Genomic DNA, 124,302 nt, shown 5'->3' with positions numbered 1-124,302 from the left:
CGGGGGAACCGGGGGAACCAGCGCGTTGTTGGACTCGTTCATAACTTTCAGGGTTTTTCTTTGGTTCTCTTACGTCATGCAGTACAGTGTCCTCGTCTGTGATGTCCATGCATTTCCACAGCTGTGATGTGTGACCTGCAGAAGGAAAAGGGGTTTCTGATTTAAGGGGTTTATTGTGATGACTAAATGATTCTTTTCTTTCTAGCCTTTACCTGTGGGGGGGGAGATATTATCATCTTATAGAGAAATGTCGTCACCTCTGAAGGTGTCTTTTATTTTTGTAAACCAAAATGGTTTTTATTGTTTTCATTGAGATGTATGTCGTTGCACCTTTTTAGCCCAATGTGTTACTTAATAGCTGTTCAATGTGCCAAATAACTGTTGCTGATTGAGTGGAACCAATGGGAAGCCGACTTCACTCTACATCCATGCTAAAACACACACACACGCACACACACGTGCGCACACACACACACACTTTGCGGTGGAAGTTTTTGAAGGGTACAAAACTGTGACCAAACATTTTCTGGTGTGTGTGTGTGGTGTTTTTTTTCTGTGTGATTCTGACTTTCACACATGCACTCCATCTCCACTCCCAACTTAAGACTTTTCTTCTTCTTCTTCTTTCACGCTGTGTGTATGTCCTGTGAGTGTGTGTGTGTGTGTGTGCGTGTGTGTGCGCGTGTGTGTGAGCACACCTCATCCTGTTCTTGTTTTGCTCATACACAGATTCTCAGCTTATAAAGGTCGGCATATAGGAGGAAAAAAAAATCAAATCAAAGTATATATAAATATATGTGTATATGAAATGAGAAAATGCTTTAGGTTTATTTAAAAGATTTAATGTAGAAAACAAAATGAAATTGTTCGGGGAGGTCGGGGCTTCTTTCTTTTTTTGTTTTTTTGTTTTTCTGTTATTTTCGATGTGAGTATAATTCTTTGTGGTGAAGACTTCAGCTCGAAACTTGCACATAAAGACTTTAGATATTGTACCTGCGAGATCCAGATGACTATTTTTGTTTAAATAACGGACTCTTTGCTCTTTCATATTTATTGCGCATGTGGGGAGTGCTGTCTCTCTTTCTCTCTGTCTCTCTCTCGCTCCGTCTCTCCTCCTCCTCCTCCTCCTCTTCCTCTCGTGTGGGAGCTAAACTCCTCTGAGTGACACCGTCAGAAACTCTTCTCTCTTCTGTTTTTTTTTCATATGCCGCAGACAAACACAAATACTACTGGCTTTGGGTTATTATCACCATCGAGGTTATGATAATGCTGATATATAATTGATGATATTATTCGACGATGATTAGTAAATTTATTTTATTTCAAAGATTTTTTTTGTGTGCAACAGGTAGGACAGTGTTGCGTGTTGGACTGCTTGTAAAAACAGTTCATGAATAAAAATCCTTTTTCCGTGTTGCCTCCTGTCGCTCACGTTTGTTGTGTTTCTGACAAACTGTTCTTTCATTAAAATGTCGTCACGACGATCACATGAAACCTTTTACTGATTAAAGTTTACATGTTTCCACCTGAGAAATGATGAGTCACACGACAGTTCAGTAAAAAGACAAATATCTTAAGCGTGTGTAAACCACTCACTCTCCCACACCAAAGTCCATAGAGAAAACGAGTGATTTTTACTGGAGCTGCTGGTCCACCGCTGCCTCGTGTGGTCACTTTGTGTCACTGAGGTCAATCTGAACACTGACGTGACACAAAAACACGTTTAAACTTACTGATGGAGACAAATACGCTGCGTCTGTGAGTCTAAACTTGTGACTCTGTGACTTCTGTGTCCTTCACTCAGATTTAGCTCAGTGACACAAACTGACCACACGAGGCAGCGGTGGACCAGCAGAGGGCGTTCCAGTTCAGTTTCCTGTGATTAAAGTCTGAATCTAACTACAAGAGAAAGCAGCAAACATCACTCTGAACAGATCATAGACTGTAGCTGATGTTATTGAGGGTTTTTTGTTAATGATGATGTTGCTTTTCCCAAAGATCAGGAGAAGAAAATATCATCCATTAGATTGTGAAAGAGTGAATTAACCAAATACTAGACAACTCAATTAATAACATACAGACCATTTGCTCTTTAACTGTGTGTGTGTGTGTGTGTGTGTGTGAGCATTTTCTGCACAAGATTGAACATTCTGTCTTTTAGTGCAGCACTGCCCCCTCCTGGTCGGTACAGAAATCATCATATTCACAGTTTAAAGAGTTACGTCTCAAGAATCTCCTGCATGTTTGTCCTGCAGGACGTGTGATGTGGATCTGTGTTCAGTCATGTGACCAATCACACAACAGCTGTAAGAGAATGGGATTATATGTGAAATAAGCTGCGACGTTACCTGCGTTAAAAGCTGCCCAATGAAAGATAAAGTTTCATGTATTTTGAAATGCAGAGAAATCCCAGATACACGATCACTGACTTTATCACATTCACTTCTGATATAAATCATGTCTTTATTTAAATGTTCCACTTGTCCATGTGGATATAAGAGAATGCTGTTTGCAAAATAATAATGATCATACAAAAAAGACTAATCAGAATTCAAATGAATCACTATAATATTTGAATGCAGGTTAATAAAACTAATCTATAAAGATCATGAATAACATGTAAAACACCTTTATTTCTGATCAGATTAACTGGGCGTTACCAGAGGGTCTGGGTTGCCCTTGAGCAAGGCACCCGATCCCCGATGTGACAGAATCACGCACAGAGTGACTGAGGCTGTGTGAGTCAAAGGCACTGATTTATTATTTTAGACAAAGAAAACTTAACGTTTATGGATCAGCCAGACATTTAAGAGCCTCTCCTGCTCTGACTGCAGCTGTGCGACGCGAGGCCTGGGCCACCTGTGACTGCTTATGACGGGGGGACAGGACGGGGGGGGGGGGGGGGGGGGTCCTGCTTTCATGTCAGAGAGAAAAAGCTCTAATAACCCTGGAAAGAGTCGTGTTTTTTTAGAAATAGTCACCAGAGGAATCTGAATCTTTGCTTAATATAGCGACAAAGTCACTACGTTGGCAAAACTGGAGGCCGGGGGCTTTCCCGAGTCAGGAACGCCCGTCTGAACTTGGAAATTCCGAGTTACAAACACAAATGGAACGCAGCACTACGTTGGTCATCATGGAGTGTGCATTCAAACTGCAGAGATGTTTTCCATCTGTAAACACGTTTATTCTTCCTCCTCCTCCTCCTCCTCACACAGAAACCAAGAGGCTCCTCCTCCTCCTCCCCCTCCTCCCCTCAGCCTCAGCTGGAGCTGTCGATCAAACTGGACAGCTGATGTGCACCGGTGGCCTCTGGCAGGAGCAGCCGGTGTCTGTTATCACCCTCCCACACACACACACACACACACAGTCACACACAGTCACACACCTTTAAACAGCAGTGATATAGTTCAGCTCCACCTGAGTAATGAAGTCTGTCCTCCGTCTCTTCTGTGTGTCTCACTCGTCCTCGTCTTCAGTCCCCGAGTGTCCAAACTGGGCCGTCGTCCCCTTCCCCCTGTGACTGTTCCTGCAGATATTTATAGAGGAACCGTCTGTCAACCCTGTCCTGCTGCTTATCACTGTGTGTGTGTGTGTGTGTGAGACTCTATTTCTGACTCTATAGCTGCCCCTCAGTCTCAGTCTCAGTCTCAGTGTGAGCGTGAGTGTGTGTGTGTGACAGTGGGTCTCTTTGTTGACCTCACAGGATTTACCTGATCTGGATCGTTCAGCCGTTTCTTTACCATTTCAAAGGTAAGTCTGTGTGTCGTCTGCTCTAGAGATGAGTAACAACCACAGTCTGCAGGTTTTATTTAAAGACGGACCTCGCTGGGCCTCGCTGGTCTTCGCTGGGCCTCACTGGGCCTCGCTGGTCCTCCCTGGGCCTCGCTGTCCTCGCTGGACCTCACTGGGCCTGAGGACGCTGCTTCAGACTGAATAACAGCAGTTTATCGTCGAGTCCATTTTCATTGTGAAGAGTCGAAGGGAATTTTCTCACGAGTCATAAATATTTTTTCCAACTGCAGTGGAAAGATTCAGGGTTTAGGCTTTCACTTGGATTTAAACCTAGGAAAGAAGAAATCCTGGATTCATTTAGATTTAGAGATTAGAGCAATTTTGTTGTTGAGTCGTTTACAGCTGAGGTTGTTTGTTTGTTTCAGGCCAAGAACAAAAAAAAATGTGTTTTTCATATGAAATAAATTGACACCAAATTCTTAGATTACAAAAGTAATCTAGAAATTATTTCAGATTATTAAATAAATGTATCCTTTTAAATTTGTTACACACACTAACACACACTCACACACAGAGTGTGTTGTGACCACTGAGGGAATTTGAGAAGTGCTGGTTTACAGGGCTGGAGGTTTGACCTAATGTGGTGCTTACAGTAAAGTGTGATCTACTATTGGATGAATAATAATAATAATAACAGATGCATAATAAATAGTTGACAAGAACATATATGGGAGCAAATAATGACTAAAAACAATCAATTGATGAACCTTTTTAGGCCTCAAAACAAGAAACTAATTATATGTATAGCCCTAAGCCTATTTTTTAGGTCTCTACTCAAAAATTTCATGAAATGGGTACATATATGTATATATATATACATATATGTATATATATATACGTATATATGTATATATGTAAGTGTTACTGTTGAGTAAATGAAGACACCAAAAAATTAAAATAATTCAGCTTCGCCTGGAAAAAAATTAAATAAGGATGAATAATCTCTGGAATGATGGAGAATCAGCTCGAAACACTCAAATCAAAGTACAACCTGTGAACATAATCTCTGCAAAGTTTGACTTTGATCAAGTGAAGCAGAACAAAATTAGAGAGATTTTAGTGCAAAAATTACAGACGAAGACTCATTTGGAACATTTTGTAAACATCTGTGCCATTTGTATTCAAACCATGTATTAAACTACTTTATTCACTTATATATATAACTATTAATGTGCAATAAAACAATTTATGGCTTGGTTTCAAACTTCCTGCAGACTTTATTATGTTTTCCATTCCAAAAACAAACACCAGATGGGGCCATTGAGACTTGTCTCTCTCTGCTGGCCTGTATCTCAGTGAGGGAATGGTCTACATGAATGGCGATATCTCATTGGCTTCCTTACAGCCAATAGAAGGTCTCCGAATTGATTGATAGCTTTGTTAGCCAATGAGAAGCAACAGATCACGCGGCGGCTGCCTTAGGGTAGAGTAATTCTTCTCAAAACGTGATGACGTCACCTAGAGACACCCGGAGGCTTTTGAATGTAACACAGGACGTTAGTCTAACCGGAGAGAGCTTTGTTGGCGGTGAAAGATTCATTTTTCACGGTAAAGCAATTTAACAGCGAACAATGACTTTTTGTTGTCTGTATTCTTTGGCTTTTATCTCCGTAAAGCTTTGTCGTCTCAACTTTCATTTGAGCTGTAGCCTGTGTGTTTTGGACAAAATGGTGGAGTGTTAGCTCCGGAAATGCAGCAAATGCTCAACAGTTTGATACGTAGTTATTCATTTAGGTGTTATTTGAGCTGTGTCACATTTAAAATAGCCCTGTAGCCCAGATTTCGCTGTTTATTTGATGCCCAGCTTCAAAATATTCTCTCAAAATTCAAATTCACTTTCTTCGCTGCGCAGACTCTGTCAGTCCCCAACTGGGGGACCTTCGGGTTTAAATGACTCTTGGTGAGGAATCTGTGATGGACCTTATGGTCTACTTCACAGACAGAGACATGAACGCACACTTAGCAGGATAAATTACACCTGACGTCTCATCCTCATCCTGACTTTGGTGCAACAGACTGTCAGTTGATAAGCCCCAGGTGTTTTAAAGTGTGCTTGTATGAGGCACTGACATGTAGCCAATGCCAGAACCAGGTTCTAGTTCTCCCTGAAAACACAGCTGCCAGGATGTCACTTACACTCCCATTCCAAAGCCCATCGAGAAAATGAGCGGTTTTACATGAGGTCATAGAGGAGTTGTCGATCAGCCAGTTCAAATGTGTTATTTTGAAATGCTTTGTTCAGATTAACCCAGATTAACACAGATTTTCTCTATGGATTTTGGTTCAGGAGAATATGAAGCGACCGCCGCTCTAACGCGGTACCTTGCGTCGACCACCTAAATATTGTAAATGACTTTTTTCTGATTTCTTGGCCGAGTAAATGTATTGTTCTGTCTGAGTGCTGCTCCTGACACCGGGCTTATTAATCTCTTTGGCTCCGTCAGCTTTTAGCAGATGAGGCAAATGTCTAAAATGAGGTCCGTTCTGTCTGGTGGGGACTTGTTTCAAAGGCTTGTTCATGGTTTTATCGCGATCGTCTGGACTAATGTAAAGTCCTGTATGTTGTGGTTAGCCAGGCCTCACTTTCACGCCTTCAGCTCGTCCAGAATGGGCACACAGACGTGAGTACACCTCCCCCATTCTGGCCTCCCTCCATTGGCTCCCAGTGCGTTACAGGATAGATTTTAAAATACTTTCATTTGTGTATAAATGTCTTAATGGTCTTGCTCCGCCCTCCCTCTCTGAGTCTGGTGTTCTGCATTTTATGGGTGACATGTCATATCTTCTCTGCGCACTGTGTTTTATGTCTTTTATGGTTTTATTTATTATTGTTATTCTGTGTACAGCATAACCGTACCGTACAGCACATTTTTAAACCTTTGACCTTTTTGTTTTTTTTCTTTGTTTTCCATTCAATGAAGTATCTTTTTTTTTTATACAAAACATGACATTTCTTATTTCTTTAGAAGAATAAGTACAATTTTCACCATATTATGCCTAAGTTTACATTTACACATGTGCAGATCATAGTGGATCTATACAGACATGCACTTTAGTCGCAGGTATCTGGAAAATCTGAAAAATATAGTATTTTACATAATGATTAGATTCTAATCATAGCGTGTGAAATTTTAACAAATGCATCCTGCGGGCCGGATCGGACCCTCCTGTGGGCCGTTTCTGGTCCACACACCGTACGTCAAATAAGAGACAGACTTCTGTGACTGTTACTCACTGTTTCTCTCCTTTGTCGGCAGGTTGTGTGTCTGTCTCCGTGTGCACACACACACACACACACACACGCCGCTGCTGTCACTCTGAGATCACATCATCTGGCTGACACCTGTGTGACCCTCATCCACCCCCTGCACACACACACACACACACCTCCTGCTGTCCAGCCATGGCATTGTCTTCACGATTAAAACTGTGGGAGCAGAAGGGAGGTGCACTCCTGCTGCATGCTGTTAATCCTGACTGCACGCGCGTGTCGTGAGTTTGTGTTTGGACTCTAACCCTGACTCATCGTGACACGTCACTGTCTGCTGTGTGTGTTTAGTGTTTAGTGTTTAGTGGTGTGTTAGAACAGTGTTTCCCAAACGTTACATGGAGAATCACTTCTTCTTAAATGTGGCAAAATCCAAATCTAAATATCAATTGTGCCAAGAACAAAAGTGAATGAATCATTTTACAAAAAACAACAACACCTGAACAGTTTTACTTTTTTTGGCCTGTTTTTGCTCATTGAGACAAAAACTCAAATGTTACTTTAAATATGTTTATATTTCTCCTTCATCTTAAATAGTGAATACAGCAGGTTGAGCTCAGTGTCTTCTCATGTCTGCGTCACAGCACTTTATATTATATATATATATATATATATAATATTATGTGACGTCCCATGATTGGATCTTACAGCTCGTCAAAGAATGTCAAACAGCTGTCCCGCTGACCTTAATGATGCTCCCTATTGTGTTCAAAGTGAAATGTCAGGCGTCTGCGCACATCTCCAGCTAAACACACCTCTACTGAGTCACCACACACACACACACACACATCATCATCATCATCATCATCATTCAGACAATAGAGGAGTGTTCAGAAACGACATTGCCTAAACAAAGTCTCACTAGGATCAGGTTCTGGGCTCCATGAGGGTTACTGGTCCTGACAGTGTCAGTGTTTATGACAGAAAAGACTTAAACACATCACTGAGGTGATTTGACTTTCCTTTGCTCTTGAAGACTTGAACAGTCAAATTCATACCTCAGGTGACCTATAATAGACTATATAACCTATAACTGCAGACACTCAGTGGGTGGTTGTATGAGATAATGACACATAATTAGCACTGACTGCACTGTGTGTGTGCCACCAGCACGCTGGCAGAACTGGGAACAAGCCAGAGACATGGACACTTGCTCTCACTGAACACACGGCTGCAAGTCGCGACACAAGGAAAAACAGATTTTAGCCTCATCACTAGTCTCACCTTGTAAAATTAAATCTACAAAATCTTATGGTTGCATCTTTATGTCATTGTTCGACAACCTTTTCTACCGGTGTTAAATCACAGCCTGGAAATATATTTTCTTCTTGCAAGAACATTATTGTGGCACAGTAAAGCTGTCATGATATAATATAATATAATATAATATAATCATTTATCATCCAGATAATGTTTGAAAATGCATGTCTTAATTATTTCAACACTTTTCCTGCTAGTGTGATTTAATTTGTTATGATGTGAATACATAACGTGTTAAATTCAGTTTAAATGAAGTTAATTCATTTTTTTTATACAAACTAAAGAGCTATAGCAGTGCTGCATACAGCTTGAGTCTGAATATTTAACTGTTTTAAGAGTTTAACATAAAAGCAACAGTCCCTCAGAGCTACACTATATGGACAAAAGTATTTGGACGCTCCTGCTTTTGCAGCTATAACAGCTTCCACACTTCTTGGAAGACTTTCCTAAACATTTTCAAGTGTTTCTAAAGGAATTTGTGTCCTTTCATTCTGCAGAGCATTAATGACGTTAGGCTCTGACTCACAATCTCTGTTCCCGTGTCGTTATAGTCCTTACTTGTCATTAGAGCTGCAACTAACGATTATTTTCATAATCGATTAATCGTTTGGTGTTCAGAATATCAGAAAACCTTCAAAAATGTTGATCTGTGTTCGTCAAACCTGGGAATGATGATGTTCTCAAACCAAAATGATTCACTTTAAATGATTTCGTTGTTATCCAGAGCAAAGAAATGAAGAAAATATTCACATTGAAGAAGCTTAAACAATCGGAAATCTTGTTTTAATCATGAAAAAATCTTCAAACCGATTATTCGATTATCAAAATAGTTGTCGATTCATTTAGTAATTGATTAATCATGGCTTAATCGTTTCAGCTCTACTTGTCATGTTGGAATAGAAAAGCGACTTTCTCAGACTGTTGCCACAAAGTTGGAAGCATAGCTTTGTCCAAAATGTCTTGGTATGTTGAAGCGCCAGATTGAAACACCTGAATTCAAGTGTTAACAGGTGTGGCCAAATACTTTTGTCCTATAGTGTGGGTGGAAACACGTTTTATTTTAGTGTCTGTCTGGGTTAGAATGTCTGATATTCACTGTGTTTGCTGTACTCACAAATGTACTGTACTGTGATCAATGACTTGTTCTTTCTGTCTAATTCTGCCTCCTTTCACCACGCCATTAAAAAAACAACAACAGATCAAAGAGGAGAAGAAGCCGGTGGCCGAAGCAGTGGCTCCTCCTCCTCCTCCACTGTCAGCAGTGCCGGGCGGCTTCCTCAAACAGCTGGTCAGAGAGTCGGAGAAGGAGACCAAGCACAAAGAACCAGAGGTCAAAGAGGACAGAGCTGTGAGTGCTTTGTTTCTTCTCCAGGTCTCACCTCAGATTCTTACAGATGGTCCAATCAGGAGCAACTAATGAAGTCAAAATGATTTATTACAGATTGAAGAGAATGGTAGGCTATAAAGAGTCTGGTGTTTGGACGTGATAGGAAAGATTTGAAACAATACATTTAAAAAGCCAGTATCAAGGCGACTGCTAATGAGCAGGACCTTTTTTTATCTAGGTGCACCCATATTTTTCTTCAGCACAAATTTTAGGATCGCCCTTTTTTTTTAATTTCCCATAGTATGTATGTATTAGAGCTGAAACAATTAATCGATTACTAAATTAATCGACAACTATTTTGATCATCGATAATCGGTTTGAATTTTTTTTTCTAGTTAAAAGAAGATTTCTGATTGTTTAAGCTTCTTAAATGTGAATATTTTCTTCATTTCTTTGCTCTGAATAACAAAGAAATCATTAAAAATGAATCATTTTGGTTTGTGGACAAAACAAGACATTTGAGAACATCATCATTTACAGGTTTGACGAACACCGATCAATATTTTTTAAGGTTTTCTGATATTTTATAAACCAAGCGATTCATCGATTAATCGAGAAAATAATCAACAGATTCATCGATTATGAAAATAATCGTTAGTTGCAGCTCTAGTATGTATATTGTTATTTAGAGAATAAAGGTGTAGGTAAATGCTTGTCTTATAGAGTGTAAGTATACTGCTAACATCTTGTCTTCCTTGACTCATTGTCCTCTAAAGTGGCTGTAGCTTCAGGGTCAGGGTCATTTTAATTAATTTGGTTTACAATGGTACAATGTTTGGTCAGTTTGTTGTTGGGAACCACACCAGGTCCTTTATACCTTAGTCAATTCAAATGCTCCTGTTAATAAATAATAGAATAGAATAAACCTAGTTGCTAGTTGCTTGTAGAATTTGTTGTTTCCCTCTTTCAAGATTCAAGATTCTTTATTGTCATTCTAACACACATTAGAACACGAAATTCCAGTCTCTACAGAACCCGGTCAGCCCAAACAATTAAAAAGTATTATTGTATAATTATAAATAAATTTTTATTATAAGAATTAAAAGAATAGAATAATAAAATTAAGATTTCAATGTAAACAACTGCAAAGCTAAGCTAAGCATCTGCTGGTTGTAACATCCTATTGTTAGTGCACAGTGGACCCATCACCATTCCTCTCATACTGATTCTTATCTTTTGCAGCCGAGCAAACTGAGCGACAACCTCGTGCAGCAGTTCCTCAACCCAGATCAGACTCCTCCAATCTTGGAGGCTGAGATGGCCCTCAGAGCTGAACTGTTCACCAGCAACAGCAGGCAAGAAAATAACTCTGCACCATCAGATGGCAGGTCCTCTTCCCACAGGTTGATCTTCACTGACGGCACACAGCAAGCCGGAGAGGAAGTGATGCTGGCGCTTCCAAAGCAGCAGGACAGGAGGTCAGAGGAGAAGAAGAACAGGAAGATGCCACAGGCTGAGCACAAGGAGAGGACAGAGGAGGTGAAGAAGGTGAAGAAAGAGGTGGAGGAGGTAGAGGAGAGGCAGGAGCCAGAGGGACAGCAAGCAGACACAGCTGGAACAGAACATAAGAGAGAGGTAAGTTCTGTGTGTTCTGTTATCATAATAATCATGAAACCTCTGTGGAATAATTACAGACGTTTTCACCGTATAGGTATAACTGATGAAGTATAAGTCAGTATTTGCAGTATTTTCTTCTTCATCTTTGCCCCTCTGCTGTGTCTTGGTCTCAGGTGAGGGACGTGTGGTATGAAGCTGGAACTGTGTGGTGTGTCCAAAAAGATGGATTCACCCTGGGTGAGATTTGAAAACAACACCATCGTTATGAGGCTTCTGAGCTGACCACTTGAATCAGGGATGTTGGAGCAGATAAACATCTAAAACATGCAGGGCATTGGGTCCCCAAGCCTAGAATTGAGAGACCTTGGCCTAAAAAAATACCTTATCCCTAACCTTAACCTAACCACAAATCTTACACTTAACCAGTTCCTCATAAAGGAGGTTCTGCCTCATTATGACCAGGTTTTGGTGTTGCCACTGAGTGGAATGCTTCAGTACGGTATGGTACATTTCTTTATTTGCGTTTCCATTAGGAAGGGTACCAAATCATTTTTTGGTACCCTTCCTTTGGGGGAACCAGAGTAATGGTAGGTATGGGTGACCCATAACAATCAGCTGATTGGGCAACAGAAAAGCGTCACTCCCTAGCGTTTCTTCAACAGCAGAAGTCTATTCTCATACAAAGCTTGATATCTTGTTAAAAAAGCCACAAACTGAGCAGAAAACTCCATATTAAAGTACTGTATGTATTTCAGTATTTCAGTTTCCTCCTAGTGTCAAAACAACAGATGCTCATTAACCATAGGTGTGAATTCCTTTGAGATCATTTATGTTATGATTTGAGCTTTGATGATCAAAAGCTGAATATAATATTGGTTTTAATGGCAAAGTGATACAGCTGTGGTATGAACGCTTGTGTAAAAGTGTAGTCTCTATGATTAAGTGGACTGATTAGTAGAGGATTAACTAATCCTCACACAATCTCTAGTCATCTGTTAGTTGGTTATATTACCTTTTATATCATGTTAGAGGTTGATTACCACAGTAACTGCAGACTACTGTATGTGCCATTAAATATGCAGGGATCAGCATATAGATCAGCATAAGTGGCATGTAAACACAGCTGTGAACTACACTCACGCTCAGGGCAGTGAGTCTGATCATTGTTCTTTCATTTCAGCCACTCAGTTGAAGCCAGATGAAGGCACACCTGAACTCCCAGAAGGCCGAGTGAGGGTCCGTCTGCAGACAGACGCGTCATTGCATGATGTGTCACAGTATGAAATAGAGAAGGTAAATAACTCCAGTCTCTTCCTTCTACTTCTATGCTTATATTGTAACTAAACCACTTTTTTCCAGGTGTAAACCAGGCGGGTGTAGAGTAAATGTATTTATTGATCCAGGAGCAAATCTGCACTGTTTACTTTAAAGTATTGAAATGATCCATGTTGCGTTTACTGCCTCTCTGGTCAAACACCAGCTAGTGCTTTCAAATTAATTTTGCCATTGGCTTTCTTATTCTATTCTATTCTATTCTATTCTATTCTATTCTATTCTATTCTACTCACATCAGTAATCTTTATAATGTAGTATCTGTTTCCTAATATGTGCCCAGCCATGGAAAAAAGAGGAAGAAGTAGGCTGAGGGGCATTTTGAATTGTTTACAGATTGTGAAAGTGTGATTTCTAAACTTTCCATTAATGTCTAACACATGGAAGTTTGATGAAATATGATATTTGAAGAAGGCGTGGCCATTTAAATGTAGGCTCTCCTCAAACTGAGAATTTTAGCCTCAAAGATTTACACCTTCTGGGAGCCAAGAGACAGTATCATCACATTTACAAATGTGATATCTGTTAGTCCACAGGACAGAAGCTATTGTAGTAGTTTGAACAATGGTTATCAAGAGGGTTCCCTGAGAAAAATAAAATGAAATATGAATATAAATCTCATTTTTTTTCACTTTTTACCAAATGATTCCATGTGGTGGCCCTCTAATAACAGCTCTAATGACTTCCCATGTCTCCGTCTCCTTGGCTTCACAGTGTAACCCTTCAGAGCTGGACCTGTGTGAGGACCTGAGTGACCTGCACAGTGTGAACGAGTGTGGCGTCCTCCACACACTGATCAGTCGAGCTAAAGGCAACATGCCACTCACACATGCTGGACCCAACCTGGTCAACTTCTGGCCTCCGTTACAAGCTCATAGCAAGGTGAGATCACACCGTCATCTGGATCAATCTGCCGATGACGTTTTAGATTAATCAGTTCATTGATTAATCTACAAAGTGTCATGTTGAGAATTGAGAAACAATTACAGTAACACAACTTAGAGAGAGTGACGAGAACTGAGCGATTTAAACAATTGTGTTTTTTTATGGATAGAGGATACTTGCACTGTAAGCTAACATGCTAATAGTGGAGCTAACGGAGCTAACGGAGCTGTAAGGAGCAAACTCGTGTAGATACTGCCTGAATATGGCAGTTACATTTGTGAAGCTACTAGGGAAGATTATTGAAGAACACTTAAGTTTATTGAGTTACAGAAGCTTCTTGTGTTTGTTTGGAATTACTGCTTTGACATTGCCAGATGGCAGATGAGCCTGGTGCAGCAGGTGATACACTGCATGTACTTGGCCACAAGAGGGAGCCCAAGTACGCACAAAAGGCACTTGAAGAGAAGCTCTTTTTGGGCTTATTGGCCAAAGAAGATTGAAAATGGCTCAGATCTACAGCCAAGATTTGGCCGTTGTTCCAGTAAAGCTGAAGTCTTCATTGACCCTGGCATTTCGGCAACGTTTGGTACCGAGAACGTAGTGAGAACACTGAACCTAAGAGGCAGGAAGATTTTGCCCTTTCAGTGCCCTGAATTCACAAATACTTTGTTTGGCGTTATGATGAGGTTTAGAGAGGAGCTGGTTACATTGGCCGATATAGAGGCCATGTTTCACCTGGAACTTTACCCTCCAGAGACTCTGACTTCCAAAATGTCCTCTGGTGGCCAGACGGAGACATAAACGGAGAACTTGAAGAGTAGAGAATGACTGTACACGTCTTTGGCGCTATCTCCTCTGTAAGCTGTGTTCAGCGGTGTACAGAATCGCTCCATGTATCCTCCCAGCCAAACTGATTTTGAGAGAACTTTACCAAAAGAGATTGAGCTGAGTTGAGGGTATTGGTGAAAAGCATACACAAAGAGGACGTCAGCAGCTTTCAAAACCCAATGAATCAAGCTTGATTACTTTTTCCCCGCACTGAAAGCTCACATACACCATTTCTCGACTGAAATGAGATTGGTTACAGCACAGCGTCGTACATTCTGTGCACCAACTAAGAGGGACAGTAGTGCCACATATTGATTATGGCTAAATCTACAGTAGCACCTCTGTTTTTGGACAGACCGTCTGACTATGCTTAGGTACATAGAGAATGATGCCTCACAAGACCTTTGTGGCCAATCGGGTTGCAGTCATCTGGGAAGCTACTTCACCATCTCAGTGGAGATACATGAATAGGTCACTTAATCCTGCAGATTCACGTGGTATGAAGAATAACAGGAAGATGCCACAGGCTGAGGAGAAGGAGAGGACAGAGGAGGTGAAGAAGGTGAAGAAAGAGGTAGAGGAGAGGCAGGAGCGTGGTATGAAGTTCGCCACTCTCATCAAGAAGTTGTGCTGATACGCTATAGTCAAGGAGAGATGTAATCTGAGGATTTGGCTTGACTCCATGGTAAGGATTCCCAGGTTAGGAAGTCAAGTCAGCTCTACAGATTAGATCCTGTTCTGCAAGACGGTATCATCAAAGTGGGTGGTCGGTTTGAACGAAGCAGCCATGGCAGTAAAGGCCATATGTCTGGTTGCGCTGCATAAAGAACACCACGTCACAGAGCTGATGTTACAGCGTGTCCATCATCACAACGCTCACTGTGGAAGAAATCAGTTCATTTCAAAGGTCAGGCAAAGATACTGGACTCCAGGAGTGAACAGAGCGGCCCGCGCAGTAATATCCGGATGCACCACATGCAGGAAATTGCATTCAATGTCTGCAGAGCAAAAAATGACAGACTTACGAGAGTGTGTACTTCCAGACAAGCCTCCCTTTATGCATGTGGTCAAAATGAAACCCATGGATCTGGATCTGCTGCCATAACAAACGCCATTTTCTCACCTTTCTTTCTGTTTTTCTCCGAGCACTAATTTAAACACTCAAAGATAATCTGTTAACAGTGATGAAGTATGTTCCATCTAAGTTGTGACATCTCTAAAAACATCCTGTCCTTTTCTCTGTCAGACCCCAAAGTCTCGGCGAGGAGAGTCAGTGTGGGATGCTCCTCCTGCTCTGGCTGCGTTGGTCAAACGAGTGTACGTGTCCATGGTGGGCACCCGCAGAGACCACAGTGTGTGCGCGCTGGGACGCAGTGGGACTGGCAAGACTACGGCATGCCAAGCCTTCACACATGCTCTCCTCAAACAGGCCGGGACAACTGGAGAGAACATCAGTGGTGAGCAGAGCAGAGAAGAAAGAGGATGATTCATGTCTGGACTCTGCAGGTGGTTCATTCACTCTCATGGTTTTTTCTTTTCTTTTCTTCTCTCTCAGTGGAGCGTGTGCAGGCCATGTTCACCGTCATGAGGTCATTTGGCTGCGTGAGCTCGCAGCACAGTGATGCTTCATCCCGATTTGCCATGGTCTTCTCACTGGACTTTAATCATGCTGGACAGGTCGCTGCTGGACACCTGCAGGCAAGCAACACACACACTAACCATAACCCAGGGCTATTCGTTATGGCAAATACAGTGTATTGCTACAAGGAATAAAAGCCTCACTTTAATCTGGCATTATAATCCAGTCCATATAACACATAGGACAGAGGTGGACATTAAAGACAGGTCAAAAGTTAGATCCCACTTCAAAAGACAAGAACACAGTGATATAGTAAAACAGTATCCATAACAAACAGTAACAGAAAAATATTGACAATAAAACTATAAAAAAGGTCAAATAGAATACATTATAGACTTACATTTACAGAATATACAGTGTGAGCTTGATGTTTACAGTATAAATAGGATTACACGTGTGTATTGCAAATGCATTATGCATGTATTGTACTACACATGTATATTATACCAGAAAAGTCCTAAAGATGTAACAAATACAAGTATACACACACACACACACACACACACCTCACTCTCCCGTGTGTCTCCATCAGACCATGATGCTGGACAAATGGCGAGTGTGTCAGAAAACTGCAGGAGAGAGCAACTTCCTGGTCTTCTCTCAGATGCTGGCAGGACTCAGCACAGAGATGAGGTAATTCTCTGTGGTAAAAGTACATTTACTTGTACTAAAGTAATATTTTCCACTGTGGGGAAACTAGATATCAGGATTAACTACTGAGCTTAATTAACTTTCAATTTCCTCAAAGTTTCTACTTTAAAATAGCTCAAACCTTAAGTATTTGGGAAAGGTCAATTTTTTTTTTATCACCTATTAAGGATTTTTTAATGAGTATTTTACAGTAGGAATATATGAATATCATTATTGAAGGTTGAGCTGACTTTTCACAAAAGTTCTACAGTTAAATCTAGTGGGGGAGGACAGTAAATAAGAATGTTGGTTAATGCCCCTTTAACTCCACCACATTTATCCGTAATTTGTTTCCGAAACATTTTTTTAATGTTATTTGTTGAGATCTTCACTTCCATAGTTGTACGTCATGTATAGTAATTGGATTACTGTCTTTTTCACCGTATACAGGCACTAAAGAATCAGGTGCTTTGAAAAAACTCAAAAAGTTGCTGCAAGTATGAATGGATTTATTGAATTAAGTTTGTCCAACTCTGCTCCGGTGGGTGGTGATGTGACCCCTTTACGCTTTTTAGTATTGGGCTTTTCTGGTCAACCTATAACCTATAATCAGTAGAGTGGTAGAAATCATGTAAATAGAAGTCAGATATGGGAAGACGGTTTAGTGATAAGACTGGTTGGCCTGTACTGCTATTGCACAGGAGTGTCTCTATAACCCCAATACTGAGTAGAAAACAGCTGTGGACTGAGTAAAAGCAAACTGACCCAAGACTATAAGACCCAAGATTTGCCCCACTCTTGAAAGACCCTGAGTCCCTAAAAGGAAGATCATCTGGACCCCTTCTGTGTAGCTTAAATATTCTGCCTTTGGGTCAAATTGTGCAGAAATCTAACACTGACTGTCGCAGTTATGCAGATGACACGCAGATATATCTGGCGCTGTCCCCAGATGACTGAAGTCCAATAGAGTCATTTTTTCCTTCTTTAGAGGAAGTCAATATTTAGATGAACCAGATTTTCTTCAATGAATTCATTGTTTTTGGCAACAGAGGATGACACCTGTCAGTCATGCTTTCATCTCCAGTAGGCTTGACTATTGTAACAGACTTCGCCAAAAAGAGCATTCTTTACACTGACTCAGGTCAGATAGTCGAGCCCAGAGTTTAAACAAACTACCAGTGGAACTGAAATCATATTTTTCAATCATTATTTTTTGAGTGCAAAGCTTGCTTGCTGAGATTATTTTTCTTTTTATGCTAAAAAATAAGAACAATTTCCCAGAATAACTTTTTAAAAATCTATTTTGCAGTGTAGAGAGCGAGAGAGAGAAGAGTATTTGATAAAGTCAGATAAAAAGAGATCGATCACATAATACCGTTTACTGCTAAATGTACAGATTTTTGTCCACTGACAGTTATTCAGTATTTTGTAGCAGAAGAACTTTAGTGTGCTTCACCTGAGTTAACTGTGCTGTTACATTCCTTCATTAGGACAGAACTGCAGCTGCACCAGCTCCCAGAAGTCAACTCCTTCTGCATTGTAAATCCCACCAAGGTACAGTAAGTGCGAGGTGTGTGTGTGTGTGTGTGTGTGCGCGTGTGTGTATGAAGAAGAAAAAGAAAGTTTGCAAATCCTAAACTTGCAAGAATGATTGTATTACTGCTTCGTTTGGGTACTAGAAAATTCTTCAACATAGTTTGGGGAGAGAAATCTCTCTGTGGGTCTCGACCCAGTCTTTGGGAATCCAGGACCTGGGGCACACTGACAGCTTTTTCAAACTGGAAAATGAAGTTTGTGTCATTTTAAAAACTCCTCACTCTCCTGCACCAAATTCCATTTAAAAAAAATCAATTCTGTATAACAAGATAAATGTAGTAAAATTGTTTTATTTGAATATTTGAACATCCTAATTCCAAAAAAATGATGTTTAATTAAAAAAACAAACAAACTAGCATGAGCCACAATGTACATTTGTCACATTTAAATAAGTTTAAATAATAACAGATCAAGCAAACAAATAAAACACAAATAAAGTTGTGTTTACAAACCCTGAAGAGAGGGAAACAGAACTCTGGAGGAGGTGATGTGACACACGATTAGTCTCCACAGTCTCACAGAGACGTGACACAGCTCTTACTCCATTGCTTTCACAGATCGACTAACTCCCGCTTCCTCTTCCTGTCTCTACTCAGGTGGAGGAGAAACAGCGGGCGTCCGTTGCCTTCACTAAGCTGCTAACTGCCATGGAAACACTGGGCTTCACAGCCAGCGAGCAGAAAGCCATATGGCACGTTCTGGCTGCTATTTATCACCTGGGAGCTGCCGGGTCCTGCAGAGGTATCATTCATTCATTCATAGTTGTCATCATCATAATCATCGACATCATCGTCATTCACAGTCTTAGTGATCCTGCCAGAAACACAGAAAGTCTAACCCTGCCCCCAAAAAACATCTACATTTATCTTTCGGTTTTCATGAAGTGTGACTGAATGAGGTATTGATAAGATAGTCCTTCATGCCTTCATGCATGCCGTTTAACCTGCGTTTCCATCGAGTGGAACGGTTTCCATTAGGAATAGAACCAAAGTAACCAAACAGCCACACACTGAGCAGGAAAGAAAGAGCTGCTGGCCGGTGAGTTTACATTAAACAAGGGCTTGAAATAAAAATGCATCAGCAGTTTTTTTAGTCCATAGAATAAAATTAACCAAAAGGGTCATGACATATTTTTATAAAGGGACACATTTGATCCCTTAAGTCCTGTTAGTGAACCGACCTTCACACTAGCAGTTCAGGTCTCACTGTGTGTCCTCTGTGTGTGTCCTCTGTGTGTGTCCTCTGTGTGTGTCCTCGTCACAGTGGGCAGGAGACAGTTTGTGAATTTCGACAGCGCTCAGACCGCCAGCAGCGTTCTGGGATGTGAAGGAGAAGACCTGCACACAGCTGTGTTCAAACATCACCTTCGCCAGCTGCTGCAGAGAGCAACCACTGGGGGCAGCAGAGAGAAGAGCCCTGCTGAGGATGAAGGTGAGACACGCGTTCACGAGAGGTGAGAGGTGATCTGTGGGAGACAGAAGCGACAGGTCAAGTGAGTCCTTCAGAGAGCTGACGCTAAAACCACTGAACCACTGAACCACTGGAGACAATGGCTGCATTAACACTGCATGGTGCAAGAAAACAGTGAACGCCATACAACAAATCCAATTGCACACAGAACTTAATTTAACACATCTGGCCTTCGTAGATCTAAAATCGTTAATGATGATGTTGTGTGAAATCTGCTCACCTCAACTGTCCATCATCATGTTTAATGCCAATGAAATACTATTAAAACCATGTTTTTGGTCTCTGCAGGTCCCAGGTTGACGGCTCTTCAGTGTGTTGAAGGAATGGCTGCAGGGCTCTATGAGGAACTCTTCACTGCTATAGTCTCACTCATCAACAGGTAAACATTAGAGGACTTTTAAAGGCCAGTAGAGTGAAGAAAGCTTCACACATTTAAACACTAATTTAAGAAAACAAAGTGTCTTTCAAACATGTGACAATGATGCAGCAGTTAGGCTTCTTTGTCTATTTATTTAAATGGTCAACATACTATACAACATGTTAACATGCAGGGTTTACAGTACATATGACATGATCCGTGTTGTTGTTGTTGTTGTTGTTGTTGTTGTTGTTGTTGCCCACAGGGCTCTGAGTGGTCAGCAGCTGACATTAGCCTCCGTGATGGTGGTGGACACACCAGGCACGAGGAACCCGCGACACTCGGCAGAGGAGCGAGCGGCCAGCTGGTCTGAGTTCTGCCACAACTACCTGCAGGAGAGGCTGCTGCAGCAATACCACACACACACCTTTAGACACACTCTGGAGAGATACACACAGGTGACGTGAAGTGTGCACTCATAAAATAACGTTAGAGACACAGCTGGGGACCCCCAACCAGACAATATTTCATATCATTTTACGCATATGCTGCTGTAGCATGAAACATGATATTTTAAGCAGTAGAAGAAGAAATCTTGTGTTGATATTGTGACGTGGGCTAAAAATAAACCCACTGTGGAAGTGGATGTGAGCTGAGCTGGTGTCAGAGGTGATACAGAGGGCATACATGTGGACGCACATGTCCTCAAACCATCTCCAAATGTGCTTTCTGTGATCTGATTCAGGATGGATTGAAAGTGTTCAGACCTGAACTTAGTTTCTTTTCTCACTTTCTTTTACTTTTGTTTTGTAGATTTTGCAGTTATTTATAATTGTGTTTGTCTGTAACCCAGTTATAAATATATATTATTATGTGCTGCTGCCTGTGAGGAAGAAGGTTAAGGTTTAAGTCTCAACTTAATTCAGTATCATGTCAACAGATCATCAGCTGACAGTTATTTATCTACTGTTCTTAACTGTATTTCCTGTTGCCTGTTACAGGAGCAGATCCCTGTGGATTTTGAGTGTCCGGAGACTAGTCCTGCTGAGGTGGTGTCCTCCATCGATCAGGCTCCTCCACAGGTACACGACACAACACATATATATATATATATACTATTATATCTATGTACAGTGTACTATGTCAAACTTTTAACATTTTTGGACGTGTGTGTATGCTTGCATTTAAGGTTCGGGCAGCAGATGGAGACCCCAGAGGTCTGTTATGGGTTCTGGATGAGGAGATGGTGACCCCTGCCTCCAGTGAGAACAGAGCCTTGGAGAGAGTCAGCCAGTATTACAGCAATTCTGGTAAATAAATAAATAAATAAATGCACAAGTGCAGTATCTATCCCAGTGTGTGTGTGTGTGTGTGTGTGTGTGAATGATGTAATTATCATTGACTATCATGAATATGTATGTCCCCACAGTGCGCCAGTGTGAGCAGCCACTGCAGTGTGAGGTGAACCACATGATGGGCTGTGACCCGGTTCGCTACGACCTCACTGGATGGTTTGGTCTGATCCAGAACAATCCATCTGCTCTCAATGCCATCTGTTTGCTGCAGAACTCCACCATGTCAGTTTGTGCAGAGACTCAGACTCGGGCTTTTTTGTCCTGGGAAGTTCTCACGACACTCCACATTTACACTGTTCATTTTTTTTCCCCCCCACAGTGGTGCGGTGAAAGCCATGTTTACACCCCGAATCTCCGTGCCCCCTCTGTGTCGGGGTTTGGGGGGGTTGGAGGGCGGCAGTCAGCGTTCTCTGCAGAGGAATGGCATGATTCGAAAGACATTCAGCGGGGGAATGGCAGCCGTACGCAGGCACTCCCAGTGCATAGCAGTGAAACTACAGGCAGTAAGTGCACCAGCACATACTTTATTAAAACTGTAACATACTGGGAACTGTTTTATTTCCCTCACCTTATTGTCCAAACCCTGTAGGATGCTCTACTTAACCTGATTCGTCGAGCTCGGCCAGTGTTCCTGCAGTGCGTCAGCGCAAAGGCAGACAGTGGGAATTTTGATGTGCCGTCTCTGAGAGTCCAGCTGCACTCCACACACATCCTGCAGGCCCTGCAGCTCTATCGCACAGGTCAGCACATGCACACTCGGTTTGCACGCCTATTGAAATCGACAAATGGTTTGAAATTAAATATTATATTGACAAATTAAACAAATTATATATTGTTAATATGGGGGGAGGGGGAGGTACACGTTTTGAAGTATATTCTGGAAATTTTTAACTTTGTAAATTTATTCTTAGCTTTATTCGTACTTATTCTTATAGTTTTTAACTTTGTAATTTTCAAAAAAAATTGCTGCTATAAGATTTGTTTGCTGCTACAAAATTCGTTACCTTTGTACACTGGAGCGCTGTGACGAAAGAATTTCCCGCAAGGGATGAATAAAGTATATTCTATTCTATTCTAAATAGTGTCTCAGCATAAAATGTTTGTGTGTTTGTGAATTTATCACTAATCTCAGGGTGTTGTGTCACTTAAAAGTCAAACTTTTGTTTTTGGTTCACCTCATAAAATCTACACCTGCTTAAGTCTCAAATATCGGGAGAATGTGATCATGCTTTATGTTACCGTGAAAGAGACTTTTTCAACTAGAAAGATGGAAGTTTCTGTTACTTTGCACCAAATTCTATAAAGAAAATGTATATTTTTAGCTCGCAGGGAAACATTAGTAAAGTCAAATGTGTTATTGTGTCTTCTGATATTCTTGACTTGTGTGTTTGAAATATTTTGTTCTGTTTTACATAATTGGCTCTTTTTTTGCAGCTTTTGTTTCCCTGTGAGCTAAAAACACTGCTGTTCTCTATGGACTTGTGGTGCAGTAGATAAGGCCGTTTAAAAAAAGGCAGAAAGTAGTAAACATTGTAGGTTTTATTAGGTAAGCCTTTGGTTAGGTGGCTAAATAACCCTTTTCTTGTGTCCCTGCTGGTAGCCATCTTTGCTTGGTCAAAAACTAAAGTTTTAGGACATTTTTCACATGAATAGAAAATAGAATTTGGCTCTAAAGCCTGCTTCTGCTTCTTGTTCCCAGGTTTTCCAGACCACATGACTCTGAGTGACTTCCGCTGTCATTTCCAGGCCTTGTCTCCTCCAATTATGAAACGTTATGCGTCGATGTTTGTCAGTCATGACGAGAGAAAGGTCAGATGCACCTCATGACAGCTGGAGACCTCACACAAACACTAGGTCTGTGATCTTCTCCTCAAAAATAAATAAATGATAAATTGCTCTCTGACTTTGTCTCAGGCTGTGGAGGAGTTGCTGGTTGAGTTGGATCTGGATAAAAAGGGCATCGTTGTCGGGGCCAGCAGGGTGAGGACATGCTTCAACACTTCTGATGAAGACTGCCGCTCATGAACTCACGGATCTTCTCCCTGCTGTGTCTCAGGTGTTCATGAAGCGAGGTGTGCTGCGTTTTCTGGAGGAGCAGAGGGACCAGCAGGTCACCAGCTGGTTGTTGTATCTGCAGGCCTCCTGCAACGGACACTTGGCCCGTCAGAGGTACCGCAGACTCAAGGTTAGTGTGGCTCTGCATGCTCCGCAGAGGACTGCAACTTTACTGCTACCTTTTTCAGGTGTAAACCAGTGTACATGTGTATCTAGTTAATGTTATTTGCGGATCCAGGTGCAATTCTGCACACTAAGTTTTGAAAAATCATAAAAAAATAAAATAATACAAATCAGCGGATCTACTGCCTCACTTGTCAAACACCAGATACTGCATTTGATACTGCACAGCTTTTGATTTCTCTCTCTCTCTCTCTCTCACACACACACACACACACACACACACACACACTCTGTCTGTCTCTCTCTCTCTCACACACACACACTCTGTCTGTCTGTCTCTCTCTCTCTCTCTCTCTCCAGGTGCAGCAGATGGCCATCAGCTGTCTGCAGAGGAACCTGCGGGCTCTAAGGGGTGTGGCCAAGTGGAGCTGGTGGAAACTTTTCTGTCGAGTTCGTCCTATGCTCGATGTCAACATGGACAACGAGAGGCTCAGGATCAAAGAGGTACACACACACACACACACACACACACACACACACACACATGCCCATGTGTCCTTGGGCAAGACTCTTCACTTCACCCCCCGCTGCTCCTGATGCCCGTGCCGGCAGTGTGTGAATGCTGTATAAATACAGACCATTCATTATTTAACCCAAACCTTTACATAACTACAGTTCAAACCATAGTCTTGAACTTTACTCGGTAACTTTACTCAGTGCCTCATTAGGTACAGGTTTTGGTCTCCATGAGTAGTACTGGTCGTGCTCCTGACAAGGTCAGTGTTTATGCCAGAAAAGTACATACTGTGAACAGCACACGATTCGATGGTGAATACTGTTAACAAACAATTCGTGGAGCAAATAATTGAGAAATATCATTTTGGAATATGCCTCCATTGCTGTGACACGATCTTTTCACACATTTGTCAGGACGAGGTTTCAGGTCTGAGACGACGGCTGGAGAAATCAGAGAAAGAGAGGAACGAGCTGAGGCAGACTGCAGACGTCCTGGAGACCAAGGTCTGTGACACACACACACACACAACGCTAACAGGACTGTCATTCTTCACTGACTAACAGGGGACTTGGGTTTCTGGTCATATTAAATAAAAAAAATCGCATAGAATTCTTTTTATTATTATGATTTTACCATATTATTACTGAGACGTGATTTTATCTTGATTTAAAGCATGTCTAACAGGTGACTTGAAAAATGTCCCCGGTTCAATGTGGAGTCCCCTGTTTGTGAGTGTGAAACGACACCAAAGTCCCCTCTTCTACTGGTTCACAAGTACACACACTGGTTTCCATCACCTGAGAGGACATTACATTGACTTACAATCAGTTCCCAGAGACTTACTTTAACCTTAACCATAATTGTCTAACCCTAACCTCTGTTTGTCAAAGTGTATTTACATTTACATTTTACATTTTCCTCTCTACCTTTTTTTCTATGTAATGCATTTCACGTCCTTCCAGCTCAAATCCCTGTGTCTCCTCATCCTTTAACCATGACTCTTAACCTAACCACGTTTATGCTGCGTGATCCACGTGTGTAGGTTACAGCCGTGACATCTGAGCTAAGTGATGAGCGTTTCCGTGGTGATGCAGTGGGACAGGCTCTGGACGTGGAGAGAGCAGAGAGACTTCGACTCAGCCGGGAGAACAAAGACCTGCAGGTAGACAGAACTCTCTCCCTGGGTGTGCCACACTTCTCTTTGACCTTGTGGGAGCTGGTGACTCATCGCACAGCTTGTTTGTTTTGACTGTGATGAAACCATCGCATCCTCTTCACTGTCAAACAAACATCTCTTTCTCTTCAAACATCAGGCTCGTTTAGACCAGTGTAAAGTCACCATGGAAACACTGGAGAAGCAGCTGGAGGAGGAGAAACAGAGAGCGAAGACGGCCGAGAGTCACCGAGCAGCAGGGACAGGTAAAGGTACAAAAGGACTGAAAAGAAGAGACTCCCAAAACACCTCAACTCCTTCTTTGTAACAAAAACACCAATATAAAGATACATATACAACAGAGCTAGTTTTGCTGTGACCTCAGCCATCACCTCTGACAAAGTCCCGTCACTCCCCACACAGACAGTGAGCTGGCCATGCAGCTGGAGTGCTGCCAGACCGAGGTCGAGTTTGTCCGCAGACGTCTCAAGCAGATGGAGGAAAAACTGGAGACGGAGAGACAGACGCGACAACAGCTCGACACCAAGGTGAGACAGGACACTGTGACGTGTACGGCAACGTGGGGCAGGAGATTAAATGTCTGAAGATAATGACCTCGTCGGTGTGTGTGTGTGTGTGTGTGTGTGGAGGTGGCGACGCTGCAGGCCCAGCTGGAACAGTCCAGGAGGAGCACGACAGAGCTGAAGCGTCATTGTCGCCGGGTGACCTCTGACCTTCAGGACGCACGAGTCCTCGCCGACAGCCTGCAGAGCCGCATGCATGAGCTGGAGCGCAAACAGAGGAGGTGTGTGTGTGTGTGTGTGTGTGTCCACCTGACGTCCTCCTGTCCTTCAGCTCACACGTCCTCACAGTGAGGACAAAATCGTGTGTTTTGACTACAGAGCAAGTGAAGGACCTTTGAAATAAGGAGCTTAGCGGCACAAATATTACAGCTCGCCACAAATCATATGAAACTCAACGCAGCAGAAGTGATTGGTGTGGAATATGTTGTCTAAACGCTGACACTTTACAGTTCGTTATCTGATCTATTTTACTTTCACCACTCTCTGAAAACACGATGGCTGTGCCGTAACACATTATTCAGGAAAATATTACCATTATATTTACATGACAAAAATACCATATTACAATATAAACAATGTAGCTGTGTGAGGACACAGTGTTTCCATAGATTGTATTTAATAATAGGAAAAGGGAAGAAAGCAGAAGGATGGAAATCGTACTTAGCCACAAGGGGCTAAATACTACTACTAATAATAATATATGATGTGTATATATATACAGTATATTCCTAAAGAGGGCGTGATGTCACTTTTGTAAATTTTATTCCGATTTACTGGAAAATAGATTATAAAATAATAGCACATATGGGTGGACATCAGTGTCATTGACAGCTTCAGTATAGGTCTTTTTAGGGCGAGGTGTTTCTGGACCCAAGAACAGGCGGGCGAAAGACTGTAGGCTGTTTATTCATGAATAGATTAACAGATGAGATGAACAATGCAGGAACCTGGAGGTGAAGGAGGAGATGTGATCCAGGCGTCACTGGCAGCATGCACGAGGAGAGGAGGTTCTGACTTAACAGGAGTTAACACAAGCAGAGTACAAGCGAATAACGAAGCACTAGAGAACCAAGATATCTTCAAGAGAGTCGTGACATTTACCACACAGAGGTCTGAGATGGAGAACCAGGAAATAAAGGGAGGTGTCTGATGAAGGGATTGGGAGCAGGTGAACTGATTGAATGCTGAGATGAATGCAGGAGAGAAATGTGTGTTGTGGGGTGGAGTGGCTCAGTGGTTAAGACCCTACCTTGTGTACCAAAGACATCATGGTCGCAAGTTCGATTCCACCCCTGGCTAATTGTACTTGATTCCATTGTAAGTCGCTTTGGATAAAAGCGTCTGCTAAATGACATGTAATGTAATGTAATGTTTCCCCTGCATTCATTTTGGGTGGCGCTTGTTTTATCTTCTACCAATACATTTTGTCCTCCACTCTCCCGCTCTCATGGCATTATCCTGTTTATGATGACAGGGATGCACACGACCTCTTTGGAGCTAAGCTTTGCTCTCGGAAATTTTATTTGCCCGGCCCAAGAGATTGTTTATTAGTCATATTATAGTCATGTAATAAACTGAAACTGAAATGTATATTACATTACATTATTAATACATTTAAACAAAGCAGAGACACAATGTGTGTGACTTTAAATATCAACTGTAAATCCTTGCTAAATAATAATAAGAAATAATAAACAAAACAACAGCTGAAATCATATCCGCTGGTAACTGGTGACTTCACCTGTGTAGCGCAACAGGATCATCGTGAGGTTGAGAGTTGAAACCCCAGCTGACACTTCAGCATCACAGTGCGAGTGCCTGGTCAAGATCCACCAGTTCTGTTGTGCTTTTCCTCTTCCATGTGCTGCCATATTTATTCCTGCTGCTTCTGCTGCTTCTCTCTTTGCTGTGTTTGTTCAGGTTTGACAGCGAGTTGACTCGGGCTCTGGAGGAAGCTGATAATGAGCGAGAGCAAAAGGACAAAGCCTTCCAGGAAAACGCTTCTCTGGGGTCTGAGATATACACTCTGCGCCGCAACCTGCAGGTTTGTTTGTATCGATCTGTATCCCCATGCGACACTAGGTATCGGTATCAGTCTGATACTGGTTGAAAACTGCTGGATTGGATAGTAGACGGATAAAAATTAGGGATAGCCGATAGTGGCTTTTTTACCGATATGCCGATATTTTCCAACACTTAAATTCAGATTCCAATATCAACCGATACCGACATATACAGGCTTTTTTCACACAAAACTAATTTTAGGTGACATCATGTATCTCCTGTTATCCTCAAAGCACTTACTCGCACGTTTTCCTGATACCGATGCAAACCGATATTACCATAATAGGCCGATATTATCGGACATCCCTAATAAAAATGTAAGATCCGATACAATCTAAAAATCCCATGCTTCACAATGGAGCTTCATGACTCTGGCTGTGGGTTGTGGGTTTGGTTCCTGGCTCCATAAGTCTACATGACAATGTGTCCTTGGGCAAGACACTTAAGCCCACGTTGCTCCTGACGGCTGTGGCAGCAGCGTGTGAACAGGTGTCAAAGATGTGTGATAGAAAATACGCTGCATATAGAATCAGCAAAGAATTTTAGCGGAGGCTTCTTATTTATTCTTCATGAGGGAGGAATATTTGTTACACTGTTGGATAATCAGGTCATTGGTGTTAAAAAACTGTAGTTTAAAAGTTGTAAAATGACTGTATTGGACTGACATCAGTATAGGTTGTGATATCGGTATTGGACATGAAAAAAGTGATATTGGGTGATCCTCTGTATTGATTCACTGATACCGCAATCCCATTGGAAACACATTTAACCTTGGGCTGAAATGGATTTTTCTCCTTGGTCAAAAGACTGCAAGGGGAGCAGGTTTTTAATCAGCTGCAGCAAGACCCCCCCGACTCACTCATTTCCTCATTTTTGGCAGCGATCTATAATTTGCAGTGCCATGCTACACCACAGTTATTTCATTTGACTGTTTTAGTGACTTCATGATCATTCATTCACTGTTGTTTTTGAATGAGGAACTCAAGTAAAGGACACTGAGCTCCATTGTGTTGTTAAAAATCACTTGAAATGAGAATGATTTAGCTGATTTAGTTTCACCTGGGCTTAAAAATGGCTAATCCCTGCTAATTTTAGTGTTAAAGAAGCTTGAAATATTGTTGTTCATCAATATTACTGATGACAGAATTTTTTTTTCTGTGTTTTATCCACACGGAAACACTTTGTCATTCGCTGTTGCTTATCTTCATTGTCGTCATCTTATTCTTCTTCTTGTGTATGGAGATTTTCTGTCTTTTCGGTTTGTTATTTATGAAAGAAAAGAGGATTTATTAGTTTGAGGCTGGTAAAATGTTTAGATACCACTAACACACTGTGTTGTGTGTGTGTGGGTGGGTGTGAGCAGGAGAGCCAGTCGGAGGTGTCTCGCCTGCAGAAGCAGAAGGAGGAGCTGTGCGCCCAGATCCGGGACCTCAGCCTGCCCGTGGATCTGGCCTCGGAGTCGCTCCCTGACCTCAAGAAACAGCTCAGACTCCTGGAGAGCCAGGCCAGTGAGAGGGCGGAGGAGATCACCCAGCTCTCCGCCAAGATACAGCAGCAGCACCAGGTGCCAAACACTGTCCACACACTCATCCAGACACATCACATTACATCACCCAGCACCGCCTTTCTCACCTCATTTCCCTCATCTCTGCTAGATCCACATGAGGTTTGAGGTGGAGATGGAGAGGATGAAGCAGATGCATCAGAAGGAGCTGGAAGACAAAGACGAGGAGTTAGAGGATGTGCACAAGTCGTCTCAGAGGCGGGTGGGTTCAGCATATCCAACCGTTCATAACTGATCTCAGCACAGGGCACTGGTGATAACCCAAAGTTAAGGTTCCTGTAACATTAACAACACATTTACAGTAGTTACTGTTAACAGTTCATTCTTATCAATGGTACTACACGATCTACCCCTTTAAATCTGTAACACCTAATATCTTTTTTTTTTGTGATCAAATTTTTATTTTATTTTCAGACAGAGAAAAGGCATTTGACCTAATATCATATTGATCTGAAAATCAGTTCCAAGAGTTAATTTCAAGCATGTAATTTAAACATTTAAAAATATACAGACCTAAATCCAGTGGCGGCTGGTGATAAAAAAGGTTCTGACATATGTGATATGTCATCGTTCTTCATAAAGTAGGAACCGAGGCGAGTATCGTCTTGTTTCAAACTAGTTTGACGTGCACAAATGTGCTGTAAAAAGCAGTTTGTGTACATGCTCTATAAAGACATGATGGACTCAGGGAGGATCTGCACGGAGAGAGCAGCTCCACGTCACCTGACGACCAAAAGCACATCGTTACCACAGGCGTCCGTGGCTTAGAGACTTATATATTATACACAGAATGTCATTAACCAACAGTGAACACAACCAGGTACACACACCATACACTGTGCGAGTAATCCTTTCAATTTCATCATTATTTTCAATTATATATGGTAAACACACGTTGCCAGGTTGGAAGATTTCTGCAGATTTGTTGGGGGACACAAAAACAACCCAACAACAATCTCCCACAACCCAAAACACACTGAAGCTGACAAAGCATTTGACACTGGAGTGTCTTTAGTCTCCTGGACAGAGTACAAAGTTTAAAATCACCAAACTGTGGTTGATTAGTTATGTTTGCAGGTCTGTTACTTTTACACTCTTCCACAGGTGCTGTGTTAATGCCTGTCATTATGCACAGAGCTGCAGGGAAGGTTTCCTGTCAGTGACAATGAAAACACATTCTACTGCTCGTTCATCTTTTGTTTTATTGTTGTTGATGTTGTTGTACGTGTGTGTGTGTGTGTGTGTGTGTGTGTGTGTGTGTGTGCAGCTGAGGCAGCTGGAGATGCAGTTAGAGCAGGAGTATGAAGAGAAGCAGATGGTGATTCATGAGAAGCACGACTTGGAGGGACTCATTGCGACTCTGTGCGACCAGGTACACACACACACACACACACACACACACACACACACACACACACACACACACACACACACACAGTTTGTTTGCAGAGCCTAAATAAAGCATTATCCCAAATCTTAGCTGTAACCATTTAACCACAATTCAAATTTATGCCCCTAACTTAACTTAACCAGTTCCTCAGAAAAGAGGTTGTGTCTCATTTAGGCCAGGTTTTGGTCTCCATGAGGACTACTGGTCCTTGCACAGTGTTCATACCAGAAAAGGTCCTGAAAGGCAACAAATTCAAGACAACAGACGCACACAAACCTCACTGCTGAAGCCGAGAATGACCACAGTCGTGTTAATTCCGTTATCTCGAGATCACAGAAAATACTTAATGCGTAACAAGGTAACGAGGCTCATTTTCTCGTCCGTCGACTTTACGTCATTAGCGACATTCTGTAAAAACAACCAAGAATCGACAGAAGAAAGTTCATTTGTAGTTCTAAACATATTTAGGGTGTTTTTGTCGATTCCACAAAGTTATTCCTCTCTCCTACAGCGTCCATTACAATTATATACACATGGTCAATTATGTAAATTAGGCGATGACATCATTTTGCGACTTTCCTGAGGAGTTGGCAACACTGCTCTGCCCTTCTGTCAGTTGTGTGTTCCTGTGAGATTTTCTGCTTGAATTCCTGTTTTTTTATTTTTGTTGAACGATTTGATTCCTCTGTCTGTTGAGTTTTCTGGTTTTGGCCTTTGGACTGAATAAACAGTTTTGAGAACTCTCTTCCCAAGACTCTGCATTTCTGAGTCCATTCTGTCAGAACGTGATCGATTGAAGATTTGGGTGGACCTCTGAGGATTTCCACATTTCAGAGTTAGCCCCCGGCACTCTTCAGTTTGGTCATGGCTGCTGTAGATCATTTCATTTGACTCTGAATCTTTTCTTTTCATTTCCTGTCTCATATTTGATTCACAATCTCTTTGATATATGGTAAACTGAAGTGGAAAGCTTCAAAGTGACTGTTTATATGTAGAGTGTGGAACCTCTATCGCCCCCTGAGTCGTAACCACAACACTCCGGTTCTGATTTGACCTGGTTTTTCTCCCCAAAAGACACAAACCTTAATCCTAATCCTAACTCCACACAACGAGAGAGAAAGAGAGTAACAGAAACAGTTGAGAGTTCTTATCATCTCATTACTTGTCCAGACTGCATCCAGGAGACTTAGAGCTGTGACGTGCAGAGGTGCTGACACAGGCAGATCGGTTGTTAAGGGAAGAACTGCTGGCATTTTAAAATACATCTGTGTGCAGCACGGTTCAAACGACACCTGAATACTGAGAAACACAGTCTTGTGGAGCTGATAGCGTTGTGTGAACTCTTTTGGCAATGTTGGAATGTAACAGACATTTGTTTAGATTTAAATTTTACACAATACAGCATGTTCTCCCCGTGTGTGCGTGGGTTTTCTCCGGGTTTCCACGGTATCCTCCCACACTCCCAAAACATGCAATATGGGGATTAGGTAAATTGGTCACTCTAAATTGACCATAGGTGTGAATGTGAGAGTGAATGGTTGTGTGTCTCTATGTGTGTGGCCCTGCGATGGACACACACATTATTAATCGATTACTAAATTTATCAACAAATTTATCGGTTTTTTAGCTTTTTTTCATGATTAAAACAAGATTTCTGATTGTTTAAGCTTCTTAAATGTGACTATTTTCTTCATTTCTTTGCTCTGGAGAACAAAGAAATCATTCAAAGTGAATCATTTTGGTTTGTGGACAAAACAAGACATTTGAGAACATCATCATTACCAGGTTTGACGAACACCAATCGACATTTTTTAAGGTTTTCTGATATTTTGTAGACCAAACGATTATTTGAGAAAATAATCGACAGATTAATAGATGATGGAAATAATTGTTAGTTGCAGCTCTAACCGGTTATGTTATGTGATATATCTTAATAAGCCCCCTGTCATTCAATCAATATACGATGGTTTATGTTAAACATATCTGAAAGGGACCCCCTCAGCCAAATAACACTAGTTATTATGTGATGAGTTTATAGGGCCCCTTAGGCCATATGTCTGACAGGCACCTCAATCAAATACTGAAGGTTTAAATGTTATTTTCCTTTTAACATCTGTGCCCAAAGTATCCCTTTAACCGGAGAATCTAAAATGACCCATAAGTGTGAGTTAGTAATGGTTGTTTGTCACGTGAGAGGCAGGTCAACTGTGCAGAGTTAGGGTCAGGTGATGGCTGATAAGAGCAAATAACAGATCATCACACTGCATCATGATAGAAAGCGATATCAAAAACCTAACACGGGATTTCCATAGATGTATAGATGGACGTGTGTTTCGTGCAGGAATTAGCGTGAGCTCTCTCATCCTGCAGGTGGGACACAGAGACTTTGACGTGGAGAAGAAACTGAGGCGAGACCTGAAGAGGACTCATGCTCTGCTCGCCGACGCCCAGCTGCTCCTTGCCACCGTTGACAGCTCGGGACGGAATGTGCCCAACGGCAGTAAGGAGCAGATAGAGCGCCTACACTGTCAGGTACACCCAAATAGTTTATACCACAGGTTCGCCGGCTCACTTTCTTTCCTGTAATAAACACCGGTGCACTCGCTCTGTCTCCAATTAGCTGGAGGAGAGTGAAGCGAGGCGTCTGGAGGCTGAGAGCATTCAGGAGGCCCTCTCCCAGGGGCTGGAGAACACTCAGATTGAACTGGAAAACATCTGCAAACAGAGGAGTGTGGTGAGTGAGGACGTGACCCATTTATCTCTGCCTCTCTTTCCCCCAAATTAAATAAAACATGAACATATTCAGTGTTACATTTTTATAGTGTACATGTATTCATAGCCTTGTAGGTTTATATTTTACAACAGAAATTTAGCTTTAGTCATAAATTAGCACGTAGAACAAAATGCCTCTGTATGCAGTTGGACAGACCTGTGACCAATGATCCAGATGACGTATGCAAAGGGACTGAAAACTCCTCGACAAATGTGCTTGTTGTAGTTTTGTAGGAGTGATGGCTATTTAGTAATGGCATCTAACGACTTCTGCTCCGACTAGATTCATACAAAAGCTGCTCAGAGGTTGCCTCTCTGTGGTTATTAAATTATATTATATTATATTATATTATATTATATTATATTATATCATATCACATCACATCACATCACATCATATTATATTATATTATATTATATTATATTATATTATATTATATTATATTATATTATATTATATTATATTATATTATATTATATTATATTATATCACATCACATCACATCACATCACATCACATCACATCATATTATATTAAGCCCACCCTGCACCTGGGGAAAAAAACACATTTGTTATTGGTTCCTTTTTTGGAGATTCTGAAATTGGCCAAAAAAGCAAATTTTCCAAATGAGGAAATGAGCTTTTAGCCAAATCTGTTAGATTTATATATTTATTTATTTATTTAAATTGGTCACTCTAAATTGACCGTGTGTGTGTGTGTGGGGGGGGGGGGGGGGGGGGGGGCCTGTGGCCCTGTGGCCCTGTGGCCCTATGATGGACTGGCAAACTGTCCGGGGTGTAACCCCGTCTATCACCCGATGTCAGCTGAGATTGGCACAGCACCCCCCCGGAGGATAAAGTGCTGGATAATGGATGGATTTATGGATGTCAAAGCCCATTAGACAGATGGTTGTACAGTGTGTGTCATCTTGAGGATTGATCTTCAGATTTTGAGGTAGCGTCAGGCTGCGTACATACATAACTTCATGGTACCTCTGTTCTCCCAAGTATTCAACCATCCATCCATTTTCTACCACTTTCTACCACTTTATCCTCCACATGAGGGTTACACGGAGCATGAGCCAATCCCAGCTGACATAGGAAAGGTGGTGTACTCAGTGGACAGGTCACCAGGCCATCGCCGGGCCAACACACAGAGACAAACAACCATTCACACCTATGATCAATCTAGACGCTCCGTACAGGAAACACAAACCAGAGTCGTTTCGCTGCAAGGCAACAATACTAGCCACTACTTGACCATGTGTCCCTGGGCTAAGAATATTCAAATACATTTACTTCCACTTAACTCATCACAGACTCCAAGGCCTACTGCAAGGAGTTGAACAGCGTTTATATAAATTCTACTGATTATATTGGAATTTTTTTTTTATAACATTTGAGATGAAACTAATAAATCTTGGGTAATGATGTTTGACTTTAATGCTTTTTGAAATCTCAGCTCCCCGAGGTGTATACTTTACTGGAATAGAGGAGACTGGGGTAAGTGGAGCCATCCCGTGTTGCTAGGAAACCATAGAAAAAGAGCAAATATTTAGGAGGAAGACATCATTTCACGTAGTCTGTGAAGGTAAGAGCCCCATGGGTAAAGTGGAAAGACATTAATGTCCAAAAAAAAGGTTTCACTCATGAAAGTGAGTTAAGTCAATCATAATCTTCACAAGAATTATGTTTAGACCAAAAATAGACTATTTTATTTGTTTTATTCATCAGTTGGGGGATCTATAAGACATGGAAGCACGGGGGCCGCACAAGTCAATATAGTAGCTCTGGAGTAAGTTGAGCCTGTAGCTTCTGAGTAGTTTAAATCAAGATTGTGAATTTTTCATGTTTAGGTGGACATCCTCATGCCCAGTGTATACAGTATATATATATATATGCTGCACAACAGGCAGCGGTTTAGTCAACACTGATGTTCCTGACAGATCTGCCAAGGATGTGAAAGATGGGAAGTCTGTTTCTGTTCAAGCAACAGCGACGGATACAGAAATACACAGAATGATAGAGTGACTTTATATTGACAGCAAAGACTAAGCACCTAGCATAGGCAAGGTTTTCTTATTTATTTATTTTATATAAATCATTTTTATTGGAGATCATAACACACACAGCAATTATAAAAGTAGGGCTACTTGTTAAATTGTGTTTAATAAGTAAAGACACGGCTGTTATTTCATACAGTGTGTGTGTGTGTGTGTGTGTATATATATATATTTTATTTTATATTTTACTATAGAATAGTGTTACTCAGGGAGGGTGGGAGGGAGAGAGGAGGAAGGGGAGGAGCCCACAGTGTATGCAGATATATTAGTGAGTAACGCAACTACAATTGATGATCCTGAATATGAAAAACCTACTTCGGTCTCCCCAAATGGATGTAGACAACCATCTCAACAACTTTTTATGTTTGGTCAAACTGAAGTTGTGAAAGTGATGGATTTATATCTTCATCATGTGTGTGTGTGTGTGTGTGTGTGTGCTCAGGTGGATGAGCAGTTAGCCCTACTGCAGCATGAGAAGGTGGACCTGCTGAAGAGGCTGGAGGAGGACCAGGAGGACCTCAATGAACTCATGAAGAAGCACAAAGCGCTCATTGCACAGGTTGCGCATCAGGACAACATTCACAGTGTGTGTCTCTGCTTGTGTCAATCACTGATTGATCTCTCTCTCTCTCTCACACTCTTATTTCTCATTAGTCCTCCAATGACATCTCTCAGATCAGAGAGCTACAAGCCGAACTGGAGGAGATGAAGAAACATAGACACTCTCTGCAGGAAGAGGTTTGTCGGACAGTTACAAAGAAAATGCAATGGTTTAGTGATTAAATCTCCTGTTGGACCAGGATAATATCAGATCGTCATGGATGTCTCTTAGTCATGTAAAGGGATTGTATAAGCAATGTTGTCCCTTGAAGATCAGAATCACTGTGACTGGCTATTTCACTCCAGCCAGTTGGACGACGAGAAGCAATGACTTTATACTTGTACCACAAGCAAAACACCAATAGTTGAGAACAGCAGGGTCATTTTCACCTTGAAGCCACTAGACTATCATGAGTCGATCAGTCTGAGTGATGACTGAGTGACAAAATACACAAATGATACAGTTTCCACTGAATCAGACTCTCGGGTTAGTTCCCCAGATTGCTGCCACCTGCTGGTAAGTAAAGTCATGTAGCGTGTCAGCAGCGTAGGCCAATGCAACCTTTTTCTTCACCATGAGGGGGCGTGTCTTAGGCTCATAATCAGAAAACTTTATTGTCCATCCTCACAAAACATTTTCTTTGAACGTGTGCCACACACATAAAACTGTCAAATGGCATAAAAACCAGCATAAAAGTGGCCTATAGTGCAACAGGGTTCGTTTGTGGGGCATGAGGGCTTAAGCCAAGCTTCAGGTGGAGAACTGACATTCTGTTTGTGGCTCACTTCTCTCTCTCTCTCTCTCTCTCTCTTCACCTTGTCATACAACAGCTCCAGCAGTCGGTGTCAAGGGTGCAGTTCCTGGAGTCCTCCACTGTGGGGCGTAGCATTGTCAGTAAACAAGAGGCACGTGTCTGTGACCTGGAAAATAAACTGGAGTTTCAGAGAGGCCAGGTCAAGAGGTTTGAGGTGAGGGAATTTGATAATTATGGCTTTTGCAGAGAATAACAAATTGTATCGCGCTCTGTTCTCCTGCGCGGCCTCGTCTCAAGCTTTCCCCACTTCTGCGATGTGTGTCGCGCAGGTGCTGGTGTTGCGTTTAAGGGACAGCGTGGTTCGTCTGGGAGAGGAGCTGGAGCAGAGCGCCCAGGCTGAGGCTCGGGAGAGAGAGAACGCTCGCTACTACCTGCAGCGCCTGCAGGACATGAGGCTGGAGATGGATGAGCTGACCCAGAGAGAGCAAGACAGCAGCCGCAGACGCATGGAGATGGTAAATCACACACACAAACCACTGCTCTGCTCACAACAGTGTCCTTCACTCTGTCCTTCACACGTACCATATGGACAACAGGTATTTGGCCACACATATTGGAAGTCTAAGTCATGAACCTGGACAATCTTAGAACATCATACCAAGACATTTTGGACAATGCTGTGCTTCCAACAGTTTGAGGAATGCCCTTCTCTATTCCAACATGACTGTGCCCCAGTGCACAAAGCAAGCACTATAATAAAGACATGGTTTGATGAGTTTGGTGTGGAAGAACTCGAGCCAGGCCTTCTCTTCCAACACCAGTGCCTGACCTCATAAATGCTCCACACAAATTCTGATAGAAACGCTTCAGAATCTTGAGAAAAGTAGCTGGAAGCTGTTATAGCTGCCAAAGTGGGACCAACTCCATATTAAATGACTGTATACTTCATTACAGTCCATGTTGGTGTAATGGTCAGGTGTGCAAATACTTTTGTCCATATATACTTTTGTGTATATATATATATATATATATATATATATATATATATCCCATTTCTAGAAAATATTGGATGCTTTCTCTAAATGCATTTTAAATCAAGCGGCTGTGTGGAGGAGATCAGACCATTTGTGAGGGAGTCCATCGAGGAGGGAATTGCAATAATCTAGACGGGGGTTTGGGACGAGACTATGAATAAGAATAGAAGTGATGTGGGGGGTGAGGGGGTGACAGAGACGATTAATGTTACATAGATGGAAATAAGCAGACGGGGTAATATTGTTGATGTGAGAGTGGAATGATAATGAGCTATCAAGGATGACACTAAGACTGTTAACCTGGGGGGGGGGGGGAAACTGGGGAGCTGTCAACTGAATAATGCAGTTTTGGTTCCAATGAGGAGGATTTCAGTTTTGTCATTGATGAGTTTAAGGAAGTTCGGAATTGTTTAGACAGAATTATTTCAGACAGGTGATGGTGAAGGTGCAGTGGAAATGGAATGTTGAATTTACTGAAAATATTGCCAAGGGGAAAAAGGTAGGTGATGAGAGGAAGAGGGCCCAGGACTGAGCCCTGGGGCACCCCCGATGTGACGGGATTAGAGGTGGGATCTGAAAGACTGATGAACTGAGATATATGAGTGGAACCAGTCAAGGGCGATGTGAGAGATGCCAAAGTCTGTGGAGATAATTGCAGGAACAGAACAGTTAATCTTCGGCAAAACACAATCACTAACGCTGCTAAATATAAACCTCAAATGGCATTATTTATTTGTGTGCTGTGAGAAAAATACGACTCTTCCTCCAGGCTATGATTAAAACTACGCGGTACTTCCACAACAGTCACTTTTACTGCAGTTCTCATTAGCACAAACAACATATGGTGTCAATGCAAAAACATCACTTTCACTACTGATCACATTTCCTTTTATCATGGTAGCATTAGCAGCAGGAGGAGGTTGGATCGTAAACACACAAGTAGACTTCTTTTCTTTAATATGGTTATAGTTCTGATACGTGTTAAAGGGATAGTTCGTTTTTTTTAAAGCTGTGGTTCCATGAGGCATTGTGTCGATAAGCTTCTGCAGTGCTTCTGCAGTGCTTCTGCAGTGCAGTGTTATTTACGTCCAGTGTTGCATTAATTTTTCACCAAGATCTCGTATTGATGACGGGAGAGTCGGACCACTGCGCACAGCTTTCTCAATCCATGTGTGAAAATGATGTCTCATGCTCCCTGATCCACTCTTGAGCCTGATGAATCCTGGCATTGTCATCTTGGAATATGTCCGTACCATCGGGGAAGAAAAAAAACCATTGATGGAATAATCTGGTCATCCAGTATATTCAGGTAGTCAGCTGACCTCACACCTGACCCACTGCAGCAAACCCAGATCCTAGCACTGCTCCCACAGGCTTGTACAGTAGACTGGTGCATCACTTCATCTGCCTCTCTTCTCTGAAGACTTTTGTTTTGGCCAGGCAGCGTCGTACGACTGGTTATTGTGTAAGTCCACTGTCACACTCTCTACTTGTGAAGCATTATATGGCATTAGCTGCAGCCACAAAAGAGACTGTATGTCTATAATTCAACGATTATCAGTAAACAGCACCAAAGGTTTATGAGGATAACCAAAGTGCAATAGCGCTAGTAAATAATCTGTAAAGCATGTTGACATAAAGTATCATCCCGTAAATTCAACTGTGAACGATGGAAAAATAAGTTTGGATTATTGCCCAACAAACCAAATGGTAGCAGATTTACCATCGGGGGATGGTAGCTCAGTGGTAGAGTGAGTCGTCTTTCAACTCAAAGGTTGTGGTTTGATTCCCAGCTCCGCTAGTCTACACGCCGATGTGTCCTTAACACCACGTTGCTCCTGACGGCTGTGCCTGCAGTGTGAAAGATGAGTGATTTGTTTTGACATAATGAGAGAAGCACTCTCAAACTGTGATAAAGAAAAGATGAAACCTTTGTTTTTGTTGTTGCACAGGGAGATTTGCAGTCAGGTTATGTGTAGGAGCATTTGTCCACATTTAGAGACTGCCTCCTCAACTGACCTCATCAGCACTCATACATTCATTTATTAATGTATTTGCAGCTACCTCCACAATATCAACATTTCTAATAGTTAAAACTCTTTTTCAAAGGGAGGAGAACTTCTCAGAACACTCTCTTGTGTCTTTCCCTCTCTCTCTCTCTGTGTCAAACACATGGTGCAAAACTGACCTCCATTTCTGGTACATCGGGATGCTGGAAGAATCTCTCACTGCTGATTGGCTTATCGTGAACACAAGTTCAAATACTTTTCTACATCTCCTCCTGGGTGTGACCGATGTGACGTTTGTGTCTGCTCTTGTTCACGTTGCCTTTGTGTGTAATGAAGAAGGAAGATGCCGTGTTCTCGCTCAGTGCACACTTCTGTTGTGACCTCTGAGCTGAGGACAAAAGACGGAGCTTCAATAATTATTCACTTATTAGCACAAAGTAACACACACACACACACACACATGTGGATGCCCTTTAACAACCTACCAACCGACAACGTGCGCACACACACACTGCACAGTCCACCTCGACCCACCTCCCCCACGTTCTTAACATCATCTCTCTCTCATCCTGCTTTCTCTCACTCTGACTGTGATTAATCCTCATTGTCTCCTCAAGGTTATGGGCACAGACACACACACACACACACACATGCTTACAGTGTGTGTCACTATGACAACCACCGCTCCCTCACCCGTCTCCTCAAAGCCTTAACCAACAACTTTGAAAGCCTAGAAGCTGAAGTGTGTGTTTGTAATAGACTGCGAGGACACGTTTTGCATCAAAACCGTTCTGTGAGGACATTTTGACCTTGTGAGGACATTTTGGATGGTCCTTGCAAATTTAAAGAGCTTTTTGAGAGTTTGTTTTTGTAGCTTATGGTTAAAAGAACTAGAACATAATGCATTATTTGACCTCAGTTTGTGTATGCTCCAGGTGTTACCTGTGTTGTGGGGACCTAAATCTGTCTACACAGTCACATTATGGGGACTTGATTTGAGTCCCCATAAGGAAGACAATGTGACTGTGGAGACAGATTAAATTAAAGGTGAAGACATGTATTTCTGGGATGAGGTTAGGGTTAGACCAGAGTCAGTCTCCAGGAAATGAATGTAATATAGCTGAAACGATTAATCGATGGATCGATTATTAATCGATTACTAAATTATTCGACAACTATTTGATCATCGAATAATCGTTTTTTTCATGATTAAAACAATATTTCCGATTGTTTAAGCTTCTTAAATGTGAGTATTTTCTTCATTTCTTTGCTCTGGATAACAAAGAAATCATTAAAAGTCAATGATTTTGGTTTGTGGACAAAACAAGACATTTGAGAACATCATCATTTCAAAGTTTGACGAACACCGATCAACATTTTTTAAGGTTTTCTGATATTCTGAACACCAAACGATTAATCGAGGAAATAATCGACAGATTAATCGATTATGAAAATATTCGTTAGTTGCAGCTCTAGAATGTAAGTCACTGTAATGTGCTGGAAACCAGACTCTGTGTGTGTGTGTGTGTGTACATGAGAAGATGCTCAAGAGACAAGATGAATGAATAAACCACTGCATTCTCCCAGTGTCACTGTGCGTCTGTCACAATTCCCCTCTAAATGACTGGGGCAGAGTTGGCACAAACATCAGCACCACAGGCTGTTTCACAAGACACCGGACGGTCAGTGTTTGACTGATGAGGTAATATTTGTGAGCGAGCGTGCGTGGGGGTAATTGCTGTGGAGGATTGGGCCTCGGGGTCCTTACGCGTGTTGTCGGGGGGAATGAAAATGCCCACGTGAAGGTGACTGGGTTTGACGTCGTACGACGTTTGTTTACAGGAAATGCAGGTGGAGGAGCTGACTGCTGTCAGGCAGACACTACAGGCCGACCTCGAGACGTCCATCCGCCGCATCGTGGATCTGCAGGCTGCCCTGGAGGAGGTGGAGTCGAGCGACGAGAGTGACAGTGAAAGGTATTTGACAGTCAACCTTTACTGAAACACTGCACTCAAGCACAGATTGGAGGGTGTTGAACTTGACTGAGTCGTTTCTTTTCACGACAGTTTATTTCTAGTCCACCATATGATCTGTTATACTTCATGACTCATCTATCTTAAAGATTTACACAACACAATGAAGACCTTAGGAGTAAGAACTTTGTGGAAGTGTGATGGTTCAGGTTTTCTCAATTGTGGTTCTTTGAGCTACTGACATAGAGTCGGCTCTGCCTGAGCTGTGACACAAAGAAACGCTGATTTTAGTCACTATGAATGTCCTCTATGGACGAAATGAGACATTTTACATCACAGCACACAGGAGCGGATGATCCACTGCTGCTGCCATGAATAATAATAATAATAATATGAAATCCTTATTTAGCATTTATCTAATAACATACTGAACAAACATGGCAGCAGCAGACCAGCAGCTCCGGTGTCAGTGAAGTGAAAATTGGGATTTTTCTCTAAGGACTTGGTGCAGAGGAGGGAAAAAACTTCAGCTTCCTGTCAAAAATACTGATCTAGATGTATTATTTATTAGTTGAGCCTTTGTTAACTGGTAGAATTCTTCCAGACTTGCATTTCATTGTCAACTTTAGCACCTCATACATTCACAGTTAATAAAACCTGAATTGTCACTTTACTCAAGCATGAAGTATTTTAACAGTGTCATTTAAGCACTTTTACTGAAGTCAAGGCTCTGACCACCACTGAAACTCCATCTTTAACCACTGTGCCCTTCACTCCAGCGTTCACACGGCTGTGGATTCCCTCACTCGAAAGAAAGACCTGTAAGAACCACATGGATGTGTGTGTGTGTGTGTGTGATCCTGATAGTATTACACTGTATTGGTGTGGAAGCATCATCATAGAACTCAAATGGCATCATTACACATCACAGCAGAGTAACGCTTACTAAAAAATGAAGGAAAACCATTTTTTTGGTGGATTTTTTTATAGTTTTTGTTGCTCTTTTTGGGGGTTGCTCATTATTTCCATCACTAATCATAATGTTGTACTTTTCCTGAGATGTGGCAACAAAGTATTTCAGGATCATCAGATGATCAGACTTGCTTTATTCTGATGAATCACTTTCCCCTCACTCTAATGCTGATATTACTCCTTATATAGGAAGAGTGTGTGGCCTATATTTGATGTAATGAATATTACAGTCAACATTCAGGCCCATGATTTCATCCTGGAAGCAGATTATTCTGGATGATTCAAGGTTTTTTAACTCGTCCTTAATAAAATGGATGTTGCTGAGAAAAATCACCACATAAACAAAAGGATATTATTTATAAATCATTGTACGTGTGTATGTGTCAAATCAAACTGGAGGTTTTGGCCATGATTTGCAGCAAATTTAAAAAGTTCAATTTAATATTTATTTTCAATGACACTTATTATTCACTTTATTAAGCAAATAAATAAACACTAGATTGTAAAGGAAACATAGTTTAAAATGAAAGTTTTTTTTATGGTTCATATGTCAGAGGACAAAGAAAAACAAACAGGAAGGAGACGGCTTCAGCATTAACTGCATTAATGCGTCTCCAAACTTTTACACAGTAGTGGTGAGCAGTTTTGAGGAATCCATAATCTGTGTAAAGTTGATTATCTATGAATCCGTAAACACATATAATTATTTATGTTGCTCATGTTTGAGTCACTGTGCATTTGGTTTTGAAATCAATGAAATTAAACATTTATTATTTAAGATGGGATTAGATAGTCACAAGTGGTGCCTGACACTGGGATTAGTTATCATAAATACACACATCATGTTGGTGGATTAAAATGAGTTAAAATACTTAAAAAAAATACAAAAAATGGTTTTAAATTTGATAAAATTATTTTTTTTGAGTTAAAACAAGTAATAATGTCAAGAGATTAAAAAGAAAACTGGTTGATAGGATTAAATCAATGATTAATGCTTAACTCTATCGGCCATTGACTGGAATAAAAATAAAGGAGGATCATAAAGTGGAATCCAGTTCTACTTTGGGTTAGAATGAATCATTTTCAAGTGGGGATTCTTGCACAGTCACTTAGAACATGCACAAAAAGAAATTGTGATGTCGTATATCATAGAACTGGCTGCTTCATGTACAGAAAATGTGTTAAGCTTTAATTAGAATTAGAATGAATTAGGTCCCAATCTTTGGTCCTTTTTAAAAAAAAACGTTGGTGCCATATAACACTGGTCTCTCAGTATGAGGTTTAATGCACACAGCTCTAACTGCTAGAGCACAGAGTTCAAGTAAGAACTGTTTAGTAAAAAGAATGATTATAGATTAATATAGATTAGATTATTATTATTATTATAGATCCCAGTTTCTCATTCAAAGAAGGTGAACAGTCTCTCTGATCATCTGACTGCACATTTCTGACCTGATCTCCAGATGTCAGCCATAAACTTAGTGGCTGAAATGTTGTGAAAGTGGCTGTTATTGAACGTGATGTCTGCATGGCTGCTTATAGTCCACTGCCACTCGTATAACTTGGTGTCATCATTTGCATCTTTCCTGCTTTTCCATCAGCAGTTGAACACGTGATTGAAGACTTAATCCAAACAATTTAACGTATATAAACATGTCTCTAAATCCTACTGTATACAGATGGAAGATATATGTCGACTGTTCCATGCAAAAATATGACACAATGCTGCCATATTGTGCTGCTATCAGTGGAGGAAAAAATCGTACAGAGGTCATTCTTGAAGATTCACCTCGTTTTTTAAGCAGCAAATATCAAATATAAACCAAACGGATCTGAAACATGAACACTTGAAGACACTTTGGACACAACTTGGCGAGTTTTATCACTTGCAGCCATACTTTGCATGACGAGCAGCTAATTTGACAATCATAGCTCGTATAGAGACCACACCAGGATTTCCCGCACTGATGCCAACTACAGGCATTTGGTCCCACCTGTGGAGCGTCTGCTCGTCATTTCAAAGCATCGCTGGAAGCAGTTCTCATTCGCACGGAGCTCCCGAAGTAAACGGTGAAACTTGCCAAGTTGTGTCCTCATCATGTGATGGAGGTTTCTTCTCTGCAGATGTTTCCATGACAGAGAGTGCAGCAATGAAACAAACATCATTGTCTGAGATAAAAGCATATATTTCTTAAATATCATAGACTTATTTGGCGAGTCTGTTTTTCCTTGTGTCCTCCAATTGGCTGCCATGTCTTCAGGAAGGGTGAGCCTCTCAGACAGGGTTCCTGTGACAGCAGCCTCATACAAACACACTTCCACGTGTCCCTTTACAAATAATAATCAAAAACGACTTCTGTGGAAAGCAGGAAAGTCTAATGAATCATTGCAGCTGTTGGAGAATGTTGCTCGCTATAAAGTTCTGTTCTAACTTTGTCTGATGAGCTACTTTGTTTCTGCAGTGACTCTGCGTCCAGTGTTGGAACCGAGGATGTTGGAGAGGGCATTCGTCACTGGTTGGGAGGTCCAAGGGGAGGTGCCCGGGGCGGTGGCTCTCCCTACAGCAGCCGCCACTCTCTTGCCGACACCATGAGCACCTACAGCTTCCGGTGAGACCAATATCCGGAGTAATGTAAATTTATAAAAGTAACTACGATATCAGCACGGCAAGTACCTGATACGCACCATCTTGTCCACACTGACCATCAAAAGAAAGTTGAAAGTGAAAATGACAATACATAAGGCACCAAAACAGATAAAAAGCCAGTAAATCCAAGGTTGGCCATTGGTGGTTGCACTTTAATGTTGACTGAGCAGCTTCCTGAATCTCTAAGGTTTGTGGGTAGAGATTAGCTCCTGACTATCTGTCTATCTAACACTAACACCTCTTGATCTCAACCGAGGAAACTATCGTTTTCCAGGATGATACACCGCTGATAATCCACAATATAAACGTTTAAAGGAGCTACAACAAATGGCCAATTCATCTTTCAGTTGATCAGAAGAGAATTTGTAAACAGTGAAGAAAAACTCTAGTTCTAGAATTTGCTGTCATGTAAATATTTAAGGACTGTTGGTAAAATAAAGAATCTAAATGACAGAATGAATCTAAATTAATGCACACAGCTCTAACAAATAATAAAAATGATTTCAGTCAGTAATAGTTTAGTTTCCCCCAAACAATTCATCAGAGCTACTAAGATGGACTTACATTGAAAGTGTCTCTTTTATCCTCCAAAAGTTCTTGTGTGGATCCTGTAGAAGAAGGTTCTGAGGCTGGAGGAGTTGGTTCCAGAGGTCTCGGCCGAGCCCCGTCCTCCTCCGCCCTTTCTGAACTGCTGGATGGACTTCGAAAGCGCAGAACTGGTCCTGAGAAAGGAGACGGAGCAGGCAGCACCATCTCCTTACCGATATATCAAACAACCGGAGCCGCCGCTCTAAGACGGAGAACTTCAGCCCTCTCACTCAGTCCAGATGATGTCCAGGAGCCCAGACCTGGACCCAGCATCCTCAAACCCCCGTCCCCTCTCCTGCCACGTGCTGCCAGCACTCGCTCCATCACCGACTCTCATACAGCTGTCGGTAACTCCACAGCTGCAGCCAAACTCTCTCGCTTCAACTCCAGTGATTCGCTCTGTTCCCTTCCCTCGTTGCCTCGCCTCTCCTCACTGGGTCCCTCTCTCTCCGCTCGCCATCCCCCTCCCTCCCTATCCATCCCAGAGGAGGACCCCGAGGAGCCCCGCCGCTCTGTGACGACCCCCATCAAGCGCTCCCCACAGCCACTGAGGCGGTGCATGCTGGAGAGTCTCGCAACAGAAGACGGCGGTGAAGCCTCTCTGGGTTCAGAACCCATGGTCTTCCAAAATCGACGTCTGACCGGGGATGACGACGACGCGCCGTCCGACATCTTGCCCGCCATCCGGAGAGCTCAGTCCACCAGCAGCCTGGCTGGGTCCGTCAGAGGTGGCAGGAGAACGCTGAGCGTCCACTTTGGAGAGCTGCCTCCCTCGACGCGCAGCAGGAAAGGCTCTGAAACCGAGTCCTCCAGCTCAGGTGGATCAGGAGGAAGCTCCCAGACCGGCTGGACTAGGCAACGGCTTCAGAGGCCAGAGGGAGAGAGACTGGAGGCAGAAGGGAGTGAGGGGGGAGATGTGGCATCAGTCATGAAGAGGTACCTGAAGAAGGAGATTGACTGAAGTCGATGAGCTCAGGTCTCAGGTGTGTATACACAGTGGTCTGTGTTAAGACCACGTCAGTATTCAATGGTTTCAAATTGTACACATTTGTTTTCATCATTATTGTTGTTGTTATTGTTGTTATTATTTCGCCTTTGTTTGTTTTTTGTGAACAGAAACGATGTGACATTATTTGTATATGTGCTCAGCCGTGGAAACAGGGACATTTTGCGTTAATTACAGATTATGGAAGTGTGATTTCTATATGATTTCTTCTAGATCACCTAGCACTCCTCAAACTGGTTTCGGGACAAATTCAGTCTGAAAGATTTTGACCTACTTGGGGAGCCAAGACAGTAGTTTGCATTTGCATCACATTTACATAGTCCAACCCCCTCCTGGTCTAAGCTGTCAGTGACATCTGATATCTGTTAGCCCACAGGACAGAAACTATTGAAGTAGTGTGAGCGATGGTTATCAGTAGCAGGTCTAGGGACCCCGAGGGTTCTATGAAGAGAAAGGAATGAATGTAGTTAATGTTAATGCACAAAAATAATAATAATAATTATTATTATTATTACCCTGTGTGACTTCGAATGAACACTAACGTCACGTAGATTAACAACGTTAATGAAAACTCACCCCATAAGGAGATAGAAGGTTAATAAGAGTTCAGAGTGCTTTCTTTTCATCACTGGCGTCATGTCGTCACCTCAGAAGTAACTACTGTGTGTGTTCGCCCTCAAGGTGTCCAATTATCCTCACGTCCTGCCACAGCTGTGAGTTGTGTTGAATGTAACGGACATTTGTTGATGTTTAACACACATAAAAAAGCTCAGTTTTCCAGTTAAGAACACAGCATCCAAATAATGTTACCCAAACACAAGCACGATAATAACATCAACAACAAAAGCCACCTAAATTAGAATGAGCATTGTTGTTCTTTGAGAGTCGATTCAGAAAGATTCATAATCATCTGTGCTGTTTTTAGTTCCAAGTCAACTTTCAGTGCAGTGATTTTGAAGTGCTTGATAAACTCAGGCCCATACCTGTATTATGTGGCGGCACATTCACACACAGCAATACCATCCCCGTCTCTCACGTCCTTCTTTTCTATTCTCACCATTCTCGCTTTGTTTGTTTTTTCCTCTCTCCTGTCAGAGTCTTTGTGTCCACATTTGACAGTGAGCTTCACAGGAAGACAGAGGGACAGAAGGACAATGTCAGGAGCTGCTGCAATCAAGACTGAAGGGAATACTTCAAGGATGTTTCCTTTGACTCCATGTCAACTTTAAATCCAGCTGAAAATACACATGTTCACTCCACATGCACTCAATCACCTGTATTGTCAGACAATCACTGTTAATGAAGAAAAATAATAATAAAAAAAGAACGTTTTGTGAATGTCTTTGACTTCTTTAATTCTTTGACACATTTTCTTCCCTAAAACAAACCAAATCTTCAGAAGTGGCACTGATGATTCATTTTACCACCACATTCTTTTTGTATTGCACTACAGTTTTAAATACATGTTAGTTAAGTAAGAAAATATACAGAATAATGAACAAGTAACATGTTTAAATATGTGTTTACAAAAATATTTTCAGCTGTGCTACTTTCACTTGCACTTTAGAAGCAGCGCTGCTGTAGACTAGTGTTGTCTTTCATATTAGTGTGTATCAGTACATCAGAGTATCTGGAACTGTTTCCCAGCCGGATTTCATCCTGCTCTGTATGATCTAGATTAATCAGAATTTGTTAACTTGTCGGACCTGTTCAAGCGAAACAGCTCAAAGCATCAAATCCTAGTATGTGCATCGCGTCTGCAGAGAGCTGGGAGTCTTAGAACTGCTTTATTGAGGTTAGTAACACACACACACACACACACATATTTTGATGATTATTCCATCTTTGTGGTCAATGTGAAGAGTCTTCATTATGCATGAGGTTTTCATCTATGTCATCTATGTAGGTAAAAACAGCCTTTTCTGCACTGAATCTCTGAATCTCACATGAGATTGAGATGCCAGGCTACTGAGAGCACTTTAAATGTCCTATGTCCTATTTCACAAAGTGAAAGAAAGACCCTGTGTCATCTATCCTCTCAACTGCTACACAAGTTAATGGGTTCTTCTGTGGGTTGTTCCCCCACTCCTAATTTTATGGAAATGAGTGTTGACTGTTTTTCTTTGTCTCGTCGGAAGAGCACGGACAAACATAACCTCTGTAGGCAGACGTAACAGGAAAGGACGGGATCTCACTGAGTGGAGTGAGCAGGTGGTTAATGACTGATGGTGGAGGTGGTGAGGGTTGTGCAACAGTGGCTCAGAGTGACACAAGTGCAAAGATATTTAAACAACAGCAACCACAGACTGATGGGCTTGAGCTATTTTGATAATCGAATAATCGGTTTGAAGCTTTTTTCATGATTAAAACAAGATTTCTGATTCTTTAAGCTTCTTAAATGTGAATATTTTCTTCATTTCTTTGCTCTGGAGAACAAAGAAATCATCACAAGTGAATCATTTTGGTTTGTGGACAAAACAAAACATTTCCAGGTTTGACGAACACCGATCAACATTTTTTAAGGTTTTCTGGGACACTGAACACCAAACAATTAATCGAGAAAATAAGATCCAAGAGCTTGGACCTTCCGCTTGCTCTGGTTCAGATGAACATGGGCCCTAATTGTGAAAAAAACTCTTTGACATGTGGGAACATAGGCACACTCCCCTACGTCCAAGACCACCACATAACTTTAGGCAGCATAGTTCTAACCTGTGCATCTTAGTGTGTTGTAATCGTCCATGGAGAGGGGAGGCACCTGTGTATTTAGCTAATCTGAAATCAAATTAAGTATAATAATATATTTCATTACTTTTGACATTGAACAAGGACAAAAATAAATAAAACAGGCCTATACAACAAATATGGATCCTTTGTACTCAACTAAACACTATTATTTACTATTATTGAATGACAGCATGCTTTTGTTTTGAAATGGGAACAGGGAGCAGAACGTGTTTGTAGTACATGCGACAGATATAGATGCTGAAACTGTGGGGGAAAGATTCTTTTCTCTGTCTATTTTTGCTGTGGCTTGTGCTAAAAACTGACAAGAGCTTTAATCTCAAAGGGAAGAAAAAAAAGCTCTATTGAGACACACCTGTGGCTGTACTGAAAGGAAACGCAGCACGCTCTGCGATACAGACACTTTCTCATGCATCCAATCTGGCCCCAATTCACAAATGTGATTGACTGAGTGTTGTTTCTGGAAGTCTAATGGTTAGATAAGCTGTGCCAGTTCAAATCAAAAATGCTCCAGCACTGTAGCTGACATCACGCAGCCACGGTAACGCTCTCTGGCAACAACGATGCCGTTCACGTCTGCAGACAAACAAAACATCATAGATTTCATTTCTCTTTTGCACAACAGGATGAAACGATTCAGTGTTCATTCACTCATTTACACTCAGAACTGCTGCCGTCAAGTGTGGCCACCTGCTGAGCATCTCTGCTCGACAAAGTGTTTGATGCAGGATTATCAGGCAACTCCCCTCACTGAGCTTTGGCTCCTTTTATACCAGAACATGTCTTGGTGATAGAGCAGCAGTGGGACACTGGGTCATCTTCATACCTCCCCCTGAACCTTGTTTTATCCATGCAGCATCGGTTATTGTAATAACATGTAATAACATCCATTATTACAAGCCTGTACGTCTACTTGCCTTAAGTCAGCACATACAGCCACACACGCATCAACTCTGAATCAAATCAATCAAAAAACAATATTTTGCCAATATTTCAAAGACCCCGCCCCCAAAATCTCACAAATCATGTTTCCAGGGGAGCTCATGTCTCTGGCTCCCCCGTAGTTTGCACCATGGTCATCCCCACAACAAGCATACACACACTGGCATAAACAGTAGGGCTTAGAAATAAGCATCTATAGGGTCGTCACGTCCTTTTCTGCTCTTTCCTTTATTTAGAGCCCATAACTCTGAGGAACCTGTGTGTGGATGCTCCAGCTGAGCGTCTACAGCTTCAAATCTCTATCAAAACAACGACTCCCGACTTTGTAGAGCGCAATTTGGGAAATTTTTTTTCTACTTTAACTCGTGCATCAATCTCCGCTCGTCGACCCACTTCAACACCTCCAAATGAAGTGATGAATTCATCATGTTTACTCTCGTCTTGACCTAATTATCTTGAGTGGCTCCTCTGGAGTGCAGACCCCCCGAGAATGTGAGATTCACATTGATTCAAAGCAAACACAAGAGTTTGATTTAATCTCAGAGTTGTGATTGCTCTGTTGTAGGCCAGATGTCACATTAACGATCACGTTCACACGTTCATATACTCCAGGAGGCTCCACTGCGATTTCCAGACACTTGAAGGACTCATTGTACACTCATTTTACCCTTTTCCCTGCAGGTACATTTATTTTTGGCCAGTTTCTCACTTTCTCGCCTTTCAGCTCAAGTGAAATGGAAGAAATAATTATGCTCCGTGGCTTCTTGTCACCTTTTTAAAATGATTTTTATTATATTTTTTAAATTATAGCACAACTGGCAACATTTCTCCTCCTTATTTTATTACACTAGATCATAAAAACCAAACCCAAACATGCTATGGGACATCTCATTTGAGTAGCCCACAAATTTAGGAGTGCACTTAGATTAATATGAGGCACAAACACCAACAGGTTCTTTGCAAAAACATTATATAAATGAACAATATATTGTATTGACAGCTCAAATGCTTCACCTTGTTTTAAATAAAACTAAACAAAAGTGTAGTGTAATGACACACTGGCCACATTTCCAATAAACCCAACTCAGTGAAGAAAATTGAAGTTTGAAAATAAAGCGTTAGAAGGCAAAGTACTATGATTTTTCATCTTAGTGATTTTCTGGGATATTTTGTGTTTTATTGATGAGGCAAAAAATAAGTCATATGCATCAGTCTGTTAGTGTTTGCTGTAACGTGGTGTGATTGTATTATGTGAACAGGATCTGTGTAAATGTGTCGATTGATGATCAAATAATGTTGAAACGTACACATGAGTATAAGTAAGTGGACTCTGCAGACGTCACATCACTACGGGAGAAGACACTTAATGTGCTGCACATAGATGTGCTATGTCATCATTTATGGGTTTTCTTTGGGTTCCTCAGTTTCCTCCCACAGACCAAAAACATGCAGATGTGGGGATTAGGTCAATTGGTAAATCTAAATGTATGGATTCATAATAGTAAAAGAAATATGCAGGAAAAACAAACCCTCAATGATACATAAGGTTATTTTGATGAGTGCAGTTGTGGAGGTCACTGACATATGGGTCATACCATGTGAAAACCACTTCCAACGAACGCATTTCCGTGTAATCTGAAGGTGTCGATGTAGAATTTGCCGTTATATCTTTATTTTAAAGCTGACTCGTGTGAGCATGCATGTAATCTTTAGATATTAAAGCCACGAACACTGAGCACTGAGCATTAGGACTTGGAGAACATCTGCATGTAACAGGGTTGTTATGATAAAGCCTTTGAATTACACCAACATCCCTTTTTGTGTTTGTATTAATATGTTCTGTAACGTCATCTCCATTCTGTATTGTAGCGCAGTCTTTGCGCGCGTGTGTGTGGCCGTGATAGGACCGTGACGTCATCGCGTACGTACGTGCGTCGTTTCAACATGGCTGAAGGTAAGTGTTTTTCCCGCTGCTCAGTGCGCTAAGTTTTGTAAAGTGTCTCATTTTGTTGTAAACACCTTTAAACTGTCATAATTATTATAAAACTAAACTATAAGTTTGCTGAGTCGCGGGGTGAGCATTGTGTGCGTGTGAGAGTTTGGGTCGGCAAGGAACGTGAATGTGAGAGCTATTAGCTTCAAACTAGCCGCTAACGCTAGCCGCGCGCGCGCGCGCTCGTACGTATGTGTGCACGCGGATGAGAGATTTTTTTTTTTTTTTTTTAAATGATGACGAATGACTGCATGTTTTTTTGTGTAATAATACAGGCATGGAGATGCACTTTCATTATAATGAATGTGTTTAATGGATTGTTTTATTAAAATGTGAGTGAGTTAAGAGCTAAAAAAAACCTCATATTAATGTGTGTAATATCATTTTAATTGATTAATTAGCCAGAATCGTGTCAACATGGCTGGAGGTGGAATCTGATCACAGATGGCAGCAGATGAATGACTGCATGTTTTTTTGTGTAATAATACAGACTGAGAAACCCAAGAATTGCACCGTGGTCTTCATTTCAATGAACACAAGGCAGAGAAAATGTAAGAGCGGTTCCATGCACGTGAGTGATTCCACATCAGTCAGAGATCTTTCCCTGTGATTACATCTCTGCTGCCACCACACTTCTTCTTCTTTTTATCTGCTGCTCACTGTTGCATCATTGTTTGATTTATATGAGCACTGATCCACTCATCTGCTGCTTCACTCAGATATTGACTCCTGCGATTGAGGATACTGTCAGCAGTCCAACCAGTTTGAGATAAATCCTCTTCTGTTGAATGAAGGAGGGCAAATAAAATTCAAATTGAGCAGTTAATAATTGATGCATCCTCCACAGTATATGATCACAGATCAGCGAGCTGTTGCTTGTATAAAGTACACTCGTGTTGGCCATGGAATTTAGAATCAGATTTATTTGCACACAGCAATTAGTGATCGTAAATCCGACCTTTGCATTTAATCCATCCTTTTTACACAGCAGTAGTGAACAGACACTCTGTAGTGTGTTATCTAACTGCCACAGGCGGCTTGTTAGGAACTGTAGAGGATCTCCAAACACCGCAGGGCAGCTTATATAGGCACAGGCACACTGAAAAGCATCTGAATTGTAATACTGTATTCTACTAAAGTGTGGTTGAATTAAATATAACACATGTTCTGTGCTGCCTGTGCTGCCTGTGCTGTGTGCAGCCCCTGCTTTATGTCCACTCTTTGACCAACAACGGTCCTCTACTCCACGACATCCTGGAGGACCGTACGTGGGACTTTCTAAACCTAACTGAGACGTGGCAATCTGCAGTTAAATGAAAGTATGCCACCTGGGTTTGTTTACACCTGCAGATGTCACGCCAAAGGCAGCGGTGGGGGTGTTACGATACTCCACATGCCAATGTGTCCTTGTGTGTGAATGGGTGTGAACGATGTGCTGCACAGTGTGAATAGGTGAATGGCAAAACTGTAGTGTAAAGCAGCATCGGATGGTCATCAAGACTAGAAAAGAATGCAAACAGGAAGAAGAACGAAGAAAAGAGTTTTATTCACCACACAAAAGTTGATCTCTAATGTTTTAAAAAATAAAATGTCTAAAATGTTATCCACTGATTAGTGGATTCCTATTTGCTCTTTTCTGAAGTTTAATTATAGGATCTAGGTTTGTTTTATACCTGTTTCCCCAAATTTGGACACAGTATGACATATAGGGCATTACAAGTGAACAATATAATATCCTATGGCAGTTTTTATTCAGTAAATGCTTTGTTTTATAAAGAATAGCAATAGATGGGGACAGTTTACGTTTAATGTGTTCTGTGTCTGGTTTCCAACAAAGTCTGTGGTCTATAATGACTCCCAAAAACTTTGTTTCATAAACTCCTTCAATTTCAACATCCCTTAAATTCAACTTTATGTCAAAATTGGTCCTAGTGCCACCAACAATCATCCATTATGTTTTGCATTCATTTAATGATCACATGGTGTAGTCAAACCAAATTTCCAATTATATAACTAATCTTCTACTGATGAAATTAACTGCTTTATGTTACGGCCAGAACAAAATAAATCAGTATCATCCACAAACTTCACAAACTCTGATCCTGTGCACATGTCATTTAAATAAAGAATAAATAACTTAGGTCCTGATGCTGAACCCTGTGGCTCTCCACAGGTTACTCTTCTCAAACATGATTTAATATCATTCTTTTGGACATATTGAAATCTGTTATTTAAATAACTTTTTAACCAATGTTCACATTTCTTTAGACGTAATGAGTGAACAATTGTATCAAATATTTTATGTAAATTAAACACACCTACTGTAAACTTTGCTATCGCTATAATGTATTTTAAGTGTTAATTTATTAATAAAATTGAAAATAAAAGAATCAAATTGCATTGTGAATTTAAAAACAATCAATGGTTCAGCCCCACTGTTCTGCATTGCTGTGAGTGTCTGAACACAAACTGACGATTTAAGCTCTTATGAGCACAAACATTCATCAGCATCATTTTCTCATTTACACTGATAAACGATGGAACGATTCTTCTTTTTCAACTGAGGTTGGTTTATCTTTCCTCCTTCATCCACCTCTGTATTCGCTGCTCTCCTTTGTTTTTCCCCCTTTAAACAGCACTTTTCTAACATGGCTCACGGTTGAGTGTGACCTCTGCACCTCAGCTGTGCCGTGTGAAGTAGAGATGCAGCAACGTGCAGCGGGTTGTCACTGAGCCCGGCGCGCTGCGGACGCTTATCTCCCCTCGCATTTATCTGGGAAGAAACCACCACTGACGGCAGGAAAGAAAAGAGATAAAAGAGATGAGATTGTGGGTAAAGATGGAATGGGGGGATTAGACAGAGGGACACTGAGGCAGGATGAGGACTGATGACAGCGAGCGTGGTAGGGGGTGGATGGTGTTGCTGATCTCTCACAGAAATAATGATGACTCTTCTTCCTCATTTTATTCTTCGGTTGATGATGGAAGAGACGGCGAGCAGCCATGTTGGCCGACAACCACTCAGCTAGCACGCCATGCTGCCTGTCTCAGCAGAGGAAAGCAGTTCATTCATGTGGATGATGCTCCCGTGCTGAGTCTCGGGATAATACAAGGAAGATGTCATGTCATCACTTATTACAGAGATAATATTAATAATAATAATAATAATAATGATGTGTTTAGTGGCTTTACTTGCTGTAAAACCACTCTCACCCTCCGTCAGTAGTCTTATGTAAGTCACTTTGGATAAAAGCGTCTTTTAAACGCTTAAAAGTAAATGCAAATTCAACTCTGCTAAACATATTCAGTCTTTGTCTATGAACAGCTTTGTGTTTGTCTGAATTTGTGGGGAAATGAACTTGTTTCTTTCAGCTCTTTCCTCCTCGTTCCTGCCACACAGATGCCCGGGTGATGCCGGGGTAAATGGGCGTTCATGTCAGCTGCGTTACCGTGAGCAGACTTGACTCGTTGTTAAACAATACTTGTTTTATTGATGAGATTCGCTCTGTCGCTGCCACAGTTGAAGCTAATGGAGCCGCAGCAGCAGAACAGCAGATTTAACAGATGACAGTCCCTGGAACGCCTGATTCTCTCCTCCACTCGTCGTTCTCCGCTGACACCAACACTAGATTGTTTGGCTTCAGTTTGGTTTCAGTTAGTTGGGCAGCGAGTGAAAGAGAAGTCACGTATAAACACAGTTGCACAATCCAGGAATAACAGAAATACAAACATTTTCACATTCAAATTTCTGCAACCAGTGGTGCTGCCCCCTGGTGTTTTATTTTTTAGCCCTCTGGACACAGGAGACCAACAAAGCTAGAGCTGCAACTAACGATTATTTTCATAATCGATTCATCTGTGGATTATTTCCTGCCTACGCCGCTGGCTGGAGCTCAGTGTCAGATACCGGTACCGGAGCCTGCCCTCCTTTTATCCCAAATCAGGAAATGGGGTGAAGTTTGCCTCAGAAGAGGAAGAGGAGATTTATTTACCTCTTAAAGGGAAAACAAATCTTGCAGTTGAGTAGTAAGACGCAGCCGCTGAGGTCGGAGTTTACTGACATGTGTCTCTGTTACTTCTTTCCTTCTGGTTTCTTGTCCATGTCTCTGTCTCACTGCAGAGCTTGTTTTTAGAACCATATCACTGAATCATTAATGACCGTGTGTCATGAATTATACACAAGCTTAGATAGATAGATAGATAGAGTTAAACCAACAGTGGTTTAATGCAGCGTACACTGTATTGTAAATGATGTTAAAGTACATTATACGTAGATAAAGACCTGCAGTGGTCAGCATTTATCAGTGAGTCTGAGGCATGTTCAGTTTCAGTAAAGCCACAGTTTGCAGTAGATTGCTACAGTGAAATACAACTACTTAGAGAGATTACCAACTCGGGATGAGATGGATCGTAAGTCAACCCCCCCCCCCCCCCCCCCCCCCCCACATCCCACCCTCCTCCAGCATTCAGGATAAGGATAACGCATCATCCATCCAGTAAATCTGCACCACATGAGACAATATTATTCTCTCTCTCTCTTATATAAGTGTACCCTGATCTCACAACAGTCACCCTGAGACTCCCTCTCTCCGTCTCTCTGTGTCTCTGTGTCTCTGTCTCTGCAAAGTTATTATACCTAGTGGCCTTTCAAAGAACTTTGGTAGCCTGAGGCGAAAGGGACCTGAGGTGACCCTGCACAGAACTAACTCTGTCTCATTCTCTGTCTCATTCTCTGTCTTCTTTTCTGCCTCCTGCCATTGTTTGACTCCTTGAATTAAAAGAATATGTCAAGGTTCATACTTATAGGGGAATATACTGTAAAACAACAAGTAAATAAAAGCCTTTCATCAATTTTAAACAACATTGTCCATTCAGTAGTTTATATATATACGTATATACATGTATATGTATATATATATATATATTATATATACCTCAACAGCCTGGCTCGACTAGACAGGAAGAGAGCGAGAGATTATTATAATTTATTAAGTGGTAAATTGAAAACTTAATTAAAAAACTACATTAAAAATAAAAAATACTTGGAAACACTATAATGTGGGACTATCCCACTAATGCTTGGAGCTGTTCCATCTTATTTCATCGGGTATTCAGTATCTTAAAGTTGCACGGAAATCATACATTAATTATTATACAGCGATTATACAACACAGGGGTCCTTTTTATGGACAGTACATTTGATGTTTGCTAATGTAGCCCCAGAAATACTACAAATTGTACCTATAACATTAACATTAACAAAATAATTGTATAAAGTTAACTAGTAGAATTAAACACATCATAAAAAGGTGTGTTTTATTTTACAAGATACTGATTATATATTATTTTTATTGTTAAGCATGATGGTGTTTATTTTAGAAGTTTTTAAAAAGCCAACGTTTAAGTTCCTCTGAGTTTTGTTTTGAGCTGCACAATATGACTGTTGCACTGAACCAAGGACAACATAAAAACATGTCTTTTATTTCACAACAATAACTAATAAAACAAGAGATTACATAAAAACATGTCTTTTATTTCACAAGAATAACTAATAAAACAAGAGATTACATAAAACATGGATTTTACTTTCTATGGTAACGTACGTAAACGTGTATTTAGTTTTCTAAGAAGAACTTGCTTTGAGTTGAAGAGTTGGGAATCCGAGTTCAGGGGCGTGACCTTGGAATTCTGAGTTCTGAGTACATGTGAAGCCAGGTTTGTGTGTGTGTGTGTGTGTGTGTGTGTGTGGGGGGGGGTCTCATTGTAGGAATCATGCAATTGCCTTTCCATTGCAACGCCCCTGTAAATGTTATCATTATCATAAAGGTCAGGTTGTATGTGGAGGGAGTGGGTGGGAGCGAGTAAGTGTGTGTGTGTGAGAGAGTGAGAGAGAGAGAGAGAGAGAGCAAATGAGTCCGCGGAGGAGAGAAGGAGGACAGCGCGGAGTCAGAGGCAGGAGCTGCGCGTTACACTCAGTCAGGAGGAGGATGTCGCTCTCACGTGCGCACCGAGATCTCTAAACCGCAACCACGACGTTTACCGCGCTCCACGAGACTCACTGACTGACTGACCACAGATCAGCCTCACTCTCTCACTCTCACTCACCCACACACACACACAAACACAAACACACTCTCGCGCGCGCCAGGAGCTGCGGTTCTCTCTCCCCGGTGGACCCGCTACTCTCGTCATGCCACCGGCCGCCTGCTCGGTCATCGTGCCCGCGGTGCTGTGGATGTGGCTGCTGTGGAGCAGCAGAGTGTCAGCAGCAGCAGCAGCATCATCAGCAGCAGGTACAGTGACTGACTGTGCCATGGTCAAACAAGTGTGATAATGTCGTCATGTATGTAACCTTCAGCTGTTTACACTCTCGTCTCTGCTGTTGTTTGTGTGTGTGTGTCAACACAATAACAGCAACGTGACTTCAGGTGTGTGTTGTTAAAATGTGCTGCAAAACAACACACACACACACAGAGAGTCTTTGAAGTCAGGTTATTTACTGTTCTAGCTCCTCTTCTCAGGACTCTACACTTGACTTCCATTCATCTATTAAAATATAAAACCATAACCATAACCAGTTAATAACACCTAACCCTGACTTTAACCTGACCACCATTAACCATAACCAGCTCCTCCAGAGAGGAGGTTCTGCTTAAATTAGGACAAGGTGTTTGGTCTCCAAAAAACGTCCTCAATTGGTAACAAATTCAAGTGTATAGACACATGCAGGAGCACACGCCATACACTGTGCATGTGGAACGGAGCCCACCCGTGATGCGTGGGAGAATCTCCATCAGCAGAGAGAGAGAGAGAGAGATCACTGTCAGCAGTCTCTGCAGTTAGACTGTTTCACATGCGTGGGAGACGGGGGGGCGGGGCGGGGGGGTTCTTCTATCGTTGGAGCATCATAAAGTTGACATTGGAAACATGCATCCATGGAGCCATAGAGTGTTTATAGAGTGGGATTAGAATAGGTGTTTCTGATACTGTGACAGAGTCAGCTGCACACTGACGGTGTGAGTGGTCGTTTAGACTGGTTACATACACTATACTGAAAATAAAGGTGCTTTTCCTGCATTAATGTGTCGTTAAACGGTAAAGGACATTTTCATGAAAACAGTTTTTCATTCACGTGAGAATCTTCAACATGTGGGTTAGGGGCTATCCCACTTTAAAATCCTGCAGTCAATTCAAAAAATACAATGTCACGATTAAAGATTTTCTTAGTGCGATTATTGTCAGAGAATGAATCGCGATATTCCGATTATCGCGATTATTATGCGTTCATTGATTTCACAACACTATGAATGTGTAAAATCACATGAACACTGCTTATAGGTCTAAAGGTTTTATTTATTTATATCTTTTAAAGCCAACATAACAAAATAATGTAGAAAATACACTTAACTATTATATAGCAACAATTATTCATCCCCCAGAGGAAATGTTTGAATGATTTAAGTCATCAATTGTCATCTATACTAAATGTTTAAGTTTATTTTAATCGTTTTAATAATGTATCTATTTGTATGTGGCCAGATATAAAACATATCTATTATTACAATGACACAAATACATTTGTAATAAATGAAACAGACTCACATTACGTATAACGTAACGTTAAGTGAACGCCGTTTAACACGTCATGTTCCACTGAGTCGAACATGTGTTGTACACAATTAATTACAAATGATATAATCTTTTCTGACGGTATTGAGGAAATGTTACGATGAATATACCGTAGCGTTTAATACCGCGATTAAATGTGAAATATAGTAATCGTGACATCCTGACCTAGAAGCCCATCAGACCACTGAAGTAATTACCATGTGGTCCAGCAGGGGGTCTGAGTGCTGCTGACCTATTTTACATCTTTTTTAAAAACCTTCTTGATGATTTCAGACAAATTGAATGAAATGAAAGCAACGTTTATGAAGGCACTCAGCTGTTATCAGGGGCCCCCTCCTCTCAGCGTTGGGCCCTAGACAGTGGTGTAACGCCCCTGTAGTCACTGCTGCTGACAGTGATGATGATGCTGCTGCTGTTGATGTTGATGAAGAGTCCTTTCTTGCCACTTTCTCGTGGAACTCCCACACAGACAATGTTGTAGATGAACGTGGACATGACAAATGATTTGTTTTTTGAACAGAATGTCTGTGCTGCTGCTGCTGCTGCTGCTGCTGCTGCTGTTGTTGTTGTTGTTGTTGTTGTTGTTGTGGGTTGATCACTGTCATATATCGATGTGGCTAGTTTTTGTTTTCCAAGCACAAGCAACTGGTCCAACAATATTCTGGTCTACATCAAGACACACGATACAAAACTCAATCCAACTTTATTTACATATGGGAGAACCTTTCATAAAATGATTCATAAAATCTAAACCCAAACACATAAGATGAACAATTATCAAACATGAAACATGAAACATGAAATGAGAAAGTGAGGAAACGCTAATATGGATCATTCATTAATTTATTCAGTCAGCCATGAGGAAAAACACTGGAGACTGGAATAAAAGAAAAAATAAATCAAATAAAAATAAAGCAAATAAAAGTGAAATTGATATTCAATGAATAAATAGACAAATATTAACAATATTGCAAACAATTTAAAATAAGTTAAAAATAAGCCTGAAAAACCAAGTTCCCCTTCATCTCTGTTTCAGTGCTTTTGTGTGGCACTGAGGACAGCGGCTCAGTCTTGTGTCGCTGTCCACAGCTCAGTGCTGAAGCAGACAAAGACAGACGCCTTGGCAGTAAGCCTAACTTCATTTATCTCTTTTGAACGTTCAATACACAAAAAGACAGAAATGGAATTATATCTTTGGACTTGCCTTGCTGGAGTGAGGGGGTGGTTACTACGGGAGGAGTTGATGGGGAGAGGGCGCCCGAGCTGGATGGTAACTCGTCAGTCGTGATGTTACTCAAAACGGCAGGAGTTTCCTCCTCCTGCTCTTTGCAGCGGTTCTTTGTGAATTTAAATGAAAACAAGCTGCTTTGCTATGTTTATGTTGACGTTTCATGTTAGCTAATAGCTACGGGTGGTTGTCTATTGTGTAAAATGTTAATAAAGTAAAATATTATCAACTTTGAGATGTAATAAAAGCATACTTTTCTACGCCCAGAGCAAACTACTGTCGACTTGATCATAAAAACTGCATTGTTACAGGAGGAAAACCTCTTAATAAAGGTCTTTTAATAAAGTGAGAATTACGGCTGGTTGTAGAGCTGCACGAAAACGAGTGCTCCCACAGACCCACTTCCGTTATTGAATATGCTGGTGTTTTCGCTTCTGCTTGTGTTTTAGTTTGTGTTTTTCAATCTGCAGCGTTTGTGAACATGCAGCTCATTTCTCCTTCTGCGTGTGTTTTGGGGTTTGTATGTGTTTTTACTTCTGCGTGTGTTTTGGGATTTTTGTGTGTGTTTTTGCTTCTGCGTGTGTTTTGGGGTTTGTGTGTGTTTCTGCTTCTGCGTGTGTTTTGGGGTTTGTGTGTGTTTTCTCTTCTGCTTGTGTTTTTGAATCTGCAGCGTTTGTGAAAATGCAGCTCATTTCTCCTCCTGCATGTGTTTTGGGTCGTTTCAGTGTGTTTGAGCAATGATGTCTTGTGTGAAGATATGTGGTGATGCTCAAAGATGGTGGGCACTTTAAACAAACAAATTGAGCACAGAATATCCATGTAATTGGTGCAGTTGCTTCTCAGGGCAAAGGGTTGAGATGTTGGGTCAGTGTAGGTGACAGCTTGTGACGCAGTAGACGGTAACTTCACTGGCCACTGCCAAAATAGCGGTGGCTGAATTGTCCACAAATTCCTGCAAATTGCACATTAATATTGGTATGCGTCCAGCTCCTGTTGTGTCAGTATCCGTCGACTGGCTGATGGAGACCAACAGCTGGTGGAGCTGATTCTGCAGCAGCTGTAGAGGAGGAGGAGGAGGAGGACGAGGAGGAGGAGGACACAGTGAGATGAGGTGATTAAAAGAGCTGCAGATGATGAAAACATGATTCAGATGTGACAGTTCTCTTACTTTCATGTGTTCACGTGAAGCGTCTTCCAGGTTCATCACTGCTCCGTGCACACTTGATGTTTCTATGTGACATTTTAATTAGGCCACCACTATCTTTGCTGTATTAGCAGTGCTGTAATCACTATACAGTATAATTATCTGTCATTGACTTTATTAGAACACATCTAAAGTACCTGAAAGTGATACTTGAGTAAAAGTACAAGTATCTTACCAGAAAATGACTTTGGTAGAAGTTGAAGTTTCTTTTTATAATATTATAGGATTGAGCCATGGTAGCTCAGTGGTAGCGCGGGTTGCCTTTCAACTGGAAGGTTGTGGATTCAATTCCTGACTCTGGTAGTCTGTATGTGTCCTTGAACGATGACTTAACCCCATGTTGCAGTGTGTGAATGGATATGAAAGATGTGTGGGTGAAAACTGTAGTGTAAAGCAGCTCATTAAGACTATAGAAAGGTCTATAGAAATACAGACCATAATACCAACTCTTCTTCTTCTTCTGATTTTATGTGGTAGTAACTAGGGTAAGCAAAAACATTACATTACATTAAATTACATGTCATTTAGCAGACGCTTTTATCCTGGATGTGACAATTGATTTAATTCCTAATTCAGAGACAGATAATAAAAGGAAAAGAATAACAGTAATAAGTCCTCATTATAATAATAAGCCTAGTCTACTACTTACTTATGTTCTTTCTCCATATTATATCATTTCCTCTAAACTGTACTCCCTATGACACTTTCACCTGGACTGTACAAGTCAAAGGTTTAGTTCTCCCTGCTCTGGAGCTCAGATTAGATTATATTAGATTATATATTCAAACGTCGCTGTGAAGCAATGTCTTAAGCTTTTTTAAGACACTGAAGGTTCTTTCAGCTTCAGATGACGAGAAGTTGCTTGACCAAGACGTCCACATAGACCACATACCTCTACTGCTGCAGTAACTGTGTTACAGGGAGAGTTTAAACATGTGTGTACATGTGCTGTACTTCTAATGAACTCTGATTTAATTCTGGGTAATGACTGACAATGTCGTCCCCCTTTCCAGAGAGACTCCATCCATACTTATGAAGTCCTGCAATGTGGGTAACTTGAAATTGTACTAACAATGGTATTGGCCATAATATTCAAAATCTCATTTTAAATGTCTGGACTTGTGTGATGGTTGCAGGGCAGACTGAGCCTGTGCTTCTGCACATCATCCTCCTGAGTTTATCCTGAAGTAGCTGAACAAGTTTGCTTTCATCACTTTCAGACCCTGGATAACAAGAAAACATCAATTTAATTATTCTGGGCAAGCATGAGCTTGCCTCTCTTTGCTGCTGCTTTGCGTGGCTGAATCTCAACATTTATATGTTGGTATGTTTGTATTGTCATAGTTACTCTGTGTGCTGAGTTGTACATTTTTCTGTCTTTTTAAGACCCATTTTCAAGCCCGATGTATCTCGTTAGTGCATTTTGAGACCACCGAATGTAATGTAAATTGCATTCATTCATTCATTCATTAATTCATTCATTCATTTAGAGCTTATAATGTGCGACTTAGTGCGACTTAGTAAAAAGAAATCCGTCTCCGTCACCTCCAGGGCTCCGTATTTTACATCTTGAAACTGACTCTGATTCATTTGTCAAATGCTTTGACAGCCAACATGACACTGTGAGCATACTGAAGATCTTTATATTACAGAAAACTAGAGACAGCACAGAGCCGGGCAATATGGGAACAGTTCATATCACGATATACTTTATGGTGTATGATGTTAAAGATTTGAAATATCAAGATTATCACCAAAATGAAATCCTCTTCCTTTGGCAGTAACGGGTTAAGATGCTCAGACCAACATTATTAAGGTTATCACATGTTATTAACACATGTTTAATGTTTAATGTAACGTTATGATCATCTCATATTCCTTGTGAGGAATTAGATCTCGTACTGAACATCTTGTTCCCGCAGATTTTTATCACTTTCACACTTTTTTGATTTTATTAGGAAGAAAAAAAAAAACAAAAACCAAAAACATTCCAAAGTGACAGTTGGTCTTACAGAGATGCTGAATGTCCCGTGACTGTTAATGAGGACTTCCCTGCTGAGCTAGGCTTCATTCATTCACCCGTCTCACACACACACACACACACACACACACACACACACATGTTAGATTGAATTCATCAGCCTGTTCCCAGAGGGCTTCAGTCTTCTCCGTAATCAATCCTCGTGTCACTCCTGTCTTTTCCCGTAGAATGTGCACAAGTGTTAAATGTTTGAACAAACACGCACACACACACACACACGCGCACACACACACACACACACGCACACACACACACACTGTACCATGTGCTGCATCACTGGTTTCATCACACAGTCAGTGTCTGTGGTTAATGAGATCACCCAGCAGCGATGTAGTGTCACAGCGCAGGTCTGTCGTTTGCGTGTGTGTGTGTGTGTGTGTGTGTGTGTGTGATGCCGCAGATTGTGCGTGTGTGTGTGTGTGTGTGAAGATAGGCCGGATCACTGCATGGTCTAATTTCTCAGGGTGAGAGCGATAATCTGCTGGAAAGACAGCTTGACATCTGCGCGGAGATTGGAGAGCACCAGCTGGGAAACAGAGCCAACTGCAGTGTCTGCATCCAGAGCCGCTTTATAGACCCACAGTGATACTGTGTTGTTGTACAAATATCATCGAGGCGTGTCCACTTCATTTAGAAAACATAGCTTTTCTCCCTTCTCCTCTTTTATTCTGTCTCTTGTCATTTCCCGTTTCTCCTTTCATCATTGTCACGTCTCCTGTTTCCTCTCCAGCTTCCTTCCTCTGATCTGCTCTCAGTCTTCCTCTTCTCTAATACTTTTGAAAGCAGGAGGAGAGGAAATGTGAGAGGGTGAGACGGATGAGATTGTTTCCCATGGTTAAAACAACAAAAAACCAACAAAAAACCAACCCTCTCCTTTATTATACAAAGAGATCCTTGGGCTTCAGAGATTTTAGGATATTGTGTCACGTAAGCATCAGGAAATGACAGAATGGCACCATGTTAGGCAGAAGCAGGACAGAGAAAACAGCAGAGAATACCAATACTGTCTATTATATCTTTATGGTGACATGAGATAAGATATAGTCTTAGATTTTGGCGATAACGTATCTGTGATGACTTTTCCTGCTTTTAAAGGCAGTATATTTATTTATACTGAATCCATTTATGACATACAAGAATACATGGACTCAACAACATTATGTTAAACCAAAGTTACTAAATAATAACCCTTCATTTAAAGTCTAAGTATTTAGTAGTAGTAGTTATAGCAGAATTTACATTGTTTCTAACACATGTAAATGTCCTTCATTTAACTTTAAAGAGACAAAAAAAGAGACCAGGTGTTGTGAGAAATCCATTTTAAGTCATACAGATGATAAATAAGATATTTTTTAGAGTGTATTTACAGTGTAGTGTCTTCTTTGAGAAGCACAAACGTCTCAAAAGAAAACTTGTGTGCAGCTTGATATCCACACACACAGTATCATATATATCTGGATGTTATTCCTAAGACTCTCAGACACTAACAACATTTAAAGGTTTTTACATTTACCTGGTGCATAACATTTAACATTTAACATTTTAATTTTAGAGTGTGAAGGACAGGAGGAGCCTACAGCATCAAGGTCAAACCCCCATCCCCTCACTCACGCACTCACACATTCAGCAGCTTATTATATATATATATATATATATATATATATATATATACGCACCAGTTTATTGATCTTTTATTTATCCGTGTTTTTAGCTCACAGAGACACATGAGCCACTGAGGTAAATGAAAATGAAGGATTTCAAACACCAAAGTCCCATAATGACTCCCTTGAGCAGTGGATCACCAACACTTATGGAACAAAGTCAAGTTTCCAGTTGGAGAAAGTTGTCAGTGAGAAAAGTGGACGCGTGTATTTGAGGCCTTGAGTTAAGTTAATATATGTTTTCCCTTAAATCCCTTTTGGCAGACATGTTGTCAGTGATAACAGCAGCAGTGCCAGTGTCAGTCAGTTCATACCACTCTAACATGGAGTTAATGGTGGTGACTGCAGTCAGGGTTTAACACACAGAGGACTTTTGGAAGCATAACAGAATTGAAATTGGTTTCCTCCCTCGCAGGTGAAACCCAATCCTGCGGAGAGATGGAGAATCCATTAGAGTGTGAACGTGGAGTTCGCTTGTCATGAATCTTCTTTGCAGTTGTGTGGCATTTTCAACATATCAAGATTGCTTCGAGGGACATTTGTAGGGGATCAGCCACTTGTGCCTTAATTACACTCAGTTTTTACACAAACACAGACACACAATTCAAAGATGTTCTAATTCAAAAAAAACCTCCATCATCTCCAACTGGTTCAGAACTCATCCCTCCATCCACCATGGGTTTATCACTCTTTTAGAGGGTTCACCAGACTTCAAATGAACTGGACTGGTGCTGGATTCAGTCAGAGTTCACTGCACACTTAAAATCCACAGAGATCGACCAATAGATCATAGAACTGGACAGACTGAACATATCGTATCCTTGTAATTCCTCCAGCAGAGGACATTATTCTGGAGCTGCAGTATCCTGACATGACTTCCTGATTAACGTCCCTTCATCTTAGTCCACAGAGTCACTGAAAGTTTACATGAGCCTGGGGGGAAATAAATGGATGTGATCTGGCTTTGTGACAAACATTCACCTCTGGAGTCTACCGGCTAAAGTTAGAGTTGTTGTCAGACATAAATAAACAAATAATTCATTAGTACCAGTACAATTATTTACTTTAAACTACCAAGTAAATAATTGCTGTGTTAAAGTTGGAACAAGGGAGTGTGTGATATTTACAAACATGAATCGCCGAGCAAATAACACACAACGGACTGCTGGTCGCACACTCCACATGGGACGGAGACAGAAAAGGCTCTGGCTTTACTGTCAATCATCATGCATCCATTCCTGCCCACTGCGCCATTGGCTCCCAGAGAAGCTGAGCTTCCCTGGAAGTAGCACATTCATCCAATCACCTTCTCGCTCACCACAGTGAAAATAAACTATTCTATGCTGCTTCATAAATCGACATGAATCGACTCTGAGCTTCGCGTCAGACGATCTGTGACAAACAGCTGATTCTAAACCAACAAGCCATGCAAACTTTTGGTAATGAAATGTAAGTACAGCTAGATTCGACCATTTATTTGATGACATTTTAGAGGACGCAATTGGTTACATTTTTTAAACCCGCACACGCTCATACCCGTGAAGCAGAACTGACCCATTAACCGTCATCGTGTCTAATTTAATACCACGCCTGCCTGTATACCTTCATAAAAGCCCGGCGATGATTACAAATACAGAGCCTCTCATACTGACGTCCTTGTTTTTACTCGTTACATAATATATTATGTACGTTATTTATTTAAACATAAATAAATAAAAATACACTCAATACACAAAATATAATAAAGCCTCTGTTCCTTAAACTTTTTCAGACCAAGGACCACTTAACCCAAAACAATATTGCAACTTCAACAGTTCACAAATTACAACCTCCTAAACAACACATATATGTCGCAGGCAGTTTGAGAAACACTGAAATTAAAACACTGACATTTTAAATTTTAAAACATCATATGTTACTTGCTTGTCACCTTGCGGACCCACTAGGGGTCACTCGTGGACCACCAGTGTTCCGGGGACCACACTTTGAGAAAGGCTGCTCTAAGGGATTTAAAAGATATATAATGGAAATGAAAAAGTAAAAAGTAAAAAGACAAAAGGCTCACACACAGATACTGCACCGCTCCAGTATTAAGTCATGCAGTGAGTGCACATGTCTTTGTTGATGCTGGTGGCATCTGACTTTCAAAATAAAACTCATTTGGGCTAGATAAGAATGATTTATTTCACATGTACCCCAAGCTGTGAATTTGTGAAGTATATTTTTGACTTGTATTGTATTGTATAAGTATATTATGACATATTGCTTGATTTATGTGATGTCTAGTGCAGCATCGAGGACACACTACCTTGGGTGCGTGACATCGACAGCGACTGCAGCTCTTTACCCACTCATTTTGCCGTCAAAGAGGCTTTCACAACAAAGTGAAAACAAAAGAGCGGAGCAATCTGAATGCAAACGTACTGTGTTTTTCAACATTATTATGACCAGTTGAAGATCAACACGTCGTCTCTTTCAGCTTTTTAAGTGTAAGTGTAGTCATGTACGGGTCTTATTTTCAACACATCCCATTAAAAGCCCCCCGAACCAACAATGACTGTGTCTTAATAACAAGAAGTGTCTGTGAATGCAAAGCTGAGTGAATCTTATTCCTCTGAGCCACAGAGCGCCTTTGTTTCCCAAAACCCATTAAAAACACATCAGTGAGTCACACTGCTGGACCGGCTGACATGTCTCTGCATCACCATAAACACACACACACACACAACCACAGCGTGCACTTTGAAATACTTTCAACGATTCTTTTGCAGCAACAAACGAGCCTGACTGACAGCTACAACTGCACACGCTGTAAATACAAGTGACTGAAGGTAGAACCACAAAATCTGTAGTTAAAGGGCTAGTTTAGAAATCTGATATGAAAGAGTGAGTGAGTGACTGAGTGAGTGAGTGAGTGGTTCACAAAGCAACACAAACCTCAGTTTGGCAACAATATAAAGCAACAAACAAACCATTTTAAGATATTATAAACAACTGTAGCAGACATAGATTTCATTTGGTGAGCTTTTTGTTAAGTGGCTTAAAATCTGTGCCCTGATGCAAACCTGCCCCTGTGCATGGTTTTGACATTTAAAGGTTGCCTGAAGCATGAGCAGCCTCACTGTCAGTGATGTCTCCAACTTTAGCAGGTCTGTGTAGACGTGTGTGTGTGTGTGTGTGTTGTGATTTGCCCCAGTATCCAGGATTATCCTCTCCAGGATGGCTGCAGGATTGCATGGATGCTGCTGACACTTCTCTACAATAGCTGCAATTAACCAAGGCTTAACTTTGTGTATAGCTGTTCTGAGACGTGTGTGTGTGTGTGTAGTTGAAACAGTCATTTCATCCTCCTACAGCCTTGTATATGCCCTAAAGCATTAAAATGAAATAAATAACCCCAAATAAAAAAGCTGCACATGGCTGGTCCAGAGGAGAATTATTTACACACTTCACCCACAGTACCTTTGCATTAAAGGAATAGTACGTAACGTTTGCTGACTTTTGTTATTATTTATGCTTCTCCGTTTGAAGCAATGCAACATTATTCCTATGCTCAGTATCTGACTTGACTGAGGGAGCTCTTGTGTGTATACAGCAGCCACAATCAGTTGTTTTCCATTCATACTGTAAGTGGTTTACAGCTCTCTCACTTTTCTAGCTCACTGTTGCTGTCGCCTCCATCTCTCTTGACATTAAAATAAGTCACTTCCTGTTTGAGGCAGGGTAATGTCGCCGGGCGACACGAGGTCTTACCACTGCTATACTGCGACATAGAGAGGCTTAGTCATTATTGTGTGAACTCATTTGACTCATTTGTGTCTAACATCGTAACAAAGTGGAGGGTGCAGAGGAGACCCACACACACACACACACACTAACCACTGAGCCACCATGCACCCCCACAGGAACCACTGCTGGGTCACAATATTACTTGAAATGTATTAACGACACATGCATAAAATGAAGTTGTGAGTCATTTATCACACAGGAATGGATGGCTTACCTGTCCAAAATAATAACTTTTATAATGCACACATTTGCACTTGCCTCAGTTTAAATTGTAAATGCACGTGTTTGAGAACCACTGCATAAATACACTTACAGACAAATACATACAACACGATCCATATATATAATCAAGGTGGATGAATGGTCAGTATTTTTTATATTGCATTTTTCCCGTTGTTGATGATCGCTGAAAGCTGCTTCCCACTACAGTTTTTTCCATTCACTCATTCACACACATTTGCACATGCATTCACATACTGTTAGCACAGCCGTCAGGAGTCCGAGTGCCGAGTGCCCACGGACACTAAACTACATTAGTATCTCACCTGTTCAGAAACTTAGCAACGGAATTTTAAAATGTTGCTTCATGCATGGCACAAACGATGAGGCGTGATTGAGAAGAGATTTGGTGTGGTTGTCCTGGATCAGAGTGACAATATGGATTTTGTGGTGTTACACACAAATGTGTCCTGACATGTTCTTGTCTTGTCAAATTGACTCACAAAGCAGACTGGCACAAGCAAGTGTGTCTGCAGCCAAGTCTTTTGAAAGGTTACTATTTCAGTTCCCATTTGCCTCAAAGCTTTTACTAAGCTACAGCTCCGCTGCCTCGTCTCTTTGCCTTTGATACAGAAATCCCACTGAAGTCGTTTTTGCAGACAAACCTCGTCTGTGTGTGATAATCCACACCGTGCCGCGCTTAGAGCGATGCTGATAGCGATGCCTGTCACACTGTGGATTTGTCTCTCCCGTACCACAACTCAAACGAGTCGTAGAGAGCTGAGCGTATTGTCTCTAGGTTTTTAGTGTATCATTGCTGCTGCTGCTCTACTATGGATTGATTGATTGATTGATTGACTGCTGTCATGGTGCACCAGCAAAGCCCCTCAGAGCTGTTAAGAAATGTATGCTCCAATAGTTTTGAAGGAGGATGCAGGATGAATTTAAAGCCTCAGTCCAGACCTCAGCTTCCTGCTGCATCGCTGTCAATCATGCTGTGAAATGGTGGACAGTGTGAGCCCCTGTTACAGATCCACTGAAATGGACTCTTCCTCTTATGTTCTGAAGCCCCAAAGAAGAAGAAAAATCATTCAAAAATTCAATATGAGTGAGCGTCTGCTGCTGCTGCTGCTGCTGCTGGAGTTAATGCTGACTCAGACAGGAGCAGGGATTAGGGATTGGCCGTTCAATACTCAGTATTCATAACATTCCAACACTCAGCTTAAATCTCTGGATGTGATTTTTGAAAAAGAAAAAAGTTACAATCCAATATGAGCCGTAAACCTGCAAAAAAACACGTGCAAGTGCTTCACTAAACTAAAGTGTCCACCACCATCGGACACGCTCAGCAAACTCTCTTGGACACGCAGGATGTGATTGAGGGCTATGCTTATGAAATAGCTGTTCATAGCTAGGTGGTAAATGTGTTTATCAAGAGCTAAGTTCTTTAAATAGGTCAAAGAATGTATTGGACCGATACTGCTATCTGTAGATATTCCAGGTTGTGATATCGGCATCAAAAAAGTGGTATTGAGTCATTCGCGATCATGTAAGCAGTATTTGATGTCTCCCTGGGCTTCTGTGCCACATCAATATTGTAACTGTAACGAGAGAGAACGCTGCGTCAGGCCCACTCACTTTTACAAAAGTCTAAGTACACGCCCCTATTTCAAATGTTTACCGTTACCGTGCCCACGGACCACAGATGCATATGAGCTGTTTATTATAGACCTGGTTCTGTACATGGTCAACTAAACTAAAATAAACTAAACCCCTAAGCCACTTTCTACAAGTGTAAACCAGTGTTTAAGAGTATCTAGTAACGGTTTTTGTTGATCCAGATGCAAATCTTCACAATTTAGTGGTCAAACACCAGCTATTACATTCAAATGTTGTCACTCTCTTATCTATCTTGTCTCTGTCGCCTCACTGGTCCCCTCCCTCCCTCCCTCCCTCAGCCCTCCAGTGAAACATTTTGACCTTTTTTGAGGACGTAATGATGTTATGTTGTTTGTTGTAATGTTTCAGAGTGTTGCCTTCACTCTCTACATCTTTCCCAGCTCCCTCTTTCACCTCGTGGTCTTGTTGGAGCTCCTCGTGCTCCTTTATGTGTTGCTGTCACTTGGGATTGCTAAATCCACGCAGGCGGAGAGAGTGTTTTCATCAGCAAGAGCTGACAAAAGGGACAGGCGAGGCACACTGGGGGCATGCACAGTGAAGTCCACATTGATTTACTGTCAGTGTCTCATACAACCACATATCAGGACACCTGAATTGTGATTTTAAAGCTGCAGTGCGTAACTCTGGATAATTGTTGTTGTTGTTGTTGTTGTTGTTTTTCTGCCTCTGTTTGGTCTTTATGAACAGAAATGATGTCACATTATTTATATGCTGCGTCTTTCAACTGAAAACAGGCTCTGTCAAGTAATACTATCAGACTGGCCTGAGGGAGCCTTTGTGTATACAACAGCAGAGCAGTGGCGGTGGGGATAAGAAGAATTAATCCCATCAAACTGATTCAAGCAGCAAAATTATATTCTGAATCCTTTGGTACCTCACAAATCGATTATGACTTAATCGATTCTAAAGAGATTATATAATTAGAAAACTACGTCAGTTCCATCCCCTTCTTTCTCCGTGGGGTGACGTAAAATACTCGCTTTGAGGATTACCCATAATACTTTGCTAGGTGGCGTGTCAGGTGTTTGGGAACCAGTGTTTTTGGGTCCTGAAATTGTACTTTAAGTGGTGCAGTTTGTTCCCCCTCAGGTACACGTCGGTACTACACTTGCATGTTTTTTAGAGTTCACTGGGTCCACTCGGTCTCTCTGGAAAGATGTGAATTCTCTGCTTTTAGAGCACGTAAAGATTCTTGCTTCAGTGAAAGCTGCTGCGATGCACTCAGGCTCAATCCCACTGGAGAAAATAATCCTCATCTCATACACCAGGAAAAAAATGGAAACATGGAGAAGTATCGGCCTTTATTATTTATGACTGTGTGATAGTGTGAATGGATTTGGGGTTTTAAACAGACAATAGTACATGTGAGGCTCACACTAAAAGCATACAGCACGACTCCTCTCAGCTCTGCTCTCTGCCGTCTTCCACAGTTGATACATGCACGTCTTCTTTTATTCATAGATTAAAAGCACAGAGTCCACACACCTGTGAACACACACACACACACACACACACGCTATACCTGTGAGACACTGATATAGGGCTGCAACTAACTATTACTTTCAATATTGATTCTGACTCATCATTAGTTGTTTGGTCAATAAAATGTTAGAAAATGTTGAAAAATGTTGATCAGTGTTAACTGAACCTTGAAATAATGACGTCGTCTAAAATTGCTCTGCAGGAAAACTGGAACGGAGTTCAGAGATCACATACCTCCACACACAACAACATTATATATAGATAGATCGATCGATAGATAGATAGATAGATAGATAGATATATAAATAGATAGATAGATAGATAGATAGATAGATAGATAGATAGATAGATAGATAGATGGCATGTAATTATTTTAATGCAACTGTAGGTTGCTTCTTCGTCGTCTTCCTTACTGATTGGACTGTTGACTCTATACTGCCCCCACGATTTCTGGTGGTCTTGTGCCGTTTCATCCATCGTTGTAAGCTCCTCTGCTTAAAGATGGACAAAATTAACGCAAGGGAAATAATATTTATTGTCATAGTGACGAAATAGTTTTTGCACATATCGCCCACTCATCACACGGTATTGGCATATTTCCACCGGCTCTACTCGCCTCGGCACGGCACGGCACGGCACGGTTAGGTTGCATCTCCACTACAATAAAAAGTACCTACTCAACGTGGGCAAAGTCAACGCTGCACGGTTTGTGCGAGGCGAGTACAGCCAGTGGAAATACGCTATATGACATTATACAGTCCTTAAAAAAGTATTTCTTGGTCTGCAACTAATACTTATTATTATTATGAGTCTGACGTTTATTTTCTCAATCAATCGTGGATTCCCTGGCAAATAATGCTGATGTTCTCATATTGTCTTGTTTTGTCCACAAACACAACACGATTCAGTCTTAATGATTGCTCTGTGATATACAGCAAAGAAAGCAGAAGATGTTCACTCTTAAGATTTTGAATGATGGAGTCGTCGCTGCAGCCTGAATTTATTCCACCAGCTCACAGCTGAAACTTTCAGAATGCACTTTAGCAACGCGCTACATTTTAGCTTCCAAAATACAATCAACAAAGTGAGAAGTCATCATTGTCGTAGACATCTTCTGGAGTGGAAACACAGCCAGAGTGCTGTGCTGGTCTGTGGAGAGAGAGAGAGAGAGAGGGAGGGGGGGGGGGGGGAAGAGAGGGGGGGAGAGATGTCTGTTTCCATCACTTTATTCCAACTCTCCTCCCTCCAGCCCTCCCTGCTTCTTACTGGAGGCAGGCAGGAGTGTGAGTGGAGTTTCAATGACTGTTGGCTGCGCGTCCACTCACACAGTGATGCTTCTGCTCAGTGGAGCAGCTAACAAACACGTACATGTCAGCACAAACACATGCTGCTATTACTGAGGCAAACTTGTGAGGAACTCCATTGGCTGCTTTCATTTCCTCAAGTAATCCCAGCCTTAACCATCACACTAGTCGTGTCCTAATCTCAGCCCTAAAGCCACGTCAAACTCCACAGCAGCCATTTGAAATGACATAGAATTGTTCAAACTCTCTGCTTTATTTATTTATTTTTCCTTTTCCTTTACAGGGACATTTAATCCTTGCAAGGATTAAATGTTTTTCGCATAAGAGGACACAGAGTCCCAAAGCCGTGGCTGCAAATGCACCACTTTGAATTATTTCTTCTTTTTCCCGTGTTCAGTCTTAGTGCGGCCACAGGAGCGGTCACACTGCTCATGGCTGCGTGCCTCGTCGCCTCAAACACACAACACGAGTCACTTCTTACTCAGCGTCAAGGCACACGTGATTCTCGTCCTAAGGTTGGCAAACACATGACAAACACACGTAATCACTGATGTGTCGCTTTGCCACCGTCATCTCTCTGTGACTGATGTCCATCTGTGAGCTTTGGCACGGCCACTTAAAAAGTGTAATGATGCACATTTTCAGCGGTAATGCAATTAGTGATGTGCTATTTAGGCTGTTACAGGTCTAGTGTGCAACATGAGGGGTATGAGAGGGGTGAATCTTTCAGAATGTCATGATTCCAATTCACTGTGTCATCATTCCATTCATACATTACATACATTTGTGATTCAAAACTATTGAAAAAAAAAAATTGATTCTGTACACAGAGCTGCTCAAATGCTTGTTGCTCCATGTTAACACTACTTACCCTAACCCAGGCTAGTTTGCTAATGCCTTGCTCACTTTTGCACTCAGTGTCCTCGTTTTTGGTAGTAAAGGAAATTCTGAATCTATGTATACATATACATATACATATATATATATATATATATATATATATATATATATATATACATACATATGTTTCCAGTTAAAGGTCCAGTGTGGAACAGTTGAGACTGTAGATTAAAACAAACAGAAGATTCAATTCCTCCATCTCTTCTCTTATATACGGAGCCCCAGAGGTGACATAGACGGAAATATTTTTTAAAGCGTGCGCACACTTTAAAACGCTTTAGTAAAGCCCGCGTGAGACTTATTATCTCACTCGTGTGAGTTATAAAGCGTGCATGCGGGCTCTGTACTTATATAAGCATAAGAAGTACACATAAATGGTTTTCTATCAAGGCTACAAAAGCCAAACTCTTTTATTTTGAAATAATTATAAACATAAACAAACATATTTATGTGAAATACATTTAGTTTCTGCCAGTCGGTGCCAAATGCCACTGGTTTGAAGACTGTGGGAATTGTTGGTCACTTTCACTTCTGATTGGCCAGATATGGACACTCCCAAAATACATCCTTGGAGTTGCGTGGCAATCCAATGGGGAAATTAACTTAAATGAGTTTGTATATGGTTGAGCAAGAGCATTTATTGCTCATTAATCATGTTGTGTTCCCCAAGAGAGAACCCACAGAGGCGGATACATGCAGCACATGCAGCACATGAGTCACGGAGACTGTGATGATATAAAAATAATAGAGGAGGGGCAGAATAACGTCGACAGCTGGCCGTGACTTGGACGGGTTGTGAAGGGAGGACTGGATGAGGAGAACGAGAGGGATGGATGGTGTGAAGGAGAAGGAGAAGGAGAAGGAGCCCACAGATGAAGCCATCTGCTCATCTGAGCTGGTCATGCCTGGCTGCAGTAGCACCTGCACACACACACACACCAGCTCAAGGTTGTCGTGTATGACACAGAACATTGTGTTCTTCACATCCTTTACATTTCTGCATGTGTGCACATTATGCCCCATTTGGACTCGAATCCGGACTTGAAATCCATTCCATCTTCTGGTGATTTTGGCGCAGTGTGCCACCTTGATTCTAAGGCAGGCTGTTGCTTCACTGCTTTTGAAGAGGATAGTAGGCTCTTCTTGGAGCTCAGCTGAGAGGCTTCTCTTGAAAAGGAGGGAAAGAAGCTTGTGTATCTCTGCAGTGAAGGAGCTTCTGTCCAGAGAGGACAGAAGAGCATAGGTCTTTGTCCACTGAGGAGGACAGGGAGCAGAGAATAAGGAGATGGGGAGTCTGGCATGTGCACTGTGTACACAACATTTTCAAAAACAAAGCTTTATTTGAGTAAGTAGACGTTACGATGTATACTATCACAGGAACAGAGAGGATTGTGACATCTTTGGTTGTCCACACTATATTGCTGTGGTGTTTGAGATCTTTTCCACTCTGGGATGTCATAAAGTAGCATTTCAGGGCTCCCAAAATACCAATAGTTGTTTTTGTGTGGACAGCCCCCTGAGTTGTCTGTAAAACAGATAGGACCATGTGGCTTTATCTTGAATATCTCTGCTATGTTTCACTTGACAAGAACTTATTAAAAATCCGACAGCTTCCCTCGAACAGCACGGCCTTTTTCACTGGCGCCCACTTCCTCCGAACCACCATTCCAATCAGCCAGAGTTCAATAATGAACTTTAATTAACTCTCTGTAAAAATGTTGCTCTTTTATCTCATTAGGCAGAGGACGTTGTTATTTAATCTATAAATCCAGTCTCCATTAACCAGGCAATTTATTCATGAAACTGAAAATCATGTGTGGTATAACCAGACACTAATGAGCGTGTTTACACTTCACACGTATGTTACATTAGCTACATGTTGATCTGTTCTGAGGTCATCTGTGATTGGCTGATTGGTCAATAATATCTCTGCTGTTAGATTCAGGTCAGTCCAGCCGACCCTGGTTCTAGTTTCATAGATAACATTGATTGGTGTGTCTGCATTTATATGTGTGTGTGTGTGTGTGTGTGTGTGTGTGTTGGCGTCCTATTCATTCTGACACAGGAAATCATTAAGTCAGTGGTGTGCTCACTCAAACACGTCTGATCTTTCAAACGCTGCATCTACAGACGAACACTGTGACTCCTGAGTGGACATTTTAGATTTAGGCGCGCACAGCGTAAACTGACATGCAATGCAAATAATTACATTTCTTCTAATGGTCACCAACTAATTGATATGTGCTTTAATAAATGCAGAAATGATAATGTGCTGTTTTAAATTCACAGTGTTCTTAAAACGAACCACCAACTTTATTTTTTACAAAAACATTTTAATTGTTTGCCCATTTAACATATTTTGGCAAAGCAAAAAGAAATAAAAAAATAAAATAAATGACCTTTAAATCAAATGTTTTAACACTAAGTTGTACATCCTAACATTCAGGATCAGTTCCTCAGGCCTAGCATGAGCCTAACTTACCAACTAAAACAATAAACAAACAAGTCAGCAGCTGTCAGTCAAACTGCTGATAGTTATAGATTTATCTACAGTTTTAACCTATATCTCTGCAATTATTATTAATTATGTGAATTGTCTTGGTGTCAAAATAAAGATAACACTTGTGAGATTCCAGCAGAAGTGTAAGCATCACTGTATCAGAGTAAATGCAGATGGAACCCAGCATAAATGAAGGATTTTTTTCCCTTGCCTAAAGAACTAATGCATTTTAAAGTACCGTAAATAATATGCAGTAGGAGTTAAAAAACTCATGTAACCAGTGCAGCTTTTCAATGTCTACACTGTTCCGGTGTTTTCAGCTGCTGCTGGTTTTGATCGATTGGTGTTTAAACTGTGTTTGGTGAACATCAGAATGTTTTTTATGAGCTTTTAGTCGAGTTTCTGACCTTTCTGTGAATATGCAGCATGTCGGTGTTTATAAAAGTTACACATGGATTTATGATGTGTGTGTTGCTGCGTGCGACGCAGGGAAGAAGAGGTTTTCAATGGTCTTTGAACAGTTAATATCACATTGTTGTCGCTGCTGTGTCTGGACATGTCTACTGCTACAAGACTGTAAAATGTGTTGAATTTAAAATTCAGGCGTGTGTGTGTGTGTGTGTGTTCACAAGTGAGTTTATATGTGGTTAAAATGAAGGAAAGTAAACATGTCCACATGCTCAGAAGTCAGTCTTGTCCTGAGCTTTGATGCAATATTCTCCACTGCAGAAAACAGTCACTCTGAGGTTTAATGAACGCTAGCGCTAGTATTGCTGCTGCTGCTGCTGCTGCTGCTGCTGCTACTGCTGCTGCTGCTTTCAGGCTGTCTCTTCTTTCCTCATCGCTGTTTGTTTTCTCTGTTTCTGCTGTAGACGCTGCCGTCTCTCTGCTGTGTCCACGTTAGCTCGCTCTGTGTTGTGTTTCTGCTTCTTCTTCTTCTTCTTCTTCTTCTTCTTCTTCTGTGTGTGCCACGGTTGTCATTCAGGGTGCAAAGATTCTTTTTTTTTTGTATTGTAATGACTCAAGTTACTTGAGGAATGGTTTCAGCCCCGGTTTATACGAGAAAATCCAATAAACGTAGTCGCACTGTTGTAGTCTGGAGCCCGGCTGCTTTTGTTTGTCTCTTTACCACAGAATGTGGACAAATGTGTGTGGACATTTTCTGGCATAATCACTGAAAATCTGATCCCTATTGAGGCAGAACCTCATTTCTGAGGCTAAGATGTAACTCGTGTTTTAATGTTAAGGGTAAGACTTGAACTAGTTATGTTAACGTTGGAGATACGACTTTATTTAGGCTGTCCAGAAGAACTGAAGTCATTGCAATGTCCTACGTGTGTGTGTGTGTGTGTGTGTGTGTGTTTATCGCTGTGAGTGCCCATGGAGAACAGACACAGCAGGCAGGGAATGTATTCTCAATACAGTTGCTGTCAGTCTCAGGTCTGATAAAGCACTAACCAGCCACCAGGTCCTAGAATACAAATGAAACCCACTAACAAAGAAAACAAAAAAGATGAGCTTCCTTTCTGTATGTGACTCAGGCTCTCAAATGTGCACACACAAACCCACAAAGGAGCACAGTTTCATTGTTGTCAGGCTTCCCCCTCAGTGCCATTCAAGCCTTTTCTGACATTGCTTTACACCCTCAGACGTGATTGTGCTGGAGTGGCAGTGAAAGTGCAGCCTCTGAGGACGATTGGATTCTGCCTCCGTCTCCCTTGTTTTTTCTCCTTTTACAACTCTCATTGTGTCACACACACACACACACACACACACGCACACACACACACACACACACGCAGTGTTTTCCCTCTGCAGATACATGCTCATTTAAAAGAAACCCAGCCGACACTAAAGATTTAAAGGAGTAGCTGAGGGTTCTAAAGCAGGGGTGTATGATTTTACCTGTGCAGAGCCAGTGTTTTACATGCAGTAGACAGCATTTAGCACACTTCTTGTTTAGAGAGGGGGCGAAAGGATCCACACATTGTTTTGTTGTGAAGAGGGATGGCAGAGAAAACTGTCTGTAGCCCCGTAAAATGGAACTGTGGTTTGAGAAGGCCTGTAAAAGGAGGATCAATAATGTCCCAACTATGTGCTGTATCTTAAAAAATAATAATCAACTTTTCATAGGGACAACATTATCTCGACATATTTCTACTCTCATCAAAGGATGTTTGGGCTCTCACTTTTTATTCAGACTTTGATATTAATTTGAATGCGTGAGTGGAAGGTTCATGTTGAAGCTGTAATGACTTACTGCCGTCTCATGAGCTATTTGAAGTAGCACCCGTTAGGTTCCAGCAGAGTGCTTTTTAAGATTTCCTACCGTATCATATGACAGTGACTGCGAGGGACCTGTGCAAATCGAGAATTTAAATTTGGCAAAGGCAGCTGCAGCAGCAACAGCACCTTGGAGATGCATGTTCTCATAAAAAAACAGGTAATATTGTAATAAAAGCACTCGATCCTGATCAAACCAGTCCGCCTGGTAGTGCATTTGTGAAATATTGTATTATAAGGGGGGCCCTGGGCACACTCTGGAAAAGCCCCCCCACACACACACACATGCCACTCTTGCACTAACACATAGATTGACAGCAGTACAAAGGGTGTGCAAAAGAAGAAAAAAAATAAGTTATAAGTTAAATATATTTTTGGTTGTCATGGAAGGAAGTATTTGATTTGGCAGAGATTATTTTATGCTGCACACAAACTCATTAATAAGCAGACATTTCAATTACATTACGATCGCAGATGTATCTCTGTAATATATGATCCTGGAGACTGCATTGAACTAGCAGACCACTACGGTCAGAAGCTCCAAGACAAGGACAATGGACTACGTATGAAGTCAATTAAATTTCCCTGATTAGGATCACATACATCCAGACAGATACAAAGTGGATTAAGCCTGATTTCTTTTTTAATACCAAAGTGCTTGCCCCCAATTATTTTTGAAGCTATTCTGCAGACTCTATCGCTGTAGGAATGGTTTTTATTTGACCAGTGAATAAAAGGTATTGCTGTTCAATGATTACATTTTTTTTAATTGCTCGGCAGAAATTCTTGATTTAATATAAGCCCATATATTAGCCCATTGTTCCTGTTTGCTGGATCATCACAGGTCAAGTCAGAATGACCCTCAGGACAAATGTGTTCCCAAAAGGCCGCACTTCACTGGCATCATTAAGGGTAATGTGTTGTGGCTCAGGCTACAAATAGGTACTTTCAGAATCTAATAATTCTAATCTAATAAAAAAGATTACTTTCTAAATGAAAGTGTGTTTGTTGAGGCGCTGACACATAACGAGCACTGACTGTGTTTGTGAACCAGCCAGAGAGACTGAGGTATATAGGCTGCCAGCACGGACACAAGGACATTAGATTTGAGCCACTTAACCAAAGGCTCATCTAATAACCATTTCATCTCATCGTTAAACAGCCTTTTCTCGATAAAGTTTGAAAACCGCTCACTCTCCTGCACCAAAATTCCATTAGGAGAAGGCATTTGATAGGTTCCTGTCGTTTATGAAAATCCAAATCAGGGATTTCAAACACTGAAAGCATAAAGAATAACACATGTGGCCTTATTGGTGAAGGCAGCAGTGGTTCAACAACAGGAAATAAATACAGTTTCAAGGCTGAGATATCTGGTTGTGATTCATCTGGTCAGCCTTTTGTTAGGCTTCTAAAATCTGTCTCTGCTGGCAGCCTCGGTGAGGGCAAGTGTGCATATTGGACTAAAGCCGTCAACATGTCATTTTATTTTATGTTGATAAGACACGTACATATTTCACTCTATAGAGAGAGAATGTACAACATGGTTTTCAGCAGGATTTCTCTGGATGACCCATCAGCAGCTCCTCTACTCGTCTCAGTAACGACAGTCCAGACAGGAAAGCAGTTAGTCTTGTTTTTGTTGTTTTTGTTGTGGCTGTCCCCACAGATTGGACTTTGTGGACACTCTCGCAATCAATACAACTGTCTGGGTGCTTGACTGATGTTCTGAAATAGACACCCGTTATTTTGAGCTACAGGACACGCTCTCTTCTGCAAAACCCTTGTCATGAAGCGGCATGCTGCCTCTTTCATCTTCTTTGTGATGGAGAGGTCATCCAGGTAGCGCTGCACCTCGGGGAGTCCCCATACAAATCACACACACACACACACACACACACACACACACACACACAAGCCATCAGGCATCCGCATCATCCGATTACTGACTTCCCTGTGGTGAAACAGTGACCTTTCTCTGCCACACCTTTCTGTGTTTGGTTTGTCATGTACCAAAAGTCAGTGTTTAAAACAGCGAGGCACGAGACCCTGAATTATTATCACTATTCATGCTGAACACTTATTTTTATATACAGTATTTTGATTGTTGTCTGTTTGTCTCAGCATTTCTGCGATATTGAGGATTTGGGGGAAGATTGTGTCAGATTATATGTGATTTTTCCCCCCGATATCTAATCCATGCCCAGCCACTGCGGGGCCACATCCAGTGCCAAGCCCGGATAAATGTGGAGGATCGCGTGAGAAAAAACCTTTGCCAAATCAAATGGAGTCAGATCATCATCAAGAAGAATAACATCCAATTCATGATTTTTTTTACTAGTTTTTGACTAATATTGACACGGAATATAGTACTGGCTCATTTGAATTAATTGTTTCCTATACTTATATACTTAATATGGCATTTTACAATAAATTTAAACTTTATAAAGCCACGTTTTTTGTTATATATCAATCTTTTGATCTGCCACAATAATGTAACAATGAATTTAAATAAAAATACCTCAAGATGAGGGCTTTTCTCAGTAATTTTTAGGTGCGATTAAAAAAGAGATTAATTACAGATCATAATTAATGAATTGCTCAATTTTTTTAATCTCTTGACAGCACTAATCCCAAAAACACATTTGTCTTGAAGGGTCTTTACAGTCGGTACATCAAGTGACACCTCGGTCTCAGAAACCAAACAAAAAGCCTCGTAAATGACGGTTGCTCAGTGGTAGAGTGAGTCGTCTTTCAACTCAAAGGGTGTGGGTTTGATTCCCGGCTCTGCTCATCTACATGCTGATCCCCACGTTGCTCCTGTCAGCAGCGTGGAAGATGTGTGGTAGAACATGCACTGTATGAAAGTGTGAGTGAATGGGTGAATGGCAAAAGCAGGCAGCTAGTTGACCACCTATCTATGTCTATCAGTCACGGTCCAGTCAAAGCCATTCTCTCGCCTCCACCTCAGCCTCCATCTCTCTAGATCAGAGTCTAACAAGCTGTGAAGTTACACATGGTTTCCAGCCATCACCGCCATATCATGTGTTTCCATTTGTTGCAAAAAGGAAAACTGTTTGATTATGACAGAACTTTATTTGATGCATTTATTCCATTTAAAACATACACTCCATCAGCCGAACATACTGGACGTGGGCGTGGCTTCACATGAATGAGTTTAGTGCTCTGCAGCTGCTAAATGTGGAAATAACGAAGTTGTTCCTGCAGGTTCATGTGCAGGTGAGGAGGACAGTTTGGGAAGGTGCTTTCTTCAACATGAATACACACACCTCATTTGTAAATGATGCCAAAAGAAAACACATGATCTCCAGCAATGATGTGCCATGCAGCACAGGGCACTTTATCTTTGACCCACCCAGGCAGGAAGTGCAGGTTTCTGTCGTTCCAACTGTGGCAACACTTATGATCCGTCATACAGTTCTAGCACCACTCATTAGGGCCTGAGCACTCACACAGGGCTGCGAGGACCTATTGAAATTCTAAAAAGGATTAATATTCTTTTTGCTTTTCCTGTAGGGATAATATGATACCAGGAAATTGAAAGCAGACATTTTGAAGGGGCTAGATTGAATTATTTAGTTATAAACAGTGAACTCTGCTTATGTCTTGGTTGGATGTTGCACCGCCCAAAATCTTAGCTTGTATCACTTGGGTTTCCAGCTGAGTTGCTTGAACTTAACACCTGCAGCTGTTTGTTGGAAATGCTCAATATCACCAAAACCAAAAAGCCTCACAATCAGTCAAATCCCTGTTAATGACATGCAAACAAAATAACCAGGTGAATGTTTTATAAAGCGTGGGTTATTCATGTGTACAAGTGCAGCTCCTCATTTCCTTGTTACTCAAACTTTGACCTACAACATCCATCAAAGATTTGAATGCTAATGGTTGCTGATGTAAATATTTGACATATATCCCATTTGAACCATACATTTTTACAATTATGGCAATGATATTGTGAGATTGTGAGATTTGCATTTGGCTTTGTATTACTAGAATAGGGGTAGTATTTTTGAAAAATTGTGCTTTCCAACCTCAGTTTCAAGGCTCGGCCCAAGTGTCACTGGTGGACACGTAACAAAGAAAAAGAAAGAAGATATTTTTGAACTCAGTGGAAACTGAGGCTGGGAAGCACAATGTTTCAAAAATACCGCCCCTGTTCTAGTAATACAAAGCTAAATGCAAATCAAGAAAATTGAGACATAAAAGTCATATCCATATCATTCTGTCCCTAATTGCATTTTAAATGAGACCAAAGTAATCTTATCTCACTGCAGAGATGATCTGACGGATAACGGAGCTACAAGTCTGTTTATTTCCACATCACTGCAGTCTTGTCATTATGTTTCTTTTCTCATTAAATGACTCATATTTCAGTTTCTCTCAGCAGAGACAACCTTTGTGAAAAAAAGTGAACCCCCCATCAGAGTGTGGCTGTCGCCGCTGCTTCTGTCGCAGCCACTTTCCATCAAAGACACATAATAAAAAGTCTGTGTGAGATCTCATCAACATGTCTGCTGTCATCTCACCACAATGAAAATGATATGATACACATTCATCTCCAACACTGTGAAAAGAGGGAAAAGAGTTCTAAACACAATCTGTGCTTTAATAGACTTTAATTATTCATTTGATGACTGAAGCAAATAACTTAGCAGCTCAGCTACAGAAGCTGTCGGAAATCAACTGTTAAACACCTTCTGGTTTTAAAAGTCATTAAAAAAGATTTTCCAAACTATTCCCGCTACCTAAACCCTATAAAATATAAACTAGACAATCAAATCCACCTGTTTTCATGCGTCTCATTCCACATTATCACCTGAGCGGTTCAAAGACGACGTTCTGCTATAAAGAAGGTAATGGTGATGAGTGCAACAACAACACAAAAACACAGTCATTACAAAATACCACAGACGCCGGAGACCAATTAAGGCTGAGCGGCCAACAAAGGCTCAGACACTTGAAAACACAGAGTTGAGAATTCTGTCAAACACTGTTTAGTTGACACAACCACGAACGCGCTGCTCAGACTACAAACGGTCTCATTTAGTCCTGAAAATGTCTGCATGTAAACGGCTCTGCAAGTGCAAAGCAGGAGAAGCTTCTCAATCTGACATGTTTTTATCATATTAGGTATAAAGCTGCAGCGCACGACTTTTACGTTATTATTCTGCCTCTGTTTGAAACAATGCAACGTCATTTTTGTGCTTACGTCAAGCAATGTTATCACTGTTTGCAGTCGTCTCGCTTTACTCGCTTTACGATGTTGCCGTTGCCTTCATCGGTCTCAAAAGGAAACATTTCACTCCCCGTGTGCAGCGTCTAGACGCTACTATACTGAGAAGCACAGAGAGAGGCGCGTGGAGCGGATAGGCTTCATCAGCACTGTGTGATTGCCTTGCAACAGTTTGTTCTAAAGCAAATATATTGCAAAACTGTAATTCACTGTAAATTATTGTAATATAATTGAGTTTTATTATTATTATTATGTGAATGTATCATTTAAAAAAAACAACACTAAACTGTGGAGATTTGCAGCTTGATCAGCGAATGACAGTATATTATTTTCACCTGGAAGAAAATGTTTTAGGTGTTAAGTTACTCTTTAAGTAAATGTCTGTCACTTTGTACACAGTTCATTTCCTGCACCACTAAACCTGACGACACATTTCAAAAATGACATCCTATAATTAACAGGATCATAAGCTTGAATTCATTTCACTTCAAAATAACAATAATCCATTAAGTGCTACTCTGCCAGAACATACTTGTCCTGAATCCTAATGAAAACCTCTCACTCTGTGAGTGTCTGTGAGAAATGTCCTTTAAATTCATTTAACACTCAGAAATCGCTGCTTCCAGCGTTTCCTTTGAGCCGTGACAGGCATCAATTTCCAAGTGAATTACAGTGTTGGACGCTGAGCAGATGTGGCGTCCACAGACACAGGAAGCTCATCTGCTGTTTGTGATTCAGTGTTGGAAGTTTGTAATTTTTATCATCTGTGTGTGTGTGTGCAAAGGTGCAGAGGACCAGGTCCCATTAAATCATGTCAGAAGAGTTAAATGATTCATCAAGGTAGCAGGGGGGGTCGCTACCAGCGACGTGTTGTGACATTAACGCGACACGATCCATTAACAGCACAGTTCACGCTCTTGTCTCCACGATGTGCACAAATCACTGCGACAAGTTTCTTTTTTTTTCCCACTCTGTGCCTAATGGCCTGTGGCTGTGAAACTTGATTTGGAAATGTAATATCACATTAATCTTTAAGGTTGTTTTCAGCACTAATGTATATGACGATGATAAAAGGAGTAGTTTTCCTTTCCCAGCTTTTTTGTCTCGAGGATTTGTGGCTGCTGCAGTTGTTTTGTGTACTAAGCTTTTCTTACATTAGAATAAAACAGTCAGAAATGAAACAGTACTATGTGAACGGCTGCTTTACTGTCAATCAAATATGACAGAGGTGCTATAGTAGTTGCTAATCGATCAGTTTTTCAGCCCTAAAATATAGATTTGGAGGACATTTACACTTGCTGAAAACAATGGTGCCAGCGGGGACACGAGGAAAAAAATATTCTGGTTACTTAACAAAAGACTCCACCTAATAAAACCTTCACCTGCTTGAGTCTATGCCATCTGCTGACTGCTTTCGCTTGCTGTTAGACAGCCTTTTCCACTTGGAAACTGAACCTTTAAACCATAGGAAATCTGTGTTTTAGGAATCAGAATCTAAGGAATCGGAACGGAAAGATTGACTTAACATCTGGGTTTATTTTCAGTCAACTTCTGATGGTGGGTTTTTTCAGCCGTGGTTCTGCTGCATGCAGCTCACGCTGTGTTTCTTCCACCTGCTCAGTCAATGTGCAGTGCATTAATGTCACCACAGACATGACACTGTCAAAAGTGCTGTAGAGACACAGTGAACTCATTTGACATTGGTTTAAATGTAACAGACGCTTTCTTTATATTTTAAAAGTGACATACTGCGGCTTTAAAGATGCTGTGAACAGATTGACGTCTTTACAGCAGCCTTACGAGGTTAAACTGGACTAATCAAACACTTATGATGCTTTTCCAGTATATAGTTCTAACAAAGGCTTCACTTGTACTGAGCTGAGTGGATAAAATCGGTTTACAAAAAGGTTTACAGCGTTCCCACGGGTCCTTGAAATCCTTAAAAGTTTGTGACAATTGCCTTAAACAGACACAGGTCATTGAACGTGCTTGAATTTTGTGCAGGAAAGAAGTGAAGTTGATATTTAGGTAAATGTCTCCTGCCACTGATTTCCATGGGTCCTTGAAATCCTTGAAAGTTTGTGAATTTTGAAAAACAAAAAGTCAAGGCCCTTGAAAGGTTTTTGAAAATTTCCCTGAGTAGGCACAGGTCATTGAAAGTGCTTGAATTCTGTTCCAAAATTAGGTGAATTTGATATTTGGGTAAATGTCTCCTGTCAACGATGTAACTTTCCACGGGGTCCTTGACATTCTTAAAGGTTTGTGAATTTGAAAAAAATTCAAGGTCTTTTGAAAAATCGCCCTAAACGGACATGGGTCCCAAGTGTGTTAAAAGTTTCTGTTAGTCTGTAGAAATAGCAACAAAGTGAGAACTCATTGTGTTTGTTTGGTCTTGGAAATACAGTCAGAGTGAGCGCTCTTACCGCTGTTCGTACAATCTTTGAATCACCGTACATTGAGGCTGAAAAAGCGCGTTTTCCTCTCGTGATACGGGAGACAGCGGCATTTGTAGTTCATGTTGATTTTAACGTTTTCTACTACACTTCGTCCTTGGAAATGAATTGTCTGTAAGTACCTGTCTGTGTTTTTGTTAAACATTTTAAGAAAAGAAAAGTTAAGTCTCTACTCAGTGCGGTACAAGCTAAGCTAGGTATATTGATTCACCTGCGTGTTGTAGCTGCGCATAGAATGTGTCGTTGTACTGAAATATTTTATCTTTTCTCTGTGATTTTGCACTTTTACAAAAACAAAGTCAACCAACAAAGTCATGTGCGTGACAGTTACCTCAGTAAAAGCAAGAAAAGTCAAGCCGTGTGTTTATTGGAGGACTTCAAGCTAAAAAGTTAGCTTGCTATCTAACGCCTCATTAGTTCACGCGCTGCAAGGGCAGTACAACCCCGCCTATCGCCCTACGTCAGCTGAGGAGAGTTGTGACTATCACGAACGAACCGAATCTATTGAACGGCTCTTTAACATGTCCGATGGAACCGAGTCTCAGTTGAGAGCCGTTCCTTTTCTTTTTCGTTTTTTTTCTTCTTTTTTAAATCGCTGTCACGCACACAGCATGCGCCAATTTGATATGCAAATTCAACGTGGGCGCGGACTGCGGAGTGTCAGACTACAGCTATGAGCCAAAGGAAGCGCAGCAGCATTTCGGATGAAAAGAAGGGAAAAGCAAAATGTAACATTTCAAAATTCAGTCTCAAAAATTGTTTACTAAAATGTGAACTAATGTTACCAAGTTTTCTATATCAATATATGTTAAGTTTAGTATAGTTTTGCATGGACATTCATTGTAGACTGCTTAGTTTTTTATTGTGTCACAAATATAAAGGTGTGGCATGATTAACAAGTGTATTTACACTAAGACACATTTTAAACAAAGATCCAAAATAGTGAGCCAGTCTTTTGAACGGCTCTTCAAGATCCGGTGTTGTGCCAAAAAGAGGCTGCTTGCCGATAAACGACTGCGCCCGACGGGAACGCGCAGCACTTCTACTGTGCAATAGAAATGTCCTGTAGCCCTATCAATCACATAACACATAGTGAGAAATCACTAAGTGCTATCAGAGGTGGGTAATAACGAGTTACATTTACGTCATTACAATTACTTAAGTAACGTTTTGGATAACTTTTTACAGTATAATTATGATATGTAGAACTGTAACAGATTGCCTTTACATTCTGCATAACATTCTCTGTGTTTGCCAGATGCATGTGCAGTGAATTTGGTCAACATCACTCCTTGCAATAAAGAGTTATACTACTACTGTTCCCTTCAGGGGCAGTCGTTTTTCAGCACAACACCGGCTCCCTTCAAAGAGCCATAAATCCCATCTCTACAGCTGAGATTGGCACAGCGCCCCCTGTGACCCTCGTGTGGAGCATAAAGTGGTATAAGATGGTTGGATGGGTGTTGTGAACTGTACTTTACCACCTTATTGTATCTTTTATTCACTGAAGAGTTTCATAATTTGGTGTTTAATGATTTAGTAATAACTAACAGACACGCATGCTTCCTATAGATAAGGGGAGAACTGGCACTTATTTTGTTCCCCCCCTTCACACACACTGGGTGTCAATATCTAACGTTGTGTAGCTGCCTAAATAACTGCGAGCTGTGAAGGCTGAAATGACTTTCCCCATGATAGCGGTTTGACACCCTGAGCGTGTAATGCATGTATATAGTCAGTCATAATGAAAAATAAATAAAAAATAAGGCAATTTATTTCCCGTCTGGTAAAAAAACAACAGCCAAACAAAAAGAAAGCACTCTCTCTCTCTGTCTGTCTGTCTCTCTGTGTCTCTCTCTCCTTGATAAAACAGTGACAGCTGCAGTACAGCTCGGCCCTGCGTCTTGTTTTGCTCGAGGAGAGTGTAAATGAAACTTTAATGTAGATTAATGTGCGACTGCATCATGAGCACTTTTTCAGCGTGTGAACGGCTGCTTGTTGTTGTTGTTGTTGTCGCTGTGAGGCTGGACCGCAAAGTATGTGGGCAAGAAGACAGGAGGTGTTTTGTATGCGTGTGTGTGTGTGTGTAAATGCTGGTCTCTGCTGTTCTTGAAGTAAGCTGCTTGAGACGGCATTTTTATCATGCACGGCAGAGCAGTTTGCTTTCTCTGCTTTTTGCACAGCCCCTGTCATGTCCAACCCAAATTGTTCTGTTCATGAGCGAAGTGTTACTACTTCCTGTTTCAGCAATTACATCAGGTTCTTGGATTTAAATAAAATAATGTTACAATACGTTCTTAGTCATTTCTGTAAAAATCAATTCACGTTTTGATTCCATATTTTGTTGATAACTTATTCTCAGAAAAAAAGGCATGTATGTATATGTAGAGATGCAACTAACGATTATTTACATAATCGATTAATCGTTTAAATTATCAGAAAACCTTAAAAAATGTTGATCAGTCTTCGTCAAACCTGGAAATGATGATGTTCTCAAATGTTTTGTCCCCAAAGCAAAAAAAATATATTTTTTTACATGTTGTGTTCCCACGAGCCGCGCAGCAGGTATCTGCCCAGACAGGAGCCATTCTTGCCTTTCTTTGATCTGTATGTGGGTTACCGCGGCAACCATTAAAAAAAAAAAAGTATGTTTGAAGGAATAGCACGCAGCAGACTTTCACCCCATCTCTATTCATCTTCATCTTATTTCATTAATGAGAACCTGCACAGCCAGTCATTGCGCCATCTACTGGAAACAGGAAGTAAGCCTTCAGTAACAAACACAGTTTCATTTACATGAAGCTTTGAGGGTGTGCTTGACATTTGCTACTCTGATATAACAAATTATTTTTGGCCTCTCTCTAGCACCATGCAATGGCCATGATGGTCACTCCACACCCCGACATCCATCTTCTCTCCAAATGATATAAAAAAATGTCATTTGTGCATGTTGGAATCAAATCGTATCTTTATTTTGTCGTCCTTACAGTGGAATATTATATTATGTTATATTATATTATAGCTGAATGACTTGGGTAAAATATCCAATTGTTTGGACAAAAAAAGGCTTGAAACATAAACAATCTAAAACAGAAACAGGTTAAATTGCAGCATTGCATTGCTTCAAATTCCAATTTTTTCATTTGAAAATGATTCATTTTCCAGCTCATGTTGTGATTGTGTCCTGTGGTAATGCTCCATTTCATTCCAATCTATACTGTATTGAAACAGAAAAACAAGTTTGCAAATCAAATCTCAGTTTTCCACGAATGGTTCAGACCTAATGTGGAGGAGAGGGACGCTTGTGCTGGCTTTGACTCTTCTGATAAGACCCATGCAGAGTCGTACTCCCAGGCTTTTTTAAATGTACTAGTCTGGTCATTTGCAGTCATTTATCCCTTGATTTTCCACTCTTTCCAGATAAAGAAGTCCCCACAGTCGTCCCCTTTACCCCGTCCCCAGTGGTGACACCAGGGAACACAAAAGAAAGCAGCACCAAAGGCAAAAGTTCCAGTGCTGCGGCCGGAGATCTGCTGCACTCAGTGCTCACTCAAAAAGGACGACTTGTCTCCCAGAGAGGGGAGCTCCTCCCCTCTGCTCTGCCGCAGAACCTGCTCCCTCTTCTGGGCAGAGGTCTCAGCATCAGCTCCCTCCCTGGAAGCCATTCCCTGGAGCATCAAGGTGGCGGATTACTGAGAAAGATAAAAGCCCAAGCATCAGCTGCCGTGTCAGGCCGAGGCAACGAGCCGACCGCGCCCCCTCCCAAGGACACACACTCGTCTCCACCGCACACACAGACACACAAGACAAAGCATGAGGCTGAGGTCACCACTGTGTCCGCCATGCTGGAGGCGGACACTGATGCTGGACCATCTTCTTCAGGTATGAGGAGGATTCATCACATCTGAAGTCTTTCTTTATGGATTGAGTTGAAAATGTTCACTCTCTTTGTGAAAAACCCTCCAGCTGCATGTGTGGTTCAAATCATGATAGCGTGATTGGGAACGTCTGCTCAGGCTAGGCTGTTGTGGACAATGTTCACTGTCTCGCTCTCCCTCTCTCTCTGTCCCTACTGTTTACTTGAGATTCTGTGCGGAAAGAAAATTACAAAGATCACAAGGTCGATCAGTTGTACAGATGCAGATTGTGCTGCTAATCAATAAAAGTGGACGCTATGGGCGAAGCCGCTCTTACAAGTTGCTCTTATGCCGTGTCAGCACATTCGGTCCTTGAATTTGAGGGAATTTGGGAAAGTCCTTGAAAAGTCTTTGGAACTGGTCCAGTAGACCTGTTTGGCATGTCCACCAAAAGTGCTTGTTTTCACCAATAAATGGCTACTTATTGAGTTACTGAAGTACTAGTTTATCTATATCATAACACAATAAGACAAGGTATCATCTTAGATTTTGAATATCATCTTATCGTGATTGTGTTTTAAAAGCTGTTGCATCGATCATCATATTTATTATATTGAATACATTTGTGAAATACACTAAATAAAATAAATTAAATATTATATATTGATAAAAAATGGAATTGACAAAATATTTTTTTTTACTTAATAGCACTTTTGTGCACAAGTGTGAAGGTTGACTCTGCCCTTTCATTTCTGTCATTAATTATAAACAGTGGGGATTTCCAGTGAGGCTCACTTTAAAGAGATTACAAGATACAAAATGACAAGGCCAGTGCTAAATAAACTGCTGTGCTCTCTCTCTCTCTCTCTCTGTCTGTCTGTCTGTCTGTCTGTCTGTCTTTCCTCAGTTGCACAGAGCTGCATGGTGAATTTCTCAGACCCAGAGGGATACATCGACTCGTTGGATGACCCGCCTCTGCCCGACGGCAGCGTCTTACACTGCACCTACACGGTGACGGTGTACAACGGCTACGGAGTGGAGCTGCAGGTACACATGGTCACAGACGTGTTCATCATGGGTAGTTTTCTGTGTTGAAGTCCATGAAACATGACATCGTCTTTAACCAGGTGCCTATTGGACCTGATTGTCATCATCACACTTTCCTCTAAATGGGAACATCATTTACAAAACTGACATCGAGTTTTAATGAAGAGTGATTGAGATCATAACTCCTTATGAACATGTTCAGTGATGCTATAGATTATGTGAGAAGTAGGTTCAGAGTCGCCCCCTGGTGGCCGTTCAATGAACTGTTGCTTCCTGGTTAGACTCACTCTTCAAACTTGAGGACTAAGTCAACTTTGTACATAACACGGTCTATGGCTGCAGTCTCATACTGTTGTGCTGCAATGACCACAAACTGATCCCAGGGTCAACTCTGCCTCCTAGTGACAGCTGCTGGTACTGCTCTCGCTCTATCTCTCTCTCTCTCGCTCTCTCTCTCTCTCTCTCTCTCTCTCTCTCTCGCTCTCTCACTCTCTCGCTCTGTTAAAGGTCCAGTGTGAAACATTTTGGATTTACTGCCCATAAATCCATAAATATGTTTGTATACTTTTTCACTATACTTTTTTTTACTAGTGCTACTTTACAGAAAATGCCAGGCGAGTGCGTTTTTAATCAATCACGTTTTCTAACGACTAATAAAAGACTTTGACATTACTGCATTGAGGTAAGAGCTTCATTACAGGGCCCTATGGTCAATGTAGGGGCCAACATTTGTGGACAGAGTGTTACTACTTATTATTATTATTATTAATAATAATAATAATAATAATAATAATAATAATAATAATAATAATAATGATAATCCCTTTAATTTAAGGGCATCTTTCAAAGCACTGAAGGTCACCTTACAGTACATGGTTAATAGAGCAGTAAAATACAATAAAATGTGTATTAAATTAGAACTTCTGCTAAAATATAAGCCAGCCCCTTAACTTCTGGTCAGTTGTTGTAAGTGGAAACTTTTAAGGGAGATTTAGTTTGTCTTTTAGTAGCTATTTTAGTTGTTGGCCCCGAGGGATTCAACATGGCTTGTGTTGCCTTTTTGCCATTACTCATGATAATAGTGATGGGACAATATAAGATATTCATCATGATCAAATCCTGCCTAACTCATCAGCGATACAGTGAAATATCGCAATATTATTCTCAAAAAAACATTCAAGTTTTTGTGCATTAGCATAAAATAATCTATTGATGTTTCAGTCCACTAGATGGTGCCAAGTGCACATTCTCACTACAGCACTTGTGTGAGTATATCGCAATAAATGATTTTGCGAATACTGAGTATTTTTTGCAGTAGTGTGATAATATTGACTTGTGACTTAAATATCATGATAATATCGTGGCACAATGGGGTGCTGCATCTTTCCTTGTGTCATTAAATCAATCATTTCTCACACAAAAAAAACATGAACCTATCTGCAGTGTTTAGGTTCATGACATTTTTATATCATCCCATGCCTACTTGACAATAAATACACAGCAAGCGTACAGAGCGTTTACCATGAGTGACAGTTTCATCAGTTTGTCACAGACAGGTGACGATGTGTGTGAGAACAGAGTTAACCGTCCATGAATGATGCACAGTCAAACCTAAACCAGTGACTGTGTGGATGCTGAGTGACAAACTGTGACTCCTGAAGCAGTGACTCAGTGACTCTAGACATTTTGTTTCCATAGTAATGGCATGAAGTACATTGTTAATGATGATGTCGTGCTGCAGACGCCCCAAATAAACAAAGCATCACTTATGTAAAGGCTACTCCTTGTATCTTTTTCATTCTGAGACGTAACTCACTTACATTAGACCCGGTGTGTAAATGAATAATAATTGTAGTAAATGCTGGATATTTACATAAAGCATTGAAAACTGCTATCGTAGAATTTGTAATACGATACAATGTTATATTTGATTGGTGTAAAGAGTTTTCCCCAAAGTGCACATGCAGTGATTTGTATCTGGAAGAGAAAATATTTACCTGTGTGTGACACGTGGTGCGGTGAAGACTTACAGGAAGTGGATACTGGGTGTCAACCATCCAAAGCAGTAGACAGTGCACAAGAGAGGTGAAGAAGAGAGGGCATGCAGGGTGGGTGGGTGGAGACAAGTGTCAGGTGTCAGGGCTGATGTGTGACAGACGGATAGAGAACTTCCTTTTCACTTTCCTTTTACAAGACAGCAGTGAGACCTGCTACGAGACAGTGACACCGTCTAAAAGACAAGAAGAAGCTTGAGGTGCCAGAGGTGAAGATGCTGAGATTTTTATTGGGAATGACGGACAGGAATAGAAATTAGCATATTTTGAGGGACAGCACAGGTTGAATGTTTTGGAGATTAAGTAAGAGAGTCAAGGTTGAGATGGTTCGATCGCCTGCTGAGGAGGGACAGTGATTATTAGTGGACAAAGAATGTTGAAGACCACAGAGAAGGTTCATGGATGTTGTGAAGGAGGACATGAGGACAGCTGCTGTAACAGAGGAGGACACACGGGAGAGGACAACTTGGAGGCAGATGATCCGCTGTGGCGAGCCCCCAAAAGGGAGAATTTGAAAGAAGAAGAAATGTATATGTATACACTGGGATTTGCACTTCGGATTGGACGCCAAACTACCAATCTAATTGAATCTAATCTAAAACCAGGTTTTATTTGGGTCTTTGTTGACCGTTTATACTGTATATGATAATGAAAGAGGAAATTTGACGTCTTTCCGGATTACCCTATGGAGTGAAGGAAGGAATTAGGATGGATAGATGTGTGAGGTGAGGGGGAAACAAGGGAGGAGAAAGAGGATATGGTAAGGAAACTATATACAATAAGAAGGGAAGGATGGATCACTGAACGGACCGACACAGGGGTCCCTGAAACCCAACCTTCTGCTGTACTTTCCCCGTATCTTGGCTCACGCTGTATGTTATTCATTCTGATATTTTGATGGGGCCCTCAGTCACATGAAGAAAGTTAAGTCATGTGATAGAGAAAAGTTACAGAAAAGTTGTGAGCCATGAATAAAACCTGTGTGGAGCCGAGAGGAAGCTCATTACCTGTGTTTTTCACATTTCATCCATTGTTAATGTAGAAACAACACTGATTAAAGGGATTATTGCAGCCTTAATGTTTCCTCTGTGACCATGCGGTTTTTTCACAGTACCACAGGACGTGATGCTATGTGGGTGTTTTTAGGTGATAATAACAAGCATCACTTTTATATATAGTCTTTAAAGTGCATCATGGGGACCATTGAGTCTAATTTACCACTGTAATATCTGAAGAGCAACAGCCCAAAACAACACCGGGGCTAATAAGGTGGAAATGTTCTCAGAGGGGTAAAATGGCGGTGTATTTTCTTCCGCTGTGTTCAGGTGAAGAGTGTGAACCTGTCGGAGGGGGAGCAGCTCTCCATCAGGGGCCTGGATGAACGAGGGTCTCTGCTGGTGCTGGCCAATCACACGCTGCTGGTGGAGGGTCAGGTGATCCGCAGTCCCACCAACACGCTCTCTGTTTACTATTGCTCTGCGCCAGAGGGAAGCATGGGCTTCTTCCAGCTGCACTATCAGAGTGAGTCCAGACACACACACACACACACACACACACACACACACTCTCTCATGCAGCATTCTTACTAAGGACACTCATAGACATAACCTTCACAACTAAATGCCTAACACTAACCCCTAAAACCAGGTCTTAACCCTCCAAAAGCCCTTTTTAAAGTAGTGAGGACCAGACAAAATGTCCCCACTTTCTAAAAATGTCCTCATTTCCTAGGGTTTATAAGTTTTTGGTTCTTTAAAAGACACACACACACAGTCTGGTTTCCATGACATTACATTCACTAACATTCATTTCCTGGAGACTTACTCTAACCTTAACCAAAATGACTATTGCCTTAACTCTAACACTGTCTTCACCTTAAAATCAATTTAAGGTTACATTAACATGTAACACACACACACACAGCTTCACACAGACCTCTGAAGTATGATAATTATAAACACACTACAGTTTTAATGCATATAAATGCATAATTAGGGACTGAGGGGACTGCGTGTACTCGGCTAATGGAATAATCTAAACGTCTTATCTTATCACTTAACATGCTGATGGAATCTGTCATGTGAATTACCTGATTCGATTTCTGATTAATTAGCTCACATCTCATTAGGGACTGAAAATGTGGAGATGTTTGCAGCTTGTGTGTGTGTGTTTGTCTTCACTAGCCCATGGTGGGTATGATATATGTAAAGGACGAAGCCTCAGAGAGTTAATCACAGCCAAGGAAATCTTTTTCCTTTATCACCAGGTAGAGAACTGTGTTGACTGAGAATTAAACAAAATTATAACTACAACAAGCACGTTTGAATGCTCTGCATATGTCGGTCATGGCTCTTGAAACTAGGCGGTGACTGACTTCACCCTTTCCAGACTATTGATTACATTTAACACAAATCCCAGAGGTATCTTGTCTTAATCAGAATTGGTGGTAGTTTGACCCTGACAGTGTTATTTTCACACTGTAGAATGTGTAGAAGTGTAGAAGACAGCAGTGAATGATCAGAGTGTCCATTTTTGAGGTGTAACGGGTTCATGGGTCCAAATGTTAATGTTCGCTCTCAGTGATTAGCATCCAGTTACCATGGAAACCGCTGATTCTGCTTCAAATTCATGCACGGTGTCATGGGCCATAGGAGAATGTCCGTGTTCTCACACTCCTGTGTTTCTCTTCCCACTGTTTCTAGTCTTCAGGCTGAGCTGTTCTCTGCCAAAAAGGCCTCATTTTGGGGAAGTGTCTGTGCTGGACTTGCTCCCGGGAGGCACCGCCCGCTTTCACTGCCACATGGGCTATCACCTGCAGGGGGAGCCGTTGCTCACCTGCCTCAATGCGTCCCTGCCCATGTGGAGTGGCAAGGAGCCCATTTGCAGAGGTGAGTGGAGTGTCCTTGACGTCCTGGACAGCAGAACCATTTCACCTTCATGGTGAGAACTGTGTCACATGTCCTCTGCAGCTCTTTGTGGAGGGACAGTGAAGAATGCTACCATGGGGAGAGTGTTGTCCCCGTCTCCCCACCATGGACCTAATGCCACCCAGGACTCCTCCTGTTCCTGGTCCCTGGAGGCACCTAAGGGCCAGAGGCTGCACCTGCATCTGGAGAGACTGGCCTTAGGGCCCACTGACAGGTAGGGGGCCCCACAAGAGTGTGCTTGATAGGACAGTGTTTCCTGAGAGTCAGCGCTCACCTGCTAACCTGTTCCATGAGTGTGGAGGTTAATGCGCTCATGTTTTCTGGTCTAGAGGAGGATACACAAACATGTTTGTATTATAAACTCGTTTTAGTGGAAACCATTTCCTTAGCATTGCAAATAACAGCACAGGATTTTGCCATTGATTGAATCAATTGTATGGACCAGACACATTTTTAATGTGCAAATAGTTATTATTAATGCATGGAGACCTTAAAGCTGCTATAGTTGCTATAGTAATGGCTTTATGGTAATAATTGATTCAGAATAATACAACTCTGCAGCTCATTGTTTCACACCTCGTTACAGTTTTTGGTAGGTAACCAAGTTTCTATCAATGAGTCAGTCAATTCATAACTTTCTTTTGTATTTTCCGAGCGTAAAATCAAAATTGAAAAATCTAAATATGACTAACAATTTTTTTTTCAGGTTGAATAAACAAAATAATATTTAGATTTTTTCTATTTTGGATTCTCATTTGAATTTGGAAAAGACAAATTCTACATTTGCTACTTTGAACACAGACCTGGTTATAATTGAACAAACACATTGGTCTGCGTTTGCCTTCTATGGAAACAATCACATATTTTTCCAGTTTATTCCATTCTGTCATCAATAAAATGACTTTTAAAACAATATCCTGCAGCTGTTGTACAAAGCTTCATTCTTCTTGCTGGCTATGGGCAAACGTTTTGTCATATTTTCATTTGTACAGAATGGTGAGTTCTGGTCAGTTACTCCGCGTCATGGACTTGTCTTTTTCGTCCCTGCAGGCTGGTGTTGTGGAGCGGCCTGGACGCTGGCTCTGTCGTGCTGTTTGACTCGGGTCGTGGCGGACAGATTCCCTTTGAGGGAGTGATCAGCGAGGGTCCGGCTGTGAGGATCCAGTTCATCACTGATCAGCCCAACCACAACACAGGATTCAACATCCGTTACGAAGGTAATATACGGAAGCTAATATAGACCTAGATCATACATGCCTTGTACTGATATTTATATATTTTATTATCTCTTTATTTAAAGGCGACATAGAATGCTTGTATCACACATATATGTTAGTTATGGAGGTCTACTTACATATATTAACTTGTTTTCATGATTAAAAACCTCCTAATCGCTGCAAACGAGCCGATCAAAATATCTCCTCGCTGACGCTCTCGTCAGCCGCGCTGTTTCAGACCAAACAGTTGCTGTGATTGGCCAGCCAACGAGAGCTTTCCTACTGTCCTGTGATTGGCCAGGTACCTGGAAGTGATGTAATAGATAGGTCAGCGCTCAGATATACAGCTCCCCCTCTGGCACGGTGGATGCTCTGCATCTCAGCAGCTACAACGAGACTAGTTCTTCTTCTTCTTCTGCGGTTGAATGTACGCAACCGGATGTGCCCGGACTAGTGCCCGCACCGGGAGGCGCTACGGTGGTGAGGATTTCTGATGACGACATCAAATTAAGGAAGTGTCGATCCGCTTCGCAGAGCCCAGGAAAACAATACAACACTATTTTCTCAGCAGTGGCTGAACTGTTTGTTCTGAAACTTTAGGGTTTCATAAACGAGGTAATGACGCAGATACACACAAAAACGCAGCGTTAATTGGAGCTTCCGGTCTATGTCACCTTCAAAGTTTTTCAATATTATCACCATAAACAAATGAGTTATTAACCATTCAGGCAAATAGCTAGCTAAGTAGATTGGGCTTTCTCTATAGCTGTAGCTCCAGTCTGCCATCTCGAGCCACAACTAATGATTATTTTAATTTTAGATTAAGCTGTTGGTCAGGGTTATCCATATCGCTGTAGATAAGTAAAGATAAGTAAATTAAAAAACACTATATATGTATATATATATATATATATACAGTATAAATGTGTATATATGCATATATATATATATATATATATATAAAGTAAATAAAAAAACACTATATATATGTATATATATATATATATATATATATAAAGTAAATTAAAAAACACTATATATATATATATATATATATATATATACATATACACATACACACCTTACTTATACATGTGTATTGGAGCATCTTCAGCAGGACACGTCTCAGCTCTCTTCAGCTCTCTGTTCTTTCCCTCCTGCAGCTTTTGAGCGCGGCCACTGCTACGAGCCGTACATCCAGAACGGAAACTTCACCACTTCTGACCCGCTGTATGGGGTCGGAGCCGTGGTTCAGTTCACTTGTGATCTGGGCCACTCACTGGAACAGGGGCCCCCTGTCATCGAGTGCATCAGTGCAAGAGATCCCTACTGGAATGACACCGAGCCGCTGTGTAAAGGTAACACTTGGAGGAGTGTCACTTTGTCCTTGACACCATTTTTGATTTGTTCCTGTCAGACTGACGCCAAACTTTGTATTCCGTACCAAGTCTTACACAATCATTGTGAGACACTCGTATTTCAATACATTTACATTTGTCCCGCTGACGCTGCCAGCTGTGCACAAGATCGTGTACCAGTAATTACCAAAGTAAGATGTTTCTGGCAAATTTTCGTTTCCAGTTATCTGGAGCAATCTGTTAGGCTGTGGGCGGTCTACCTGTTGCGTTGGAGCGGGGTCTACTGCACATGCAGGCTCTCTCGCTCATAACGAGAGTCTATGTTAAAGATTTTATGCGTCACTTGACTGTTCATGCACCGTAAACAAGTAAGGACATTTTCAAACTATGCAGATTATACACGACACTTACCATTTGTATAGTGTACAGCATCTTCTTCTTCATGTGAGACAGGTGCGTGGTGCCCTATAGCGCCCTCTATTGACTATCTTGAGGTTTGAAAAATTGTCAATTACATTTATCAAAAAATTTTGACGTTTCGTGGACCAAACAATCGCTCGGTTAGGTGTCACTTTTTTTAAATGGCATTTACAGTGACTTAAAGCTTTTATTGTTGTTTTTAACTGGCAGTTAACAGCAGCTTTAATAACTTTGTTAACCTAAATCACATTAATAAATGCTTAGTTAAAACATTAACTGTTAGTAAATGCTCATAACAACATGTTAATTAATATACAACCAATCTGCCACCATGTTTTCCTGACATGCTTGGGAAAGGCAGGGGCGAGCGGAGGCGTCCTCAGTTCAATTCCCCACACTGTGTCTCATTTATCATCGTGTGTCCCCCGCTGTCCCCCACTGTCTCCCTGCAGCACAGTGCGGCGGCGACCTGACCGGTCCGGGAGGAGTAATTCTGTCTCCCAACTGGCCCGAGTGGTACGGCGAGGGGGAGGACTGCAGCTGGAGGATCCACGTCGAGGAGGACAAACGAGTGCTGCTGGATGTACAACTGTGAGTAAAAGACGCACACACACACACACACACGGACCACATCCAAGTGCAGATAATCAAAATGTAATCGAATATGCTGATCATCAGCTGGGGCGACCCCTAGAGAGAGGGAGGGAAACATGTACGTCACAGTCACGTCACAGTGACACTTAATCTAAAGCTACACTGTGTAAAATGTTTTGTTTTAATTAAGTATCTCACGCTGGGATTATTTTTTAAAGATCGGCGTTTGGTCTGAATGATTCCCGTCAGTATTTTTGTTTGAGTGAGTGCACGTGACCAAACAGAGCAGATGAATCTATGCAGTGTTGACTCAGCTGGTGGAAGCAGCAGGGACCAGAGCGCAGAGAGGGAAAAAAGATGGGTAAAATGCCACCATTTCAGCAGAGCTGTCATCTTACTATTCAGAGAGAATTTATTCCACAGGAGACGAGATCAAAGGCTGCGCCCTCCGGAGTACTTTGTTTAAGCCTTAATAAGTTAAATAACCAGCATCAAGGCAGCTTAAAGGATGTTGTCGAGTAATGCTGATGTGGGAAGGAGCCTAAAAATGTTCTGGCTTGTAACTGTAGATTATATATATATATTAAAAAAATGGAAATAGTCTTCTGGTTTGCTGGTGGTAAGATAACCAGGAATTAACTACTGAAGCCCCTCTTCCACTAGTGCACAGGCCTCGGTTATTTTGCATTTCCATTAGCGATTGTACCTGGTACCGGGTACTTTTTTTAGTACCTGCTCTGGCGAGCTTACAAGCACGCTGAGCTGATGCGTGACGTCATCAGACTGCCGGCCGTCACAAGAAGAGTCCCACACAAGAATCAAAGCGAGCAATGCCGAACTGTAGATCAGTTAAAAAGGCTTAATCCTAAAAAACGTGGGTTAATCTAAAATCTCATCATCTAACAGAAGAGTCTGGTGTATTTAGTGACAGCTGCTGAAACCCCTGCTGCTGTATTTCAGTCCAGAGACTGTGTCTGTGCTCCGGTCATAGAGGAAGTTACACTGAAGTTACACTGAAGTTACACTGAAAACAACTGTGTTACAAGTCACCAGTCACTCATTTGTGTGTGTGTGTTTAAAACTGCAGTTTCACGCAGCCGTGCAGTGATGACTCCGCCCACGTTGAGGCAAGGCGAGCTTAGACCATGTAGTGGAAACACGGTATTATTGAATAGAGACGCTGCTGGTTGTAAAAACTCAATTTGAACGGAAGTTTTTTGGGAAAATAAGATTCTACTCTAAGTAATTTTTTAATTTTCATGCGAAGTTAGTGTCTGTGACATCAAACCCAATTATATACTTTAGTTTCGTAGTGAAAACATGTGATATCACATTAAGACTAAGCTTTATCTTTGCAAAGCCTCTGTGGTGAAACAGGTCTCCGAGCCAATACTGACATATTACTGATATTCTCTCTCTCTGTCCTCAGACTTAACATCAGTGACAGTGACATCTTGACCATCACCGACGGCGACGAGGTAACAACGCGTATCCTGGGACGCTACGTTGGAGGAAGCAGCCCCTTCAAGCTCTCCTCCACGACTCCTGACCTGACTATCACCTTCCACTCTGACCCAGCGGGGCTCGTCTTTGGGAAGGGCGAGGGCTTCATCATCAACTACATGGGTAAGAGTTAAAGGAATATTTCTTTTGATGTGTGAGGAGCTCACCGACAGCCAATTACACACTGTCACTGTGAGAGGCTTGTAGGAGATGGAGAGGCATGAGATCGATGACAACCCAGCTGCCAGAAAAATTCATTTCAGCCACTTGGCAAAAGGGTTATCTAATAAAATGTGTATGCCATCCTAACAATTATGTTTGCAGCTTTAACCCGAGTGGAAAATCAGGGTTTGGTCACTTTCTAATATGCTCATTTAGAGAAAATCTTGCATGCATCATGCATGGAAAAATGAGAAACCCAGCCGTGACGCATATGCAATGCATCCACGGTGAACCAGGCCTTAGGTGCATTAATATGGACACAGATCGCTTCTGAAAATGAGCTAAAATGCTCATTGTCGCAGTGTGAACAGTCTCATTTGTTAACCAAAGTTTTTCTTTCCTTAAAATTTGTCCCCATTCGTTCTCATTTCACCTCTTCTCCTCACACTGCACACTTCATTTTTCACCTTCCCCCTTTTCTCTCTCTCTCCTCTTTATCTTTATTTGTCTTTTCATTCATTTCCCCGTGCTCTTATTCAATCACATCCCATTTGTTTTGCCATCTCACAAACGGAGCCTCATCCACACACACAAGCAGCCAAATAAGCTGGCTTCCTCCTTTCGGCACACAGTAATCCGCAGTTGCTTCCCGTATCCAACACCTGACACCGTGACACACTGTCCAATTTACTTGTCACCCTCCCGACACCACAAGCTCACGCACTGTTTCCCACAGGAGTAAATCAAGTAGACACAGCATGAACACACCGGCTACCATTTGATTGTGTGTGTGTGTGCGCGCACGCTGGGAATAAATAAATGAGCCAGCACACGTCGTCCTGCTGTATATGGAGGAGGACCAAGTCAATAGAGAGTGAATAATTGATCCAGCAACAAATCCCTGTGGGCTAATTATAATGTACAGTGTAATGCAATACTGATCTGGCTGCCTGATCAATCATCAGAAATACACACACACACACACACACACTGGTCCCACCAGGGTTCCATGTGGTTCTAATGACTTTTTTTCTGTCTTTAAAGAGTGTGAATTTTATTAATGTCCTGTATTTGCATGTTGGCAGGGTTTGCTGTGTATGAACATTCCCACAGTAACACATGAGCCTGTGTATCAATGGGAGGCAACACATAGCAATCCATAAGGGTGATGTGAGGCAACGTGTGCACTAAATCAATGAGGCACAGAGATTATGATAAAGCTTGTTGCCTCCCATTTTAAAGTTTACAAAAGACTAAAGCACACAAAGTAATCACAGCCTTATGCTTCATAGGTTTTATAGTTATACTGCAGTGAATTCCTTGTTCATGTTTCTCTTTTTCTTGACTAATTGATGAATGTGTGTTTTATTCACTTATTTACTTGCTTAACTTTAATATTATTCCATTTAACATCATGTGTTTCATAAAACTTTTTGAAGTGTGGTTGTAAGAGGTAATAACACAAAGTTAGCAACGCCAGCCCGAGGCACCACTGCTCTCCCTCGCTCGATGAAAGCATGGTTGCCAGGGGCGACACAAGGAGAAACAGGCTTAAGCCACTTAACAAAAGGTTCACCTGATAAAATCTACGATATCTCTAGTAGGGCTGCAAGTATAACTATTTTCAAGAACTAAATAAAACAGTTACAGTAAATCATTACAATGGATGTTTTTTGACATTGTCTGATTTTATAGACCAACAAAATCGATTAACTGAGGTGATGTGAATAGTGCGGCATGTTTTCTTCTCTGTCATGTGTTTTATATGCTAAATATAAAAAAAATGTAACAAGATCTGTTAGGAAAAAAAAAATATATATATATATATAAAATTTATATTAAAAATGAAATAGAGAAAAATATTTCTCAATTGCACAATCCTTCATCAGAACAATGGAAAAAACACAGAAACATGCAGATTCTCCCAAATCTGCAGAGACTTGAGGTGAGTCTGAGATTCTGCTGCTTATATCAGTGAGTGGTGTCTCCTTAAACCTTTTTTTAATATATATATATCTACTGTATAATGGTGTAGCATTTTCCTTTTTGTAAAACAAAGAGGTTCCTGTCATTGAAGCGACGCCATAAAAGCGACGCTCATATTGACAAAGTCACAAAGAGTCATTTTTACCTGACTCAGCAGTTCCTCTCTGCCGGATTGAGTGCTATGTATCTTTCAGCTCATTGCCTGGGTTTAATGGTCCGTGACTTAAGTGTCTGGGTTCAGGCTGAGGACTTCATTTCCAGTAGAAGCACAGCTGTTTTTATTTAAACGGGCTCTAAAAAACCCAGCCATCTCTGTCGCACACGGCAGACACACACAGCACATTTAGACGCTGAGAACCACAGATATTTCAATCCGGGGTTTGAGAGAGACCAAACAGAGAGACAGTTCCTGCTTTTGGTGAGCTTCCAAGCGAGCTGCAGAGAGCGAGTACAAGGGTTCATGTCAGAATCAGATGTACTGGTGTTTATCTTAGTGTCTTTCCCCGTCACTGTCGTCAAACCCGGACAACAAACAATGTCACTGTCATCACAGAGCCATCAATCATCTTTTCTTTTTAAACATTCACAGAGGTGTCCCGAAATGACTCCTGTCCGGACCTGCCCGAGATCCAGAACGGCTGGAAGACGACGTCCCACGTCGCACCGGTGCGAGGGGCTCACATCACCTACCAGTGTGATCCTGGCTATGACCTGGTTGGACGGGAGACGCTCATCTGTCAGTTGGACCTCTCCTGGAGCTCACAGCCACCCTTCTGTGAAAAGAGTCAGTTCCGTGTGTGTGTGCGTGTGTGAGACTATGACTGTGATTGTTATCAGTGGCGGTTCAAGCTTGAATGACACCCTGGGCGAGACTCCCTCGAGCGTCCCCCGAATAAAACCCCCCCACAAAAAAACAGGGTTAAACAAACTGTGTTTTATATGCTAAATATAAAAAAAATGTAACAAGATCTGTTGGGGAAAAAAAAATATATATATATATATAATTTATATTAAAAATGAAATAGAGAAAAATATTTCTCAATTGCACAATCCTTCATCAGAACAATGGAAAAAACACACTTAAGAGAAACCAGTTATTACACTATAAATATACACAACAATAAGAGCAGAGAGAAACAATAATAATGTCATTTAAATGAAATAGAGAAAAATATTTCTCAATTGCAGAAATCCTTCATAGGAACAATGGAAAAAACACACTTAAAAGAAACCAATTATACTGCACATATGCCAGAAGTATACACAATAATAACAGCAGAAAGCATCAATAACAATATCATACAAATGCAATAGAGAATAAAGATTATTAAAAACACAAATGTGAAAACACACTGAAGATAGTGTCATTATTACAATTGCAGACAGAACAGAAAAAACAATGTTCAAACAACTAAAACTTAACTCGTCCGGTTCTTCCTAGATGCAAAATTGTCAAAGATGTCGTCGATGATGTGAAATCTGCTCACTTGTTTGGTGATTGATGTTAATAATCCCAAAGCCAGTAACTCCCGCTGCAGCTGCTCTGCTCTCATCACACGCACAGATCTTTTCATGCACGAAATCATTTGACACGAGTTGAACCTAAATCAACTCAGACGGCAGTTGAAAGTAGCGGCTGCTGTGAATGGTGCTGCGTTTGGAGGGATAATGGTGGCAGCAGTAACTGCTCATTGCCTGAAAGGACTTTTAACGAGTTCCCATAAAATTCACTGAGGATTCTCAGTGTCCTCCGTGTTCCTGAATCATTTTTATTGATCTCCCAAAATGCAGATGTCTCTCTTCTCAACAGCTTCAGGTGAAAACATGTCGATACTCCCCAGAGGAATGACTGATGACCTATTTTACACCAGTGACAACTTCATTATCACAAAATAATTAAACAAAAGTATATAGAATAAAAAAGTACATGTCACATATTCCTCTCTTTCTTTCTTGGCTGTTCTTCAGTCATGTACTGCTCAGACCCTGGCCACGTGGAACACTCCACCAGGTCTCTGTCAGACCCTAAACTCATGGTGGGAACAACCATTCAGTACAGCTGCAATACTGGCTTCATCCTGCAGGGCGGCGCCACCCTCACCTGCTACGGCCGTGAGCCAGGGACTCCTGTGTGGACGTCTCAACTTCCTCACTGTGTCTGTGAGTATCATAAAAAGACAAGTTAAAGCTGGCTCTGAATACTTTGAAGTCAGAAACTAAATGGAAATCAGCCAATTATTGTGATTATTGTTATTATTATTATTATTACAACAACAACAACAATAATAATAATAATAATAACAACAATAAAAACAGCTTCAACGAGTTAATAATTAAAGTAACGTGCCACATGTTTTGGCAGTAACATGATTAAAACAGTAATTACTTAGATTACTCGTTACTTAAAGTCCCATCACTGCTGAAAACACAGTTTTTTCTCAATGGACCATGGTGAGGAGAAATAACTAGTTTCCATATCTAGTGATGTGTCTTTAAGGATTTATAGAAGCATATGAAAGAGTTGTGTGCTGAAGCTGAAGCCGCCCTGTGGTGTGGTTTGGAACTGTCATCGGTGTAGACAGTTTCATATTCCCTTCCTGCTGCTGTGTGAACTAACATGAGTGGGTTTGTGTGAAAAAAAAAGACCTGGCTCTCTTCCTCCTGTGCTGACACAGATTACAGCGTCTCTATGTGTGTGTGTGTGTGTGTGTGTGCGCTTACGTTATTATTAATGTTTGTGAGCAGCGTTTGATGTTTGATGTGTAAATCTTATGCTAATGCAGCATAGCAATCAGCCCTCAGCCACCTGAGAGGAGGGGGTGGAGATTATCCCTGAGTCATGTCACCTCAGCAGGAGCCTGTCACATGTGTCAGTCCAGCTCTGACGCAAAAGCCTTAACAGCATCCATCCATGCTTTCTCTGTCTGTCTTTCTGTCTTTCTGTCTTTTTTTCTTTCTTTCTTTCTTTCTGTCTTTCTTTCTGTCTTCATGCCACAGCTGAGGAGTCTGTTTCCTGTGAAAACCCTGGTCTCCCTGACGACGGCTACCAGGTCCTGTCCAAGAGGCTTTACCTGCCCGGAGAGTCGCTCACCTTTGTCTGTTACCAAGGTTACGAGCTCATTGGCGAGGTTTCCATCAAATGTATCCTTGGAAACCCGTCGTTCTGGAGCGGGCCACTTCCACTGTGCAGGGGTGAGACTTTGCAGGATTTTTTTTTTTTTTAGTGAATGTATAGAATGAAACCCTCCCCTGTCTATGTGCCCTTGGATTTACGCATGAACACCAGGTTTTCCTGCCCTTTGCCTGCTGAGATAAATAGTCCCTGCTCCTTTTTTCATGCAACCGACACTTCGCTAAACTCCTTTCCCAAACAGTCAAATCACAGCTGAGCTCATCAAGACACTTCTTGAAATATGAAAATAAACACGTGTGTGTGTGTGTGTGCTCTCACTTCCTCCCACAGAAACATGCTATATGGAGATTAGGTCAATTGGTCTCTCTAAATTGACCACAGGTGTGTGAGAGAAGTTGTTTGTCTCTGTGTGTGTGTGTGTGTGTGTGTGTGTGTGTGGCCCTGCGATGGACTGGCAAACTGTCCAGGGTGTGACCCCGCCTTATCGCCCTACATCAGCTGAGATTGGCACTCCCCCGCGACCCACCGGTGGAGGATAAAGCGGTAGATAATGGATGGATGGAAGTTATAATTGAACGAAACAACAATGGTGCAAAGTCAGAGCAGAGATTTCTGTAATGAGACCAAAGAAACCGCCGTTCGATTGTGTAGAGGTGGAGTTAGTCTATAGTTACACATAAGACTGGTTATCTTAGTTGCATAGAGCAGTGGTTCTCAAAGTTTTTCTGTTGGGCCCCCTCTGGAGGAAGAGCGACTCTCACGAAATTGTAACACTGTGTCAAGTATAACATTTATTGAATCAATATTAGAAGAAACGTTTCACTTTTCTAATCTGTTTACAATAAAAATATGAAATGTGCAATGATAACTATAATAGTGTCATTTTTAAACAAATACATTTGGATAACAAAGAATTTTACCAATATCAATTATTTGCTGTGCAAATAAAACAAATGCTGTCACAACACACAGAGACAACAAGACTGAGTTATGTGTCGTCGCATTTTCTCGTCTGAATCATTGATGTTTTCTTTTCGCCCCGTCAGAGACTTCTCCATTATCCAAACCTTGTCACTAGTGTAGATTTGGTTGTGGTACGTCACTAAAATAAGTCCAGGTTACAGCGAGACCAAAAGTTCCGCCTGCTAAACTTTAGTTAGGACTTAAAAAGTCTCCATGCCCCCCCCCAGGGGGGCCTGCCCCACATTTTAAAAAAGGCCAGGGGCACTGGTTCATTTAGCATTCAGCATTTAGTGAATCCCAGTGTGGGATGAATAAAGTCAAATCTGATCGAGGTCTGATCAAAAGTAATGAACAGTGTGATGATATCGGCGAGTGAGTTTCAGAAATGGAGAGATTGCCTCAGGTCATGTTGCAAATGAAACGAGTTTGTCCGTCTTTCATCTGATGAGAGGAACGCTAACGAGAGAGAGCTGTGATCCCAAAAACATTATCGCTTTAAAAACCTGCTGGCTTTATATACGTGCCTCACATTAGAGCAGAAAGCTTGAGCAGCCGTGTGATGGGTGAGGATTTTAACGAACTGTCAATCTAAGCAGACTTGTAACAAAAGTGCAGTACAGCACTAAATGAAGTGTGATGTCAATTTGCATACATGCACTGACTGACGGGATGATGTCTTGCAGCCACCCGTAACTGCTTTGGCAACCATGCTTTGGAAGGTGAGTCTGTCTCCGTGCGTAGGTGTGACGTGACACTGTGGACCTGAAACGAGGACACAGTTTGTTGTGTAATTCTCACCTCAAACACAAACCATCACACAAGTCCAAGACTGACGAGCATTTCTGTTCAATGTGTCTGCTCAGTGTGCTTCAAGCAGACGCCTGACTGCCCACCTCATTCCCACTGTCTCTGCATGTGAGTGGACTTGCTTTCGTTTCCCCTTTGTGGACCGTTCCTTTTCAGGTCCAGTGGTCCTTATGGAGACCAGAGGCAGACACTACTGTATGTCAGCTTGCATGAACATTCACATTCCACACATGCGTACTCAAGCTCACGTTCCATTCCACTTGTAGTGATTCTTCACCAGGGCTTCGACCCTTTTTCTGTGCCCTTATATTCGTCTAACGTTGAATTGAACATGTTCTGGTACCGGTGGACCTCCTTGCATCACCTCTACCAAGTTTCCATGGTTAACCTTCTTTGTTGTGTGCTACCAACTGGACTGGGAATTGTTGTGTTACAGCGAGCATGAACCCACATGGACTCAAACTGTAGGGGCGCTCACCAAATTGACCACCATGAAAATGGGCAGATGTCTAAATATACTGTATGACCCTAGTGGACCTCTGTGGTCACAGGTCGTACAGATTGTAGGGGCGTAAGGGCCCCTCGATACTCATTACCTATAAACATGCTCGTGGTTCCATTTGGACTATCTATCTGTCTTTCTTTCTTTCTTGCATTTGTTAACCAGTTGCAGAGGCGACTGCCGGCTCCACTCTGGATGGAGGGAACATAGCTCTGGTCGTCTTCGTCCTCATCCTCTTGCTGTCTGTGTTGCTGGGAGGCGCCTACGTCTACGTCACGCGGTAATATCTCTGACCACTTGACTTTTAAGGTTCAGGAGAGGAATTATAAATGAGAGTATGTTTTTCATGAATCTGTTCTCTCCTGAAAATGAAGAGCTGTTGTGTTTCGTTACCTTCAGACATGAATAGACGGGATCTTGAAAAAAGTATTTATCTTTTTAATGTGTTCAGATTCAAGACACAAAAACTACTGTGAGAGGTGTCACTTTTATATAATCGTGCTGACAGAGTGGCGGATTCGTTCACATGGGTGCGGAAATGCAACTGCAAACATGCACACGTAATGTTTCCAGTGTGAAGCAGGCCTTAGGACGGGGGGTAAATAATCCATAGTCACAGAAAAAAACATGTGGAGTCGGCGTCTTTACATAATACAAAGAAGAGGAGATGCCTGTGTGTACAGCCAAGACTGAAGAAGAGAGGAGAGGAAACTGTCCCACGACAAAAAACAAAAGCTACACAATCTTTCAGCAAAGTTCCATCACTCACTGTGTCAATAACTCAAACAAACAAAACAACAAATTATTTATGTTTTATAATTATTCTGTTTGTTTAGTTTTATTATCTTAATTACTGATGAATTACTGATTTGTTTCTTTTTTTTTTTTTTGTATTTTCTCCTTATTCCGTCCCTCAGGTGCAGATATCACTCGAACCTCAGGCTCCCGCTCATCTACCCTCACCCTTACCGACAGATCACTGTGGAGACAGAGTTTGACAACCCTCTCTATGAGACAGGAGGGGTGAGTTTCCACCACATTTGTCCTCTAACTGTCCATCATACTGTAAATCTCACGTGGTCCCTTCCTCGTCTCGTCCGTCTTGTCTTCCTGTCTCAGCAGGACACTCGTGAATATGAAGTATCGATATGAGAAGTTCCATGAAAGACGTTTCTGAAACCGAGACCGACCGCCTCGTCCTAACTCTTCATCCTCTCTCCCTTCCTCCTCCGCCCAGGAGCAGGCGGTGTAAATACAGTTAGATGACGTCCAGCCCCTCCTGCTGCGAGATGCAGAAATCAATCCCACTCTTTCCTCCTTTGACACGACAGTGTCTGACAACATGGTGGGTTTTCTTTGGACGGGAGCTACAACATTGTCGCCTGGAGACGACGGGACATGTAGGATTAACTGAGAATAAAAGACCTAAAAGATCATCAAGGAATTGAAGGTAATGAGAAACACAGAGAGTTGAGGGTTAAGGTATAACATGGCACAGGTGAGGAGTTACAGAGAGGAGAAAAGGAAGGAGTCGGGGACAAGACACAGTGTTAGGAATGTGAAATGAAGACACAGAAGTAGTTTTTTTTATTCATATTTTTGTTTTTCCAATATACACAAAGAATCCTTGACTGGAATATGCCTCAGTTTAAGTTTAAGTTATAATTCTGAAAGGAATAAGTGAGGTTGCATGGAGCACGAATCTTTTTACAGGAGCTCGCTCTTCCTAGAAACACGAAACACAATGGAGACACGAGTAAAAACTGATTTTAGTCACAACAAAATGCCTGCTTGAGTCTATGATATGTTAAGAATATGTTTTCCTATTTTTTTCTTGCCAATAGAGAGTGCCTTTGCCAACAGGAAACTGAAGTTTGTGTTGTTGTAAAGAGTCCATTCACAAAATCACATATTTGACCGTCACAAACTTACCAAACCTCCGTGAGCTAAAAACACTGATTTTCTCAATGGACATTGGTGCAGGAAAGTGAGCGGTTTACAAACGTCAGCTTTCAGTCACAAAAGGCTGTCTGGGGAGATATTTTAGACTTGTGGCTAACATCTGTTCTTCCTCCTGTCCCTGTGTTTTCCTTTGAGAGTAAACGTCTGTGTCTCAGGCTGGTTTTCGCTGCCTTTGCAGCCGAATCAGTGGTGACTCTGTCAGAACATCATACAGTCACACAATAAACACTCACTTTAAGAGGAATTTATTGAAAAGTTTCCCTCTGAGATGTTATACAGACAATAAACCTGGTAATACCTGGTTTTATTTATGTGTATTATGTATATTAATGTGGAATGGTACATGGTAATGGTATATTTATATGATTATATATAACCATTATCAATGCAGCAGCCTAAAACTATGAAAAGTCACCACAGATACCTTATCACGACATGATATCTAAAATCTAAGCCCATATATCAAGTCTTGATATAGGTATAATATCTATACATTGCTCTGCCCTAGAGTCACACCATTGCTCCGTGGGCCAGACGTATGAACTGATGAGTTGGATTTCTGAACACGGCAACATATAAGCTGCCGTGTTTAGGAAATAAAAGTGAGTGCTTCCTAATTAGTCCAACACACTGTGTCTTGTCCTTGACCTTTGTCCTGTCTGCAGTCACCTCTAAGCCTTTTTTACTCCAGCTTCTCCACTTCTGGCTTCAGCTGCTGTAAATTTGGTTTTTAAATCCATGACTTGCAGGTTGTGGAGGCTGCAGTGTGAATAGCGTAGCTGTAGAGTCAACTGACCAACCGTCAAGTGCAAGCTCAATCCACCCACCAGATGATGTATTTATTTTGATGTACTGTATATGTGATGTTTTATGCAAATTGATAAATGTACATTTTCATGATGAGAAGACAAATGTGACAGTTTCCCTAAATAAATCATAAAACTTAAATAAAAAGAACAAAAGATTATTTCTAAATATTGAAGCATTCTTCTGCGTCGTGTTTGTGAGCCAGGGCCAAACGTGAAGCCAAAATGTGACCATTTCCCAACCTTTTTCTCCTCATGATTCCTTCAAATGCTAATGTTTTTCACCTTCACAAGCCAGTGGATCTGTGGTAGGTTGTAGGTTCAATTCCCTGCTCCGTTAGTCTATGCCGATGTGTCCCTGGGCAAGATACTTAAGTTGAGGGCTGCTACACCAAAACTGGAGAGGAAGATTTTGAGCATGTGTGGTGAGTACAAACTTTTTTAAATGAAGCTTTATTTTAATAACTATACATTACAATGTATATCAGGGGTGTCAGGTAACATAGGGCCTGAAGGCCAAAACCGGCCCACTGGAGGGTCCAATCCAGCCCAGGTTGCTCATAAACATGCTTTTTGTGTGGACAGTTCCTTGACCCCACATTTCTCGTTGTGTGATTGAGAAACAGACCCGTGCACGTTTTGAGTCCGCTAACGTTGATGTTTCTGTCGACCGAGAGGGGTAAACGCAAATGTTTTAGGACTTGCCGGTGTTTTGGGGTTTGTGTGTGTTTTCTGTCCTGCGTGTTTTGGGGTTTGTGCGTGTTTTCTGTCCTACGTGTTTTGTGGTTTGTGTGTGTTTTCACTTCTGCGTGTTTTAGGGTTTGTGTGTGTTTTCTGTCCTGCGTGTTTTGGGGTTTGTGCGTGTTTTCTGTCCTGCATGTTTTGGGGTTTGTGCGTGTTTTCTGTCCTGCGTGTTTTGGGGTTTGTGCGTGTTTTCTGTCCTGCGTGTTTTGAGGTTTGTGCGTGTTTTGGGGTTTGTGCGTGTTTTCTGTCCTACGTGTTTTGTGGTTTGTGTGTGTTTTCACTTCTGCGTGTTTTAGGGTTTGTGTGTGTTTTCTGTCCTGCGTGTTTTGGGGTTTGTGCGTGTTTTCTGTCCTGCATGTTTTGGGGTTTGTGCGTGTTTTCTGTCCTGCGTGTTTTGGGGTTTGTGCGTGTTTTCTGTCCTGCGTGTTTTGGGGTTTGTGTGTGTTTTCACTTCTGTGTGTGTTTTTGAATCCTCAGCGTTTGTGAATATGCATCTCGTTTCTCCTCCTGCATGTGTTTTGGGTCGTTGCAGTGTGTTTGCCCGCCGGCCATTGCTTACAAATCCGATTTGGGCTAAAAACCGGCTCACAATTGTAATCAAAACCAAACTGTATGTGGAAAAATCGTATCTCATGTATTTTTCAGCTGTTCAGACTGCCAACAAATCAAGATAGATACAATCTGGATTTGCTTAAAAGTCCAATATGGGCTAAAGTCTAGTCTAGTAGTTTGTGAACCACTGCTTTAGATTTTTCTCAAAACACACTTTCACCATCAGCGACATATAAAAAGATTTTAATCTTCTTAACTGTCATGAAAAGAACTCATTACTTTCACCACACCTCTGGCTCCCACGCAACTTTCTTTTTTTTAGGACCGAGTTTGCCGTCTTCTTTGATAAGTCGGAGGCAAATCCTGCCCCGCAGCATTTCCCCACCAACGAACCACTTTCATGTCCTAATGATTCCTTCTGTTGCCTTTGTGAATGCTGATCAGGAGATAATGCTTCCTGCTATGATTGTGATTTCCAGGGGCTTTCCTGCTGCGGCTAATTCAACTGTTGAGACGCTTTTAACCAGATGCCTGGTGATGTTAAGCGCTCTGACGGAAGTGAGTGCCACCCACACAAGTTTAATGAGCCAAAGGCATCAACAGAGGCGCAAACACGTCACATTTATTTCTGCATTTGAGGCTTTTTGCTCGGTGCTTTTAATCGGGGAGAATCACATATAGGGTGCTGCGTTATTACAGGCAGCTGACAACAGGGGTCACACCCACATCACGGATGTAAGAGAGGCAGAAATATCTGTCAGTGGGAGTTATTCATAGTAAAGAAATACAGGAAGTCCTGTATCCAACTATTACTACTGGATCCAAAGATCAACGAGTCACAATTCAATCAAATCCAACTAGTAATAACTACCTAGTAATGAAAATGAATATGTCCATAATAAATGAATGATGATGTAAAAAACATCAAACATCCCAGAGGGAGAGGAGAATGTGAAGAATATATTCATCATGTTCAAGTTATGAATGTCTATTCAATTTCAATAGATCAATCAATCAATCAATCAAAATGCCGCACTGTATATTCGTGTTTTATTCCAATAGTTGTTCCGATGTTACTTAAATTATTTTTTTGGATGCATTTTTTTTTCTCCCACAGGAAATGAATTGAGAGTGCATTCAAAGGCAGCAACTCAATGAAAGAGATCAAAGATCAAAGGAAGGAATCTGATAATAAGTACTCGTGCTGAATGTGGAGAGCAGCGTTATGCCCCTCGGTGTACAGCCTGACCTAAACATTCACAGAACGCATTTTTGAGAAACTTTTGAATTGCGTTTGGACTGGAAGAAATTTGAACTTAATAATTTGACTGCAGACAGAAACCTTGCTCCTGTGGAAGGCAGCGTTGCACCTATCGGCGTACACCCTGACAGAAACTATTAGAAGAGTCTAGTAGTCCTTTATCTGGACATCTGGAGAAGCCGACATCACGTGTATCATCTGGAAATAATTTTCCCGTGAGTAATGTGAGCTTTTACACCACAATTTTCACCTGCACTCAGTATGTGTTGTAATGGGATGTCAGGAGCTCATGTGTCTTTGATGTCATGGCAGCGCTTATGTAACGGTAACAGTTAGTGTTGCCACTTTGCCGTGCACATGCAGCTGAATCAGGTGTAGTTCGGCTGGTGAGTGGACCATGCACCTGGTTTTGCCTTTTTCCTGTGGCAACTTCATTTTCATCACTTTCATTTCCGTCTGTGTGGCTGCTTCACAGGTGTCAAAGTCATCAAAGGCAAGAGTCCTTGGCTTTGAACAAAGAACAGGTAGCAGTGAAACAGATTTCTTTTAGTGGCCCATAAACCACATCAATTCTGACATTATATGAAGCATCACCACTAGCCTGTGAACTGCCTTATTTGGAAAAAGTATAGTTTAAAGTGCTCCTCTGGTCACTTGAAAGGCTTCAAACTTAGCAAGTGACTAAAGGCACAGAACATTTTGATATAGTGAGGTTGAAATATGCTCAAATTTAGTAGGATATAGTAACTAAATAAACATAGAAGTATATTGATGTTGTATTGATTTAAAATGTTTCTACTATTTATTTTCATTTCACAGTGTCACGATGCAGATCTCTGTGAACACCCTGACTGTCAAGACCATCGCTCTGGAGGTGGAGCCCAGTGATGCTATTAAGAACGTCAAAAAGAAGATCCAGGATAAGGAAGGGATCCCTGCAGACCAGCAGCGTCTCATCTTTGCTGGTAAACAGCTGGAAGACGGTCGCACCCTCTCCGACTACAACATCCAGAAGGATGCCACCCTCCATCTTGTGCTCCGTCTGAGAGGAGGAATGCAGATCTTTGTGAAGACCCTGACTGGCAAGACCATCACTCTGGAGATTGAGCTGAATGACACCATTGAGAACGTCAAGGCCAAAATCCAGGACAAAGAAGGGATCCCTCAAGACCAGCAGCGTCTCATCTTTGCTGGTAAACAGCTAGAAGATGGTCGCACACTCTCGGACTACAACATCCAGAAGGAGTCCACCCTCCATCTTGTCTTGCGTCTTAGAGGAGGAATGCAGATCTTTGTGAAGACCCTGACTGGCAAAACCATCCCTCTGGAGGTGGAGTCCAGTGACTCCGTTGAGAATATCAAGGCCAAAATCCAGGATAAGGAAGGAATCCCTCCAGACCAGCAGCGTCTCATCTTCGCTGGAAAACAGCTGGAAGATGGTCGTACCCTCTCCGACTACAACATCCAGAAGGAGTCAACCCTCCATCTTGTTTTGCGTCTTAGAGGAGGTATGCAGATCTTTGTGAAGACCCTGACTGGCAAGACCATCTCTCTGAAAGTGGAGCCCAGTGACACCGTTGATAGCGTCAAGGCCAAAATCCAGGATAAAGAAGGAATCTCTCCAGACCAACTGCGTCTCATCTTTGCTGGTAAACAATTAGAATATGGCCGTAAGCTCATGGACTATAATATTCAGAAGGAGTCCACCCTCCATCTAGTTTTGCGTCTGAGAGGAGGAAACTAAGAACCTTGTGATGAAGATGCCCCTGTTCACCTACCTTTTAGTTCTCGTGTTAAACTTGCATGTCCTGCAATTTCAGTAATTGCTTAAAGTTTTTAGTTTAGTATTTCTAAGTTTAGCTTGTGCTGGTGTTGAGTTAGCATTTCCAAATATTGTTTTGTTGTTTTTTTGTTTTGACAGAACATTTCACTTGCGTTTGCTGACAGTTTTTGAGATGACTTAAATACAAATGTGATGCGCTGGATTTTAAAGCCCAACATTGAGCCTGAACATTTGTCAAAACAAAAAGTATGAACTCCGTTTTTATGATGTTTAAAGGGGAAGAATCTTTGAAAATTCCACTCATTTAACAATAAATGAATTACTCGCTGTTTGTTTTGTCATTTATGTTCAGTTACTCTGGTGCAAGGATCGCGTTTATCATGAAATAATTATATATATGTATATAATATATATACATATATGTGTGTGTGTATGTGTTTTTATATATATATTTATAAACACATATATGTTTATATATATATATGTGTATGTATGTATATGTATATATATATATATATTTATGTATGTATGTATGTACAGTATTGTTGTCAAAGGTACTTCTTTGTGGTTTTCTGTCCTGTCGCCTGATCCGTCCTCCAGTTCAATAGATGGCGATAATGTGCTTGTAAGCCAAGAGCTAACCGCCTAAAGACCCAGCAAAAGAAGAGTGAAGGCAGGAGAACATTCTCGTCGTCATTTCTTTGCTGAATCACTCGCGCAGCGGCCAGAAAAACTTCTATCACGTACATCGTCTGAAAAGCAATTCGCTCGTAAGTAATGAGTGTTTTCGCCCGCTTACAGTATGTGTGTTGAAAGGTGCTGAAAACGTTGCGACGAAAACCACCGCATTCTTCAGAATTTGGCCAGAAAATTGTACTTACAACTTTAATTTGAAACACAAGTGATTAATACAATAACATAGACACCCGCGCGTGTATTTTCGCCACAGTAAAGTGACAGTCACTCGACTATGGCGACATCGCGATATGTTAGCAACATTAGCTCGTAGCCTTCACCGCCATTCGGCAGCTGACCGACAACAATATAAAGGTTTAGAAAATGTCGCCCAATAACTAAATTGAAGTATTTCGAGCCAATTCAATGCTTGACGATCTCTTTGTGTCCGCTGTTAAATTAAATTAAGATTGGTCGGTTAATTTGCGAGGGCGTCGTCGCCTGTTAGCTTAGCAACTGTGACCGTTTCTTGTCTGTTAATAACAGGCAGCCCATTTGAATAATTACATGCCATTGTCTTTGTTTTTGTAGCCAGTTAAAGTGTCTTTAGGTAAACGTTAATCTACATAATTTAACTCAACTGAATTGTTGTTGTTGTTGTGTTTAGAGCGAAATTGCAGATGAAACTACTAAGCACTTAAGATTATTGTGTTCCTGTTCTGTATTATCGTTGTTTCATCACCTGCAGCACATTTTGAGTTGTTGAAATTGGCTTATAAATGTAGAAGATGGTGACCAAAAAGTAACAGAAGAATTAGATAACTTTGGGTGTGGTCTTGTCTGACTAGTCCTCTTCTATGATTCAGTCTAAGGCCACGTTTACACCTGGCAGTAATGTGTTTTCTGTGATCTGAATGCCATTGGATAGTGCCTTGTACAGGTGTAAATCCACCTGAGACGCATGGAGGAGGGATTGTTGTCCAGTCTGCCAAACCATTTCAGGAGATGATTGGAGACGCATTGTGACCACATTGAACAGAAGTGTAAATTCAAAACTCTAAGTGTAAATGGTTAAACCGTCAATTCCACGTTTGCATTCAAAGGTCATGATTGTGGCGTTGTTTTGATCAAGATTCGATTTTCAACGTGTGATTAGTCCCAGTCTATTACAGTTAACAACGGTTATACAGAAAAATAACAGACTAAACTTGTTATACAGAATCAGACCGCTGAATATTGCCATTGACCAGTTACAGTCAAGTATTCACCAAGATTTGTGTCATATGCACTGAATTATAGGAGTAGCTATCTTCCGTATTGTGTTAGTATTATTAATGTTATTGTTTTTTAATCTGAATAAGCAGAAAGTGTGGCCAATAACAAAAATAAACAGCGGAATAGTGACCAAAATGGATAGTTGCAGCCCTATTTGCAATAAGCTGAAATGGAGGAGGAGATGGCAACCAAAGAAAGATCGAAGATATTGATTTAATATCAAATAAAGAAAATAGGAATTACTAACTTAATGTTTCCAAATTTTTAATGTAATGTAAATGACATGTAATTATTGTTTGTGTGTGGCACATTCAACTGTTACCTACTGCTAATATGAATAAAAAGTGATAGTTTTATACCATCTATTTTCATTTCACAGTGTCAAGATGCAGATCTTTGTGAAGACCCTGACTGGCAAGACCATCACTCTGGAGGTGGAGCCCAGTGACACCATTGAGAACGTCAAGGCCAAAATCCAGGATAAAGAAGGAATCCCTCCAGACCAGCAGCGTCTCATCTTCGCTGGTAAACAGCTGGAAGATGGACGCACCCTCTCTGACTACAACATCCAGAAGGAGTCCACCCTCCATCTTGTGCTCCGTCTGAGAGGAGGTATGCAGATCTTTGTGAAGACCCTGACTGGCAAGACCATCACTCTGGAGGTAGAGCCCAGTGACACCATTGAGAACGTCAAGGCCAAAATCCAGGATAAAGAAGGAATCCCTCCAGACCAGCAGCGTCTCATCTTCGCTGGTAAACAGCTGGAAGATGGTCGCACCCTCTCTGACTACAACATCCAGAAGGAGTCCACCCTCCATCTTGTGCTCCGTCTGAGAGGAGGTATGCAGATCTTTGTGAAGACCCTGACCGGCAAGACCATCACTCTGGAGGTTGAACCCAGTGATACCATTGAGAATGTCAAGGCCAAAATCCAGGATAAGGAAGGAATCCCTCCAGACCAGCAGCGTCTCATCTTCGCTGGTAAACAGCTGGAAGATGGTCGCACCCTCTCCGACTACAACATCCAGAAGGAGTCCACCCTCCATCTTGTGCTCCGTCTGAGAGGTGGTATGCAGATCTTTGTGAAGACCCTGACCGGCAAGACCATCACTCTGGAGGTGGAGCCCAGTGACACCATTGAGAACGTCAAGGCCAAAATCCAGGATAAGGAAGGAATCCCTCCAGACCAGCAGCGTCTCATCTTTGCTGGTAAACAGCTTGAAGATGGTCGCACCCTCTCTGACTACAACATCCAGAAGGAGTCCACCCTCCATCTTGTGCTCCGTCTGAGAGGAGGTATGCAGATCTTTGTGAAGACCCTGACTGGCAAGACCATCACCCTGGAGGTTGAGCCCAGTGACACCATTGAGAACGTCAAGGCCAAAATCCAGGATAAAGAAGGAATCCCTCCAGACCAGCAGCGTCTCATCTTTGCTGGTAAACAGCTGGAAGATGGTCGCACCCTCTCTGACTACAACATCCAGAAGGAGTCCACCCTCCATCTTGTGCTCCGTCTGAGAGGAGGAAACTAGGCTCTTTATGATGAAGATGCCCCTGTTCACCTTGAATGTCCTGCTGTGTCCTTGAAGTTTAAAATTCCTAAGTTTTGCTTGAACTTGTGTGAGTCAGCATTTCCAACTATTGTTTTCTGTTTTTTTAGGTTTTGACATAACATTTCATTTGCATTTGCTGACAGTTTTTGAATTTACTTAAATAGAAATATGATACGCTGGCCTCATGTTTGAGATTTTAAAGCCCAACATGGATAACTCCACCTATTTAACATTTTGTTGAAACCAAAAGTATTAGCTGTGTTTTTGTTTTGCTTAAAAGGGAAGCATCTATAGAAATCCTGCTGATATAACTAATAAATGGCCTCTTACTCTTATTTGCTGTGTGTTTCTGTAATTTATCAGTTAAGTGACATGTTAAGTGTCAATATCAAACATAAGTGTATTGATTCAATAATTTTTTTTTTCTCCTTCGTGAGAGTAAAAACTGTTGGCATTTATGTAGTTTAGCTATTCAGCCACCAGTTGTCACCAGAGACCACTTAAACTGATAATTTAGCTGAAATGCTCTAAAACCAATTCTGTAAAAAAAAAACCTGCCTCACTGCTTTCCTCTGCCCTGAGGATAAACAAAGACAGACGAAGGTTTCTTTATTTGCTGGATCATACAGCAGACACGGGGGAGAGAGGACTTAGGGTTTCACTGTAAACTTGTGAGACCGTTTCATTTGATTCAACTGAGATGTGGTGCTTTTTTTCCCACACATTAATCCAAGAAAAAAATAGGAAGAAAATTGAGTAAAAGTAGTATAGAGTGAGGTAGAAACCTGTGGGAGAGGAAACACGAATGCAAACTTGTTTAAGTTAGTAAAATGTTCACCATTGTTTCCTGAGATCATGATCAATATTGTTTTTTGGATAATGAAGCATCTCTTAGTCCATATAATGAGACAGTATGTATATGGATAGATTAAGCTATAATCTATCCATTAAATAAAAAAATCTTAATTATGTCAGAATCCCAGGATATTTGTTTATTTTTTATAGAGCATAAACAATCAAAACACTAAAAAAACATGTTGATGAGACTTAAATAATTTCTTTATTATTAATATGAATATAGCATATATATCAGACATGAATTTTCTTTTTATAAAAACACATGAAGGCACGTCCCACGCCAGTTTCCCTTTATAAATCACAATCAATTATATGGCTGCAACTATCAATTATTTTCCATAATCAATTCATCTGTAGAATATTTCCTTAATTAATCGAGTATTTGTTTTCTCAAACCAGAAAACGTTCACATTTAAGAAGCTGAAAAATCATAAAACTTTTTTTTATTCTTAAAAAAAACCAGTCAAGCCAATCAAACCGATTTAGTAATCGATTAATCTTTGCAGCCCTCATCAACTCTTAAATGTAATTTCAACTCACTTCAGGCAACACCCAACGATGCCTTTAACTCAGGGGTCTCAAACTCAAACGACAACGTTTAACTATGTGGGAAATTAGCTTAAAGGTACAGTTTGTAGTATTTCTGGGGCTTTATTAGCAAAAATAGAATTAACTATCTGTGTTATATAGTCGCTGTATAGTAATTATTGTGTCTTTTTCGTAGCGTTGGAATAAGCCATTTATAATAACAACAATAACAACAGCGTCGCCTTACTTGTACCGGAAGTCCCGCCTCCACTGACGGAACAGGAAGTAAACAGCGGTCCGCTGTAAAGAGCGCCGAGACGAGTCTAAAAGCGGATAATTGGACATGTTTAGAATGAAGCGCCACACTTATTTTCCTGCTGACAAAGGAACACCGGCACCGTCCGACCGTACGTCACCAAAGAAAAGGAAATACGCCGCCGAAAAACGTGTGCGCGGCAGACGCCGGGAGCTAACGAGCGTGGAGTCACTGATGTTTACAACGTGACGATGACGTCGCGTGTTTTCCGCTGAACAGGTAATTGCACATATTTATCTAAATGTTCTGTGTAGTTTTATATCTGTAACTAGAACACTAACTAGAGCAGGTATAGATATGAGTAAATATAACACAAGTAAATTAGTGTAAAATTATATTAAAATACAGAAAAAGGACATTTGCTGCAAAAGGATATTAACGTGTAAGAAACAATACAATTGCTTATAAATATGGTCAAATTCTGCTGAAGAACAGTTATTAACTGAGTTTTAATGTCAGTCCCCAATATTTAATGTAGGGCCGCAATGATCATTTGATTAATGAATTATTAATGAATTACTAAATCAATCGGTTAAAGGCAAACATAAAGTCCATGCTGACTATATGTCAGCAGTATATCTCATTCAAACACACTTCTATCACCTCTGTGTCCCTCCATCTGTGGACAGTACATGTAAGTATTACACCTCCTGGCCTTGTCTTGTTTGTCTTATCTCTGTGGGAACTTTACAATATGCCCCGCTGTTTTCTTGGGCCGTGATTCGTCAGTAGTGGATATTTGTCACGGCCCTAGTGCTGCCGTGTGGGTTGTGGTGTGTTTACTTTACTCCTGCAGGTGATTACTCCTCCTCAGATCAGCAGCTGTTTCCATTCTGTTACATTCTGGATATCGTCATTAAGTATCTGTGATGACCGTTCCTAGGTTTTAAAGGCTGTTGCATCGAATATATTTGTAACTATTTTAT

At 41.3% G+C, this 124,302-nt stretch overlaps 4 protein-coding genes across 12 annotated transcripts in view; all 4 read left to right on the top strand.

The window, feature by feature from the left end:
* Positions 1 to 3,633: 3,633 nt before the first annotated feature.
* On the top strand, positions 3,634 to 48,564 carry LOC131446167 (unconventional myosin-XVIIIb-like). The gene is made up of 44 exons (XM_058617229.1): positions 3,634 to 3,750; positions 7,050 to 7,234; positions 9,519 to 9,668; positions 10,890 to 11,282; positions 11,438 to 11,501; positions 12,445 to 12,557; positions 13,311 to 13,478; positions 15,556 to 15,766; positions 15,865 to 16,007; positions 16,481 to 16,581; positions 18,069 to 18,132; positions 18,771 to 18,915; positions 19,438 to 19,605; positions 19,933 to 20,023; positions 20,268 to 20,460; positions 21,004 to 21,084; positions 21,192 to 21,312; positions 21,432 to 21,579; positions 21,677 to 21,860; positions 21,947 to 22,097; positions 23,057 to 23,166; positions 23,272 to 23,337; positions 23,414 to 23,542; positions 23,896 to 24,039; positions 24,466 to 24,555; positions 25,095 to 25,214; positions 25,366 to 25,477; positions 25,629 to 25,753; positions 25,856 to 26,010; positions 27,710 to 27,833; positions 29,217 to 29,417; positions 29,509 to 29,619; positions 30,685 to 30,789; positions 33,178 to 33,339; positions 33,428 to 33,541; positions 36,085 to 36,201; positions 36,297 to 36,380; positions 37,074 to 37,211; positions 37,327 to 37,512; positions 41,883 to 42,016; positions 42,793 to 42,834; positions 45,448 to 45,594; positions 46,227 to 47,203; positions 48,322 to 48,564. The coding sequence occupies exons 2-43, from the start codon at positions 7,196 to 7,198 to the stop codon at positions 47,179 to 47,181; spliced, it is 6,399 nt and encodes a 2,132-aa protein (XP_058473212.1). The 5' UTR covers positions 3,634 to 3,750; positions 7,050 to 7,195; the 3' UTR covers positions 47,182 to 47,203; positions 48,322 to 48,564.
* Positions 48,565 to 59,020: 10,456 nt separating this feature from the next.
* Positions 59,021 to 114,002, top strand: LOC131446372 (seizure 6-like protein). 6 transcript variants are annotated; one of them, XM_058617553.1, is made up of 18 exons: positions 59,021 to 59,199; positions 91,954 to 92,415; positions 93,298 to 93,437; positions 96,817 to 97,012; positions 98,194 to 98,379; positions 98,461 to 98,632; positions 99,469 to 99,635; positions 100,799 to 100,993; positions 101,866 to 102,004; positions 103,437 to 103,633; positions 106,248 to 106,442; positions 107,627 to 107,818; positions 108,656 to 108,850; positions 110,438 to 110,473; positions 110,618 to 110,669; positions 111,229 to 111,343; positions 111,981 to 112,086; positions 112,186 to 114,002. In XM_058617553.1, exons 1-17 carry the CDS (start codon positions 59,097 to 59,099, stop codon positions 112,059 to 112,061), a joined length of 2,823 nt encoding a protein of 940 aa, XP_058473536.1. In that variant the 5' UTR covers positions 59,021 to 59,096; the 3' UTR covers positions 112,062 to 112,086; positions 112,186 to 114,002. The 6 variants fall into 6 exon arrangements, with proteins under 6 accessions (XP_058473536.1, XP_058473537.1, XP_058473535.1 ...); XM_058617554.1 differs by having other exon boundaries at positions 112,183 to 114,002; XM_058617552.1 differs by lacking the exon at positions 110,618 to 110,669.
* Positions 114,003 to 116,320: 2,318 nt separating this feature from the next.
* Positions 116,321 to 122,009, top strand: LOC131446461 (polyubiquitin-B). 4 transcript variants are annotated; one of them, XM_058617695.1, is made up of 3 exons: positions 116,344 to 116,603; positions 117,208 to 118,125; positions 120,507 to 122,009. In XM_058617695.1, the coding sequence occupies exons 2-3, from the start codon at positions 117,215 to 117,217 to the stop codon at positions 121,651 to 121,653; spliced, it is 2,058 nt and encodes a 685-aa protein (XP_058473678.1). In that variant the 5' UTR covers positions 116,344 to 116,603; positions 117,208 to 117,214; the 3' UTR covers positions 121,654 to 122,009. The 4 variants fall into 4 exon arrangements, with proteins under 4 accessions (XP_058473676.1, XP_058473678.1, XP_058473677.1 ...); XM_058617693.1 differs by lacking the exon at positions 120,507 to 122,009 and having other exon boundaries at positions 116,321 to 116,612; positions 117,208 to 118,500; XM_058617694.1 differs by lacking the exons at positions 116,344 to 116,603; positions 120,507 to 122,009 and adding an exon at positions 116,775 to 116,912 and having other exon boundaries at positions 117,208 to 118,500.
* A 1,354-nt stretch (positions 122,010 to 123,363) lies between these two features.
* The window catches only part of slc27a6 (solute carrier family 27 member 6), a 26,990-nt gene continuing 26,051 nt past the window's right edge, over positions 123,364 to 124,302 (top strand). Inside the window, exon 1 of the mRNA XM_058617690.1 lies at positions 123,364 to 123,595. The gene's annotated coding sequence lies outside the window, so the exon portion shown is untranslated. The remainder of the gene's footprint in view (positions 123,596 to 124,302) is intronic.

The sequence above is a fragment of the Solea solea genome, chromosome 19, assembly GCF_958295425.1.
Source record: "Solea solea chromosome 19, fSolSol10.1, whole genome shotgun sequence".
NCBI lineage: Eukaryota > Metazoa > Chordata > Actinopteri > Pleuronectiformes > Soleidae > Solea > Solea solea.
This window is presented reverse-complemented; position numbering and strand designations above follow the sequence as displayed.

Bases quoted from the DNA above. Each gene is read 5' to 3' on its own strand.
- LOC131446461 (XM_058617695.1), top strand. From the start codon at position 117,215: ATGCAGATCTCTGTGAACACCCTGACTGTCAAGACCATCGCTCTGGAG. The intron at 118,126-120,506 runs AAACTAAGAACC...TCACAGTGTCAA, and splicing joins GTTTTGCGTCTGAGAGGAGG to GATGCAGATCTTTGTGAAGA.
- LOC131446372 (XM_058617551.1), top strand. From the start codon at position 59,097: ATGCCACCGGCCGCCTGCTCGGTCATCGTGCCCGCGGTGCTGTGGATG. The intron at 98,633-99,468 runs GTAGGGGGCCCC...TCGTCCCTGCAG, and splicing joins GCCTTAGGGCCCACTGACAG to GCTGGTGTTGTGGAGCGGCC. The intron at 108,851-110,437 runs GTGAGACTTTGC...GATGTCTTGCAG, and splicing joins GCCACTTCCACTGTGCAGGG to CCACCCGTAACTGCTTTGGC.
- LOC131446167 (XM_058617229.1), top strand. From the start codon at position 7,196: ATGGCATTGTCTTCACGATTAAAACTGTGGGAGCAGAAG. The intron at 21,861-21,946 runs GTAAGTGCACCA...CAAACCCTGTAG, and splicing joins TAGCAGTGAAACTACAGGCA to GATGCTCTACTTAACCTGAT. The intron at 37,212-37,326 runs GTGAGGGAATTT...TGTGTCGCGCAG, and splicing joins GCCAGGTCAAGAGGTTTGAG to GTGCTGGTGTTGCGTTTAAG.